The sequence below is a fragment of the Ahaetulla prasina genome, chromosome 2 (genome assembly GCF_028640845.1).
Source record: "Ahaetulla prasina isolate Xishuangbanna chromosome 2, ASM2864084v1, whole genome shotgun sequence".
NCBI classification, from domain to species: Eukaryota; Metazoa; Chordata; class Lepidosauria; order Squamata; family Colubridae; genus Ahaetulla; species Ahaetulla prasina.
This window is the reverse complement of record NC_080540.1, coordinates 250,879,691-251,023,869: the sequence shown is the minus strand read 5'-3', so window position 1 is coordinate 251,023,869 and position 144,179 is coordinate 250,879,691. Positions and strand designations below refer to the sequence as shown.

Genomic DNA, 144,179 nt, shown 5'->3' with positions numbered 1-144,179 from the left:
GTCTCAATTACTTTTGAGATATTTCTATTTCCTAAAAAAAAAAAGCAATCCCACTTCATCCTATCCAAAAGTTTAAGCTGAAAGCAGCTTACAAAAGCCAATTTCTTATACTGCATTGCTGCATTTTCCAAAACAAGAAAAAAAAATCTAAAAATCTATGTTATTATTCAATTTAAGAATAGCAAAGACACTCAAAAGTTAAAAAAAAGTAGTAGGTAACTATGAATTTTGCTGGGGAAGGCAAGATGTAGGCTAATAAATTATCAATGTGAGAAATTGATATGTCCTAGCAAGTACATTTTCTTCACTAATGGTATCAATTTCAGTTATTTCTTTTGGGTTGCTCTTATCCAGGGGTTAACTCAAGGCCTGAAAGCCAGATCCGGCCCATGGGGTGCTTGGATCCAGCCCGTGGGGCCGCCCTGGAAACAGCGAAGGATCGGCCCATGGTATCTCTGCCAGTGAAAACAGAGCCCAGGGTTATGGTTATGGTTATGGAATCACAGCAGAAAACGGAGCCTGGGTTGGCCGTGTACGGGCCAACCGTACATAAGATCTCATGAGATCTGTTTTCACTGGCAGAGTGCTAGCAAAACAAACTACTAACGAAAGTGCCATTTGATCACAAGTGACATCACGCTGGCCCCCTGAGGTCAAGCACAACCCTGATGTGGCCCTCAATTAAATCAAGTTTGACACCCCTGCTCTAGTCAAAAGTGGGAGCCCCTTTCTACAGATGTTAAGACACCAGGTTGGAAAATGGTGAGCTCTAACCCTGCCTTGGGTACAAAGCCACCTGAGTGAGATTGGGCCAGGCATTTCTTTGGGCCTAGGAAAGAGGCAATGACTAACCACTGCTGAAAAACTTGCCAAGGAAGCTACAGGAATTTGTCCAGGCAATCACCAGAAGTCAACACTGACTTGAAGGCATGCACTGCTTGCATGTGTAGGCACAGGGACACAGTCAGTTCCTGCTTTGTTACTACTGCTTTCAGCTTAGTAAGAGAATATTTAGAAATTCTCAGATGACTCACCAGCATTTACAGTAGAATCATTTGTAAGATGTTGGAATGCCCCTCATTAGAGGATGGTAAGACATGTAAAATATAGGGTTTTTTATATAATTATTCCCTATAATTATTTTACAATAGCTTGGAAAATCTCTAATACACTCATAGAGAGTCTCTACTGACATCAACCCATTATGAATTTTCATAAGAACTAATATAATACTGGAAACACAATGCTATATATTGAGTCATTGAATTCAACAGGCCTTACCTCAAAAAAATGGGGTAAGAAAGAAAGCAGCAAATTGTCAAATATTTTCACTGAACATGACAAAAGCATAATTAATTTTGCTTGTGGCAATAGATCCCTATGTCAGTTCCAGAAAAACCCCTCACCAAGTAAAAACTCCGAAGCACGCATCTGTCAAAGTTCTTTTACTAGGATAGGTAAACTGGCACATCTGGGAAAATCCGAATCTGAGAGATCCGGGTTTTCCCTCAGTAAATCAAAACCCCAAAAGCACCCCGATTCCGGCCTAGGATGGCTTTCAAAGCTGACACTCTATTGCTGTTTTACTATCAATTTCCAGAAAGTCTTGAATTAGAAATCTAACCCTAACAAAATGGTTTACATTTTCTATAGGAGTCTCGTAGAGTTTCTTACAACCAGACGTAAGATTGGCTGTTATTATTTAAAAAAAAAAATTAAAAACTTGAATGTCAAAACAGCCCTCAGATGGTGGCGAGAATGACGAAATGTTGGCTGGCATGGTCAGTAAAAAAGTGATTTGTCATGGCTGATGGATTTAATTGCTTAGAGATGATATAGGTATTTATTTAGTAAATTTATAGGTGGCCCATCAGTATGAGCCTATTTCTATTAAAATGAGTCTATCTCTATAAAATTAAAAATAACAAAAACAACAAAAATAATATAAAAATAGCAGCTATTTTGTGCCGGTGTGTGTGTGTGTGTGTATGTGTAATGTTCTACAACAGGGGTCTCCAAACTTGGGAAATTTAAGACTTGTGGACAACTCCCACAGTTCACCAGCCAGCTGTGCTGAGTTTAGATACCCCTATTATAGAGGGCAGGGGTCATGGAAAAAAAAGGCTTTCTTCTCGAGATCCAACACATTACATCTTTTGCACTCAGCACCTCTCAGTATGTCTAATAGGAATTGATGGAATCTTTGATAGTAAGTTTTCTATATAAACGTAGTTAGGATTGAAGCAGCTAAAACCATAAGGGTCCAATTTGGCTTGATTTACATATAGCCTACTTTATGAACAAAGTCATAAAGTCATTACTGTGTGAATTTAGTCACAGTGGTTTATTGAACAAATAGTACTTGAGCAAACCAACTTTAGTATGATGCATAAATCCAGTGATTCTACTTTCCCATTACTCAGATCTCCTGTTGCCTATCACGACTTGGCAATTGACAATGCTAATTAATGGCAATTCTGCTTAAGGGAATGGAACTAGCAGGAATAGCTCTAGAAGCCATCCCAGGTGTGATATCCTAAAAACACAATTAGAGTAAAATTCCATGAAGCATATTGGCTGAGAATTCTGAAAAACCTTACTCAAATTAGACTGAGGATACCAGAATGAGAAAGTTTTAGAAGATGATGGATATTTAAAACTTGAACACAGAAATCATACCAAAAACATCTGAAAGAAAATAGCCTGAGATAGCTAGGATACCGATCAAAATGCTGGTTAGCAGCAAATTGCACCTGGCCAGTATAGTATTTGAATACAATTAAAGTGACAGATACTTTCTACAGAAATCTGCAGTCCATATATAGGACTTATTGATTTGTATCCCACCTTTATTATTTTTACAAATAAGTCAGTGAACATATCAAACATACCTTCCTCCTCCACACAACAACCTTGAAAGGTGCGTTGGGCTGAGAGTAATTGGCCCAGTCATTCAATTGGCTTTTATGGCTAAGATGGGACTTGAACTCATAGTCTCCTGCTTTCTTCTTAAACACTAGACCAATCTGGCTCTCTAATATACAATATACAACTAATGTTTAGATTTTTACAGCAGTTAGGAATTTTCCATTGTATAAACTGAAAAATGTAAATAGGTACCACTTCTTTTCTCTGAGGTACTTCAAAGAGGTGCTTTGACTGAATGATAGCCAAGGAAAGCACTCATTACAGCTTTATAGAGTCCTTGTTTCTGTTGTTAACAATATAACCAGCTAAAATCCTGACAAACACCATATACTTTGCTTGATATTGACAAAGCATGCTCATGAACAGAATTGTGTTATTTTTCAAATCAGGCAAAAATGTCTATAACAACTATCCATATAAATTTCTCATCTTTTTCTTAGCATGCAAAGGTTATGCACCCTCATAAAGAGTTCAGTTCTGATGTACTTTATGTCTATACCACAATAAATTGAAAATAAGCTAAAGTAACTATTTAATGAACTGATATTATTTCCTTTACTATCCTATTTTATGTCAAATTTCTATTTTCATTTTTTAAATAAATCACATTTTTATTATAATCATATTTTAGATAATGTATCTTATTAGATAAAAATGATTAATAGTTTAATCCTGGTGTATTAATTCTTCTTAACTATTTTTCCAAATGCAGGCAAAATATAAACCATGATTTATTTAAGTTAAAATATATTCATCTTCCTTCTCTAGGATACAAAACAGAATGAGAAGAAATGCAAGTTGAGATATTGCCTCTTTTGTTTTCATAAAGCTAATATCATAACCAGTTACATATACTGTATTCTCTAATATTAATTTAAACAGAGAAAAAAGACGTGTGGGATAATTTATATGAATAGCCACCCTGTGCATGTCACATTCAAATAAGTATTTTTTTAAAAAATCCTGCAACTGATTTATGTCAATGTTGATGCATCAAACTGATTCTGAATTTTTCCTGTATCATCTACAAATATAAAGTAATTTATGTGTTGTATTTTTTGAATTGAAAAGGCATTAGTAGTAATATTATCATTAGATATCAAATGAATAAAACACAAGACACCATATGTTAGATATAAAACAGGAATTCACATTGTATTCCACTCAAGGAAAAGGAACATTTTATTTTCTTGAGAACCATTTTATTTAAGACAGTTGCAGGTCTAATATGCCATTATAAGTTTTATTATGAATCAACAATAAAGTGCTGAATTATATTAATTACCTGAATCTTAATCTCATTTGTAGTCTTTACTTATGGTTTCCTTATCAAGTCTAAAGCCCTTGCTGCTGTAATAGCTAAGCTGTTGTGCAAGTGTTAAAAAAATAGACAGCTTTCAGTGGAGGCTATGTAGGACCTCTGATGTTTCCATAAATATGGCTAAGGTATTATAGAATAAAATGCATGCACATTATCCATAGGAGTTATTTTAAAATGAAGAGAGATTCTATAGAAGGCTTCTGTTTACAACCATATCATTAATTGTACTAACTGAAGGCTAGATCTGACAAGCATCATGCCAACATGCTTTAGTTTCTTTTGTGGTTAAGTGTCTTAAATTGTAATCTCAGACTGTCTGATCTAGTTATTCTTGCCAAATCTATAAAAAAAATCAGATTAAATTTGAAATAAAAATTTCTATGCCTAGTCGCATAGTCAGCCCCAACAAAAACAATAGGGCAGAAGAGAAGATAGCAATACATTACTTCTTTCTGCTTGCAACAAGACTTATTAAAACAACTTTCACTCTTAATTTAAAGTGGGTTTGCCAACATGAGCACATTTTACTCCAAATTCAGCACAAAACTCTGTAAAAAAAAAACCAACCAATAGAAAGCAACTGCAGAAACAGCTAGGGGGAAAAAAAGTCAAATTAAAGTTTATACAGCTGACAAAAACTGTCAGGCTGTAAACAGCATATTTCCAAGAAAGTTCTAACAAACTGCAAGAACACAGTATCAGAGCTGGAACTAGCCAAGTGGTGCATAGAAATATGCCAACACAAAAACAGTCATATTGAAGCCAGTGCATAGAGAGGATAAAAGCACTTATGGTAATTGCAAATGTCAACAAGTCTTTACAACTTGTATAGTTCAGCAATGAACTCATTAGAAAAAAGTAGAAATGCTCAAGCAGGAACGAAAAAAATGATTTCCCAACTATAGAAGATTCACACACTAGTAAGAATAAGACAACATCACAAAATTATTCAATTCAGTCCTAAACAACCAACAGGCAAACTAAACCAGAATAGACAAGCCTTTGGCTGGCAATTTAAGTGAGTCCAAATATAGTGTTACATTTCTAAATAATCCACAAAATATATTATATGATATGTTTCTTTTAAATACTGGGTAAAACCAATTCTGCAGATCCATTTCTAATGATTTAGTCAATTATCAAGATAGACCAAGCTGAATGAACAATGATGTGTCGCTGGCATATCATAACTATGTTGCTAACTCATGCTCCCATAGTTCCAAGAGTCTATTGTGAGGCTATCATCTATGTAGCAAAACGAATTTCTCAAGTTTTTCCGGGATGTGCCCTTGGTAATGTATGCAATGATTCACAATGACACGGGCAGCAAGACACTGCAATGTAGTATGGTTGATGGGCTGGATCAAGTTCTTTGCCATCTCTTTTTCATCCAGTAAGTCAATAGCAGTTTGTTTGTGTAAGTTTGTTGCATCAAAATGTGTACCTGACTTGATAAGAAGATTCATAATGTCAGGATGGTTGTTCAGTGCAGATATGTGCAAAGGGCTGTTGTCATCAGAGTCTCTAGCATTTACATCAGCACCACATTCCACTAATATAGCTGTGACTTGCAAAGAAGGAAATTTGCAAACTGGGTAGCGCCCCACACACGTTGTGTTCTTATCAACAGCCAAGTGGAGCGGGCTAAAGTTATTCTTTCCCCTAGGATGCAACTTCAGAAATCGATATATAGTCTGTTTCTTAAAATGATCTTGTTCAGTACTACAAGGTACTTTTTCCAATAAGCAAATTAAATGCAAAATGATGGAAAGCGCTTTGTTGAGCTGTATCTGGTCAGGTGGACACTGAGTCTGTTTAATAGCACGTTCTATTTCAAGGACACTTTTGCACAATATGCCCATAAGATCATCAAAGGTAACTGTTGTGCCCAGTAGACCTTTTGCCCTGTCCTGTAACATGAATGAAAAGAGTTCAGCAAATGATAAAAGACTGCTGGCAGTCATAGGGCTCAGAGGGTCCAAATTACTCTGCTGCATGTCCAAAGCGTATTTCCAGAGATTGATACATCGTTTGAAGTTTCCAGAATCTGCATAGACAGCACCCCTGTACCGAATATAGTAGGATGTATCTGGGTGAGAAGGGCCAAGAATACGTTCTCTAATTAGCAATGCCTGCATTCTCATCTCATCGGGATCTGCAATTAGGTTCTCTAACTCTTCAGCATTGTTCACTTCCTTGGCATAATCATAGGCCATAATTAATGTCTGAGGTATAGGTTTGTTGAGAACATTAGTCCTATCGCTGTACCTCATATCCATAGCTCTTTTCCAGTACTTCAAAGCACCAAGCAAATCTCTCTTTTTGTCCACAAATGTGGCTCCTAAGAGTTCCAGGGCATTGATGCATTCTGTTTTGCTTGTCTCGACATGCTGAGTCAAAAAATCAACTATGTTTGTGTGGCCTGTAACACTTGCAGAGAGAAGGGGAGTCATTCCGTAACCATCTTTTTCCATCTTTGCACAATACTTCAGAAGCATCTTCATGATTTCCAGGCTACCGGATTCTGCACAGTCATGCAATGCTGTATTTCCTATTAGAAAAGAGAAAGCAACGATGATGAATTTCACTATAATCTTCAGAGCAAGACTATATCTATTATAAGCATCTAATAAAGGAAAAATACAGTTTGAATATCAAATACATTATCTAATGCTAACTGCTGAAATGGTATTTCATATCCTAAGTAGATATGCAAATAAACAAACCTCCAAGGGTAGTATAATTATATTAACAGCATATCAAAAAGACTATCAGATCATAGAAAAATAGTCAGTATTACACACACACACACACACACAAACACACACACAGAGCGAGAGAGAGGTGTCACATACGGTAACAACCGGTTTGCCCGGAACTGAAAATGTGACCACGTACACACACAAGTTCATTTCACTCATGTGCGTGCTTTCCATGCATGTGCGCGGCATCAAAAAACCAGCAATTATATAGGACGTGATAGCACTAGGGTGGGAGGACGGGGCCAGTCGCTGGTCAGAACTACCAGTTCACCTGAAACAGTCTGAACCAGCAGCAGCCCACCACTGTACATACCTTAAAATTTGCCACCTCAAAAAGCTAAGTGATTTTTTTTTTTATAATTTTCTTGCAACATTTCAGCAAACATTCTTACTGTATTCTGACTGTATAAAAGAAATCCCATTCTATATGTTTGTCCTTCTAACCAATATTCAGGCCTTTAGATAAGTGAATAAAAGAGAAGAGCAGTTGAATAATGACAGGATCATAGAGGAAGGGCTTTCTCTGTTCCTCAACAGGTAATTGCAGAATAGAAAAATAGTTATCCAAATAAAAAAGAAAAACATAAACACTGATATTTTTTTCTGTTATGTTTTAATATTCCTAGCCTACAATTCATGTGATGTCAGTTTCAAGCTGACAGCCTAGATCAGATCAGGAAACAACTCCACAGAAAAACTAGAATTATACTTTATAGAGATAGGATAATGCAACAGCATGTTGCCTGTCTTTTCCCTTCCTCCCCCTCTAACATGACTGGGAGTTGGAGGAGCCACTCTGAGTCTAATTGTAATACTCTCCTATCCCTCTGGGCTTAACACATATTTCTGCACATTACTGTCTTAATGGCTTCTGAATAGCTATTCCAAGGTTATTTCTATGGCTCCTTCCACATGATGGACTAGGTCAAGGGTGTCAAACTCAAGGCCTGTGGGGTGCTTAGATGTAGCCTGCGGTGTGACCCTGGAAACATTGAAGGACCGGCCCGTGGTGCTTCTGCCAGCAAAAATGGAGCTCCATTTTCACTGGCAGAGGATTGCAGGAGGCTGACGCAACCAAAAACGGAGCGCGCCAAAAGGCCAACACACCTGAAAATGCCCACCATGGCCACACACATCCGAGGTCAAACACAACCCTGATCATAACCTCAATGAAGGCCGATCCTTTGACACCCCTGGACTAGGTTCTTCAAAAATCAGAGTAGCATATTGGATGTAACATTGGGATATAACTGGAAGTTTGCCGAATGATTTTGAGTTAACCACTCTTTCTCCACCAAGCCAAACTCACATGATTGTTGTGGGAAAAACAAATAACAAAATAAAACAAAATGACCACTTTATGCAGAGATGAAATCTTGGGAGAAAAAAAAGACAACATAAATAAAAATAAATTATTGACCAATGGTGCTCACCTTGTCAATTCAAAATGCTAAGATATTTCCTGATGAAACATTCAGATCAAATCAGGTATCGAATCAGATATTCAATAGTAACAGCCAAATATAATTTAATTATTTTTATTAAATGTATCTACTATTTTAAATAGTGCAGTTGAATCACAATGTTATCCTAAGGATATGATATATCAATGTATTATTTTGAATATCAAAATGATATAAACAAATTGATTTCACAGGCAGCCTTACTTTGGGTACATGTTTGAAGTAGACCAACTTGTAGCTATCTAAACTGCAAATTCTCACATACTGTACACATGAAACAGTGGTTAATCTTAACTAACTTCCACTATTTCTTGCAGGAACACTCTGAATGTTAAATATATTTATTATTCCAAAACGAAGTGTTTACATATATTACATATATAGCTAAATATAGGCAGAAGGCTGCAAGACAGAAAAGCTGATACAAAGTGTTGCTTTGCTCTCCTACTGCTTTACTGCACTACTGTCTTGATAGATTCATTCTAAAATTATGCTGACATTCAAGTGATCTATCCTAACAGTGAAGTGAGCTATTGTGATGTTTCAAAATGGACCCACAATGTATTACTGGAAAGCTTTCTGCAAAAAAATTTTTTTAGTACAGCCCAGCCAAAGGGAAAATGACATGCATTAATTTACAAAATCATATACTTATTTGGGGAGGGAGGAAGGGAGGGAGAGAGGCTCTTTGTAAGTTAGCAGGGAGCATTCACTGGGGAAAGAGTCATCAAGGCAGTTAAAGATATACTAATACAAGCAGAGCACCTTTAAAAATGGTATAGAGATCTGAAGTTTGATATCAGTTAAGCCCGGAAATTTCCAAAACCATATTTTACCAACTTCTTTCCTCAGATCCCACAATAACATATAACAGAACTATGTAATCTGATGAAAGAATTTTCTAAGGATATATGAGAATTTATCCACAAGGAAATCCCAGGAATTCTATCCAATCATCTTCTAGCTATTTTCCAAACTACACAAACCAGACAACCTCAGTGTTGTCTTAAGCACAGAATAGAATTAAAAGGACGGGATTCATGGAGTAAGTTAAAATATTGTTCTAGATCAGCCATGAAAATGTTGTCATATTGAGAGCTGTGCATATATCTGCCACTGACGGGCAGGCACATGCCAAAGATGAAATAGTTATAGATAAATACAAAATCACAGTCTGATGGAAAGGTGTGTGTTTGGACATTAGTGATGATATTTTTGATAGCTTGGAGTCTAGGTTTATGAGGGATTATGGTGTATAGTACTTCAACATCCCTGGTGGCTTAAATGCTTTTGTTGCTTATGGAGGTCAATTTTTTTAGGAAGTCTGTGGTGTTTCCTATGAAGCTGGAAGTGTTGGTGGCATAAAATCTGAGCACAGAATCCGTGAAACCAGATATTTTCATCATCTGAATTGATAGAAATTAATCTTTCTCAAAATTCTATTATGATTTCCACAACTTCCATGTCACCATCAACCTTGGCCTAAACCTATCCACAGAATAATCTATTTCTCCAATGTCAATTTAGTATCATTAGACAATGGACACAAAAGCACATTATTAAAAAAGGAAATCTACAGATTGCCATGTATATCCACTTGACTAAATAGTAAACTAATGGAACTAATGGAATAGTCAACTAAACCAGCATTAAGGAGGTTGAACCACTTATCTAGTGAGATCAATAGACAAATCAACAAAGCCTGATTGATTTCCAGAGATGCCCTATTAAAGAAACAACAACAAAACAGAAGAGACCATTGATCAACAGAACACCTACAACTCACAGCTCAAACCACTCAAGTACATTATTAACAAGCTACAGCCCCTACTAGACAATTGCAATGCATTTTGTCAGACACTAGACAACAAGTCCATACTTGTTCAGGTATACAGACAACCTGAAGCAAATTCTCACAAACAACAAGAAACAATAGGACAAGATGTCAACGTGAGAACTAGCCCTTGCAACAATCCCAGATGTCTAATTTGCCCCTATTTCTATGTCAACAGTTCCATTATAAGTACCAACAAATACATATACAAGATTAGAAATATCTTCATATATTCTTCCTCTAATGTAGTAAGACATATATTACAGCAATGCCCCTCTGGATTCTATGTACGACAAATGGGAGAAACTTTGTGCAAAAGAACAAAATAACTTATATCAGAACTTAAAACAAGAACAAAGTAATATCCGAACATAATACAACTGATCAAGAAATTGCCAAACTCATATAATCAAAACATCTCAGGCAATCTCAGAAAATCTCAAGAAACACAGTAGATTTTTATACATTAAAATTATTAGTTGATAAACTATTTATAATCTTGCCTCACATATAAACTGTATATCCAATCTAAATACACCTCTCCCCTATTTCATTTCACTTTAAATCTTACATCAATTTAGCCACTTTATGCATCTTTAGGAGTGAATTGCAGCTCAAGAAAGTTTATAATGGATGGGACTAATATTACACATGTGGATGGGACTGGGTTAAAAAAACAAAGATAATTTGTTTTTTTAAAAATCCATGTCTTACGTTATTTTAGATTTGTACTACAGCTCATATATTTTCCTACTTTAAAACAGGGGGAAATGTAGGGTTTTTTTGTCAATCGCAACAATCCCAGAGTGAACTTCGAAGACTGCAAGACCCAGTTTATAACATTAGGTCAATTTGCCAGATTATTCTATTTGTTATAGCTGGATTCACAGTCAAGAAATATGAAGTATTTAAAAATATCCCTCTTGAAAGCATTTACTTATCCTTACACTTTACTTAGACCCAACCATAAAGAACTTACTTACTATTTATAAATCCACAAAAAAAGGATTACAGAAGTACAATGTATAATGGCCTTCCTCATGTTGAAAGAATACTTAATATATTTATACAAACAGTACATGATGCAACTACTTTTTTATCTATTCAGCAAGAAATTGTTTACAGATCATACTTCAAACTTTTTAAATTGATCTTCTACATACCAATATTACCACTGGCTCCTAAAATTCACCAAAATACTTTTGTATTCTAACAATTCAAATAAATATATTTCAAATAGCTATTTATTTACTTCAGCTTCTCTCTTAACTATGTCCTTAATTTATTATTTAAGCTAAAAACATAAGCACTAGAATGCCATAGGATTTCATCATCAATAATTTCATTTTCATCTGATATAATTATTGATTATAGGTAGTCCTCAATTTACAACCACAAATGAGCCCAAAAATTATGTTGCTAAGCGATTCAGTTGTTAAGTGAGTTTTGCCCCATTTTACAATCTTTTTTTGCCACAGTTACGTGAATCACTGCAGTTCTTAAGTTAGTAACACAGTTATTAAGTGAATCTGGCTTCTCCATTGATGTTGCTTGTCAGAAAGTCACAAAAAGTGATCAAATAACCTGGGAGCATTGCACCCATCATAAATATGGGTCAGTTGCCAAGTGTCTGAATTTCGATCATGTGCCCTTGGGTATGCTGCAACTGTTGTGTAAAAAATGGTCAGTCACTTTTGACAGTGCCATTGAAACTTTGAACGGTCACTAAACAAACTGGTGCTAAGTCGAGGACTACCTGTAAATGTGTTTGTTAGTCTTTGAATTTCAAGTATTATACTAATTTCTCTCTTCTAGGATCACATAAAAATCAGCATATATTATACCAAAAGGAAAAAATTTAAATAAAAAGTGGGAATTAATATATCTCTTCTGTCTGTCTCTAGAATATTCTGCAACCTGTTCTTTCATAGACAGCAAAATCACATGCTCACTTATCAAGAGCTTAGTAATTCTAAAAACTGAAATATTAAAAATGCATCCACCTAGCATTTTTAAAATAGCTTTGTAGCAGTATATTACTCAGATTTATTTCTCTATACTGTTATCAGCAAGATTTTCAAAGCAAGAAGCATATAAGCCTGACAGAAAATGATATTCTACTATCACTTCAACAGAAGATAAAATACCTGTGTATGCTAGGAAAAAATATTCTTTACAGATATTTATTTATTTATTTATTGTTCACATTTTTATACCGCCCTTCTCCGAAGACTCAGATACCCATTTAGCAAAGCTTCCCTGACAATGAAACAGATGGTATCAAAAAAACTAACTGTCTTTATTAAATTTAATCAAAGTTTATAGATTTTTGCTATTTTGTGATGCAGATAGAGACTATCAACCCTATATGCATCATATTGAATTTGATAGTACTTGTTCCCCTAAACTTACAAAAACACAAACACTTCATCTAACACAATCAGAAGATTATGTTCGTTAATGCTCAGTTTGGTAGAATACACTCCATTGCTCCATAACTTGGGAAAAGTTTTAGATTAATAACTCATTATGTCTTATTTGAAAAATGCTTTCAAAACATAGATTACTTTGAAAGATAAAATTACTATACTGTGATGTTCTCCAACACTATAATTAAGTATTTCCCAAGCACCAATAACTTTTATTTCTATGTTGTTGCTTCTGTTAATAATTTCAGTAAATTACAGATTTTCAGAACTTGAATTATTTACACATTTTAAACTAAAAACTGATGTTATGAAGCCATCAAATTGTTTAGCTGGTACCAAGATTCAAGTCCTGATTTAACTCAGTAAGTAGTTCAATAAGTTAACTGGGTAGTCACTATCTTTCAGCCCAAACTACTAAACAGAATTTTTATTGTACTGAGAAAATGATACACATTCCATTTATATTGCTTTAAGTGTAAATAATAGGGAAATGCAATTAATAAATAGCACATTGTTAAACAGAATAATGGACAAACTGACAATAGTTGGTAAAATTATTTGTATTGTACCCTAAGTCAAAGATAGGTTGCAGTCAGTAAAAAACAACTCACCTCCTGAAAGTCCCCTCTCTCATAAACAATAGGTCATATTTTAAAGATTGGAGGACAACATTCATATAAGAGCCTATAAGATCCCATTTACCTAATTTAAATTATCAAGTTCTTTATTAATGAAAAAATTCTATTGAAAAGTCTTGGCTTGCACATAACATTAAACAATGACTTATTATGTTTACGCATAAAGCAAAATGTATCCATTGAAAGCAGTGCTAGTAAATACTCTCCGTCCTGTACCTTCTCTTCCTACAAAGAAGAATAAAACAAAATCTGTTCTGAGTTTAGCACAGTCTGACATTTTAAAATAAAATTACTATACTGTGACTAAAATACTAAACAAGCCACCTTCTATTCTGGATTTCATCTGCTGATTGCTTAACAAATTAGTGTTTATTTATTTTATCATTTATTTAAACGATAAGACCTAGTTCATAAGTAACTGTTACATTTAAAAAATCTGTTAAATTATTCTTTTCATTTATTTCTTTCCCTGGTCATGGAAATCTTGGCATAAAGTTCATATGATATGCAGGTTATGTATGAATCTGTCTTAAAAAACATGCTTTACAAAAAAAATAAAAAAAATAATGTATTAAAATGAGGCTGAGAATTTAAGGAAAGGAGGTTAGGCTCTACTGCCATGTTCAGTAATAGCAGTATTCTTCATGTTATAAAAATAGAATTCATCATACACTGCTCTAAGAGCAGAACTTATATTTCAATTATGAGTCATTCAGTAACACAGTGAAAACTGACAGGACTAGAAGTTCACTAAGCAACAGAAAGAGCAGCACTGAATATTGTGTTAGAAATTGTGTAGTGATTTTTAATAACTATGTTGTAACTTCTGCATTAATCTGTGAGATAGTCTAATATAGATTATTACCATACTCTATATGAGAACTTAATAGATTACTTTATGAATTTATAACTAAAATCACAATCACAGACATCCCTAAAGAAGTCATTCATACTCAATTTATAAAAATCTTACTATCACACAATATTTAATTGCATAATCAGTATTATCAACAATTAAATATATTTCACCCCTGCCAAATTTTGGAAGAATGAAAGCAATGTGCAATGCCAGAGTTCTTATAACATTTTTTTGTTAAATGAGAAGATAGAATCAAGCGTATCTGAGTCAGAGACAGGCTAGTTAAAATAAACAGTAGACTGATAGAATGGTCATATCTACTAAATCAGGGACTATGTTAAAAATGAGGAAAAGGTGTTATGAAAATATAACCACATGCTCATAACTAGAACAAAAAGACAAGGCCAGGCAGCTGCCATCACAGTATAAATTAGAGGAACACTTTGAACATTGTTTCAGTAGCCTAGGAAGGACCATAAGAAGAACACAAAGGGATCTGTTGTGATCCCAATACCACATCCTTTGTTTATTCCATCATAGAGTGACTAATTTGATTCAGTTCCTTATCATAAAAATTTCAGCAGGTGGCAGCACCTGGCTTACATCGGTCTGAGTTCTGAAGTTATGTAGAATTGGACCTGATTAGAACTTGCAGAGCTATTGATGACAAAATCCCAGGAAAAGGCAATACATATGAAGGTATCAGGGACTGATATTGATTCATAGGCAGCTTTCTTTTATCACAGGTTAGCAACTTTTAAATAAACAACATATTTATAAAAAACAACTTTCTATTTAGTTTCCCTATTTAGTATGTACTGATAAAATTCATGACCAAAAAATGCAAAAAAACCCCAAACCCTAGATTCCACACAATGGTTTTAGAAAAAGATGTATCACCACACTGTTCCAAAAGATGCATTCATATATGCTTCATTTTATATACAGCATATAATACTGGCAGAATTATAGGGAGAATATATCCTAAATAACATTTTTTAAAAAACTATAATTTATATGATAAAGCTTATGAAAGCCTAGGTAAATACTGGAAGAACAAATCAAAATGTGATTTAGTTTGGTCACACTTTGAACCTTTGACATGAATATTCTGAGGAGAGATTTTTAGGAGTTGTCCTTTTGAAAATGGACACTGAACTCACCTTTGACACTTTTTCTATTTACATCTGCCCCTTTCTCAAGTAAATACTGAGCAATTTCTTTGTGTCCTTTGTAGCAAGATATCATAAGACATGTATGTCCGTGACGGTTAGACACTTCTAAGTCTGCTTTGTGTTCCACAAGGTACTTTACAATTTCTAGGTGACCATCAAAGCAGGCAGCTCTGAGAGGTGTTGAGTTTGTCAAAGTTGTATTGTTGACAGATGCTCCATGATTTAATAAAGACTGAACCACTTTCAAGTGACCAGCTGCTGACGCTGCCCACAGCGGTGGCGCCCCTTCAATAGTTTCACCATCAAAATTCACAGAACCACCAATTTCTATAGAAGCACTGCAATGTTCCAGTAGGTGTTCCACCATGTCAAGATGCCCATATCGGGCTGCCATTAGGAGGGGAGTGGCACCATTTGTTTTTTCTGACATCAGCAAAGCCACCTCGTCTTTAGTTTTATTTGCCAGTAACTTGGTGAGGAGTCGTAACTTGCCATCACGAGCAGCATTGAATACGGCTGTCTTAAGATCCATTTAGTCTTTTCCTCTCAATTGGATTTGTTCTTCAGAAGCAAGATGAATGCAAGACGCCTGTGCTCTGGGACCACAAATTTGGATATTGTTCTGTGAGTTATCCTTGGCAGATGTGTTACTGTTGTACACAACATCAACTTTCAACATGGGACTTCCAAAGCAAGTGCTATACTTTGCAGCCTAGAACAAAATACATATTTTAGATTGGTGACCTATTGAAGCAGCTACCCTATTTTTAATACCTGCTCTTTATCCAATATTTATATTTCCCTTTAACTTTTATACTTTTTATAATTTTAGAGCCTTTAATAATATTGTTTTGTAAATATCTGTTTCGTAGCTGCTTAGAGATGGGCAACAATATAAAATTACGAATAAATAAGTTAACATATTGTTCAAATGATTTTTTTTTAAAAATTACCAAGTGAAACACTTGGAACAATGCCTGGGCCCATATTTACACTTTCCTTTCACAGAAATCCCCTCCTCCAACAACCACCACCACCAAACAAAAAACACCAGCTGAAATCATCCATTTTTTCAGAATTAAGTTGTAAATTATTACAGCAATCCCTTGCCCAACCAAGCCTGAAATCCACCCATCCTGGGGACAACCCTTCTGACAATCTATATTGGCACGTTTAGACTGCAACTATTCGGTCGGTGACAAAACAGTAAGGATGTTAGTGAGTGCCTGGGGTTTAAGTTTGTCCTGCAAATGTCACCGATCGACCGACCTCCACTTGCCCCCGCCCGTCCCCAAGCACGAAGCGCGCCCTCAACCTCGAGGAGACCTTAAATCTACCTTTCTGACAGTTTTTCCTTTCTCTCCCAAAACGATTGAGCGACCAGCGAACATCTAATCTTATTGCTCCCCTTCTCGAAACTCGACTTCCCGCAGGCGAGGACCTCAACCTAGTATGTCGGGATGCCTCTTTCCTCCCCTCACCCCCTCCCGCCGCCGCAGCTGCAAAATCGTTACGGGCACGACGCGACTCTGAACGCCCTTTGTCACGTCTCTTCCCTGGGGAGCCTCCGGTGGCGAAGGGCAGCAGAAGCAAGCAAGCCAGCCAGCCAGCCCCCGGCACCCTCGGCTTCCAAGGAAGTCCCTACTACCTCTGCTCGCAGTCCCGGCTGGCGGCCGGTGCCCGTTTCACTTTCCCTTTACCCGCCCTTCAGGTTTCGCTGCTGCTGCTGCTGCTGCCGCTGCCGCCGCCTCTCAACCGCTTTTTCACTCCCCTTTACTATCCCCGACAGTCGGGCGGGCGGACAGGCGTCTAGGACAGCGAGGCCAGGGCGGAGACTACGGACGGGGCTCTCTCTTTCCTTCCCCCCGGCCTGAGCAAACGATCCCGGCCGGGCAAACGGAACTACCTTCCCGAGGCGCGTCGAAGGATCGCGTCGTCTTCGACTCGGCTTTCCCGAAGCAGCCTCCGCGCCGCTTCTTTACACCGAAGCCTCCGCCACCGCCGCGCCCCGTTCCCAACGCAGCTCCTCCATGACAGGGCAGGCGCTCCCGACAGCGACGAGCCAGCCTCCGCCTTCTCCTCCCCTCCCGGCTCCAGCGAATAAAACACCCCCTACCTTACTATCGCCCGCCTCCCTCCAGCCCTCCCTTCAGATCAGGCCCAAATGGGGGAAAAGCGTAAGGCGCAGGAGGGAGGAGGAGGGGCCTCGGCCAAGAATCAAGTTAGACTGAGAGCGCAGGGAACGAAGACGGTTGAGAAGGCGAGGGCGGGTGCTAAGCCGAAGTGGGGCGGCGCGGTGAGGTGCGGGCGGCAGCTGACTCCTGCCTGGCCTGAGGGAAGTCGGAGAAGTCGAGTCGCGCAACGCTGAGCTAAATTAGCACATAATGGAGGCGAACGGGCGCCAAAGGAGCGTGGCCTATGAGCAACCCGACTCCGTTGAGGCTTCCCCCTGGCGCGCTGCCAGTCTGACTCAGTTTCCCGCCTGCTGCGTGCGGCCAGCCGAGGAAGCAATGGATAATGTCTTTGGGCGTGTGTCTGGGCCACAGAGAGGGGAGCGTGAGCCGTGAAGGGTTGATTACCGGCCGAATTTAATTCTGACAAGCTGACCAGCGAGCACGCTGCGGTTCAAAAAACGAAGAAAAGATACTTTGCTGTGCCATCATCAGTGCGTTGGTTTCTTGGAGTTACGTGTAAGCACTTTGGGGTGCTCCTAGAAACTTTGGAGGAAATCACTTCCAAGAAATAAATATTCTCCGTCTTTATTCAGAAACATTCAGATGTTACTGTTTGTTTATTTACCTGCCTATTTGTTTGTTTGTTTATTATCCTTTACACCTAGGATCTAGGTGTGAGCAGTAAAACTCTATAAGACTTCACTTCCATTACTTTCAGTGTCTCTGTTCTAAACTGAATCTGGATCTAACTTGTGTTAGATCCAGATTCAATTCAGACATGACTATTGTAAGCCTAAAACCAGTCTCAAGCAGAATTTGTAGGGCTTCTACCTAAAGGCATGCAGCTATGTCATTCTTTTTCTTGATGAAATACCGTTTTTCTATGTGTTAAGAAAAACCAATCCAAAAGCAGTGATTTAAAATGGGATGGTTACAAATGTATCTCTTAAAATTTTGTGAAAAAAGTAAAAGTATAAAAATCTTTAGAAAGGCCTCATTTAGTCTCAGATGTCAGCTGGCATTGTATGCCAAATGTGAAGTGTTTATGAAATTAAAACTTGATTAGCTGACACATTATACAGAATGAATAATCTGATTTTACTCAAGTATGTGGTAAGTGGTAAGTGTGGTAATCAAAGAATAAAATTGTCTTCAGTATGATAGTTTTGAATACAATAGCTATTATTATAGTTCCAAGTATCCTTAAGATCCACCCTAAGAAGAAAGTCTTTTAACTCATCTCTTAACTGAAGATGAAACATTATTTGGATTACAATTCTACATATTTTGAAGGACACTTTTCCAGCTTGTTTCTAATGGTAACCTGAGCATGAAACAGTTTGCATAAAGTAATTATCTTTTCATTATCCTGTGAGTTCAGTCAGATTCTTCTGCTCCATATTCTAGCCAATAGCAGAATTATAGCTGATAAGCTTGTAGGATATGATTTCCTCAGTTATATTTTAGAATACAGTATTCCTTGTTCTGATAATCCCGAATAACCCTTGAAAGCATTCAACTGCTTGTTAAAACAATTTAACATATAGGTAATGAACTATTTCCTTTTTCCCTGCTCTCTTTTAATAATTTGTATAACATTATTACATTGTTTTATATATATATTTATATATAATCTTTTTAGAGATATTATTGGCGTGAAAATCCTGAAACGGCTTCAATTACACTGCTGGATTGAAAAATGTGGGTTATATATATCATCCTATAAATATCATCATAAACTCATTCTGTTGAGTGCCTGTATTCAAGTAGTTACAATATTATCTATAGCAGTGATGGCAAACCTTTTTGGCATTGAGTGCCCAAACTGGAACGTGCGTGCATGTGCGCAGACTGGGGCACCAGAAACCCTGAAGACCAGCTGGCTGGCACACACATGCCTGTTTTTTGGGCTGTTTTCAGGCCATTTTTCGGGCCATTGTTAGGTCATTTTCTGGCGCTTTACGCCCACAAAGAACCAGAAGAGCAGCTGGCAATGACTCATGCCATAGGTTCACCATCATGGATCTATAGTATCCCAAAGAAATCTGCAAACTGAAGCAACCATAAGGCTTAAAGAAGTTTAATTTTTCTTTAAGAAAAATGCTACAGCAGAATAGCAAAGACCAATGAGAAGTAAAAGCATTCACCACTGAGAAAACAAAAATTGGAAAAAGAAGCAAAAGGCATCATGTCCTGAGAACAGTCATGATGCCTAGAACAGTGAAAAGGAGACTGAACGCAATATATTTTGCGGGTTCATATTAAGCAATAATTTTAAAGTAACACTACTTAACCCAGACATGGAAAGTGCAATTCTAGTTAAAAACATCAAAGGGAGTAACAATCTATTTTACCTTAGGGTTCTTCTGGTATGGTTGTGTTTCTCCAGCCCTTGAATCAACAGTAAAGTATGCCAGCGTAAATCTACCCAATAAAATGGAGCCCTAATCTGCATCAATTGCAAAAAACATAAATGTTACTTCTCAAGAATGGCGATAGCCAGTAACATCCAGAAGTAGCCTGTGGAGTAGACAGTGCCATAGGAACACAAACACACCCCATATGCACACGTTATAAAACAGCACATAAAACCCTGCATCAGAAAACTTGTAATATTCATGGGTGACAGAATCCAAGTCTCACTGTTTAAAATTCTCTGCAGTACAGATTTAATACTCTTCCCAAAAGAGCTAACCCTGCCTTTAAATCTAAAGTATGGTAAATATAGCTAAATTGTGATTGGGCAGATAGAGATGTTCTTGCCTGAATGCTTTTTTCCGCTTTTTGCCTTTTAGGTAATGAATCTAAAGACATCTCCCAATAGGAACCAACAATGTACAAAAAGCTTCTTGGTAGACAAATCATAAAATGCAACAAATCTCTAATGACAATATTTAATGAGCTTTTATAATTTATTAAACTAGTATGCTGCCTGACTCCCAACAAGTCTGGTCAACTCACAACAATCAAATTACAATAAAATCAATAAAATACAATCTTTGATAAATGTAAAGCTAGATGAAATGAAATGGGTAGCGGGTGGAGTCTTCACCACTCTTCTCCACAACAGCAAAACAATCTTGTGCTCTTGAATTGGTATTAGGAATCACACAAGCAGATACTGAAAGACAAAGATCCTTCTCCGCCTTTTATACTGGTATTCCTTATGACCATTCAGCGACCATTCAAAATTACTATGGCACTGAACAAATGGTATTTAAAACAAGTCCTTTTAATTCCAGCCTTTGTTGCATCCCATGGTTGTGTGATCATGATTTCCCTGATGGCTTGCCAGTCAGCAAAATCAGCAAAAAGTCAGAAGTCACAGTTATGATTCTCATGGCATCACTTAACAATGGCAACCAGGATTGCTAGAATTGTCATCGCTAAGTGATACAGTCCCTTCACATCACATTTTACGACCGCATTGCTTAGTGATGGCAGTTCCAGTCCCAATTGTTATTGTAACCCGAAGACTTCCTGTAAAACATTTTTCAGACAATTAACAGCTTCCACATCTAGAGTACAATGTGTTTCAAAGCTGAACTACTATTACCTTGAATTACAGGATGCTACTGGGGAAGGTGCATTCCATTTACTGTATATATAAACAGGAAAAGTTAAGCCTATCATCCTGTGAAACTAGTTTGATCCTGAGTGATCAAATTCCCTGGCTAGTTGTGAAACAGACAGCAGAACAGATAAATTGTGGGATACAATGAGAGGATGTCCCTGTTCTTTGCATCCCTAAAAGACTGGTAGGTGGAAAAGAGATGCTTTCTTAAGAAAAAAAATGAAAATGAAGGAACAAACATTTGCTACCAAAAAAAAAAAAAGGTCTTGAAAATAGAAAGTGATAGCAACTGAAGCCTGCAAACTTAGTCCTGTTAGTTGCCAAAACATATGGCCTTTCTAGCACCTCCTACATCTCCCTCAGTTACGGGGTGTGCTTCTTGAACTGATGGAGCACTCTGCTGTTTGTCAAGTGCTCACTGAGCAGCAATTAAGACTTTCAAACACGCCTCGCTTCAAAGGCATATTTCAAGAAACTTCAGTATCAGTTTTGACTAACCAACATCACCCCGGCCAAATATCTTGCACAAGGTACCATTAGTCTTTCTATATATCATCTAAATTCTAGCTCTTTGAAAGTGTTTTGACAATAGCTTTTTTGTTTCTTTGTGCCTCAGTGTAATGAGTAACATTATTTTAGCTAGCAGCTTACTTTTGTGTGTTTATTTTATCTGAATAGTGACAAGAGTTGTTGTGCAATGACTTTATCTATGCTTCAAAACGCTTAAGAGCAAAGGTAGGTTAGACATGCCAAAAAGACCGCTTTCCCATCTTGTCTGTTAACTGTTTTGCCCTCACTGGCTTTCTGACATGTCAATTCAAATTTGAAACCAAGTAGTTGTGGGAAATTACAAAATTTCCCACAAAGAAAAAAGAAAAAGAACGGCATGTGCAGCATCACTTCATTTTAATCTTTTCTGCATGCATACATATGAAAATCCCAAGTGGAGAACTGGGGGTGGGAGGTTAACAGCAGAGCTGAGAAAATGCTTTGTTTGCTTGTTCAAATTTATATGCCACCCCTCTCACCATCAAAATCATTCAGCGAAAATGTACTGCCTTTGCTCACATATCACTTTTCCATTCATTACTTCATCAAAACAGTATCATTTAATACTTTTAGAATAACGAAATTGCCTGTATAATGTTGACTTTTATGAAAATGCCCAAGGACAGATGAATGAATATTGTCAGGGCAGATATATTGACACTGTACTTCTGAAGAACTGAAACATCGTGTTCATGATGTGTTAGTCACGTTAGATATTGCTCAAGATACAGTAGATGGACAAAGATTACTAGACATAACTTCAGAACATATTTTGTGTAGGGCACTGTTTTAATAAAACATGATAAAGACATACTTCTTCAACAAGGAAAATCAAGCATGTCAGTACCCCTTTCATGAAACTAGTGAAACCTGGGAAATAATGAATATATGCTTGGCAAACTGATAATGCCCAGGCCACAAATGTTATATTGTTTATGCGACAACTGTGTAAGAGTTAAAGCATTACTAACAGTTTGTACAGTTAGTGGGTTGATAGCTACCGGAAAGCAGTCATAATATTGAATACAAGACCTTGTGCTAGATGCAATGTGGTATTTTACTCTGTCTTAGAGTAGGGCTGCAAAAAGTGGTGCCCTTCAACATCCTTTTAATGCCAGCCACAGTGAGTGGAGCCAAAGTTTAGGCTGCATTTTACAGTTTTGGAAAGTTTAAATAAGATTGTTAAGATAGGACACCCAAATCTGGGTAGCAAAAGTTCAATGGCAGCAAAGTAACATAGAAAATGTTTGTAGCCCTCATGTGATTGGTTGCCCACTTCTTTCCTGGTCGATGCTGCAGCTTGTATGAGTAAGCGGCTAAAATATAGTCCATCGGGTCAAGCGTGGCGAAAGTGCCACAGGCGTGGGCGGTCGCCAGCCAGTAATCCTAGTAGCGGTCTGTGGTCAGTCACGATTTCAAAATTCCGCCCAAAGACATACTCATGGAATTTTTTTACCCCTGATACAATGGCTAGTGCTTCTTTGTCTAATTGGCTGTAGTTCCTCTCTGGGGAGGACATCGTTCTAGAGTAGAACGCTATCGGGGCTTCTGTGCCGTTTGAAGTCTATGGCTGAGTACAGCCCCACCCCATAAGGGGAGGCATCGCAAACCAGCACTAGGGGTAGTGAGTCGTGGTATTGGATGAGCAGGCTATCACTTGAGAGCAGGTTCTTTACTGCTTCAAAAGCCCTATTTTCTGACTTTCCCAAGACCAAACAGTATTTTTCCCTAAGAGCCTATGCAGCGGTTCCAAGAACGGTTGCTTTGTTCTTTAAAAGACCGCGTAAAATTAACCAATCCCAGGAATGCCTGCAGCTCTGCTTTGTTTTTGGGCGCTGGAGCCTTCCTAATTGCCTTAACCTTGCTCTCAGTAGGGTGAATTCCTTTCTTGTCTATCCGGTAGCCCAAGAAATCGACCGATTCGACCCCTATCTGGCATTTATTTGTCTTGACTTTTAATCCGGCTGTCCGGAAAATGCTCAAGACCTTTCTTAACCGCTCCCCCAATTCCTCCATGTTTTCCCCTGAAATTAGGACATCATCAAGTAGGAACTACCCTGGGAGCCCTTGCAGTAGTCGTTCCATCAGGTTTTGGAACAGCCCTGGTGCCACACTAACCCCAAATTGCAATCGGTGCACTTGAAGGCCCCCTGTGCGTCACAATCGCTTGGGCTTCGCCAGCGGGCGCCTACTGGCAGTTGTTGGTAGGCTTGGGCCAAGTCTAACTTTGCAAAGACTTGCCCTTGCCCCAAAGAGTGCAATAAGTGTTGCACCACGGAACCGGGTAAGCGCTTTTCTGTAAGGCTTTGTTAAGCGCCGCCTTGTAGTCAGCGCAAATTCTAATTGACCCGTCCGGTTTGATGGGGTGACGATTGGCGCTCCCACTTTGCGTGATCGACTGGCACCAAAATCCCTGATTTATGAGCTTGTCCAGCTCCTTATCGATTTTTGGTTTTAGGGCAAAGGGACTCTCCTCGCCTTAAGCCTAATGGGGGCTACCTGGGGTCTAAGTTGAAGGAAATAGGGGTCCCTTGTACTTGCCCAGGCAGTCCTTGAAGACATCTTGAACTCGTTAAAGAGAATGTCTTTCAAATTGCAGTCACTTCTGTAGATGCCAGTCACTCCCATGCCCAGGGCACGAAACCAGTCTAGTCCCAACAGACTGGGCAGAGTTCCTTCGACGATCGTGATGGGCAGGGTCTTTTTATGTGGACCGTACTCGACTCGGACGGAGGTGGTCCCTCGAACAGGGATGCGATTCCCCTGGTAGTCGTGCACTCGTAGCCGTTGTGCTTGCAGGTGGCGCTTCGCGACGGACGGCAGCGACTTCGCCAAAGTGTCCCAGGACATGATGGTGATCGCTGATCCCGTGTCTACTTCAAGCCTGCACCGTACTCCCTCTATCTTGGGCTTTGTGAAAATCTTCTTTCCACTTTGGTTGAGGCGCGCCTATAATGACAGTCGTTTGGTTAGACTTGCGCCTTTCTTGTTTGAACCAATCGCGGGCCGCCTTTCCGGTTCCGCTTTGATTGGCCGATTTGAATTTTCGGCGGAAGGTTGGGCCGCTCTGCAAACCTGAGCTAGTGCCCTTTCTTCCCACACCGCCGGCATGTTGCGTCTTTAAACCTGCAGCGTTGGCGCTGGTGTTGCCCTCCGCAGCTTCCGCACTCGTCACGGTCCTCAATGTCGCGTTTCTCGGTCCGGCAGACCCCTTCCTCATCCTCGCCCTCACCGTCGGATTCGGACTGAATCTCCTCCTGGTGTACTGGCGTTGGCTTTGCGCTCGCCTTGGATTGAAGAGGCTTTTGCAGGGTCTCTGCTGCTTTAGTAGACATTTCGTGTGCTCTGGCTTCGTCCAGAGCGTTGGCTAGTGTCAGGTTGCTCTTGGCTAGCAGCCGTCGCCGTAGGCGGATGTCCTTGACCCCTCGGATGAGTTGCTCGAGTAGCACCTCGTCTAGGTCTCGGTATCCGCAGTCCTTGGACGCTCTTCTTAAAGCGGCCATGTAGTCACCGATGGACTCGCCCTCCATCTGTCTACGTTCTCCGAATTCAAACCGCTGCACGTATTTGGACGGCGTCGGCGCGAAATGGTTCTTCAGCAAAGTCTGCAGAGTCGGCCACGATACCGATTGTATCGGCGTTGGCTCTGCCAGGGCTTCCGCAATCTCGATGACCTCCGCCACAATGGCTTAAGAAGTAAGCCCGTTTGCGGTTATCAGGGATTCCCTGTAGTTCGTTGGCTTCTAGAAAGCTTTCGAAACGGGTCATATACGTTCCCCATTTCTCCTTGACCGGGTTGTACGGTGCGGGTGGCGTGTTTGCCATTTCCGCGTTTCTGCCCTGAGTTTGCTGGGTTCGGAACTATCGCGCTTCAGCTCGGTTCTGGTTCTCCTTAGCCTCGAAATCCCACCTTCGTCGCCAATGTTAAGTTCGGGAAGTAATGAGGCTGGAGACCAGGGTGGTGACAACAGCTCTTTAATATAGGGTGAACCCAGCAACAGGCTGGGGGAAAAACCTCTCCTTTTATACAGTTCTGCTGGAGGCTTCGTCCAATCAGCAACGTGCTGATTTCCCGCTCAAATATTTAAAGGTACAGCTGTTAATACATAACACTATCATCCTGTGAAACTAGTTTGATCCTGAGTGATCAAATTCCCTGCCTAGTTGTGAAACAGACAGCAGAACAGATAAATTGTGGGATACAATGAGAGGATGTCCCTGTTCTTTGCATCCCTAAAAGACTGGTAGGTGGAAAAGAGATGCTTTCTTAAGAAAAAAAATGAAAATGAAGGAACAAACATTTGCTACCAAAAAAAAAAAAAGGTCTTGAAAATAGAAAGTGATAGCAACTGAAGCCTGCAAACTTAGTCCTGTTAGTTGCCAAAACATATGGCCTTTCTAGCACCTCCTACATCTCCCTCAGTTACGGGGTGTGCTTCTTGAACTGATGGAGCACTCTGCTGTTTGTCAAGTGCTCACTGAGCAGCAATTAAGACTTTCAAACACGCCTCGCTTCAAAGGCATATTTCAAGAAACTTCAGTATCAGTTTTGACTAACCAACATCACCCCGGCCAAATATCTTGCACAAGGTACCATTAGTCTTTCTATATATCATCTAAATTCTAGCTCTTTGAAAGTGTTTTGACAATAGCTTTTTTGTTTCTTTGTGCCTCAGTGTAATGAGTAACATTATTTTAGCTAGCAGCTTACTTTTGTGTGTTTATTTTATCTGAATAGTGACAAGAGTTGTTGTGCAATGACTTTATCTATGCTTCAAAACGCTTAAGAGCAAAGGTAGGTTAGACATGCCAAAAAGACCGCTTTCCCATCTTGTCTGTTAACTGTTTTGCCCTCACTGGCTTTCTGACATGTCAATTCAAATTTGAAACCAAGTAGTTGTGGGAAATTACAAAATTTCCCACAAAGAAAAAAGAAAAAGAACGGCATGTGCAGCATCACTTCATTTTAATCTTTTCTGCATGCATACATATGAAAATCCCAAGTGGAGAACTGGGGGTGGGAGGTTAACAGCAGAGCTGAGAAAATGCTTTGTTTGCTTGTTCAAATTTATATGCCACCCCTCTCACCATCAAAATCATTCAGGGAAAATGTACTGCCTTTGCTCAGATATCACTTTTCCATTCATTACTTCATCAAAACAGTATCATTTAATACTTTTAGAATAACGTAAAATTGCCTGTATAATGTTGACTTTTATGAAAATGCCCAAGGACAGATGAATGAATATTGTCAGGGCAGATATATTGACACTGTACTTCTGAAGAACTGAAACATCGTGTTCATGATGTGTTAGTCACGTTAGATATTGCTCAAGATACAGTAGATGGACAAAGATTACTAGACATAACTTCAGAACATATTTTGTGTAGGGCACTGTTTTAATAAAACATGATAAAGACATACTTCTTCAACAAGGAAAATCAAGCATGTCAGTACCCCTTTCATGAAACTAGTGAAACCTGGGAAATAATGAATATATGCTTGGCAAACTGATAATGCCCAGGCCACAAATGTTATATTGTTTATGCGACAACTGTGTAAGAGTTAAAGCATTACTAACAGTTTGTACAGTTAGTGGGTTGATAGCTACCGGAAAGCAGTCATAATATTGAATACAAGACCTTGTGCTAGATGCAATGTGGTATTTTACTCTGTCTTAGAGTAGGGCTGCAAAAAGTGGTGCCCTTCAACATCCTTTTAATGCCAGCCACAGTGAGTGGAGCCAAAGTTTAGGCTGCATTTTACAGTTTTGGAAAGTTTAAATAAGATTGTTAAGATAGGACACCCAAATCTGGGTAGCAAAAGTTCAATGGCAGCAAAGTAACATAGAAAATGTTTGTAGCCCTCATGTGATTGGTTGCCCAGAGTTTTGCACCAAGATCTGATAGCCCAAGTCAAAAAACAAAGTAGAATCCAGAATATTTATAAATGTTTAAGATAGTCCTTTCACTCTTGAAACTCTATCTCCAAATGTGCTCAGTATCTACTCACTGCTGAATTGCAGTTCTCAACATGCAATGCACAATCTGACCTGACCCTCAAACTTACAGAGGTTTGCATCTCTGGCTTGGCATATTGTGAAAATCTTGACAATTGCGTTGTTTGTTTGTTTGTTTAGGAAATTTATATGGCTGCGTACTTGTTCACAGTGACTCTTGACAGCTTACAATCAATAAAAACGCAGTATAGAATAAAATAAAATAATAAATAAATAAAATAAAAAATAAAATAATAAAAAATAAAATAAAATACAGTAACCCCACCTCCACCCACTCTCAGTGACAACACACAGTCAAATGAGCCATTTATTTGATGAGCTGCATCCCACTCTGGGTTCTTCAGGCCTGCTGGTAAAATCAAGCCTTCAGGACCTTATGAAAGAGTGTCAAGTCGGGGCCAGTATAATTTCTGAAGGGATGATATTTCAAAGGGAGGGATTTTTATAAATCATGATTCATTTGTCCATGGACCGAATTTGTTAGTTCACAACCAGAGATGGTATTCAGCAGGTTCTGACCAGTTCTGGAGAACTGGTAGTGGAAATTTTGAGTAGTTCGGAGAATCAGTAAATACCACCTCTGACTGGCCCCACCCCCATCTATTTTCTGCCTCCCGAGTCCCAGCTGATCAGGAGGAAATGGGGATTTTGCAGTAACCTTCCCCTGGAGTGGGGAGGGAATGGAGATTTTACAGTATCCTTCCCCTGCCACACCCACCAAGCCACGCCACGCCCACAGAACCGGTAGTAAAAATTTTTTAATCCCACCACTGTTCAAGACTAACAACTACATTCTCAAAACATGTTAAACTTGATCATTTTATCTTTTTGGTTGGGGGAGGAGATGGCTTCTTGTGCAAGTTTTCTCTATTTAATTTCTAAATCAGTCTGTTGTGTGAATGCTGTTTAATGGATTGTATGAGCTGAACTAGAATTTAGTGAATAAACAACCATAGCTATGTTCATATAACATATTAAGCAGTAAAGCACAGTTACAAACTAAATAATTCAGTTCATACAACTCTAAGCCATGTGCAGAAATCTTATGCACTGTCAAAATTAGCCAGATCAAATTTTCCTGCATTGAGTGAATCCAGCTGTTATATTTTATAATGTAGCACATCACGCATATCCCAGGTGAAAATCTACATATGATTATAACTTTTATACCAAGGATGTTCAACCTTTATAACTTTTTAAGATTTGAGGACTTCAACTCCCAGAATTCCCCATATGCTTCTAGTGAGAGGTGCAGCTTTCCATTTCTCCAAGCTTTGTTAACGTTGTCCTGCCGCTTAAAATGTTGTGTTATGAATTAGTTTGTCTGTATCCTATTTATAGTGTTTGTTCCCTTCCAGTGCAACAGGAAGCCTTGGTCTGCTCTGTTTAAAAGGTTAAACTCTGCCTGTCTTGAGAACAGTCAGCATAGGAAGATGTTTTTGACTGTGTTAGCTTCAGTCAGGACATAAAAGGCTTTCTACCAGGGCAAAATGGAATTTATCCTAGCGGACAACCTTAATGGTATGTCAGGCATTCATTGCTGCCTATCTGAACAAGAACAGCTTGTACTGCTGATTGTCTGCCAGCTAGCGTTGGCTACTATTAACTGCACCTTCTTCCTCTCAGCCAAGGTCTTTGGCACAATAATACTCACAACATAATGGAAAAGCAAACTGTTATACTACAGCTTGTCTTTGTCTCCTGTGAATACCAGTAAAAATGGCAAACCTTTAGATATGTACATGAAATACCAATAAAACAGGGTACCTAATCATAGGATCTTTAAGATTTATTTATTTATTTATTTATTCGAATTTTTATACCGCCCTATCTCCCGAAGGACTCAGGGCGGTGTACAGCCAAATAAAAACATAAGAGTAATACAAATAAAAACAACAATTAAAAAACTTATTAATTAGGCCGAAATTAAAATATCACTAAAATAGTATAAAACCCCATTAAAACTAAATTTAAAACTAAAAACCCTAGGCTAGCCCTGCGCAAATAAATAGATGTGTCTTAAGCTCGCGGCGGAAGGTTCGGAGGTCGGGAAGTTGGCGTAGCCCTGGGGGAAGCTCATTCCAGAGGGTGGGAGCCCCCACAGAGAAAGCCCTTCCTCTGGGTATCGCCAGTCGACACTGCCTGGCGGACGGCACCCTAAGGAGTCCCTCTCTGTGAGAGCGTACGGGTCGGTGGGAGGCAGTCGGTGGCAGTAGGCGGTCCCATAAATAACCCGGCCCTATGCCATGGAGCGCTTTAAAGATAGTGACCAAAACCTTGAAGCGCACCCGAAAGGCCACAGGTAGCCAGTGCAGTCTGCCCAGGATAGGTGTAACATGGGAGCCACGAGGGGCTCCCTCTATCACCCGCGCAGCTGCATTCTGAACCAACTGCAGCCTCCGGATGCCCTTCAAGGGGAGCCCCATGTAGAGAGCGTTGCAGTAATCCAAGCGAGATGTCACGAGCGCATGAGTGACCGTGCATAAGGCATCCCGGTCTAGGAAGGGGCACAACTGGCGGACCAGGCGAACCTGGTAAAAAGCTCTCCTGGAGACGGCCATCAAATGATCTTCAAAAGACAGCCATCCATCCAGGAGAACGCCCAAGTTGCGCACCCTTTCCATCGGGGCCAATAACTTGCCCCCAACAGTCAGCTGTGGGTGCAGCTGACTGTACCGGGGTGCCGGCATCCACAGCCACTCCATCTTGGAGGAATTGAGCTTGAGCCTGTTTCTCCCCATCCAGACCCGTACGGCTTCCAAACACCGGGACAGCACTTCGACAGCTTCATTGGGTGGCCCGGGGTGGAAAAGTACAGCTGAGTGTCATCAGCGTACAGATGGTACCTCACCCCAAAGCCACTGATGATCTCACCCAGCGGCTTCATATAGATGTTGAACAGGAGGGGCGAGAGAATCGACCCCTGTGGCACCCCACAGGTGAGGTGCCTCAGAGCCGACCTCTGTCCCCCTGCCAACACCGTCTGCGACCGATCGGAGAGATAGGAGGAGAACCACCGATAAACGGTGCCTCCCACTCCCAATCCCTCCAATCGGTGCAGCAGGATACCATGGTCAATGGTATCAAAAGCCGCTGAGAGGTCTAATAGGACGAGGGCAGAGGAATGACCCCTATCCCTGGCCCTCCAGAGATCATCAACCAACGCGACCAAAGCCATCTCAGTGCTGTATCCGGGTCGAAAGCCGGACTGGAACGGGTCTAGATAGACAGTTTCATCCAGGTACCAGGGAAGCTGACATGCCATCACACTCTCTACAACCTTCGCCACAAAGCGAAGGTTGGAGACCGGACAATAATTACCTAAAACAGCCGGGTCCAGGGAAGGCTTCTTGAGGAGGATCTTGAGACCCTAAATATGATTCCCAAAGAGTTGAAAATCCTTCATGGATAGAACTTTACAAAACTGGGCTTCTTTTTGAAATGTGCTTGCCATTGGAGATGGGCATGTAATGTTAGCAATTGGCTTAGAGATAAAAGTTTCACTCCATCTTCCATAGGTTAGATAATATGCACTCAGGAGTGGAGGTATTTCAATATATTCTAAAGTTTTCAGACTTCTACTTTCATGGCAGCCTGTTGGACCAGTTTTTTTGAAGCTTTTGTAATATGCTGGTAATCTTTAAAAATTGCTGGTTGAACATGTAGCACACAATGTCTCAAAGATAATAGCTATGTCCCAAAGGTAATATCTATGGCCCATATACCAGTTGTACCTCCAGACTGATTTTTTTTTAAAACAAATCTGAATTATTTTAAGATATACCATTAGCTTTTTGTTTTAGAGAACATCAGATGCTTTTTTAACAAAATAAATACATTTGCTTATAAAAACTATTCTGGCAAAATATCAGTAATTATGAAAAGAAAAAGGAATCAGACTGGGCAAGTTCATTTCACAGCTTTCTGCTATGTCTAAGGAACATTTACAAAGTCAGTCAAGATAAGAAGTAGGTTCCTAGTTTTATCAAATTCCTGTTAAGTTTAATGCTTTTAATTTGTGCTTTTTATTATAATTGTAAATCACTGAGTGTGGCTTTGGAAAGTAAGATGGACAGTATATAAATTTAATTAATAGAGTCAGCAATAAACTTACAGGTTATGTTAAAATAATTATATTTAATGCTTTAACTTAGTACAAGGCAAATATAGGGGGGAGGGAAACTTTATGAACCACATTAACCAAAAAAGCAAGATCCTTAATTCAGATGGCAACATTATCTACATATATTGCCGGACTGTGCTGAGCCATCATATGATTTGGGTTTGCTTTTGGCAGTGTAAACCCAGTTGCTTATAAATTATGCCTGTGTGTTCTATATATCAATCATGGCCTGTTCAACAAAACAATATTGCATACTTGTTATATTATATCCTCCTTTTCCTCCAAAAATTCAAGATGACACATGTAGTTAGCTCTCCTTGCAGCATGTAATTATCACCTAATTTTATTCCATAATGACCTTTTGAAGTAAGGTTGGGTTGAGAAAGAATGATTGATCTGAAGTCATCCATTGGCTTCCATGATTGAGGGTGGATTTGAAACTGTTTCTCAATTGTAATCAACACAATACTTCTGGATATAATTTTTGAGTCAGCTATATATCCAGTTAATTGTCATGCCATCCAGCCAATGTGTAATCAGTATGACTGAAAATGAACACAGTATAAGTATCAATGCCCAATTTAATTGTGATGTATCAATAACTTAGAAACTGAAAGAGTCGCCAATTTGCTATTTGATATGAGTTACAATTCAACTCTGTTCAAATGCAATTTATTGCAATTTACAATTACATCAAAACAACAAAAGAAATGAATAATCTTTTTGATCTTTTTAGTTATGAGAGGTCCTTAACCAGAAATATTTAATAAATGAAAACAAGAATTGCCAGCAAGCTTTAACTGACACCTGGGCTCTGCAGAACACAAGGATCTGTCCTTATTGCAAAACTTCACAAAACAGACTTTATAATTCCATTGTGTTCCTTCAAAAATGCAGTTTGTATTTCAGCTATTCCAACAAAAATTCTTGGAATTGCTAGGCCACTTTGATCCAAATGGAAATGATATTATTACACTGAATAAAAGCGCAGCATAAAATGAACACTGTAATTCTCAACTGGGATCAGGGGAATGTGAGAGAGTGTGCAGCCGAGCAGCATTTGAAGATGAAAGACAGATACTATATTTTAAAAGGATTAAAAATATAGTGACACACAGTAATTAGTTAGGTTTACATATCGTAGCTTAAGCCATAATTTATTTATATAAGACTGACTGGTTCATAACTTAAATCACATTATGGTTTAGTGCAAAATGTGTGGACTAAATAACAAAAAAGTACATTTCTTTAATCCCTTTATGATGTCTGTTAAATAGTATTTCCATATTCTGAAACAGTACTAAAATCCATTAAAATCTACCAAAGACACAAATAGGATGAACATTCACACCACAAACAGTGATTACTCTTTAAATCTGCTTTTACCTCTTAGAAAAGATCAGGTGAAATCATCATTAATGATTTCTCAAAGGTTCAGATAGTTGTCTTTCTAACCCTTGTCACCAGGAATCCTTGAAGTGAATATCCTACAAATAGAATGCTTACTCCATACATGGTCCTATGATCCCTCTCTTCAAGACTTTTAAAGCTTACAGCTAGAATGGTGGAAAATAACATCTTTTTGGTAGTGTTATTCCAGGTGGCTCATCTGAAGAGGACCTCCCAAACTCTTGTTTAAGTATTCAAAACAAAATCAACATTATGGAGATAGAATGGAGTATCACAGGATCTTTGAACAAGTAAATTACTTTTTTAAAAAATTGCATTTGTAAGACTAATGTTTTTCCAGCTAATGTTTTTCAGATGTGCCACTACTGTATTTCCCATCATTGCTAGTCAGTGTAATTATTGCTTATGCTAGTTGTGAACACATTTGTCGCCCCCACCTTTCTGAAAGGCAGCTGGTTAGGGAAAGCTGCTTTCTACATTTATCACTAAAGGATCTTGGGAGCCACTTCTTTCTTTCTTCCATACCGCCACACTTTTTCCAGCTGCCTATATTGAGCCTCTTGGAAAGTTTTCTTTACTTGAACAGAAAATCCAGGACTATCTTCCTGAAGAACATTCACACACTGTAGGATGAAAGGAGTCCTCTCCCATGGGAGTGGTCTATTTCGTGGCCGCATGGGTATCACACTGTTATGTTTGTGTGGGATGGTCAGCGCACCCAAAAGAGAAGTATACGATTGGAATTCACACCAAAGGTCTCTTAAGAAGTTTTCTGTCAGCAGTATAATTATCCAGGCAGAATCATTAATGGCATCAGTTAAATTTTCCAGCAAATGCCTACCACTAGGCATTTCCGCAAAAATGATTCCTGGTTTGATACAATATTCATTTTGTAAGACGTCTTGGACTCTAATGGCTTCTTCTATATCCTCCTCAGCATGAAGAATCACAAACTTGTAGAACCCATCTTCAGACTCCTCATCATTGCTGTCTAAATCTTGGATGCTAGGATGGCAACAATTTTCTAATGTGGAGTTTTGATTAAAATGGTGTTCATTTCGACTAGCATATTTAGTCTTCATTCGGTTCTTCAGAAAAGAGGGATAAATTCTTCTGGAAATATTGTTTCCCATTGTGGCTAATTCTTAAAAGTAAAGAGTTAGTAACCTCATTCCTCCAGTCTGTAAAACAAATGGAAAATAAGGAAGAATATTATTATCAGAGTTGACCTGAAAAGAATGTAGGTCAAGGAATATGGGATGGAAGTTATTAAAGGGTTGCAAAGGCAAGATTGGAGAAGAAAATATAGCATCAGGAAATAAAAGAGAAGCCTTCTTATTTACAGAGAGAACTGAGCGTAGTGTTCTGAAATCTTGAATATTTCTTCAAGATATTCTATGGCAAGACTGTCAAACTCCTGGCCCGTGGGCCAGATGTGTCATGCGCTGGCCATGCCTACACCCAGTTTAGTGAAGGGGAAAAAAGTCCTGATATGTCATATGATACCGCCATGATGATGACACCCCTGTTGTATGGAATTAAAAAAAACAACAACAATGCTATTTTACAAATGTCCTCAAAGGCTCTCAAAGTTCTAACTTCTCTCTCAACATATCTTTGTCAAACATGCACTTTTACTGCACACTGCAAGCTACGCTAAATAAAAAATAAGCTTTAATAAATCTTACTGCTGATACTGGTGAAAGAAGCCATTATTTGCAAGTCTGTACTGGTTAAGGAATAAGTTAGAAACTGGGAACTGTGAGTTCTAGTCCTGCCTTAGATATGAAACCAGTTGGGTGACCCTGGGCCAGTCCCTTTCACCCAGTCTCTTGGTTTCTAGCTGAAACCACTTGACCAAACTGGCTGTATCATTCAACCATAGGGAACCATTAAGAAGTTGTAATTTGCTCCTAGAGAATTTACCAATTTCCTGGCATCAGAGATGGCAGATTTTGAATTAGTCAAAGTGAAAGTTGACCTTTTTTCACTAATCCCTCATATCTTATAAATCTGTGAGGTTAATGCTTAAAAAGGAGAGGAGAAGGAACAAAGGTAATCTGCGCAATAATCAGAGCAGAAGGCTCAGTTCTATGAAATGAAATCTGAACAGATTCTTATGCAAAACAGAAACACATCATTCATTTAATTAGCTAATGTATGAATTTAATTTGGAATGATGTGTGTTTTTGTTTTTAAATAAAATCCTTTTTATTTCTAAAGATTTGGCTTCATTAAATTGTTTCATAAAAATTTCACTGTGTGCAAGATTATATGATTAAAAGGTAAAGGTTCCCCTCGCACATACGTGCTAGTCGTTGCCGATTCTAGGGGGCGGTGCTCATCTCCATTTCAAAGCCAAAGAGCCAGCGTTGTCCGAAGTGCTTATGTTTCAGGAGGTTTGTTACAATGGATTTTGGACAGGAAAGATGCAAAGCACTTTAATTTCCATTTCCCTAGAACTGGGTTTAAGCACAAATACCTTCATAAGAGCACTTCAAACTCTTCCATTGAAAAAACTACAATATTGTGAGATTAATTGTCCTAATTGGTGAGAACTGGAAGAGTGCACAAACAGAAAATATGTTTTGTCTCATGTATATAACGTAATCTGTTACTAACAGAAGCATTGTTGCTCAAAGTTTGGATGGACAATTTAACAAGGAAAGGGCAATTCAACAATCTGACAAAAATGAAATTTAGATAATTTTGGACCAACCTGTTAAAACACACATACCATATTTCCAAGTCTACACAGTTGCACTTAAAATACATGAGAAGATCTGCTCCACAAATCAATTTTAATGAGTGTTTTATATTAGTTTTATTGTATTATTAGATTTAAGTTGTCATTTTTAATTTCCACTCATTGTTTTTATCTCCAACCTTTTTTTCAGATTTTAAAAAATATTTTTAGCTTTCTGTGTATTTTTTTTTTTTGTATTTTGTATTTTTTTATCCTTTTAAATTCCTTTCCACTTTCCTTTTTTTTACACCTCCTTGGTTTGTTGACGTGTGATAGATTGTACATCATGAGAACTGGCAAAAATACCAATCTGCATTAGAAAGACTGTTAACTAAAATCTACGAAAGGTAACAAAGGATCAGTACTCTTTGTTTGTTTTTTGTATCTGTGGCATGGTTTAGCTCACGCTGGTAAAGCCTGTTATTAAGAACACAGTAGCCTGCAATTACTGCAGGTTCGAGCCCGGCCCAAGGTTGACTCAGCCTTCCATCCTTTATAAGGTAGGTAAAATGAGGACCCAGATTGTTGGGGGGGCAATAAGTTGACTTTGTAAAAATATACAAATAGAATGAGACTATTGCCTTATACACTGTAAGCCGCCCTGAGTCTTCGGAGAAGGGCGGGGTATAAATGTAAAAAAAAAAAAATGTTATCCAAAGTACAGACTTCAGATCCTATTAAGGAATGAGGGCAAGAAGAAATTCCAGAAAGCTGTTAAGATCTTTTCACGAAGTGTTTGGTGCAGAAATCGCACATATTCATTCAGGACTAATGAGTCCAATGAGTTAACACGGATGAAGTTTTCTCCTATGATCTGGGATTCATCTGATCTTGTGAATTCCAATGATGTGGAAGAATTATATGTGAATATTGAATATGTGGGCTGGATCTTTGCTCTTCCTGGCTCATTTGAGCAATGGAGATGAAAGACTAGATCCAAAAAAACACGTCTTTGAAATGGGAATGGTACCATCACCTTTGACAAAGGTAGCAGTATTCTCTCTTCTCTAGTAGCAACTCTTGACAATTTCCACCTTGTCTCTAACCTTTTCTTTCATGAAGAAAGTGGTAGGCCAGCAAATTCAGAGGACCCTGTGTAAGATAATTTATCTAAAACCCTTTCAGTTAGAATTCAGATTTGGGCATAGGATTGAAATGATACCACTTGGTTTTGTGGATAATCTGTAGGTATGAGGAACTGAACAGGAAGCTCACCAGAATCCAGACTTATTCCAACTCTAAGTTGTTGTTGCTTTTATCTGAGAAGCCAAGAACATGTGATGGTCTTTCTAAATTTTAAGTTCCTGCTATGTATCTCATAAGCATTTTCCAATTTATATTAAAATTAGTTAGTCTTTCAATTATGATAGCAATTGAGCTACATGTGGACACTTCTAAGCACCGATTGGTGTGGGCAAATGCTATGAATGTGGAAAGGCTGGTGTGGCCACTATAGGGTACAGGCAGGCAGAGGTGCCAACAGAGTATGAGATTCTCTAGGATCTCGTACTCCATAGCAGAAGTTCCTGGGAGAAAAAAAAATGATGGGAATGACCTATGGGAGTGATTTGCAAGCTTCTCTCCCAGCTTCCCCATCAACTTTCCTTGTGGGAAGTCAGCAGGGAAGGTCACAAATAGCTATCACATGACTGCATAAGCACCCAGACTGTGATCATGCAACTGCAGCGATGTTGCGATAGTCACAACTTCACGGTCAGTGTTAAGTCTCCCTCATTTGATTGCTTATTTGTTCCCTATGACTATCATCAAGTGTTGTACCTTATGATTCTTGACGAATGTATCTTTTTTTGCCTATGCACCAAGACAAATTCCTTGTGTATCCAATCACACTTGGCCAATAAAGAATTCTATTCTATTCTATTCTATTCTATTCTATTCTATTCTATTCTATTCTATTCTATTCTATTCTATTCTATTCTCATTCAGCACTATTGTAATTTTAAATAGTTACCAAACAAGTGGTCATAACTTGAGGATTATTATTACTACAAATGTTGCTGATGACATTATAGATGATATTGCTTAAATGATTATGAAAAAGAAACAAATAGAATCAGACCTCTTTTATATTGGAGAAAAATCCCAGAAAAAAATAAGGGCAAACCACTTCCACATTGTTGTAAAAATAGAATTTGGGGGAAGCAGTATCTTTACATAATGAGTATGTCTGTAGGTTTCACTTTCACTCTAGAGCAGTGTTTAAGATTGGTGAACTTCCATTTTCAGAATTCCCCAGTGAGCATGCTGGGGTGATGTCATCAAATAGAGCATCTTCAATAGATATTTACAAGTAGTCCTCAAGTTATGACCATAATTGAGCCCAAAATTTATGCTGCTAAGTGAAAGATTTAAGTGAGTTTTGCCCCATTTTACGACTTTTCTTGCCAGTGTTTCAATGATTACATGAATCATTGAATTTGTTAATTTAATAACATAGCTGTTAAGTGAATCTGGATTTCCCAGAGACTTTGCTTGTCAGAAGGTAGCAGAAGCTGATCACATGACTCCAGGACACTGCAACCGTCATAAATATGAACCAGTTGCCAAGCATCTGAATTTTGATCATGTGACCACGGGGATGCTAAAACAGTTGCAAGTGTAAAAAATGGTCATAATAACTTTTTTTAATGCCTTGTAACTTTGAACGGTCATTAAATGAACTCTTGTAAGTCAAAGACTACCTGTATTTGTTTGTTTTTTTATCTGCTGCCTTTTCATTTCTGAAGTGAAAAGAGTGTAAACAGAAAGAAGAAAGATAATTTCTTACTTGTCATCTTGACATCTTACAATGTCATATCTCCCATGGGAGTTGCATTGGCTGCCAATCTGCTTCCAACTACAATTCAAGGTGCTGGTTGTCACTTTCAAAGCCTCACATCTACCCAATCCACAAAGGAGATATATCTGGTGGGATCCAGAAGAAGGGTCTTCTTCCCGGTGGCTCCCTCCCATCCTGTGGAGATTAGATTGGTCCCCAGTCTGACAGTTTCACAAGGTCCTGAAGACCTGGTTTTGCCAATGGGCCTGAGGAACCCTAAGTGGGATGGAGCCCATCTAGTGGCTTGTTTAATTGAGTGTTGTCATAGGGGGATGAAAGGGTTGTTTTTTAATGTTAATATATTGGGTTTTTATTTTTGTAAGCCGCCTACAGTCATTGAGAGTGAGAGGACGGCCCTACAAATTTTCCTAAATAAATAATAGAACAATAAAATAATGAAAAAAATGCTATTATGGCTCATGGCAAGAAACATAACTCAGAACAGCAAACCCCAATTTTGCTATCGATATGTTTCATGAATTCCTGCATTTTAAACCTGAACACATCCTTCCTCTTTCCAAGCCATCAAACAAAATTGCCATAACTTGTTCAATCAGATGAATTGGACTTTCAACACTTCCAGAAGTTTTCAAGGTAACCCCAACAAGACAAGGGGAGGGTGGGGAATAACTATTTCCTCAAAACCCCACTGTGGTTTTCACAGCCCTCCGAAGCCAAAACCTTCGGTTTGTTTCGGCTTTCAACTGCCCTCATTCGTAGCCACTTTAGAAAAGCTGAGCTCGAAATTGAAATGGTTCAGAAACTCAGGAACTCAGGATCTCTCCGCGACTATTACGCTAACTCCCTCCTCCCTCCTCCCCCGTCGGTGTCGAAGCGACATTTACCAGCTTCATCGGGCGACGAAATTCCTCAGAACCCGGCAAAAAACGTATCATCGGAAACCAACCAACTCCTCGCAATTCGTCCGTCGGAATAAGCCACACAGCGGAGTTTACTGGCTCTCAGCTCGACCAGGGGAAGGAAAAGAGAAGCGAAGGTGGGGCGGAGCCGGCTGACGCGCCGCGACCTTGTTTGCTGTTCCCGAACGCCGTTCCCGGCTTTTTAAGTTGATACGGGTCAGTTTTGTTGAAGTGTTATCCTAAGTCAGGTTTGAGCCCTTACGTTTGCGAAATCGAAGTTACTTATTATCCCTGGGGTGCTTCTATTCACACAGCTCACTGAGTCACGCGTTAAGCCGATCCTGTGGTGCGATGGAATCCAGCCTCTGGTTCTTTTCTTCATGAATGGCTAAGGAAGTTGAATACTCGAACTAAGTCTATGGCTTGCTGGTGGGTCGGGGTGTGGTTCACACGGCAGGTGTTTGGCTTAATTCAAGAAACCGTTATTATTAAGTTTACCTTATGTCGCTTGATGCCAGCCATTTAAGAGCCGAAGCAATCAGCTAACCCAGTAATTTCTGACACGTTATAATTTATTAAAATATTGAGCTAGGGGAAAAAGTGGAATTTTATTTTCTATTTATGTTCTTCCAGTCCCGCTCTGGATTTTAAATAGTACATTCTGTAGAACACACAGGACCGGATTTTGGGCCATTTTGCCAGAATTTTAAGGCTAGTTACAGATGGTAGCAGACCCTTTTCACTAGATCTTTGTGGGGGAAAAGGTACTCTTAGACCCGGAATTTAAAACTTCTGTACAGTTGTTTTCCATTGTCAAATGTTCACATACGCAATAAGCCACAGGTTAGCTTTCTGTCTTCTGAAATTCCATTCTGTATAGTCTATGGCCCTGTGTACTATGTGAGCCCAGGAGATGGAAAAGGGTTGGCTACTTGTTATATAACAAATGTTAGGTAAAGGTTCCCTTCGCACATACCTGCTAGTCGTTCCCAACTCTAGGGGGCGGTGCTCATCTCCGTTTCAAAGCTGAAGAGCCAGCGCTGTCCGAAGACGTCTCTGTGGTCATGTGGCCAGCATGACTCAACGCCAAAGGCGCACGGAACGCTGTTACCTTCCCACGAAAGGTGGTCCCTAGTTTTCTACTTGCACTTTTTACATGCTTTTGAACTGTTAGGTTGGCAGACGCTGGGACAAGTAACGGGAGCTCACCCCATTACACAGCAGCACTAGGGATTCAAACCGCTGAACTGCCAACCTTTTGATTGACAAGCTCAGTGTCTTAGCCCTTGAGCCACCATATCCTATTTAACAAACGTTATATAAGTGTAAAAATGGATGAGGCATCTCTTATTCAAAAGATAAGTTATTGTCATAGTTTTGCCACATTTTACTTTGCTATGCATCCTTTTGTAATTGACATGTAGATTTGGGACCCGCAAAACAAAACAGTTAAGTCTACTGTTCAAATCTGGAGACAGTAAAGCCTCAGATTTATAACCTAAGATCACAAATACATTTAGTTTCTGTATGAGCTGGCTTTTTATTGATGAAATGGAAATTCTGATCAACATTATTTCACTTGCTTAAGGTTCAACTGTTTGCTTAAAAACTATGCTGAATGTTTTCTTGTATGCTACATGTTTGTTTTCCTTTTTTTCATATATGAAAGCATTGTTTTTCCAAAAAAAAAAAATGGAAATAAAATCCCTCCCCCTTTATAGCTAAGATAACCATGGGTAAAATGCCATTGTAAACAATTAATGATTTTTTGGTTGGCTTTCAACAACCAAAAATTGTGGCTTATTATGACATTCAATTTTGGCTGATATGGCAATTGGTGATTTTCAAAAATCAGAACTTTAGTTACTAGCAGTTTGTTATCAGTTACAAAATGCATTTTGTAAACCAAAATGGTTTCTGGTTCCAGTGTAGGATAAGTCACAAATCTTTTTTACACAATCTTTGCATGAAAGATAAAATGGCAGCATGTATGTTTCTTAACTGAACCTTTTGGCTTAGTGTGTCATTTACATAGCCTTATAAATATGAATTTTCCTTTAGGAAACTGAAATTATACAAGCTTCAAATTCCAGACATTACAATAAGTTATGGTTTATGAATTATAAATGGCTCATTCACAGCCAGTTGAAATTTATGCTGAACCATAAACCATGATTTATAAACCACAGTTGTTAAATTCAAACATATTTGCTGAAAGTAAATCAATCACTTTATGGATTAATACAAGTTGAAAAGTAATTAATTGGTTTTAGAGTACTTATCATGCTCTTTAATCATAATACTCCAAACTGAGTTTATAAAATGTATGAGTGCCACAAAAGAGGACTCTTTTAATGTAACTTGTACACAGCACATGGCGATGGCAGGTAAAAACAATGGGACACTGAATAGCATTTGGCAAAAATGCACAGAAAGTAAATGGGACATCATAATGCAGTGCATGATGGTAATTTCCACGTGTTCTTAAAATTCAGCATTTGATAATTAGTTCATTTGTATGGACATGAAAACTGAAAATTCTGGTTACTGCAGTTAGCGCCCGCCCCCCCATTAAATTGCTCTTTATTAAAACTTTTCCCATCAGATGTGTTGAATTTTCGCAAAACTCTTAAACAGCACTTTCATTGTTTCAACAGACCTGAAAGGCAAGGGAGGGCTGGATTAGAAACTATCACTAGAGTTTGTTAGGGATACTCTTTTCAAAGTTGCTCATATGGTCTAGACCAGGGGTCTCCAACCTTAAGACAAAGCTGGCTGAGGAATTCTGGGAGTTGAAGTCCACAAGTCTTAAAGTTGCCAAGGTTGGAGACCCCTGGTCTAGATAACTCAGTTAGCATACTAAGGACATTCTTTTTCTGTATTCCTACAAACGGATTTGTATTAGGCCTTTCATTGATTTCTTTTGTTTACAAATGCTCCCCCTCCCCATAAGCTTTTCTCACAATTTCACAAAGTAGTTCTCAATTTATTTATTGTAACTTTCTCTCCCCTCTTCCCAAGTTTCTTCAGTTGTGTTAATATAGTACTTGTCTCTCAAATTATTTTTGGCATATTTACCAAGTCATGTGATTTCCAGAAGAGGAAACAAAAAAAATTCCACTGCATCATTTTTTTCTAGTAGGTTTTTTTCCTATATTTCTTCTTCCGCTTGTGCTATCAAGTCTCTTCCCCTTTCCTTGCAGTGTTGTAATCTGAGATAATAAATCTGTAGCCAGAAACTCATTTTAGTCACAGACTCCCAGTTTGTAATAATCACAAACTTCTCCAGTCCAGTGCCCCCCTGTGATATGCTTGTGAATTGCAATTACCTTTTGAGTTCATTTAAAAGTATGTGTGTATGTGCACACACAGAAATATATTGTTGTTCCCTGATTTGAAAAGAGGAAGAAATATAGTGGTCTTGAATTGAATGACAAATGATTATCTTAAGTTTTTTGCCACAAAGGAATCAGTGGGATTGGTTTGTAAAATTCTACAAGCAATTACAACAGGTAAAAAAATAGGCGTAAAGGAAAAAAGTGAAGAACATTAGTCAGGTCTTAATATATTTGCCTGAGCATGTGTAATAAATGTATATCTTAAAACAAAATCTAAACATACTCAGAGACTTGGATTGATCAATACCTTCAGCAAGATCAAAGTATCCTGAGATTTGCAACCATCTGACAAATTATTAAAGGAGAGGGGAGGGAAACTGGATGTGGTGGGAACTGCTATCCAAGATAAGCTGAATGCTGGCTTATGAAAAAACAAGTGATTGCCAATCAGTTATATTCATTTATCTATATTTACAATTAAATTATGTGGCAATCTCACACACAGTTTATGGAAGTAAGTAAGCAAAACCAGAAGCCTTTTCTGAGAATCTGTAAAGACTGCATTGTTCTTCAGCATTGCCTTTGATTCTAAAACTAAGATAGAATAATCTTAAAGTCCAAATATAAAGAAAAATGGCAACTTCTAACAGAATTTTACAATTGTTGTCATAACACAACTCTCTAAATAATAATCACTCAGCAGATTCTTATATTAATTTTATTATTTCATTTATAATTTCACAGGGCTATTTTTGTCTTACTAAAAAAAGGTTTTTTTAAATCAGGAACTGGATACATCATATACATACGTATGGACTTCAAGAAAATGAAATTTAAAAAAAACCTGGAACCATGATATAGTGAAACTGTATTTTAATTATATATATGTGACAGTGTCTTTGTCTGAATAATTGTTATGACCAAATTGTGTTTACAGACATTTTTAAACTTGCTTTGGAATTTGCTTTTGTCTATTAACCACTGCTAATAATAATGTATGCTAGAACCAATTGTGGCAACTTTCAAATTTCTGAAATATGAGAAGAGAACATTGAAAAAAATATAAACTGCAGCAAGATACAAGATAATTTAGACAGAATCCAAATAGTTAAGTCACAGTCCCAAACCTTATCCTACAAAAGGAACAGTCAAATATTATTATAAATTAAGGAATTAGATGCAAAATTTATACAATGTGCCTAAAATAAGTATGACTGGACTGAAATAATGCATGGCAAATACCTAACACTTTGAAAAATAGTATTTATATCCATATTGGCAAGTCATCAAATATGCATTTTTATCCTTGAATCACATCCTGTCAACTGTCTGTTACAAATTCAGAATAAATTAGGCCATGGTTATGAGCCTTTTCTCCATCATATATGTAACCAGTTTGATACAGATGGCCAAACTTTGGAATGAAAAAAAGTAAAACTAGAGAAACTCTCACTGACCTATTTACAAAAAAAAGTATACAACTTTAATCTGAACAGCTAGGCCTTTATGAGACTTCCTCAGATTTATGGCCAAATATCACTTCCGTCAATCTTTGTTTTACAGGATTTCTATGGGTCTCTTGTATATGAATCACTAAAAGGAATGGAAGGGTAAAGCACATCATCCTAAAACTGGTTTAATTACCCTGTTTTCACAAATGGCATGTAGGTGACCTTTACCAGAAACAAGTACGTTCAATAAATTTATTTTCTGCAAACTCAAGTGAAGCATGTTCTACAGCAAGCTATTATTGCAGAATGTTAAAACACATACAGTACTGGAATATTCCCCATCTCTAAACACATTAATGTTCTATTTTCTAAAAAGCTACATCCACAAACTAAGGCCTAAAAATATTAGGCATTTTTAACATCATCAGTTAGTCAGACTCCATGACAGAGCACCTCTCATCCTTTTACAGCACAGTAAGGTAGCTCATACAGAAAAAAATGTAAAATGTGCTTACAGAATATCTACAAAGTAATGGGGGGAAATGGGTCAATTCTCTGCACAAAAGTACTATAAAATATCAAGCTTAGTTTAGTGAGTGTTAACCCTTAAGCATAGTGGTATTCATATTTTTGCAACCACAACTTCTTTCTTCATCCTCTCAGACAAGCCTTGTTAGCCACTTAGAAGATGCCAGTTTTAGTAAGAGGAATGAGGCTTATCTTTAATGGTTATGGTGATAATCTCTTTTGGATATTCTGAAATATCTCTGCAATCTTAAAACCTCACAATAGCATCTGGGATATTAGAAAGCAGGTATAATAGAATTAGCAATTATATAGCAAAATCCCTCATTCTCCCAAATTTTGTAAGCTACTTCAAAAAATAATCTCTTAGCATAAAGCTGGTAGGATAGGCAATATAGTACTGTAAGCACACACGAGAAACTGTCGCCATCAATTTAGAATGTTTAATCAGCAAATTAATTCATATACATCCAGCATCTGCATACATTGCTTAATAAATCAATTATTTAGACCAAAACACTCAAGCCACTTATGGCCATGCAATTCTTTAACATAGTAGTCTCCAGATCTCTTGGGATTGTAACTCCCATGATTACTGACCGTCTTTAAAATTTATTGGGATTATAGTTACAAATATCTAAAGGGCATACTGTTGAACAGCTCTGATTTAATATTAAAGAGACTACAAGGCTAAATTTTAGCTGCAAGTTACTTAAACCAATGCATTTTTGCTTAGTCCTATCAAATGAAAGTGAAAACATCAGATTCCTAAAATTTAGATGGTTTGTGTCAAAGCTGATTTAGTTCTCAAGACAGCAACAACAGCAATCTTCAAAGACTCAGCTTCAAGAATTAGAAGGCATTTCTCCCATTATTTAATTTAAAAAACAAAATGCAAAAATGGTAACCTTCTTTCAATGCACAGGAAATTGTTTTTTTCCAGGACTCTAAAATTGGTACAGTAAAATAATATATATATATATATACACACACCCAAAAATGATTCAAGACCCTAGAATTTCCAGACACTCAAAACAGTGCATTACAAGACTTTGAGACTACTGTTAATTATGTGTTTTTGTTTTGTTTTGTTTTTGTTTTGTTTTCAACTTGCAAGGTCAGACTTTTTTTTCATTCATAAGGACAATCTTTTAATTAACTACTTAAAGGATTTTCTTAAAGCACTATGTACTTACAAACAAGTCTCATTTTTTTAAAAAAAAATAGCAATTATTAGATTTCTCAGCAGATGTGAAAGAAAATCCCAACATATAACAAATAAAAGGCTGTCTTTTTTTTTTTTGTGACAGCTTTTGGAAGTATGAATTTTATAACTTTGAAGTGAAAAGGCTAAAGGTATTTAAAAAGTTCCCTGTACTTAATTGTTCTTTAACTAGAAATCATTCAAATAATAATATATTTTTCAAACAATGGATTTAAAGCCTGTTATGATCCAACACGAGTTGTAGTGGTTCTTTTGTCAGAGAAGAAGCTTTTGAGAAGAAATACCTGCCCAATGCTAACTACAAGTAGAATGATGGCTTCACCTATTGACCAATAAGCCACTCGCGTGTTTAAGTCTTCTGCTCTGCTACGGCCCTGTGCTTCCCTCAGTCGAAAATGTGTCTGATAATCGATGACGGACTTTAGAGCTTCATGAATTGAAACACACGCTGACTCCATCTAGAGACAGAAAAATAGAGTACTGATTAGTAAAACAGACTGGAATCTAATGACTATTAATAATATAGAAATAGGTCTTAGGTTAAAAAAAATAAGGAAAAACTTTAAACCATATTTTATCATAGCATGTAAGTAGAGTTTTACAAAATTCAAAAGGATTATGTTCTTCAGAATCACATTATTGTAATACAGAATTAATCTAGTTGCTTGTACATTTGATTAGAATAAAAATAAAAAATTCTAAAAATATTTCTTTAAAGAGAAAGCAATCACCAAGTCTTTCTCTTCATACAGAAACTTGTCAGTCAGCAACAAGAATGTCAGAACTTGATGCAAACTATATATTGAAAGCTTTTCAATTTTAACTCTATCTAGTAATTTTATCACCAAGATCCAAAAATGAAACATGCATACATATAATGAACTCTATAATCGTATGAACTATTTGCTCAACCCTTCTAACCTCTTTCCCCTGAATAACTGAGGAGATTCCTTCCAATTCTCTAAAATGTAGTTTGGAAATGGAATGATATAGGAGAAATGAGTGAGCCCATCTCGGTACAACTGACAAAAGCTGTTCCACTGATAGAAATATGTTACTTAAGCAGCAGTTTCAAAGTCCCTGATCAATAATGATGGATGCTTTAAGTTGCAGTTAACAGTAACTGGAGGTTTGTAGGTCTTCCTATTGGGCAACAGTAAAAAAACATATGCTTTAGGGAATGTTTTGCACAATAATAGCCAAGGCTTTGGTTGCTGTTATTCACTTCTTTGTTCCTTCTCAGAGGACAGCTGGTACAAAGTGCTCCATATTAGAAGCTGCAGAAATCTGATGTTTTCATCTGCCTTCATAGCCCATCTTTCATTCAAGTTAGCACTCTTTATTTCACCTTTCATGTTTGCAAATTGGAAAAAAACCGAAATTGAATTTAAAATTCAGAGGTTTTTACAAACTACTCAAGCAAAATCAAGTTGCAATTTACAATATTAATACAAAAACATTTACTTGTGTAAATGAAAAGATGACAAATGCCATCTCATGAGAATGCCATTCAATTAACTGGCCGTATGGTCATGCTATTAGACAAAATAAAATTTCTGAAGTTCTATAAACTGGTTCTAGTATATTTTAGGATGAAGGCAGCACATTACTGTGAATTCAGAATTCACTATACCTGAGTGAGTGCAGTGACTCTGTTTTCACTAGGAAAGAGAGGTGGGTCATCTCCAACTTGGAAGTCAAAGTATACTGTTTTGTGTGTGAAAGTTGAAAACTCATTGCTGAAACAAAACTTGTATGTTCCATTTCTAGATGCGGTAAAGGTAAAACTATCATACTGTTTCTTCATTTCTTTATATAGCACAATCCCATCTGGATCTTCTAAGCGACAGTCGACATCATAGTGTCCTCCAGTAATCACCTGTGGAATAAAGAAAACTGGTATCTGGAACACTGATGCTATTTTTATCACTTAAAGAAGTATCTTTACAAAGCAAATATACTAAACGATACATTGTTAAAAACTTCAGCAAGAGAAATTAAATATATTGCAATCACAACTAAGTCAAAGGCAACTTTAAACATGTTGTTGCATTTCACATATTTTTGCTCCTTGTAATAACTGTTTGGACCAAATAATAAATGAAAAATAACCATAAAAGTTATCAAGTTAACTTGAAAACACATCACTTAAGGGTAACTCTTCCAATTGTGTAACAGTTATTAAAACCATTAAGGCCACATTTTTTAACTTCTTAGTACTACAGATAAAATCCTATCATGTAATATCCAAAACTAGATGTGCATTTAGTAAAGACTGACATAAGTGTTACATTTTAGCAAAAGAAAAGAGGATGACCAGCCGCAAGGTATAGTTTCCATTACAGCATCTGCTAGAAGACGTGAAAGGCCAAATGGGTGATAGATGATCCTGGAAAAATCCTATCCAGGAAGTCACTAAGAACCAAAACTGATCTGACAGCATTTAATCAATGAAAAATACCAAAGAAAAGGGGAACATTAAAAAGTGGAACAGCACTCCTGAAAAAGTTCTTCATTCTCTAAATTGAGGAAGCCCATTCATTTTGTACTTGCATAAACACAATCTCTATGTATAATCAGCAGACCTTACTAAAAGATAAACTTTCATGAATAGAGGGTTCCTTTCCCTTTTTGGAAAGCTTTTGACTTAGTAAGGAGCTATTGTTATGAAAGAATAGGGCAACTTTTGCTATTTCACTACAATTCATTAACCTTTAAAAATATGATAGAAAAATCACTAGACCTACAAAATAATTAGTGTAAAGGAATCAGCAGCTGGAGGTAAAAGTAGACAAGGTTATCTCCATATCAATTATGAGAAGATTTACTACAACTCCATGAAATAGAAACAAAATCCGTGCCATTATAGTTGGAACAATGCTCTTGAAGATTAAGATTAAAGTGTTGTGGAGTAATATTTTATATCAAGTTCAAAATATATTGGACAAGGTTTTTAAAAAATAGATTATGCTCATTAAGTATTTTCTTCATCTTAAATATACTTAGATGAATGAATACAATTCATTCTATTCTAGAATAGGTTATCCATAAATAATCCATGCTGAAACCAAGAGAATCTATGTCAACATTCATTACCTACTGCTGATAGCTGAACAAGCAGCACCAGAGTTACAAACCCTGAAATTTAGACACCAGAGAATGTAGCTAGCATTTTTGGAAATCCTGCAGGTAAGAGTGCCTTTTTGATTACTGTAGTTTGGATTTCAAGATAAGAGTTGTAGATACAAATTGCTCATAATCATGATGTTCCATTCTATTTACTTACTCTTCTGGTTTCATAGTCTTTCTCTGAAACAGTCAATTGGTATTCCTTTCCTATTAAAATGCTGGGTCTAATGAAGGTTATATTTTCTTACCAAGTCCTAGCCAATTTATTTGCAATAGAATTTCTTCTTACCTGTGGTACTCCCCTTCTCTGGGCTGCACTAATATTATATTCTAGTAGATGGATGCATGCAAGTCTTTTTCAGGAGCAGAATTACAAATATGGAACTTTCCCAGGGAAATCTCCATGTTTCACTTTTTGAAGTAGTTAAACAGTTGTATACAATTGAGATTGTAATTTTACATATTTGATGTTTTAATTTTAATAATGCCATTAAGTTTTATTTTATGGCAGACATTTAGGTAGAACATTTTTCTACTTATCTGGTTAAGATAAAATGCACTTTAACATACAATAAAGGAATATAAACACTAACAAAGAAATATTATTTATGTATAAAAGCAAGGATAAACATTAGATCAATGAATCTCTGCCATATAAACATAGGAAACATTGTTGTCATTATTTTGGGAAAAGCAAAGTAATAAAAGAAAATTAATTCTATTCTCAAAATTCTTATCATCTCTTGTATCAAAATTTAAGATAAAATTTCCTAGTAAGAAACTTAGTATCAGGTAATAGCACAGTTTCCATAAAAATAATGTGATGGCAAGAGGATCAATGCTCCCAAAAAAGGGACCATCCAATTTCAGATAGAAATATGGGAAGCACAGCCAGCATTATTGGTAAGCATTTTATTCCTAGTATTCTACTAGAAGAAATGTTCTTCTCTGCATAAAGAGTCTATTAACAATAAAATAAATGATATCTAATCAAAATATTGTCCTGAATCCCCATGTGTAGGCATCACCAAGAATAATAGCCAACTGTCTACCCAAATACCGTAATAATAGGTTGAGAAATGCAGAACTGAAAAGCACCTAGTCATAAGACACTAATTCTTTTAACTAATTATAACTGTTATATCCTTGTTTTTCAATATATACCTCAGTAATTCTTATGGTAATATATTTGGTAAAATGATGAAGGTACACTTATATTCAGCCTATGTGGACATGGTCTTCCTCCCAGCAATAATGATGTTCAGTATTTCAAGTCCTAAAAATATGGTTTCCTGAGATTGCAGCTAATGCTATAGATAAAATTACACAGTTCATTTTTATCATCACTCCTCTGTACCAAAATCTGTTAAACATCTTACTCCACAGAGCGTGGGTTGTCAAATATTTACTATTTAAATTTGTTTTCCTAAATCTTGATAATATAAAACATTAGCTGAAGTCATCTTGTTAAATGAGAATAATACTCATAATATTTGGTCCTCACACTAGGACTAAAAGATGGCATCATAGTTGGGAATAGCATTCAACACTTCACTGAGTAGAAAATGAGGAAGTAGACAGCAAGATAAGCTAATGTTGCTAAATCCGACACTGTTATATAGTTTCTTAGGATCAGTGAAGCCAAACTGATTACATAAAAATAGTACTTCCTCTGTTTCTGTTGAACAATGAGATGAATCATCATTCAAGTTGAATAACAAATAAATATATTCTTCATATTTTAGGCAACATATGGTCCACGCCTTTTAATCTCCATACAGGACAACTCCATTTCAATGTCATATTCTAGAAAGATAATCATATAATACATTTGTCTACAGAGTTTATAATCTAATTTTTTAAAATAGGAATGTACACGGAACCTTGCTTTCAACGGAGATGTTGAACATCTGAACAAAAAGTGCTGTTGGCAGAATTGCCTTATTCATTCTCAGAATGAACTTGTTGCTGCTGATATATGCATCTTCTATGTGATATGTAATTTACCTGTATTAGTACTGATTGTACATATTGTACATACAATGCATATTTGAGCTTATCCAGCCAATTTATTTTCATTTTCATTTTGTCCTTTTAAGTGAAAATCATACAATTTCACTTTTGCACATTGCACAACATAGACATCTAACAAAAGCCTATGCCTGCTGGTTTGAAAACCAAATAATTATGCCCCTAATGCCAATTACGCCCTCACACCAGTCACCAGTTTCACCATACTGCTGCAAGCAACAGGAAGCAGCTCCACATACAACTACCAAGATAAAACTAGCAAAACAGCAGGAATAGTTTTGTGTGTGTTTAAAACCACACCCAGTACAGGTAAACAATAGCACCAGCAATTGCACTTAAGGCTTATTAGTACAATATAATATAAGAAGAAACTAAAAGGTCCATGACACATAGAATAGAATAGAATAGAATAGAATTTTATTGGCCAAGTGTGATTGGACACACAAGGAATTTGTCTTGGTGCATATGCTCTCAGTGTACAGGACAGATCAGAAGCCTGGGAGGCAAGAAGACGAATATCTGCATTAAAAGGAAGGTCGCTTAAGTGAGAATTATCAACGGGGCCATGTCTGGATGTGGAACTCGCAGTCCTTAAGTGGGTCTTCGCAGAATTTTCTGCTACGTTTCCAGACAATCCTCTTCTACCGCCGCCTTTTCAGTCCTCTCTGGCCTGAACGCATACCATCAAAGAGGCCGCTTTCAACCCCATTTCCTGCCCAACCAACTGAAACCGTGCAAAAGTGTAAGGATTGTCCTGCGTGTGGAGGGGCGGACCCCCACTTGCCTATGTGGCGCCGCGAAAGGGACGACGATCTCCTTACCTGAAATTCCAGGGTGCACTTGGTGCCCTGCACGATCTCCTCATAGAAGCACTGCTTGGCGTTATCGGGCAATTCGAAGGTGATCTCCGAGGCGCGGACCGACCCGCTGAGCTGCAGCAGCAGCAGCAGCCCCGCCGCCAACCAGCCTGCGGTGGCACCAGGGCCTTGCCAGCGCCGCAGCAACATCTCCGACACCGGGGCTCGACCGACAAGCACGGAAGGCGAAGCTGAGGTGGAAGAAGAAATGAGCAAAATGAGCGCCGGGGCGAGAAGGCTCAGATCGCCGGCCCCATCCACGCGACCGGGAAGGAGGGGTTTCCTTTAAGCGGGAGGAGGGGAAAACACCTTTACCTGCCAGGTAGCTGAAGACGCGCCGGCTTTCACCTGCGGCGTGGCCCTACGACAAAGGGGGGAGGGCGAAAAACGGAAGAGGTGATCCGGAAGTGAACGGATTCTAGCTAAAGACGAGAGCGAAGAACTTCCGGGAGGGATCATTTGTAGACGTGGTGTTCGCTGAGGAGAGTGAGGCGGTGTTGTAGAAAGGCATGGGAGGAAATGAGACAAAGGGGTGGGCGTGGTCTAAGGTACTATTGGTCCTGCGAGGAGTGGTGGACGCTCCTAAAGGGCGGCGGGAGTGGGTGGGTGGAGACAAGTGTTGCTAGGTGACAGTGGTTACTAAGCAAGCCGGCTTTTCCTGTTCTCTGGTTAGCCGGAAGTACCAGCCGTTATAGAACCAGGGAATTGGGTGGCGCCAATTCAGTTGCCTTCCAGGCACGCCCCCGGGCGCGAGAGCACTAGCCGGACCAGGGTGATAGATGAGTTTTGGACTAAAGTTGAATGTTAGTGTTGGCAGCCCCAATTAAAGTGTTGATTATATAGGAGGTTGAGCTTGTCGATCGAAAGGTCGGCAGCTCGGCAGTTCGAATCCCTAGTGCGGCCGTGTAACGGGGTGAGCTCCTGTTACTTGTCCCAGCTTCTGCCAACCTAGCAGTTTCGAAAGCAGGTAAAAATGCAAGTAGAAAAATAGGGACCACCTTTGGTGGGAAGGTAACAGCGTTCAGTGGGCCTTTGGCATTTAGTCATGCCGGCCACATGACCACGGAGACATCTTCGGACAGCGCTGGCTCTTCGGCTTTGAAACGGAGATGAGCACCACCCCCTAGAGTCAGGAACGACTAGCACGTATGTGCGAGGGGAACCTTTACCTTTACCTTTAGAATAGAATAGAATTTTTTATTGGCCAAGTGTGATTGGATACACAAGGAATTTGTCTTGGTGCATATGCTCTCAGTGTACATAAAAGAAAAGATACCTTCATAAAGGTGCAACACTTAAACACTTAATGATAGTCATAGGGTACAAATTTAACACTTAATGATACAACACTTAATGATAGTCATAGGCTACAATTAAGCAACCAGGAAACAATATCAGTATAAATCATAAGGATATAAGCACAAAGTTACACTCGTAAGTGGAAGGAGATGGGTGATGGGAACGATGAGAAGATTAATAGTGCAGATTTAATAAATAGTTTGACAGTGTTGAGGGAATTATTTGTTTAGCAGTGTGATGGCGCTCGGGAAGAAACTGTTCTTGTGTCTAGTTGTTCTGGTGTAGCATCGTTTTGAGGGTAGGAGTTGAAACAGTTTATGTCCAGGATGTGAGGGATCTGTAAATATTTTCACGGCCCTCTTGATTCATATAGGTCCTCAATGGAAGGCAGGTTGGTAGCAATGGTTTTTTCTGCAGTTCTAATTATTCTCTGAAGTCTGTGTCTTTCTTGTTGGGTTGCAGAACCAAACCAAACAGTTATAGAGGTGCAGATGACAGACTCAATAATTCCTCTGTAGAACTGGATCAGCAGCTCCTTGGGCAGTTTGAGCTTACTGAGTTGGCGCAGAAAAAACATTCTTTGTTGTCCTTTTTTGGTGACGTTTTTGATGTTAGTTGTCCATTTTCGATCTTGCGATATGGTAGAACCTAGAAATTTGCAGGTTTCTACTATTGATACTGTGTTGTCTAGTATTGTGAGAGGTGGAAGTATGGAAGGGTTTCTCCTAAAGTCTACCACCATTTCTATGGTTTTGAGTGTGTTCAGTTTCAGATTGTTTGGGTTGCACCATGAGGCTAGTTGTTCAACCTCCCGTCTGTATGCTGATTCATCATTATCTCGAATGAGACTGATCACTGGTGTCATCTGTGAACTTCAGTAGATGGCTTGTTAGAGATGCAGTCATTGGTATACAGAGAGAAGAGAAGTGGGGAGAGCACACGGCCTTGGGGGCGGGGGAGCTGTGCTAATTGTGCAGGTATCTGATGTGATTCTGCACTTAGCACTTAGACTTACTGTATATACCGCTTCACAGTGCTTTTACAGCCTTCTCTAAGCGATAAACAGAATCAGCATATTGCCCCCAACTATCTGGGTCCTCATTTTACCGACTTCAGAAGGATGGAAGGCTGAGTCAACCTTGAGCCAGTGAGACTCGAACTCCGAAATTGCAGGCAGCCGGCAGGCAGCAGAAGTAGCCTGCAGTACTGCATTCTAATCACTGTGCCACCACTACTCTTAGATGCTGATTTTATACACTCGTTTTGATCTTTTATGTATTTTGGTTATTTTGATATTTTCTGCTTTTTATCATCCCATGGCCAGAAGGATCAGAGAAAAATCCACTTGATGTCTCAACAGATTGAGCCTCTGTTCCAAGGGTGAAATCCAGCAGGTTCTAATAGGTTCTGGAGAACCGGTAGCAGAAATTTGAGTAGTTTGGAGAACCAGTAACGGAAATATTGAGTAGTTCATAGAACCGGCAAATACCACCTCTGGTTGTCCCAGAGTGGGGTGGGAATGGGGATTTTGCAGTATCCTTCCCCTGCCATGCCCACCAAGCCACACCCACAGAACCGATAGTAAAAAACTTTGAATTTCACCATTGCTCTGTTCCTCAGGCCTTCTAGCACTGCTGGCACTTTGATGGTTCACTTGGTCTTTCCCTGAGATCGCATCTTCTCACCCAGCAGTTACATATAGATGGGAGAGAGAAAACGGTGGGAGAGAATCCAGCCCAGCAGCACCTTATTGTACAAGTGACCAGCTGCGGGCATGACCTCTCTCCCCCTCTCAACCCTGATTGAAACCGACCACAAATAAAGAACTACACAAAACGGTATCTGCCATCCGAGTTCCTTAAGCCAGTTCCTTAAGCCCAGTTCCTTAAGCCGGCCCAATTAAATTCTCTGTTTGATGGCATTGAAAGCTAAAGAGAGATCAAAGAACATATAGAGTTATAATCAAAAATTTGTTTTCAACTTAAATTAAATTTTATGTCATGCTTCTAAATACAAAGTTGTTGGACATCAAAGCACAGTGACAGAACTTAGACATTTTTCTGGAGAAAGAACTATAGTTTCCAATAGGAAGTGTAAGATATCCTTGCACCCGTTACCATCTATAGAACTAATTTGGTATACTTTGTGGGAATGTAAGATTTAGTAAAATAGTAGAAAAACAGATGGGAAATGAAATTGGATTTTTAAAAAACATTTCATTCTGTTGACTTATTTTCCAAAGTTGTTGAGCATTACACTTTCCCCACCAAATATGGAAAAACCTAGTCATTGCTTTTCCAATAATTTTTAGAAAATCACAGTCCATTTTAGCAATCAGTATGTTTGTTTATTCAATTTATGATCATAGACCAAGAAAAATGTACTTTCCAAGTGAAACATAGTATAAAAAATAGAGAAAAATAACATAACTAAAATTCTTATACAGGGATAGTGTATTTATGTTGCTGGATAAAAATGACATCTGATCTTGAAAGCAATGTAACAGAGTTTGGCCACTGCTAAAGATTAAATCTTGCTGATCTACCAGCAATAGTTAAACATAGAAACAATCTGTGTACCCTGGAAAGTCTAATAAATAATAATATGCCTATTTCTAATATCTTCATACAAGATGCAATAGAACAAGACTTGAGGATTCTACTGTGTATGACCCACAAGGATTTAATTGGTCTTTATAAAGGATTCTTTTATGTTTTCCTTCCAGGACACCACAGTATCAGAATGATCTAGAATAAAAAAACATGAAATTAGACATTATATGTTATAGACAGCTCTCTGGTTTCACATTAAGAAATTGGTATTTGGATAAAGAAGCAAAATTGGTTTGACATTCTATGTCCAATATACACGAACTTTCATTTTGCCTGCCTGATCATACCTTGCAATGTAGAGGGATTCTCAAGATACATCTAATGAATGATGTTGCTTTTCTATCATTGCTATCCAGCTTATGATGCATCACCCAAAACAGGGTACAGGGGACTTAATCCAACTGGATAGATTTTTTTTAAAAGAAGTAGAAGGAAGATTCCACTAAATGAACTTTATTTTTAGGATTCCAGCTTCTCCTTTCGGATCTGCAATCTGAACTAAATTAGACTGAACTATTTCTAAAAAGACAAAATTGAAGTGCAATTCTATGTGGGTTCCATACAATAAATGGGAGAATACTCTAGCCAAGTAAAACGTTATTGTTCGGGAATATAAATTCAGCATTCGTTAACTTAGAATACAGAATAATAGAATAATAGTGAAAAGGACCTCGGAGGTCTTCTAGTCCAACTGCATGCTCAAGCAAGAGACCATATATCATTTCAGACAAGTGGCTGTCCTATTTCTTCTTAAAAGTCTCCAGTGATAAGAATACCCACAACTTCTGAAGGCAAGCCAATTAGGTTTTTAACCAAATAGGTTAAAAAGTTATACAGGCTTTTTAAATTTACTTGGTTTCTGAGTCATAGTCTACCAACAATGTATACATAAATAAAGCATGGTGAATGCTAGATTGAACCTATTACATTGCTCTATGTTTGTCTTTTCCAAGTAAAATGACATCTAGACATATATTACCTAATTTTCCTCAACTGGCAAGGTGAAAATAAAAGTTTGCCAACTTAACATGAACTAAAAGGATTAGGAGAAGACATTGTTCTGCCACTTTATTCCTTCCCAATTCCATTTAGGATTCCATTGTAAACCACCATTTTAAAAACATTTATCAAGGAAGGTAATCTAGAAATGTAAAGATTGATAGTAAAGTACAAACACTAAGTCACAATTACACCATAATTCCCTAGAGGGCGCTCTTGAATAAGAATAGTTTCCCAAAGTAAATTCATTTTAATGTGGAAAGGTACATGCATTTATTTAGTTTTGGAGGGAGCAAAATTACTTAGCAACTGTTAAAAATATCTAGTACAGAGTGTCTGATCTAAATCCCTCCTATTGCTGACTTTAATCAGAAACAGAAACATGAAAGTTACAAGGTATTTTAATAAAATTTCTGATTTGAGGGTGAGCTTTTGAAGAAACAGAATAGTTTTAAAAATGGGAAATTTTAATGTACTTAAAATTATCTATTTCATTTCAAAGACCTGAAAGAAAAATATGATTTGCAGCAAACTACCTAATTCGTATAGAATTGCTAAATTCCTTCTCCATTCCTCCCAAATTCTTAGAATAAAGTTTTATTTTAAACCAGTAAGAAAATTCCTAAATTCACTCCAAAAGGGGAAATTTTGATCCCACTTTTTTGGGATTTTGGGGTTGCTTTGGGGGTTTTGTGGAGTTGTAAAAGGAATGCTGAATAATCTTACGTTGACCATAGGTTGTTTATTACTATTTCCAGTATATTCATAAAGTAATAGCATGGATAGATAGAATACATAATTTCAGGTTATCAAAGAAAAGGAAAAGGGGAGTTTTGTGCAAAAACTTGAAATACAAAGAATTGTATTGATACAATTGATAGTTGATCTGCTGTTGTGAAAATTAGTTTCTTCTTAGTTGTGAACCTTAATTTATATCTGAGATACACATCAAGATGTTTGGATATTATATTTCTATTTATTCAGAGTGTTTTGATATATCCATCCCAACCTAATGCAACCTAAAATGTTATTACTAAATATCCTAACCAAATCTTTCCTAAACCAGTGTCCTCCATTTTTGCTGGATTATGCTTCTCATAATCTCCAGATAAAATGTCCTCAGGCCAGTATATCTTGGATAACTGTACATCTAGAGAACACCAGAGTAAGCAACATTATTCAAAGGTGGAGTAGTATCTCAAAGTAATTAAACCATTTGCATTTACTTAGCAAATAACAGGCTGGATTCACACATAAAAACACACTAAATTAAAACCATATGAACCACATTATAGCTGAGATTACATGGGAAGACACTCCTAAGTATTCGAGTTATTAGTTTACACAGACAATGAACTTCTTACTGATGTACAGTGGTTAATGATATATTTTTCAAACAAAACTGAAATATAAACAGGTTCACTGGATAAAAGTTACAGTAGAAGCTGAAGAGATTTAGCACAGTGATCGCTGTTGCAGCACCAACTGTAATATGCAGAACAATTTAAAAACAATACCTGCTCCTCTATTAAAAGTTCAAAATCCCAGATTTGGAATTTGTATCTCAGGGCCTATCTTTAGATGCACCTAATCACAGGACGAATAGGAAACTTATTTTTCTGCAATGGGGCCATCTATGGGGAAAGTAAAAAAACAAAAGGCCATTAATGTATGGTGGCTATGACTTTGAGATGGGAACTACAGTCATTTAGACATAGACATCTTCTTGATTTTTTTTAACTTTGCTTAACAGACACCCTTGCCTGTTGCTGGCCTTTTCAGAGGATAGTATTTCCATTACCCAAAGAAGATCAGAGTTTCCTAGCTTTAGATTTATTGGAAAAGCTTCACATTCCAACTGAAGAGCAGTGAAGCAAGAAAGGAAGAGTACTTAATTGACCTCTCTGTTGAATAATTATCTAATTGATTTGTACTCAGAAGACCCAGTAGCTGTGGCCAACAGGAATTGGCCCAAGTCCAAAATAGAGTTTGCTTTTCTTGTTCTTACCTGTTGTTAAAGCTGAGAGATCTAAAATCTTCCCTTTTTGTGTTTAAAACCCTATTCTCTGGAGCTTTGAAAGTGCTAAAAATGTCTTACTTATAAAGGAAGTTCTTCAATTTTTACAAATGTGCTTAAGGAATGAACAATGCCAGAAGTCCATTGTTTTAGCTAATATTTCTTCACCTTTAGGAGTAGGAGGAAGACTATTTTGTTTCCTCATTTGAAGGAATTGTCCTGTACATCTTTCATTGGTTTATTCAGTTAGCAGAAGCCCTTGTTAGAGGACACTCTGGGACATATGTAGAGTTCTGAAAAAACACCAAGTAGCAGCAGGTTCCATTAAAAAACAAAAATGTTCATACTGTAATGTTGTCTTGAATTCAGAATTTATGGAAATGAAGACATTCATTGTATTTTAAGTAACAGGTAAATATATTTAATAATATATATGTTAGGAAAACTTATTTTTCTGCAATGGGGCCATCTATGGGGAAAGTAAAAAAACAAAAGGCCATTAATGTATGGTGGCTATGACTTTGAGATGGGAACTACAGTCATTTAGACATAGACATCTTCTTGATTTTTTTTAACTTTGCTTAACAGACACCCTTGCCTGTTGCTGGCCTTTTCAGAGGATAGTATTTCCATTACCCAAAGAAGATCAGAGTTTCCTAGCTTTAGATTCATTGGAAAAGCTTCACATTCCAACTGAAGAGCAGTGAAGCAAGAAAGGAAGAGTACTTAATTGACCTCTCTGTTGAATAATTATCTAATTGATTTGTACTCAGAAGACCCAGTAGCTGTGGCCAACAGGAATTGGCCCAAGTCCAAAATAGAGTTTGCTTTTCTTGTTCTTACCTGTTGTTAAAGCTGAGAGATCTAAAATCTTCCCTTTTTGTGTTTAAAACCCTATTCTCTGGAGCTTTGAAAGTGCTAAAAATGTCTTACTTATAAAGGAAGTTCTTCAATTTTTACAAATGTGCTTAAGGAATGAACAATGCCAGAAGTCCATTGTTTTAGCTAATATTTCTTCACCTTTAGGAGTAGGAGGAAGACTATTTTGTTTCCTCATTTGAAGGAATTGTCCTGTACATCTTTCATTGGTTTTTTCAGTTAGCAGAAGCCCTTGTTAGAGGACGCTCTGGGACATATGTAGAGTTCTGAAAAAACACCAAATAACAGCAGGTTCCATTAAAAAACAAAAATGTTCATACTGTAATGTTGTCTTGAATTCAGAATTTATGGCAATGAAGACATTCATTGTATTTTAAGTAACAGGTAAATATATTTAATAATATATATGTTAGGAAAACTTATTTAATCTACATGTTGAAGAGAAAGTGAGAAGAAAGACGAGAGAAACAGTAGTGGGTTGCTACTGGTTCTCCCCAGTTCGCAAGAACCGGTAGTAAACATTTTGAGTAGTTCGGAGAACCGGTAGTAAAAATTCTGCCTGGCCCCGCTCCCAATCTATTGCTGCCTCCCTACTCCCAGCTGATCGGCTAGAAGGAAAAAATCAAGACTCACTTGTCGAAGAAGAGGGAAAAAAACCCAAGACACCGTCACTTTAAATTGAGAAGCCAAGAAGCCTCCCCACTGGCTCGCTTCTCAGCCAGGAGGTCGATTGGCAAAGAAGAAGTGGGTGGGGGGGAACGCTGTCATTTTAAATTGACAGAGCGGCTAGAAGCTCTTTTCGGGTCAGCTGAACAACAAATTGGATAAGAGGAGGAATTCTTATATGGTTCAATGTTTTTGAAGTTTTGGGGTTTGTGCAACAAGGGCTTTGTGTTTCTAAAAAGGTTTGGGCAATTTCCATTGTGAAGTATCCTGTCTTGAATGAGTTTTCTCCCTGCTTGTAAATGGAGCCGAATGTCCGGCTTCCACTTTATATGATCTCTGCTTACAAAGTTTCCTTTATGCAGCTGGCAGGAATGTGGAATTCTAGACAGGTTCCTTGCTAGCAGCTTGATTATTCCTTAATTATCTGGGATATTTTATTTGGAAAATGAAGAGGGGGGAGTTTGATTCCTTCCCAGAACAGATTAGTGGGGTGGGGAGGAAATGGGGATTTTGAAGTAACCTTCCCCTGGAGTGGGGAGGGTATGGGGATTTTAGGCTTGCTGTCAAACATCAGCCATAATACTAATGATTGTTTTGAACAATATGCAGGTTGTATTACATGAATGGCTATTTTATATGTGAAATTATGACTGAAACCTATATAGGTTCACACTGTCAGGAAGTTTGTCCTTAGTTTTAGGTTGCTTCTCTCTTTGTTGAGTTTCCATCCATTGCTTCTTGTTTTGCCTTCTGGTGCTTTGGAAAATACTTCCTCCCCCCTTCTTTCTAGCAGCCCCTTAAAAGCCTGTTGCCTATCACACTCTTGGGCAAAGCATGTGAGCCATTTCCTCCTTTCAGTGGTCCATGAAAGTGCATCTATAGCAGAGGTCTCTAACCTTGGCCACTTTAAGACAGCAAAGCTGGCTGAGGAATTCTGGGAGTTGAAGTCCCTAAGTCTTAAAGTGGCCAGGTTTGGAGACCCCTGATCTATAGTATGTAGATAATAAAGTTGAAAAAAGGTGAACAACATTTTTGCAGATCTATAGATACGTTGAGGCTGGGTGTGACAAGGAATGGCTGGGAAGGGAGGGGCCAGGCAAGGTACCCCTTGACATGAGAAACATTGAGTTGGCCACGCCTACCCAGTCATACGACCATCAAGCCACACCTACTGTCACATGACCACCAAGCCACACCCACAAAATAAGCCATGCCCACAGAACCGGTAGTAAAAAATTTAGAACCCACCCCTGGAGAGAAAGTGAAAACTCCCTTTTTGTCTCTTGACATCAAGGTGCATTTAAATAACAAAAGGCCAGTTGAAAAATCAACACAGAAACAACTTGTGAAGACCCTTCTTATCTCTCTATTCTGTTTGTGAATGGTCCCAGAGCCTCAGAGGTACAAAGAGATAATGTAACCTTGAACATCTTTGGGATTCTTGAGTATACAAGCCATTAATGAAAAGGAATTGAGAGAAAATAAGCCTTTAAACCAGGGGTGTCAAATTCAATTTCATTGAGGGCCGCATAAGCATCATGGCTGCCCTCAAAGTGCCAGTTGTGTATAAGACTATGACGACTCACAGCAGCCAGGTGGGCATGCTAGGCCTGGCTGTGTAATCACAACCGGATCGCCGAGAGTAGGTGGACGTGGCTGGGTCAACGCCGCTCACTGGGCGTGGCTGACAGTCGGGACAGAACAAATCACACCGGCTAAATTGTTAGGCAGGATGCTTATTTAAATGAGATGCCACTAGGAAATATCAGGGATGTAGTCAAATGAACAGCTCTAAAGACATTCAGAAAAAAGCCTGTGACAGATCACTTTTGTATTGTTGCCAGTAACATGTCTTTATATTCACCAGGAACCTTTATCCCAGGGGTGGGGAACGATGGCCCACTTTATGACTTGTGGACTTCAACTCCCAGAATTCCTGAGCCAGCATCATTCCCCACCCCCTGCTTTATCCTTACATTTTTTTTAAATTAATTCCCAACATGTTTTCATATCCTAGGCCATTACCAAGGATAAATATTGCATAAAGATATACAGGTAGTCCTCAATTTATGACTGGTTACTTAGTGATTATTCGAAATTATGAAGGATCTCCCCAGAACTACTTATGAGCGGTTCAGAAGTTCTGACAGCTTCCCCATTACACGATCGCATCTTGGGTATTTGATAACCCAAATTGCAGAATCTCATAGTCACATGGCTGCAATAGTTTTGGCATTTTTTGCTGGAAATTTGACTTTACTTCCTGTTTCCAACAAAAAAATGCCCATGAAGTATAATGGATTTATTTAATGACCAATGTTTGCTTAACAACTGCTACAAAAAAAGGTCATAAAATCAGTCAGGGCCACATGGTAACTTTAACGACCACCATGACTTACAATCATAATTCTGGTATCAATTATGGTTGTTAATCGAGGAATACCTATATTTTAGGAGATTAAATAATATAAAATATGAACTCTTTCTAAGCTTCATAGAGCTCTGAAACTCAACCCATCTGGGCTGTCGGTTCTGGAGAAAATCCACTTTCTTTATGCCTTTAAAACATGGGGATCTTAATTTTTCTATGAATGCATATAGACCAGGGGTGAAATTACTTACCTTCCCTACTGGTTTGGAAATGCACGTGCCCCATGTATGCGTCTTGTGCACGCGTGCCCTCTGTGCATGCACAAACCCTGCTGTGCATGTGCAGAGGGTAAAATACAGGTTACTTCCTGGTTAAAACCAGGAAGTAATGATGACTGGACAGGTGGGCGGAGCCTCACGCTGCCATTGCTACTGGTTCAGCCGAACCAGTCCAAACCAGTAGCATTTCGCCCCTGATATAGACCTACAAGATCTTACCAGCAGATTTTAAGTTGAGACGTGGAAGCAAGCATAGCAATTGCTAATATTCTACCCATGTGCAGAAATGATAGTTGACTCACTGGATTTTCTCAGTCTATGGCTGGAGATCAGTTAAATTTATCCTGTACCAGGATGTGTGCCTTGTGGCAGGAATATTTTGTTTAATGGTATATGGGATGATTTATTAAACTATTGTTGAACCGGAAACTTGCAGCTGATTGCAGAGCCCCAGCAGGAAGGCAAAGCCAGCTTGCAGGGAAGTGAGAGGCTTGACAATGCTGGTGCCAGTGGGCAAGGGCAGTCATGCAAGGGTGTGGTGGAGAAACCCAGCCTGCTGCAGGGGTGGAAGGAATCAAAAGCGCCAAGCACTGAGGGCCGCCTCTCCTGCTTCGCCGTGGCCATTTCGGGTGCCGAGAAATACCATGTCTACTTGGCACTGCATCTGCAGCTCCATCTCTTTAGCCTCAGCAGCAGAGGTCCTGCTGGATGGGGCTTCTGCTGCTGCTGGTGCCACTGCTGTGAGGCAAGACAGGGAGCAGGGCAGGGCCGAGTGCGGCTTATTGGATGCCATGGGCTCACATCCAGCTGGCCTTCATTGCTGGCCAAAGAGCAGCCAAGGGGCCAATGAGCTGTAGCTGCTGCTGGAATTTCCACTCCCCCCCCCTGCACTCACCGCCTCCTGTGCATGCACCCAGGGGGAGTGCCTGGCCGGGTTGGGGTGGGCCAGGGCCGAAGAGGCAGGGGTTGGCTCCTCACCATCTCCAGGGTGGCCCTGTGGGCCAGATCTAACTACATCGCCCACAGGCCTTCAGTTTGACATGTCTACTTTAAGCAATTCATTCACTTCTCAATTTACTCATATTACCCGCTTTATTTACACACACACACACACACACACGCACACACACCTGTGTGTGTATATATATATATGTGTGTGTGTGTGTGTGTTTGGTTTGTCTAATTCTGATTTTCAATATTAAATATATATTATGATTTGTAAAACATAGTTGACGAAAAACAAGCTAAATGTAGCCTATTTAATAAACCATGGATACACACGCCATATTTTAATATGATGCATGAACTAACTTGAAGTATATGACAGGAATTTCTAGAACTCCAGGAAAATTTTTTATTACATTTCGTTAGTAAATCCATTCCCACCCATTATGAATGAGCCAGCATCATTCCCCACTCCTGCTTTATCCTTACAACTTTTAAAATTAATTACCAACATGTTTTCATATTCATAGGCCATTACCAAGAGCAAATATTTTGCTGTACTGTGTTGCGCTTCCAATCCCATTGTGTCACTGTTCCAGGAACTCTTATCCTACATATTGTGAGGAAAGCAACAATAGAGTGTAAGCAGAAATATTGGTAGAAAATTATTAGGATCCTCAATGCACAGATGCTGCATCTTCCTCAAGTATTCTGCAACCGATATATATACTCCAGGGGTGCTTTCGTTGCTAGTTGAATTCCAGCTTCTCTCAATCCCAGTCATGCTTAGTGGTGACAGGATACAGCAGTTTCATTTTCTTACAACTGCTATCCTTACTCATATATCAGGCATGCAGCTGAGTAAATGAACACATTTGGTATCTCTGCTACCAAATCACATTCTAGCTTCTCCAGAATTAAAAGACAGTTAATCAAAGATACATAATAATTTTGCATTGAAGCTAATTTTCTGTCATTTCCTTTTATGTCGACTTCAAATAGATTATCTTAGATCACTAAATTCAAATGAACACAGCCCACATAGTTCTGGAGGGGAAATTCCAACTGGTTTTGTTTGTGTCCCAGATAGGAAAATCTACACGTATTGAAATCTCTCCCTACGCCAGAGTACATATTAAACATTTGGGGGTGGGACCAAACTCAGAATTGATAGAACAATGTGTTAAGGAACTATATAGAACTTTGGCATAGATCTTGGACAGAAACCAAACTTTTTTTTTAAAGGTGTATTCTCTCCCTTTTTTCTTGCAATCCCCTGAGGCTTGTGGCAGATGTTGGAAGAGGCCCATCACTGCAAGTATTCACAAAAGTTCCTGTGACAATTCAACAAATACTTCTGTTTGCTATCCTATTATAAAACTGCATACCGAGTTAATGTGTTGATATGACAAGTAGTACAAAATGAAAAAAAAATGTTCGGTAAATATTAAAAAAATCTCATTTCTGAGGCATTTGCCATGAGAGCTGCAAGTTTGTATACACCTATTCAGAAATGAAGCTCCATTGAATGAAAGGCAATGCTATCTTATTTTTCGGCAGTGTTTTTAAGAGGTGCATTTGTGTTGTCAAACTTTTTATTTCATTAAAAATCAGATTTTAGAATAATTTTGAGTATTAAAGACAGACGCATGCCAACCAATGGAAAAACAAGCCTTTAAAATGTCAGCCAACCATCGTAAGCAGATTGCGTGTTTTAACCTTGGAAAGGTTACACCCTGGCAGAACAAACATTTTTTTCTCAGGCTTGTGAGAAGCACAAAAATAATGTTAAAAATGAGCAAGCGAACAGAGTGTACATGCTCTATCTATGCTGTCCTGGATTAGGCTTGAAATTTTTTTGTAGATGGGAGGAAGGGAAGGCCCACTGCTAGATTTCAGGCACTACACTATAAATTTCCAACTGTGCCAAGGACATAAGAGGTTGGGATAAATGAGCACTTTTTCCCTAAAAGACTGGTCCATTCCAAATGTCATCTATTTTATACAATAAACTCTTGTATAGTTTTATACTGGGTCGCTTTCAATTTCTGATGCCCAAAGATGTGGACAGGCTGCTTGGAGTAGTAACATTTACCACTTGTACTGTGTGGTTTATAATTTCTCTGTATGAGATTATTTGTAAGGCCTTCATTAAAATTATAAATGTGAGATGGCAGGATGCTTTGTTTAAAGGAGACAATTTTTAGACCTTAAGAATCCTCTTAAGGATCTCTCAGTAAAGGCAGTTTTTAGTTACCTGTCACGTTGGGTAAATCGAATGAAATAGAGATGCCTTCTCAGCTGCTGGCAATCCTAAAGGAAGCAGGTAATCCTGATCCATTTCAAAGTGGCTTCAAATAAAGATAAGCAGCATTGCCTTAATCACTCTGATGGATGATTTCCCCTGGAGATGGACAGAAGGTGCATGATTCTGTAATTTCTTTTTGACCTCTCAGGAGCTTTTGATATCATCATCCATGTTATCCTTCTTTATCGAAGAGATTTAGGAATAAGAGTCACAGCTTTGCGGGGAATAGATTTAAGATAGTGTTGCTTGAAGACAATTGCTATTCAAAATGGGAATTATGGCAAGGTGTCCTCTAACATTTTTCAGTACTTACATAAATTTACGGGTGATTAATCTGGAGTGCTATGTGTATGCTAGTGACACCAGGTCTATTTGTAACATTTCAAAAAAAATAGTATGGCTCCTGCAGTCATAAAAGGCTGTATGAGGATTAATACATTGAAACAGAATCCAGACAAGATGGAACAGCTCATTCTGAGAGGACACTGTTCCAAAAGGTGGCACAATTATAGAACAATAATCTCAGAAGAAGCAGGTACGTAGTTTGGAGATACTTCTAAACCCCTGTCATTCTTTGGTTCCCTAGAATAAGGAACGAGTCTTGTTGAGGTTATTTGGGATGAGTTTGATTCTGTGGCTCCCGAGGACGTGGACAGGTTGCTGGGGAGGTTACATGCAACTACATGTTTACTGGATCCGTGCCCTTCCTGGTTAGTGCTGGCTGCTCAGGAAGTGACACGAGGCTGGCTCCAGGGGATTATAAATGCTTCTTTGTTGGAAGGGGTTTTCCCCGCCGCCTTGAAAGAGGCGGTGGTGAGACCCCTCCTTAAGAAGCCTTCCCTGGACCCAGCTATTTTGGGGAATTACCGGCCAGTCTCCAACCTTCGCTTTGTGGTGAAGGTTGTAGAGAGTGTGGTTGCATGGCAGCTCCCTCGGCACCTGGATGAAGCTGTCTATCTAGACCCATTCCAGTCCGGCTTCCGACCCGGTTATAGCACGGAGACAGCTTTGGTCGCGTTGGTGGATGACCTCTGGAGGGCCAGGGATAGGGGTTGCTCCTCTGCCTTGGTCCTATTAGATCTCTCAGCGGCTTTTGATACCATCGGCCATGGTATTCTGCTGTGCCGGTTGGAGGGATTGGGAGTGGGAGGCACCGTTTATCGGTGGTTCTCCTCCTATCTCTCTGACCGGTCGCAGACGGTGTTGAGAGGGGGGCAGAGGTCGTCCGCGAGGCGCCTCACTTGTGGGGTGCCTCAGGGGTCGATTCTCTCGCCTACCCTGTTCAACATCTATATGAAACCGCTGGGTGAGGTCATCAGTGGTTTCAGGGTGAGTTATCATCTGTACGCTGATGATACTCAGCTGTACTTTTCCACCCCGGACCACCCCAATGAAGCTATCGAAGTGCTGTCCCGGTGCCTGGAAGCCATACGGGTCTGGATGGGGAGAAACAGACTCAAGCTCAATCCCTCCAAGACGGAGTGGCTGTGGATGCCGGCACCCCGGTACAGTCAGCTGCACCCGCAGCTGACTGTTGGGGGCGAGTTAGTGGCCCCAAAGGAGGTGGTTCGCAACTTGGGCGTCCTCTTGGATGGACGGCTGTCCTTTGATGAACATCTAGCGGCCGTCTCCAGGAGGGCCTTTACCAAGTTCGCTTGGTCCGCCAGTTGCGCCCTTCCTTGACCGGGATGCCTTATGCACAGTCACTCACGCTCTGGTTACGTCTCGGTGGGATTATTGCAATGCTCTCGACATGGGGCTGCCCTTGAGGTGCACCCGAGGCTACAGTTAGTCCAGAACGCGGCTGCGCGAGTAGTAACGGGAGCCGCTCGTGGCTCCCATGTAACATCACTTCTCCGCAGTCTGCACTGGCTTCCTGTGGTCTTTCGGGTGCGCTTCAAGATTTTGGTTACCACCTTTAAAGCGCTCCATGGCTTAGGACCCGGGTACTTACGAGACCGCCTGCTGTTACCTTATGCCTCCCACCGACCGGTACACTCTCACAGAGAAGGTCTCCTCAGGGTGCCGTCCGCCAAACAATGTCGACTGGCGGCCCCCAGGAGTAGGGCCTTCTCTGTGGGAGCAGCGACGCTCTGGAATGAACTTCCCCCTGGCCTACGCCAAATGCCTGATCTTCGGACCTTTCGCCGTGAGCTAAAAACATACTTATTTATTCAAGCTGGACTGGCATAATGGTTTTTTAATATTTTAATTGGGTTTTATTGTTGTGGGGTTTTAAATTTTTTAAAATTTAAAATTTAAATTTTTAAACATTGGCCTTTTTGTAATATGTTTTATTTTAAATTTTGATTTTAATTGTATATATATTGTGTTTTATTTAGGCTGTACACCGCCCTGAGTCCTTCGGGAGAAGGGCGGTATAAAAATTTGATAAATAAATAAATAAAAAACTTATTAGGAGCACCATCTATCGGTTTCAATTGATATACCAGCTGCACAATCCAGGAACCTTCAGGCTTAAACATCATAATGCTAGTAGGGCCTTTTGCGTTATGTCCAAGCATTTGTGTCAGTGCAAAACTTGGCAATCAGGTTGGTCTTGCAGAAAAATGCACAGAGGTCATATTAAATCTATGCTTAAAGTTCTATCATAACTGTCAGTGGCTTTCAGGGCAAAATCCAAGGGCTGATCACTATCATGAAACTCCTGCACAGCTTAAATCCCGGCTATATGACAGAATTCCAACTTCTCTATACCGTAAATGTCCACCTTTACTGAGATCCTCTGAAAAGGTGGAGCTAGAACTGGTGCCTGCTGGTCTGGTGTTAATTTTGGACTAAGCCTTTTCCCAGCTCTTGGGAAATTGCTCTTTAGGAATGTTAGCTGGAAATTTTGAAAGGGTCCTTAAACACACCTTTGATAGGCCTCACAACTTTTTTCATTTTAAAAAGGTCCTTAAAGATACCTCTCTTGCATAGCATTGCATTGATGAACTTTAGTAGTCGGTGATGTATCAAATGAAATAAATAAGCTACAATAAATAGGTTTATTTGATTAATCATTCTATAATTTCTGACTAAGCATAGAAATTCATTTTCTCCTGCGCATATGTTTATGATTGAGAAAATGGAAACAGAGTAAAGCAAAAAAGTGTCAAATGATGCTAACATTAATGAAACTATTGTTTCTCTGATGTTCACCAACTGTGCCTAATGGAAAGTGAAGGTATTGGTTTCAATTACATTACATTCTTTCCCATTCAAACCTTCTAATGGGCATTTATTGGTTAAAATATTATAAGTCAGGTGTCCTAGTCCTGGAAATATCACTGTTATGGGAAGAATTATCATGCAGCATTCCTCATGTGAATAACTCTTGCTATATGTTGTTTAATCACTGGGATGATTTTTCAAAAATTCTAGTTAGCATTCCTAAATCTCTAGCACATGCCTGAAATATAGCTCAGCCATTCTTGGAATAATTCTATATTTTCTACATACCTCATCTTGGCCATAGCAGTTTGGCTTTGCCAAGGAACAAAACTTTTTTCTTTTATACATATCCAGAAAATAAAATCATGTATTACAATTATAGTTATTATGCAATTAAATTGTATTACAATTTAAAAAGATACTGTTCCAGGGTACTCTTTTAGATTACATATAGAAAGCAAGATGGGGGAAAGGCAGGAAAAGCAGGATTTTGGACTCTTAACGATGTTGCATTCTGTTTCCTTAAAGGACTGACATTATTAAAAAGCAAAGTATGATAAATAAAATACTTCATGTGAGGTTTTTTTAAAAAAAACTTCTGACAAATGATCACAAATGCCCTTTGTTTCACACATGCAGCCAAATCTTTATCTATCTTAGAAGGAAAAAAAGTAATATAGTTACCACAAAGATGTTGTTAAAAATACCAGGTTTGCTAATAACAAAAGTTTCTTGTACAACTTGATTTATTAAGATCACTTATGTCTCTACCGGAACGCTGCCATTCTGGAAACAGGCAGGATGTGGGGAGAGGTACCCTGGGTGGAATGGTTTGCATACTTTGCTTTGCTGTAACTGCTTGGGAATGAAGGGAAGAGGAATGGCCATCTGCACTGACTCCCTCTCTGCCGGTTCCAGACAGGTTTTCTAGGTTTTTGGTGTCCCGAGGATGACCTCTTCTCACCATCCATCCTTTTGTGAGATTCTCACAAAACCTTTGCGGCAGCTTATTGGTTACAGATAGATATGGGGCATCAAGGTGGAGGTTGAGGGGAAAATTGACCTTAACTTTTCCAGAAGATTTAAGCAGCAAATTACATTACTTCTCTGGATTGTGAGGTGAAGAGAAAATGTATCCACAGATCTTGGCTAAGCCGGTGTGTACCAGTTACTCAGATAGAGCCCTTGCTTATATGTTTGTCCGTTGGATCCCTAATTCATCTGATTCATTCCCCTAAAGCAGGGGTCTGCAAACTTGGCTCTTTTAAGACTTGGGAGTTGAAGTCCACAAGTCTTAAAAGAGCCAAGTTTGCAGACCCCTGCCCTAAAGGAATTAAGATTGTAGGTGACATGGATATTTGGTCTCTTCTAGCAAAGCTCAGAAAAACCACAACATCAGATTCAGATCAAGATGTGATTAATTCAGTTTTCTGTTGTTGCTGAATGAATATGGAAAGTCCACAAGTTGGGCCCTCTTGCTTATATTCTAACATATGAAATTAAGGATACTGTACAATAGTTTGCACATCCTATCTTTTCTTTCCTATGGGTATGTGGAGCAACCTTTTCCAAATTGTTGGTCATTGTATTATTCTCCAGATTTGCTGACCTAGTTTACTTATCTTTGCATATTCTTTTGTTGCTTGTCATATTCTTTCAGGTATTCCAGCAGTTCCTTCTGACTTGGTAATGATCAGAGCACTGATCTAGCTTCCTGTTCTAGTACCAATGGTTCTTGTAAATAGGGAATACTTTTTATGATATCTTGCATGTTGATATCTCTATTGTACAGAATTGGCATTTGCTCATTCCATCTGTTTTGACTTTAGAATCAAAGAAAATTAAATATCTGTGTATTGTAAGCATTGTAGGAAGTGACCCATATTAGTCCATGGTGGATATAGTTCACAAAAATCTATGTCTTTTGATAGCATTTGTTAGAATGCAGTACTGCAGGCTACTTCTGCTGTCTGCCAGCTGCCCAGAAGTTCGAATCTCACTGGCTCAAGGTTGACTCACCCTTCCATCCTTCCAAGGTCAGTAAAATGAGGACCCAGCTTGTTGGGGGCAATACGCTGACTCTGTAAACTGCTTAGAGAGGGCTGTAAAGCATTGTGAAGTGATATATAAATGGTGAAGTGCTATTGTTATTGCTACTACCAAATTCCTTCTAATTATCCGTCCACATGCAATCTTTAACATACTAATACACGTTTGGAACCTGCTTCTCACTTAGGAAATCTGTGGGAAAATGTTCCTTATTTTGCCGTGTGTTTTTTTGCCATGTGTTTCCATATTCAGTGCCTTTATAGATGTCATTGTAACATTGTTTCTTGACTCTTCTAACAGTCCTCTGTAATTCTTTACGTTCTTTTTTGAGATCTTTGTCTTTTCTTCTTGCAGTTTTGAGTCTTTGTTCTGCAATCCAGCTTGTGTCTCTATCTTAATTTTTAGCAACCTCTTTTCACATTCATCCTTAACTGCTTCTCTGATCTCATTCCAGAATTCCTCTCATTCCCTATCAATGAGGTTCAGAACTTCAAAGTGATTCTTGATGTTCTTGAAAATAGTGGCATACAGTGATTGGTTTTTTTCTTCCACCTTAGCTTAACTTGAAACTTGCACAGGAGCAGTTCATAATATGTTCCCCAGTTAGGTCCTGCCCATGTCTTTGCTATGATCAGAGCTCTTCTACCACCTTGTACCTTGTAATATACCCCACCTTCTGTGGTGTCACTACTGCCAGCCTCCCAAGTAAACCAGGCAGGAAACATTACTAGATGAATGAATAACATCACTTTATTGTAAGGTTATGTGAACAGATTATTGCAAATCTGAAAGTATAAACTTGCCACCACCAGTTTTAACTGCTTGATCCATTAGGGTGGGTCCTTTCAAGTGGCGGTTGAGCCACTGGGAGCTCCTTCCTCTCTTGTCTTTTATTTATTTATTTATTTATTTATTTATTAAACTTATATACCGCACCATCTCCCATAGGACTCAGGGCGGTTCACAGGCATATTAAAACAATATAAAACAATATAATAAATAGACTTTTAAAACCCAGATTAAAACTAAATATTATCAAGGCCTGATCACTAAAACAATAAGAACCAATAAAACCCCCATTAAAATTTGTTTAAAACATTTTTGTTCTTAGGCTAGTCCCGCGCGCTGAAATAATAGAGTCTTCAGTTCACGTCTGAAGGTCCGGAGGTCAGGGAGTTGTCGTAATCCAGGAGGAAGCTCATTCCACAGGGCTGGTGCTGCCACAGAGAAGGCCCTCCCCCTGGGGGTCGCCAACCTGCATTGTTTGGTCGACGGCACCCTGAGGAGGGCCACTCTGTGGGAGCGCACAGGTCGTTGGGAGGCAATCGGTTGTTTACTAGACAGTATCTCTTTCTCTTGTTCCCTAAGGTCATGCACACATTCCATTACACTACAGTGATCATCTTCCTATATATCTGCTGCACAATATAGGTGCTTGTTTGTTTTAATTGGGCAGCTGGGATAAGCTTCATGCCTCATATGACTTTGGTAGGATTATATATTCTTGGCATAGACTCCTGACTTTTCTTCAATTATCCCCCTTGGTAACACCTCCTTCTCATCTGAGAATGAGGCAGCCAGCCATAAGCGCTAAGAGTTATAACTTGCATCTACTTGTAAATTTACAGTAGATAAATTTACAGCACAGCTATACAATCTTTTGGAATATTGGATAAAGGTATAATTTAACTCAATTTTAATTACATTTCAATTGTTGTGCTTGGTAGAAAAGCAAAAACCCTTAGCAGCTGACCCTAGGCAACCCAGCTTGTCCTTTAGATAGGTTCCTCATTTGTTCTGACTGCTTTCAGTTGGCTGAAGCAATAGGAAATAAAGTCAAACCTATAAGTACTCTAATATAGATTCTCGTGTCATACAACACTTTCCCCATTGTTAAAAAATCTATATTAAGTCACTAGTACAGGTCATCAATTGGTTTGGGTAAGGTATCATCAATATGCTGATTTTTCTCAATTTTACAATGACCTCCTGCCCAAATTAGAGATGGTATGGAAATCCTGATCCTGGACAAGGTTTGGTTGCCTCTAATAGAGGCATCCTGGAACCAATGCATTAACTTGCGTATTGTCTCCTGTAGGTTGCATCTGCACCAGGGGTTAAATCCAGCAGGTTCCAGTAGCAGAAATTCTGAGTAGTTCGGAGAACCAGTAGCGGAAATTTTGAGTAGTTCAGAGAACCAGCAAACACCACGTCTAGCTGGCCCAAGAGTGGGGTGGGAACGGGGATTTTGCAATATCCTTCCCCTGGAGTGGAGTGGGAATGGAGATTTTGCAGAATCCTTTCCCTGCCACACCCACCAAGCCATGCCCACAGAACTGGTAGTAAAAAAAAAATTGAATTTCACCACTGATCTGCACCCTCTTTTTGTGCAAGTAGGATCCCATGCTTATGTGCTCCATCTAGGAAAGATCCAAGGGATGGGGACTCCTACACAATCCTTCTCTATACTAGCTTCCTTGTTATAGAAGACTTTAACTTCAAAATGGGCATTAGGCTTTCATGTTGTTTTCCATAAAATGGTTTGTTTCATGTAGGTATATGATAATTGGTTCTTGTGTGTCAGTGTTTGCCTTTTGAGTCAGTTGCCTGGACTACTCAAGTTTTCTTGGCAGCATTTTCAGAAGAGGATTATCTTTTCCTTCTTCCTAAATCTGAGAGAAAAAGAGCCTTTGTGCCTAAGGCAGAAACCACAGACTTCTGGTTTGTAACCTTGTGTCTTAACCGCTATACCAAACTCGTTCTTGATTGACTTTTACAATATTATTTTATAATTATATGGTGCTTGAGCTGGCATACACACATGTATACATACACACTCATATTTCAATTATTGGGCTGGAGCCTTGAAAGTTGAACGTTACATAATTTATATAAATAATTACATTTCAAATGTAGCTTCCATGATATTTAGTTCAGCTATAACAATGAGGTGGTAAAATAAGTATAATTGTAAAATTCAGTAATTCTGGCCTTGAATTTTATTAGAACTATACAAATGTCACTGAAATGAACATAATTTTGGAAGAAAATGTCTCCAACTCTGTTTTTGCACCTTTACATAATATAAGCACTACTAGTTCACTGAATTGCACTCCCAAGTAATTGCTGTCAGATTCTGCACATATACACAGTCTTTGTTCTATGAAAAAGAGTTCCAATTTTAATTAGTAAATCAGCCAAAACTTTTGGTCACTTTTTTGTCACAACAAAGAACTCCATTGAAGAAAAAAATGTAATAGTTCCTTGGTGCCTTTTAATTTCCAGTGCTAGATAAGTGTTTATAAACATCCCAGATTAGGAAAATAAAATAAAATCAGTGTTCTTTGTCTCCTTGTCCTTAGTAATAGTTGGGACTAACAAAACTATTGATCAATTTCTGTGGACTAAATTCATCATTATATAGAAAAAATCAATAGTACAAATATGTCTAAAAATCAGTTTTATTAAGGTAATTGGACAGGTTTTAACAATACCATCCAGTTGAAACATTAACAGTTGAGCCCTTTTATCACCCTTAACTTAATCACAGACACTTTTTTTCTGAATAAAACATTGTACAGGATATTCATTATTGATCCTACTAAAAAAAGATAGTACTAGCACGTTAGATTTTAAAATGCACAATTAAAATTCCAACAAATTATTATATGCATGATAAAAAGAATTCTGTTTGCATCATAACATATACACTAGATAGGAATGTTAACACAGAGCGGAGTTTGACAAGTTATATACAACTAGTTTAAGTAGTGCATATTTATTCTGAAGGGCTGCTAAATACAATGTCTCTGTGCACAGTCTCAGAAGTAGAATTAATCAGAGGCATTCTGTCCTTCCCCCCATGCTCTAATTTCTTGGTTGTCTGCAAGAATCTTCTATATTCTGCACTTTAGTGTTTATGTATGAAAGAGAGAAAGAAATTATAGCTAGAAAGCTGCTTTACATATAGGACAGCTATGTAGTCCTGCATAAAGATACAGCTTGATTCTGGCATTAGCCACATAATTCTTCTGCTCTTGCTCAAATAATTCCGAACAAAATAAAAGAATATATAATTTGGTACATTTTGTGCTTCTCAGTTGTTTTCTTGAGAAACTACTGAAGTCTAGAGAAAGAGAAAAATGGAGAGTTTTCAGTTATTTTAAATAAAACAGATGTCTCTGTGGCAAGAAATTCTAAATAACTGTTATGATTGAAAAATGTAACATCAGGTACTACCGGTATTATGTTTTTCAATAACTTTACTGAGGTATCAAACAGATTTGTCCATTTTATATAAGGGGAAAGAATGGAATTGATTTGTGAAATACCTAAAATTATTATAATTACCATAATTTATTAGTGTTAAACTACTATCAATAATAATGGTTAATAATCGGTAACTGATTTTATTGATTCTTTTTTAGCTGAGACACTTCCCAAAGGCTATCATGTAGACTAGTGTTTTTAACATTGAAGGCAGGGAACTGCATAATTCAATTTTCTTCAAATGTCTGCCTTGAGAGAACCACAATATCAGAATAAAGACTTTAGCCTGCTCTGGTTCCACAAGTTCCAATGTTTTGTTCTTTTTTCCCAAGAGAGCCCTCCCTCTTTTTAGTCTCCTTTAAAAAAAAACATACAATATGAAATATTAAAATAAAGATGTGCCATCCTGAAGGTGTATAACATCTTGTATTTGGAGGTTATTTTTTAGTAAATGTCCTCATTTAGAAAATGTGAGGACAGAAATTTTTATAATAAACCTAGTGTGTATTGTTTTTCTCTTCAGTAATCCTGAAGCTTTGTTCAGGCATAAAATTATCATGTTTTTAATATCTTTGTCTAAGCATTGTTATGTAAGAATCAAGCTTGTTTCCTGACTGCTTCCTCATTGGTTCTATCAGCTCACCACAAATGTCAAGACACAAGTAGTTATACTTACATATGGAGTCCTTTCTCCAAACTGACTATAAAACGTCATTTTAACTTTTTGCTTGTGTCCAGTTCTTTGATCAAAGGTCTGGCAGATTTCAAAAGGTGGACTGTACAAGTGGAGACTAACAGCTGTTTCGGTATGGCTTGGGTTCTCCACACGATGCAAACCAATGGAGTCTACAAAGAATAATAAATCAATGCAGTGCATAGTTAGATTGGGCAGATCCAAGTTTTCAATCCCACCCCTCCATGAGAAGTCCACTAGTCAGCGGTCTCCAACCTTTTGGGCACCAGGGACTGGTTCTGTGGAGAGAAGTTTTTCCGTGGACCAGATGAGGTGTGGTTTCACCTGCTCCCTGCGTCCCGCAGATGGGGCTTTGCTTGTTTGCGCAGCCTGATTTCTGGCATGCTGCGGCCTGGTGCTAGTTCACAGACCAGGGGTTGGGGACCCCTGCACTAGGTGAATTTCACCAGCTGCTTTATTAACATGCTACATTTAAATTGTCTTTCAAAGGCCTAGCATGCATATCCAGGAACCCAGTTTATTTCTTAATCAGCATTGCACTCTCAGTAAGGTATTCTGGAATAACTGAAGTTTATACTTCTGAATCATGCTGTATCATGCAAATCTAAAAAGTCAGTGATCCTTTTTGGCCATAGGACATAGACCAGCTTCACAAAAGAGTACTTTAAGACTCCATCTCGGTTTGTTAAAATTGAAGACAAAATGGTGAAAGAGCAATGAGGGACTTCCTAAGCCTGTTTCCAATAATTTCAATCTTAAAAAGGCTATTATGGGTTTTAAAGACTTTTCTTTAAAAAAATCCAACAACAGATAGACAGACAAAGAACCACACAAAGCACTGGGAGATGTGGTTGGATTACAAGCCACCATGGCTCCTCTGCATTTTATTGAGCGGTTGTCATTTTTACTTGTCTGTTACTGGATTGTTTAATAGGTCATTTTTTCAGGAGCTGAAGATTTGCACTAAGGGAAAATTGTAGAAACAGAAGTTATTCTCATTATATAAAACTGCAGTTTTAATGGGAAGAAATCCCAGAAAAGAAAAACTATGTATTAAAGTCTTTGATAGCGCTCACATGCAACGTTTAACCAGGTCAACAGCAATCCCAGCTGGCTGTATGAATCAAGATATTCAGATTAGGAAGGAACCTGTTATATTTAACTTGTATTCAAACATACATATTGATTAGCTACTTACTGTCACAGTGCAAACATGATAAAATGAATATCCAGAGTGAACATACACATACATAGAATAAAATGCAATAAAGATCCAATAATTACTTAGCACTAAATTTTTTATAACTAAAAGTTATAAAAATATGCTAAAATTATCAGTTTTTTCAGGGGAAGGGAATGTGTATTTGTGGGTGGAGAATCTATCTAAACTATTGGTGTTTGACTGAAGGTAGCAGCAGACAACTTAGCTATCTTTTTCAAGGTTTTCATAGACCTGTGCATCAGGTCTATGCCAGAATAGCAGCAGGGGGCCTATTTAGTTTGGACACAAAACTATGTAGCACAATAATGCAAATATATAGCTGTCTCAGTGTCACTCAACTGGCAGAAATATATTTGGTGCTGAACTGGAAAGTGGCTATGACTTCCTCCTTTGGATAATGCATATGGTGCTAGCATCTCCTAAATCACAATACCTATTATTTGTATGTAGTACTACCAGGACATATTTTCTGGTACCTACAGACTGATGAAGTGGATGAGAAGAGAAGAGAAGAGCCGAAAAATTACAAAGCATGTCATGTCTCGCGTCACGGACTAACTGATATAAATGAATTTAAGCATTGATATATAGCTGAAATGCCAGATATTGAAAAGGTTTCATCAACCTGGGTTTCACTGGCATCTGAAGTTGGAAGAGAAGGTTATTTGCTCATTAAACTTAACCTCTTCTACTGAATTCCAACACAAAGCCAGGAAGATAAAATGGTCAGGAAAAACAGGATAGGTTAGGTTAGGTTAGGCACCTATTTTTCCTCCACTTGGAGAAAAAGAAGATACTAAATGCCATTATATCTCTACAGATATGGAATCACACAATTTTCTTTTTGGTTATTTCAAACAAATGGAGGGACAGGAACCCAGAAGGCATTAGCCACAAGGGTACCTAATACCAAAAGTAGCTTCTAATTTAGTCAGGAATGGTTTGGGTTTCTTTATTATTCAAAGACATGTCCATATAGAACAAGCTTTTCTAAACTTAAAAGCAGATAATGTGCATGTTCCAACATCTAAGCTTGTAATTTGTGTAACTATATAGCAGAAAGATGGTTTGAAGAGAAAAATCTTTTTTAAAAATGGGGGCAGCAGCTGAGGAAGTTTATGGATGGCCAAGCATAGATAAGATGACAACTTGGGAGAAAGGAAAAACACTGTGACAAACAGAATAAATAAACTGAAGACAACTCTCAGGAATGTAATGGAAAATTATGTGGTTTGAAGATAAGGAAATCTTAGCAGCAGTAAGGTAAGTGAAAGCTTGTTAAAAATATTTGGGTAGCTATTATGAAACATGAAGATAATCTCTGGGACCAGATTACTGATTTTAAAATTATTTTTAAAATTATTTTAATCCCACCTTTACAAATAATTCAAGTTGGCAAATGTACCTAATACTTCTTCCTCCTCCTATTTTCCCACAACAATCCTGTGAGGTGAGTTGGGCTGAGAGAGAGTAACTGGGCCAAAGTCACCCAGCCTGTTTTTCATGCCTAAGGTCAAATGAGAACTTTTTTGCTTTCTATCTGAAATCCCTGCTATCAAAAATACGGTATATAGAATCCCACATTTTAGTTGTTATGTGTACAGTAAGTCAAAATAAAACAGATTAGAAAGAGAAATTTGACGGAAAAATTCCATTGTGTTAGGAAAGGAAATTAAGTCAGTATTTTAAATTAAGGACTGATTGGTGTTTGTTCAACCCAGGGGTGAAATGCTCCCTGTTCAGACCGGATCACGTGATCCAGCAGCGATGGGGGCAGGTAGTTCGGAGAACTGGTAGCAAAAATCCCTCCCCCACCCCACCCCACCCATGCCTCGCTGTTCCTCTTCTTTGTCCCTGAAGCTCTTGGTGGTGATATAGCTGCTAACGGCCTTAAATGACTGTCGCGACGGTTCAAAGGGCTGTACTACAGCTGATTAGCAGGGTAGGCAGCTAGTAGACCGATGCCTCTATTTTTAAAGAAGGTAGACTGGTGCCTCCCAAAAAAAGGCAATTGGTAGACCGGTGCCTCTATTTTTAAAGAAGGTAGACCAGTGCACTCCCAAGTTTTGTATACTTTATTATTTTTAGTATTTATTATTATTGGCCATGCCCATTGAGTCACCTGACCACCAAGCCACACCCACCAATTAAGCCACGTCCACAGAAGCAGTAGAGAAAATTTTTAGATTTCACCCCTGGTTCAACCTTTGTTCTTCCTATCTAGTCTCTCTATCTTGCCTCCAAGGTTAGAAAAATATTCAAGCATATCAACGTGATCTGAACATATTTTCTTCTCTGTTTTGTTTTGTTGTCAATAGAGTTATTTTCTAAAAATCAATTCAATTTTGTCTCCAATGAAATCACCTTATTACCATATCCAGTAACATGCTATCCAGGGTTAAAAACTGTAATTTTTGAGGTTTCTTTTCCCCAGGTAAAATACTATGATAGCAAATATTGCAAAATGAAGGGGGCTTTTTTTTAAGGACAAAGTAGGAATTGATAGGGCATGCCTCTATCATAAAACTGTGACAATTCTGGTATTCCTGCAATTTTCACATTAAAAAAAAATTATAACAGTGTGATTGGCAGCATTTGGGAGGTTCAAGCAGTATCACCTGTTCTACTCCCCTGACCTCCAGAATTAAAGAACAGAGTTGAATCATAATAAATACTTCTAGACCAGGGGTCTCCAACCTTGGCAACTTTATGCCTGGAGGACTTTTACTCCCAGAATTCCCCAAAGCTGGCTGGGGAATTCTGAGAGTTAAAGTCCTCCAGGCTTAAAGTTGTCAAGGTTGGAGACCCTGGTCTAGACAGTATGTCAATGGAAAAGAGAAGGTAAGATGAAAGAGTGATAAATGAATGATGAGCACAGGGGCAACCAATGTTCCTTGCACCAAGCAATGGTTTTGATGGCAACTGGGGTATCAATAAGATCTTTTTGAATTATCAAGCTACTAGTAGATGCCCAGCCATGTCAAAGTCTAAGATTGGTCCCTGTTAGATGTAAACTGTCTGAATTGTAAGGAGGAAATTAAATGAGCTTCCCAGAATCTATTGAAGGATATGGAATAAAAATCATGCTTGGATCTATGTATGTATGTATAAATAAATAAGCAAGCAAGCAAAACAAACAAACAATTCTTTTATTGAAGCAGGAAAATAAGGCCACTTCTCCAAAATCATAAAAGGACCTTTTCATGACTTTTAACATACCATAAAAATTTAAACTTCTGTGGGTAATCACTGGGGAAAAGAATGTAAAATCTAAAGACACCAGAGCAAAACGACTTACCATTAATGTAGGCACACTGATTTCTTTTTAACACTCTTTCTGATTTTTTAAGCATCTCTCCAACCCCTTTTTTGCCAGGCCATTCAAACAACGTTTCCTTTAGGTTTCCTTGAAGTAGCTTCATAAAACAATGTGAATCTGTGTGATCATGGATACTGCTACAAAAACAATTTCCAAAAAAAAATAATGCATAAAATCAGAAAGGTTGATGTCTGTAAGGTATATAATATACATATGTATTAGACCAGCTTTCCATAACTTGGCATCTTCCGAAGAGTTAAAATGCAATTTCCAGAATTCCCAGACAGCATATTGGCAATAAACAAAAATGATTAATTGCTGTTTTGCATGGCATAACATACCCTACAAATTCAATTATCATGAATATAATGTCCTATTCCAGTTAGGTAACAGCAATAAACCACCATCTTTGGCTGATCTGGAAAAGGTAAGCAAGGGTTGGACCTGCTTAGTATTTGGATTGCAGATTGTCAGGAAATTCCACAACTGTAAGTTTGATTGAGAAGTTTGGGGTAGGGTGAGGGTGAGGGTGAGTACCTTGGAGGAAGGCAAATGGTAAACCAGTTCTACATTGTTGGCAAGGTAACTATACAGACACATCCCTGAAGTAACTAGGGGTTGAGTTCTGTGTGAAAACGTCTACTCTTTACAATGGTCTAAAGGAACCAACTTTAAATATCCAGGTGTTGCTAAACTCTTAATCCCAGCATCCCAGTTAAATGATCCATGGTGAAGGTATTGGGAATTGTAGTTCAGCAAAAGTGGACAGTTCAGGTACGCATATTTTGCACTTTTTTGTACAAACATTTACCTGGACTCAGAGCGAAGTATTGTAGCCAGCAATTCTACCCATGCATTAAGAAGGAGAACTTTAAAGGAGAGATTAGGCTAGCCCAAAACGATCACAACTAGAAGTAACACAATCTTTACTTTTTTTTTTGAAACTGTACACTGACCAATTGTAAGCTCAGTCTGCAATTATTTCTATACACACACACACACACACACACACACACAGTTTCCCCCAAAATAAGACATCTCCTGATAATAAGCCTCGGGCTTTTGAGCACATGGCAATAAGGCCAAGTGCTTATTTCAGGGTTCAAAAAAATATAAGACAGGGACTTATTTTCAGGGAAACACAGTATACACACACACACAGAGAGAGAGAGTATATGCTATTTATAAAATTTTTGTCCTGCAAACTTCCTAACGTGCTTTAAGATCCACCTTTATTAATGCTGTATTTCTTGCGTTTGGCTTCAGGATTCAAGTTGGTAACAAACATATCAACCAAGTTTATTGAAGATGCTCAATAGGAAAAATAGTACTTATAAAATATGTTTACACATCTTTTTTATTAAAAACCAATTTGGCACTATTTTTTTTCTGTCTCTGTTTTGCAGTAGAAAATAAATGCCACGTTGTTATATTGTGCAACACATTTAGAGAGAAAAAAGTAGGTTATAAAACACACATATTTCAAAGAGGTTGGGAATGTTAATTAGGAAAGAAATAGAACTAAGACAAGAAATATTTAGGTTTGGAAACAGTGTTAAACTATGTAGAAACAACTCTTAACCATAGATTTACTATCACAGACCTTATTGCCCTACTACTTTACCAATAATAGGGAGAAAGCAGTACCCTTGTTCTCAGAGTCCTACTTTTATTATAAGGGACTGGAATGTATTAAGCAATATTGGCACCTTAAATGCTTTTGATTACAAGCAGAACTGCAAATTTACTAGACATTATTGCAGTTTCCTGGCACAGCTTCATGCTAATTAATCTTTCTAAGTGCCCAAATACTTGTAATCCCTCAATTTTGGTCATGAATGTGAAAGGTAAAATTGTGAATATGGTTATACTTGCTGCACACATCATCCATATCAGGGGTGGTATTCACTTACCTTCACTAATGGTTTGCAAATGTGAGTGTGCATGCTCTCGCTACGCTCGCACCCGCCTCCTCCACGCATGCGCAGAGCCTTCTGTGCATGTGCAGAGGGTCAAAATGGGACGTGATGACGTCTGGGTGGGTGGACGGAGCTTCCCGCTGCCGGCGCTACCAGATCATGCGATCCAGATATAACCGGCTGAATTTCACCACTGATCTCCATGAAATGGTTTCCTTCACATGCAGAATAGAAGTGGGATCACCTGGTGTCCTACTTTCCATCTCTGAAATAAAGCTACAATAGCCTAAGGCCACTTAGGTTGAGACGGTCCATGCTAATTCCCCAGAATACTGTTTGCAGTGGAAAGTTCTAAGCCTTTTGATAAACTGTAGAGACAATGTAAATTTTGCTTGTGGTTCGTGTCTCCCTCCCTATTTTGCCAGCCTTTATTACAGTCTTGCTAGTTTACTGTTTCAATGTTTGTTGAACCGAATGATATGTGTGCTTGCTGTGATCTGATCTAATAGAGGAATTAACAGGAATGTGCTGGGTACAAACTAAACTGGAAATGAACCACAATAATTTTTCAATATTAATAGCACACATTCCAGAAAAACAAAACAAACAAAACAAAACAAACAAAACCAGAAGCAATATTATTCTGTTACCTATTAACTAAGGAAGGAGCTACAAAACGGAGCAGGTTCTTTTCTGTCTTACAAAGCTCATATCCTTCCATGTCATGGAAACTGATTTTGCTCTAGAGAAAGAGATGGGCATCTATGGCAACTTTACAACCTGTGGACTTCAACTCCCAGAATTCCTGAGCCAGCATAGTTGCCCACCCTTGCCTTAGAGGCAACTTGAGGGCTGAGGACAACTGTTGTTTCAGACCTCAGGGTTCCAAGCCATTCTTGCATATAAAAGGGATACGTTATCCTTTGCCACATTGCCAATGACATTTTAGAGAGTTAGTGGCAGAGTCTCTTGACCAGATTGAAAAAAAGAAAAATGAAAAGACTGGGGTGGGGGTGGGGGACTAAGAGGAGCATTCGACTTCTGGTTTGAAGCAGCCATCACAGCACAATGCTCTTTCAGTCAAACCCTGGAGCCATCTTACAGAGGCTGGTCAGAGCAATGAAAACCCTGCTACCATTGTAATAAAGCACAAAGAAGGAAGTCACCAAGTGGCGCTAAAGCAGCTGGTTCTGACAAAAGCAATCAAGATAGCAGTCCTGCAAAAACCAGCAACAAAATGACAAGACTGTTTTCAAGAACTATTTCTGGCTATGCTATAAAACCCACTTATACCATATGTTTGTATGCCAAAAGGACAATGCTCACCCAGTTTGTTTTCATCTGTAGCTGGCACTGGAAACCTGTCACTGATTGCAGGGATAGGAGGAACATTTACGAAAGCATCCTGCTGTCTACCAGCATTTGTTATGTACCATAATTTAGTGATATTCTGATGTGTATGATTTTTAACGGTGAACCCTCATTGCTCTTTAGGCAATCATGTAGCCACTTCTATGGACTGATTTCTGGAGAAGTGGATTCTTCAAGCTCCCAGAGGGTCTTGTATACCAGTGTTGTGACTCGTCCTCCCTCCTCTCCTCAGCCGGGCCCCTCCCGTCTCCAACCGGGCCTTTTATCAGACTCCAAGTCTGATAATGAAGATGAGCAGCCTGTCATGACTCCAGCCCCCGGCCCCGGCCCCATGCCTGGAGAGGATTCAAGGAGTGAAAGGAGAAGCCCAATAAACCTCACTCATACAGCGTGTGTTCTTTTGGCTCAGCCTTCAGAGCAGGAAGCCAGCCAGGTGGTGGAATTACCCGGGCCTACTCCCTCTGACCCCTCCCTTTCCCAGACGCTGACAGCAGATCCAGCTGAAGACAATTCAGGGTGGGAGGACCCTCGCTTCCGGAGATCTGAAGGAAGGGTGGGGCAGGCCTGGATAAATGCTGAGTCATGGAGCCACACCCCACAGCCTATATAAAGGACCTGCTTTTGGCATTCCAACCTTGAGTCAAGCAAAGTCTTATCTAGTTTGCTGATATTGGATCCTATCGCTGAAGTCACGACTTGGACTCCTGCCTGCCCTGATAAACCTCAAAGGAACTTGGCAAGCTGCAGAGGCTTCGTTGCCAAGTTTGTTACGGACTTCTTTGACTCATTCGTTGGAGTGGGGGTGGGACACGACAACCAGAATGGGAGAACATGCCACAGTCAACTCGCTGCGGCCAAACTCATTGTGGCCAACTCACCATGGGACCACTCGCTGCAGGACAATTTAACAATTCTATTTAATTATTTAAAATAAAACATTATTTTAATTTTTGCAATTCACATTTTATTCTGCCCCTCCTTTCGCATCATTTCTTTAATGAATTCTATTTCACTATTTCTTTGATATTAGTGTTAATTCTTGTCCTGCAGCAAGTTGGCTGTGGCAAATTGTCATAGACCCCTTGTACACAGCTCACTGGCTGTGTCAGTGTCAAATGTGATGTTGGGCCTCTTGTTATTCTTACTGCTCTGCTCTTAAAATGCTGGAATTGGGTGGTTTTAAACTTCTTTAATACTTACAATTTGGGTGAATATTATAAATGAATTCCCCCGCATTTTCAACATGATATGTATGGACAGGACAGATAGACTAGTTCTTGGGTCATTGTGAAGTTATACTCCTATAATATTAAAGCTTAATAAAAATGCTTAAAAATTAAATATTAAAAATATTTGAAGATTCAAGCATTCAGGGGGTGGATTTGCCTTCTAGGAACAGAGGTTCTATAGCTTATTTCTTTTTTTAAAAAGTTCTGTCTCATCTCAGTTAAGTTTAAAAGGATCAGGTGCAGAGGTGGTATTCAGCAGGTTCTGACCAGTTCTGGAGAACCAGTAGCAGAAATTTTGAGTAGTTTGGAGAACCGGTAAGTCCCAGCTGATTGGGAGGAAATGGGGATTTTGCAGTAACCTTCCCCTGGAGTGGGGAGGGAATGGAGATTTTACAGTATCCTTTCCCTGCCAAGCCACGGCCACCAAGCCATGCCACACCCACAGAACCGGTAGTAAAAAATTTTTGAATCCCACCACTGATCAGGTGTGATCTTTGAAAACTCTATCTACTGTTGCCAAGAAAACTCATGAATGAATATGCAAAATTGCTAGAAGTCACAAAATGTGTGTGTGTGTGGGGGGGAAGGGTTCGGTGTATATGGGGAGACTGCATTTTGGAGCTACCTTCTTGGTAAGCATTCTTTAATGAGAAGTCATGTTAAGAGTCTCAGTTCTGGAGATGGGGATTTAAAATAGCAGCAATTATAAAGCATGGTTTTCTTTTGGACTAATCCTGTGGTTGTTGAATGCAGGGAAACAACAAAATGAATCTTCATTTGCTTTCTGAAATTAAAGCAAGTTCTATCTGGCTGGCTTTTGCAGGCCAAACAGAGTCCCCATGCATTATACTTCTATGGAAAGACAAAATCTTCTTCAAGAGAAATCAGCAAGCACTAATGAAGCCTCACCAGATGACCAGTGATCATGAGAAGTAATCCAGTATACAAAAACGTGGCCATTGACAACTGTTGCACATTTGGCTTTGATCTGTGAATTTAAAAATTATCAATCTGTTGGAAAGGTGGATTTTAACCATCTAGTGCTAAGTTACAACATAAACAACATTCTTTTCAGGATACATTCAAGTGTATTCACATTGTAGAATCGCATCCACAGATTTCTGAAAATTAAGTATCTTCTCAATTACAAACCTGCCATGGCCTTCTCCCCAGCATAAGATCATCAGATTGAATTTTCCATTTCCTTTATCTATAAGATTTCTTGTGTATCTGAAATGATAAAACATCAGGGAGTCTTTGTAAGTTTTACCCTTGAGAAGCAGAAATAATTTTTAAAAAGACATGAAATGGCACAGGCAGGCTGCCATTCTGTTCCAAAAGCACTTTGTGTTAAAGATTATTGAGATATTAAACCATTTTATTCACTAGTTTTGCATCCTTTGAATACTGAATTACCTCACAGGCAGATGCTGGACAAGAATCACATTTCAAACAATTTAAACAGTAGGACATAAACTAAAGCATACACTTATTTATTTAGGGGTTTTTAAAAATCCCACCTTCATTATTTTTTTATAAATAACTCAAGATGGTGAATGTACCTCATACTTTTTTCTCTTCCTATTTTCTTGACAACAACAACCCTGTGAGGTGGGTTGGGCTGAGAGAGAGTTACTGGTTCATAGTCACCTGGCCAGTTTTCATGCCTAAAATAGGACTAAAACTCATGGTTTCTTGGTTTCTAGCCTGGTGTCTTCACCATAGACTATGTGATTAATAGTGGACACCAGCTTTCAAGATTTTTCCGTTGTCTTCTTTTGAAAACACTACCTTACAGGTTAGTGAGCTCCAATGAATATGCAAGTCTACTTGTGGAATTTTTCTCTATGGTGTGTGTGTGTGTGTGTGGATTTTCCTCTTCAGTTCCCCATGTCTAACACTATGCAGATAGATACTTCTGGAACACTGGAGGAACAAAGATACCGTAATTATTTTCCACCAGCAGCATTACATTACATGCATTTTTCTCCGCCTCTTTATACTATACTAATATTTTCCAAGATCCCTCTCTCATTTAAAAGGATGTCCAGAGGGACTAACCATTAAACATTTATATAGTGCTATAGAATTCAAAACAAACTTAAAAACAAATTCGCAATCCACTTAATAATGTAACCCAAGTACTTCTCAGATTAGATAATTTGCAAATGTTCGTAGTCATATTAAGGAAAGTTACTTTTCTGTATGAGCTATATACCCCAAAGGAAAAGTTATGTAACAATATATAATGTGTACATACATGCCTGGACACGTATGCATGAAGGCAACCAAAGAGAAAGGGAGAGATCTTCCTGATAAAATACCAATTTTATATATATAAAACACGAGATTATGACAAACAAGATAAGGAGTGTCAAGGGCAGGGGTTACTCACGTATCTTTGATTAGGAAGTTCTTTAGTAAGATTCAAGATAACAGAATAGAGCTTGGAGAACAGAAGAAAAAAACTGAAATTCTCCAAAACATTTGAATTAAGGCTGATTTTTAAAAAGCTGCAAATAAGGACAGTTTCCTAATGTATTTTCACTAGAAAATACAGGTACCTCTTTTAAGTATTCACAATTCACATTTATCTATTTTAAATATTACCAGCTGGATGGACATAGTTTTAGATCAGAGCACTATCCAAACATGGAGCACTTTAGAAAATATCTGGACAGAGACTTTTTTCAAAATGAAAGAATTGAACTGCAGGAAACTCACTTATGTACAGGCAATGTGTTATCAAAAATACTGCAACTAATATATGATATACAACATGATCTGGCCCTAGAAAATAAAATCTGGCTTAGGGCTTTTATTACATGACATTGTATTTCTCTTAGGTAATTAATAATACCATTATAAAACATAAGTCAATTCTTGGGTAATGAGGGAGACTTTTGGTGAGTGCTATGGTGAGCTAGACTGAAGACGGCATTTTTAACAAAGATAATGGTTGGATGCTATATTTGAATTTACAAATCTCTTCAGAGAAAGGAAAGATTGTGAGATAACTCACATGCACTCTAGACAGCCGGTCTTGTTGAGTAGACTGCAATAACCATGATTTTGCAACCGGTTTGTTGAGTGGTTGGTAATCAAAGTAACAGTAACAGTATAACAGAGTTGGAACTTGGAAGGGACCTTGGAGGTTTTCTAATCCAACCCCCTGTTTAAGGAAGAGATCCTATACCATTCCTGACAAATGGCTGTCCAATCTTTTCTTTAAAATCTCCAGAACTTCTGGAGGGAAGCTGTTATATTGGTTAATTGTTGTCACTGTCAGGAAAATTTTCCTTAGTTCTAGGTCAGATCTTTCTTTGATAAATTTCCATCTGTTGCTTCTTGTCCTGTGCACCTTCCAGGTGCTTTGGAAAACAGGCTGACCCCCTTCTCTTTAGGGCAGTCCCTCAAACATTGGTATCAAGTCAACCGTAGTCCTTCTCTTCGTTAGACTAGACATATCCACTGTAACATGGTCTTTTAAGGACAAAAAGCTTGGCCAAGACTCATTTCTTAACCTTTTTATTCTTTCGGGAAATATTAAGACTCTTTAGATCAGCATGTTTCTACTGTATTCACTGGTTAAGGTTCCTTCTCCTTGGGAAAAGAAGTTTTAAATACAATTCTAAGCACTTGGAAAAATATTATTTTTTGAATACAGGAAAAAATGTTTTGTGTGTTTTTAGAAAGTTAAAGAATTTGGAATAAAAATTGGAAATCAATTACAAAATCCTTTCTGTGGGAAACTAGTTGGTTTCTTGAAGTCTGGATCCTAGAAGGCATTAGAAGCAAATAATAATATAATGGATGCATCCAGAAGTATATGTAAAAAAGTGATTCAAAAGATATGCTTAAAGATTTCTGGCATTAATGAAAATCTAAATGGTGCTAAGGAAGAGAAATAAATTTCACTGGACAAAAACGAAATTGACTTAAATGTGAAAATGAAAATGATAGGCTATATATAAGACAGATATGGAACAAGATGTTGAACAAAGCATGCTGATATTAATTAAAGAGGATGTGCAAAAAACAGATCATAAGACCATATACAATCTTTATTAAAGAGTACAATATACAGATACATATATAACTTTTTACATTGGATTTACAACAGAGACTTTACAACTTAAGGGTTGTTTTTTTGAGAAAAGACAAAAGCAAAATGAAAAAAAAAACATGTGTTGGGGATATTACCGGTATTTGTAGGGGCTTAAGATCAAATTTTTTAGGAGTAAGGGGAAACAATATAGGGTGGGTTATTTGGCCAAAGCGAAACAGGTAGGCTGTTAATTCTGACAATTTTTTAGGGATTTTTACATAAAATCTATATATTTTTACATAAAACCTAAAAGGCCTGTAACATGGTGTTTTAAGATTTTGCTCTATTCATGAGAGGAAGCATGTTGTGAATTATGTTGGTCAAGGAATTTTAGCTGACAGGATCCAGAAGAGCCTTTTCTGCTGTGGTGGCCACACTTGGGAACATTGTGCCTCCCCAGGTGAAATCCACACCCTCTTATTTGACCTTCCAAAAGGGCTTGAGAACCTGGTTCTGCCAACTAGCCTGGAGCCCCAATGGGGGAATGGCATCTTGGAGATGGTTAATGGGTTAGACAGGCCCCATCTCCTCCCTGTGTGTACTGTGCTCCCTTCCCCTCCATCTTGCTCAATTGAATTATAACCATTTGAAATTTATGGTCTTTATTTATTCTTTTAATGTTTCATATGGTATTTTTATTGAATGACAGAGCTGCCTAGGCAAGATGGGCAGCATAGAAGTTTAAGAAACAAATGAATAAATAAAACAAGACTTCTATTTTTGACATTTTTTTTCTGATTATATTAATATGATATTTTAGGGTTTTGTGTTAATAATAAAAGGTTAGGAGGGTAAAAGGTTATTTGTTATATGTTTTAAATCTTTCTGATTAAATTTAAAATGATTGTGTTAACATACTTTCTTATATTACCTCATATATATGTTTATATACTATATAATCTTTTTATGTGATGCTTATATATATTGTTGTGACAAAATAAATAAAAAAAAAAATAAAAAAAAAATAAACTATTTACTAAATCTGCACTACTATTAATCTTTTCATCGTTCCCATCACCCATCTCCTTCCACTTGAGACTGTATGACTATAACTTTACTGCTTGTATCCTTATGATTTATACCGATATTGTTTCCTGATTGCTTAATTGTAGCCTATGACTATCATGAAGTGTTGTATCATTAAGTGTTAAATTTGTACCCTATGACTATCATTAAGTGTTGTAAGTGTTGTACCTTGATGAAGGTATCTTTTCTTTTATGTACACTGAGAGCATATGCACCAAGACAAATTCCTTGTGTGTCCAATCACACTTGGCCAATAAAAAAATTCTATTCTATTCTATTCTATTCTATTCTATTCTATTCTATTCTATTCTATTCTATTCTATTCTAATGATTATGTTAATATTTCTGGTAGCCTTTATTGGTTGTTTACTGAATACATTTGAGGGATAAGGTTTGGGAGATTTGTTGATGAATAGAACAGGAGATATGAATAAAAAGAAGGAAATTAAGTGGTCTTACTTGCTTAAGTTTATAAAAGATAGGTCAGGGATTGCAAATCTTTTAGGCAAAGAGTGGCCAAACCGGAAGACGTGCATGCCAGAGCTCTGGAAACCTGACGACCCGCTGGCCAGCGTGCTTGCATACCTTGGAAACCCAACGACCAGCTGGCTGAGCTGGGGCGATGGTGCGCATGCCCACAGAGAGGGCTCTACGTGCCACCTCTGGCGACATCACGGAGATAGGTTGTCATTTCTGGTAACTCTTAATAGACTTTTTGCTGATTAGGGCAAACGACAAGGAGTTTTAGATATATTTATAGAAAATGAGATGAGATATGGGATTAAGAGATTGTTGTATTTGAAAAGCTGATGGTAAGTTGTTAAAGTTGTTTGATACTTGCTGGGAAGAAGGGGGAAATTCCTTTTTATCTTCTTTTTTCTTTTTAAATATTTTTTCTTTTTCTATTTTTTCACTTTTTGCTTCTTACGTTTTACTTTTTTGTAGTTTGCATTACCTTTACTTGTATATTGTACCCTTTGGTAAAATTAAATTTTTTATTAAAATTGAAAAATATTTTGGAATATTTCACCTTCATGATTTAAAGCCTTGCCCCTTCGTATGTAGCATCAATCTCTTAGCAGTTCTGCAACTGCCATCTTGCCAGTTTTGAACACACACACACATACACCATTGATACCATTGAAAATGACACAGATGGGTTGGGAACTATTCCATTCCAATCTGATCGCTGATAAAACTAAATTCCTTATTGGTTTATAACGAGTTGTGGTGTGTTGCGTGGGTAACATTTTTGTAAGCAGAGGGCCTTTTTGTAAAGCTCTCTGCAGGACAGTTTATGAACAACAGGAATAATCAGATTTGAGATTGTGGTCTCTACTTTGAATTTTACTGGAGTCTTGAGGACCATCAGCTGGAGTAGAGGCAACAAAAGGGTTCAAGAAGTGGGAAAACAAGGATTCTTACTTACTTCAAGGAATGCTTTAGGAAAACAAATGCTGCTCAAGATGAATCATGATCAGCCAATTATTCAGAAAGATTATAGACTCTGAATAAACATAACCAATGGAGGAGAACCTCCCTGGATAATTGGTTACACTGTCCAAGTGCACAGTTAGAAAGGTTTTCCTCTCACTTCATAATCTGCCTTTTGTAATTTAAGTCCGGTATCTAAAATCTTATCCTCTGGAATGAAAGAAAACAGGTCCTGCCCCATTTTACATGACCTTCTTTCAGGTATTTGAAGTGTGTTATCAATTTATCTTTTCCCTCAGATTTTTTCTCAAGGCTAAACATATCTCATTCCTTCAAACTCTCTTCATAGGGACTTAAGAGAGGAAAGTACATAAACTACAAAACTGACTTTTGTTAGCAGGACCGTGTAGCATTTTAAATATGAGATAATTCCTGAGAGTTATTTCTCTATAACCAAGTTGTCTATTCTGAGGAGCTAATTGTAGCTCTTTATTGTACAAACATATATTGCTTATTTTTTAAAGACTTCCTGCATTTAATAACTTGCTTTATTGTGGCTTGCTTTATTACTTGTAACCCTGATAATATTCATGCTTGCATTGATATAATACAATATCAGGCAATTACATCACACCACCTAGTATGATAATAATGTCATTAAGGGAGTGTATCAAACCAACCAAAATGCTTGAGTCTACAAATGGCTTTAAACTTAAATTTCCATTCCCATCCAAAACTAGTGCTTATGAATCAGAAAACATAGAGTTTACATCTCAGAGGCCTTGCTATTATTTCTTTTTAATTGTCAGTATGATGGGTAATGTAAATGATCCAATACTCAATTTGCAGTATTGATCACAAGCAAGTCCCTTAGCTTTTTGGTTACTCCAGTCTTGCCATTCCAATCACCTGAGCCTCAAATAAGCAGTTTCCTTTAAATTTATGGGATATCTTTACTTTAGGGAAAGGAGACAACCAATGAAATGCCAAGTAACCATTAGCTCATGATTAAATTGTTTCCTCTTTTTCCCTATATATCTGTAGTAGGGAACTCCTGGCCTTCTGGATGTATTCATCTGCCTTCAACCCTAGTTAGTCTGAACAGGGATGTAGGTTTCTGGGTGTTACTATCCTTGAGACATTGCTAAAATCACAGGCTCTCCATACTTGCCCTTTGTCGAAAACAGAAATATATAGCATTTAACAATCTATGACACAAGTGTGGGGAGCGATAGTAACAATCCATTTCATTTCCAAATTAAAATCTGTATATCCTAATAATCCCATTATTTACTTCATTAAATAATTTTTAACAGAGTATACAACAAAAGTAATGAAGATGCCTAGAAAGATGTGAAAGTTAGCAGAGATTTTGATTTCTGTAGATCAAGATAAGTTTCTTTACATATGTTTTTAGGATTCTTTATTCGGTGGTATCTGGAACATTCTTCACACGTAAACTTGAAAGACAGGAGAAAGGTAATTTTGCAAGATACTCTGTGCAACTAAGATGGCCTTGACTGACAGTTGCGCATTTACTAACCAATGAGTGAAAATCACATACGCTCTTTAGCAGCTTACAGAGAAAAGTAATCAATGCCATTGTTTACCTTGGAAGGTGAAAACTGATAAGGAATCAGCTAAACCTTTGTGACCTCATGTATATGAAATGTAATGTACCAAGAAGAGTCACGCCAGCTATATCAGCCACTGAGGTCATCTATCTTCTGAATAGCAGTCATCACTCTCCAAAACTTTGGGAAGTGTCTTTGGTATTTTGCCAAACATGACCAAGTCGTAAAATAACACTCAATTTGTGCCAATCCTTAACTAATGTAACAACCATATTGATTTGGATGTACCTTAAGAAGTCACTTTTTGACCTTTCTCTACTTATTACATAAGGGAAGGATAATTTAATGGTTAGGGCAGCATTTCTGACCTGGTGCTTTCTCTTGGCTGTGATTACCAGCATTCCCAAGCACTATGACCAACACCAGGTATAAGAAGGCTATATGCAAGGATAAACAATTGATTCACTCAAATCGGTAATAGGAGTATGCTACTGCTTGAAAGATACAGCTTTATGCTTTAGAGAATTACTTCACAAACCCCTACAAGCTAGGAGAGCATGTACTTACCTACTTTCTGTATTGCAGAAATTGATATATGTGATATATGTTGCTATACTCAACATCACTGGATGCAGCTTATTTTTTCTTTAATATTTATCATCTTTCAGAGAAATATGCCTGTTGGACTGTTGTGACATAGACCACAAAGAGTCTCACAGTGCTTAAATAACAACATTTGCTAACTAAAACCTAATTAACCATACATATGAAGTTTCTGTCAAGGCAGAAATATGTTTGGAGATATGATTGTGGATATGGGAGATAGTAGGTGATAACCATAAGGTTCAAGGAGAATGAATTGCATAATTGATGGGTAGTAATAACTATTTTATTATAGTGGCTATTCACAAATGTGCATGATCATTCAGATGTGCCACCTAGCTTTCGGTTACTTGAGGTCAGAGGCACAAAGTTCTTTTTTGTTTAAAATCAACCTGCACATGTCAAATAGCTCTACTGAGTGAGGATGTCTAATCCTTTGATCTCATTCCCACATGGAAAGAGAATCCAATACCTGTTGCAGTCATACAAGACCCTATCAACATGACAGTAACTACTGACAGAACACACAATTGTGTCAATTGCAACCCGTGCAAAAGCTGTGTTCATATGAAGTTCCTGGATTTAAAAGACATACAGCTATAAACTAACCAGGCTGGATTCATACAACATGCAATTTTGTTAGGAAGTTTGTGAATGCAATTTTATAAGTACATCCTATGAATTATGAATCAAACCAGCATCAGAATCAAGTATGACGACTTTGCAGCATTACATGGGAATTATAAGGTGGTACTGTAGTTTGCCATTCTGTGTGATGTGATTTTCAATTGCATTTGGCAGCCATCACTCTACATATCTACTAGACAGCTGAAGATTCTTTTAAATTATATTCACACTTTTGCAACAGACATGGTTATATTGCTCTAAATTCCCTTTCAGATGCATTCCTCAAGATAAATAATATGTATAAATGAAGAAATTCTTGGAAAATCTTGAAAAATGAAAACCAGGTGATCAACATAATTTCACACCCAATAATCAGATGCACAAACTGGTAGAAAAATTGGAGCAGGTAACGCAGATCCTAACATATTGGCTGCAAAGACAGGACAAAACTAGCACCACCTCCTTTGACACAAAGGTTGCTTAGTCTAGGTGCCCCCTTGATTCCCCGAACGGGCATTTCGAATGGGAACCAAGGAGGTCCTGCAGCATAAAAAAGATCACGTTGCAAGTAGAGGTCTGGGCTAGACAGCCTGGGAGTGTTGCCAATGCAGCTCTCCCCAGCTGTTTCTAAGATACCCATTCATTTCTAGATTATCAACCAGCGCTTGATTGCATGGCATTCAATCCAAGTTAAATCGCACTTAATCTCATTTGCAGCCAAGGGAATCAGGTTGGTAACAAAACATGATCCATCGGGGATGAATTATGCATATAATTCATAATTTTAATGAAAGCTGCAAATTAGATACGTGTAACGTGATCCGCGTGAACAGAGTTTGGCACACCTTAAATCGGGAGGGGGCAACGGAAGGGAACGAGTTTGCATCTTAGGGCTGCGCGCCAAACGTATTTTTCTCTTTGCCTTTAGTACAACTGAAGTCCACAAGGTTATAACTCGGCGTAGCCGGCATTCATTTCCTCTCTCCCTGTGGTACAACCCCCCCCGCCCCATTACCTGAATTGGTCAAACTGGGCATATTTGGTCCACTCCTCTGGGTTGCTCTCGTAAGATTCCATTAAAGTTTGCACTTCTGCCACATTGACTTTATCGCTCGCGAACAAGCGATGCAGGATCTCGATCAGCTCCTTCAAGGTCTGCGCTTTCCACGCTTCTCCCTGCATCGAGTACTCCATAGCAATCGGCCACCGCTCCGCTTGCAAAGGAAGTCTTCCCGCTAGGCTAGACGGACAATGAAAGCTCGGCTCTGCACCCCGCACCGCAAAGCCAAAGCGACGCTCGCACTGAAACCGCCGGCTTCGCTCCCCCCTCTCTCTCTCTGGAGCTCAGAGGAGGAACGTACCAAATATCTAAGGAGAGCGGAGGGAGGTACCAACTCGGTCCTTTCAGCCAGCTATAGATCCCTGGGCAAGCTAAAATAAAAGACACCCCCAACGTCGCCGCCAAAGAGTCCAGGAGCTGCTCTTTGAGAGCCCTCCGCTTTTTCCAAAACGAAGCGTCCGCCTCTCCTATTGCCTTCCGGCCCCATTTCATACAAGGTAAGCTCCTAAGCGATACGGCGCTCAAACTCTGCAGAGCAAACGGAATTGTGGGGCGAACGCACAACGAGAGGCCTCATCAATGGAAGAAGGAAGGAGGTCTCGGCCCCCAAAGATTCTCATATGAGCAATAATAATGGTCAATTATTATTTATTGCTCATCTTGACAACTACCATAGAAGGCGAAGCCTCCCGATTCGATCGGATTAGCCAGCAAACCTAAGATCGCAAATCTTAAAGAGATGCCACGTCCGTTCGTTCTCTTCGCCCTTACCAGCCCCCACTTCGTTTTACGCGACAGTGGAGCTTTACATTTCCACTTTTCGTGGGACAATAGTCAATGAGATCTGGAGAACCCAAAACGAGTATGCTCGAAAAGTAGACATGCAGGTTGCTTACAAGTTCTCTTCCATATCCTTCAACTGGCTTGCTTAAAAGTGCCAAAGTAATAATTGGGGTGGGGGGGAGTTGTCCTCCTTCTATCACAGTAGGCACAGTAACGCCGTTTTGAAAACGGAATTAAGATTTAGCATGGCTTTGTGCGAGCATCAGTGTGCGTGATCCAACGTGACATGATGGAGTTAGGATCAGCTACATCAAGAGATCTCTAAACTTGGCTAAAAATAATATTGCAGCAGGAGAAAACAGGTGCAAAATCCCAAAGCAAACATAAAAATTGTTTGAAGTTCTTCTGTCAAAATGCACTAAGTCAATCATTAGCTCGAAAGATAAGCTCCCACTTACATCGTTCATACTTCTGGCATGGCAACCAAGAGAGGGCAGTAGCATCATCAGCTGAAATTTCAGCTTAAAGTCCATGTAGTAAAGTTGTATCATCTATTCTGAACTGGAATGAACAAATTCGGACCCATTGGTGCAACAGACTATATCAACACATACGTGCACACATACTCTTTGCACAACTATTAAATCCTTCTGTGGTGCATTATACGTAACCATTACTGCTAATCTTTACATTTATAAGGTAATGTTAGCTAAATTCTTTGCGTTGTGTTAAGCTATACTAAGAACCCATCTGAAAAATTTAACATTGCAGTTATTATTTGCAGCTGGGGTACTGAAAGCACAAAATAATCCTTTCATTTAGAACCCCTCAAATAGGCACATACTTTATTTCAGTGAAATCCGACAGTCCTAGTCACCTTCTTGTTTAATGCTTTTTTCTGAATTTAAGCATGCTGAGTTTATATATTTAGTTATTTTCACAACTGCAGAATTAGTCAGGCATAACATTTAATGCTTCAATTTAAAAGCTGACCATGCTGATTTTACCAGTGCATCCTGCTGCCTGTAAGAAATAAAACATTCTGTTATTTGGTGCAGAATAGAGGACCTAAAAAGGAAAGGCTGATGGGATTTCTGAATAGGAATGGTCCAACTGAATTTATTTCAAAAATCAAATTGCTGGGCAACATTTTGAATTAGCATTTTGAATATTTTAAATATTTATATACTTTAAATTTTATATTTCTTCTAATACTAAAATCTTGAAATTCAATTTTATGAGAACTATCTAGAAATGATATGAATTTTCGGCGGAATCATACATGTGGCTTTCAAAAAGGTTGCACAAATCAACTCAATACAATGTTAGTACACGATAAATGCTAAAAAGATCAAAAAAATTGATACTAAATATTAAAGGTGCAAGAATTATTATTGCTGATTGGTCCTTCAAGAACTTAAAATTCAGCTTGTATAAATGTTGTGGTGATTCAAAAGTAGTTATTAATTTCTTTGGAATTTATTTTCCAATGGACCAATACATCTATTTGCATTTTTGTCTGAATTAAACATGTATATTAATGTTTGATTTCCTTATTATTCATAGGATTCTTTCCATACTTGAGCCATTAAATGAAGCAACTTGGACAAGTGCCTCCAATCAAGGAAGGCTGACGTATGCATGGTTGCGTATTTTGACATTTTGGCCTATGTTGAGGTCATGAATGTTCCAGGTGGTTAGCATTTAGTTTGGTAGTGAGAAATTTATAGCCTGTCAGATACTGCCCAATTCTAACATGCAAGCCTGCAAAGCCAAGGCTATTTTGAAATGGGAAATCGTAGGTCATCCATGATGAGCTGGATTTAGCACCCACCTAAATTAAAGAAGTAAAGCTCTTTCTGCGGAATACCATTCCACCAAATAAAGAACCATATCCTTGCTTCTAGTGTGCAAGAAACTTTTAAAAACACATGTGTATTTGGAGACTGAGGCGAGAATGAGCTGGGATCTGGCTGATTCATGTTGTTATGATTTTATATTAGTATTACTTTGCTTTTGAATTTGAACTGGTCATAATTGACTCCCAAAAGTGAAGCAGCAAAGAGCTATTTATAGTAAATACGTTGGCAGATGAGGGAATAAGGAAAGCCATTAAATAACTGCAATATATCATAGAAAATTCTCAGAAGCCATCTGGAGTAGCCACAGTGAGACAGGTGGCAAATAAATTTAACACATAAGTAATTTCTGCAATCTTGGCTTGAAAAATACTAAAAAAAAACTTTACCAAAACAAATAGAAAACAAAGACCTAAAATGATTGACCTTCTTCACAGCAATTATGCTTGAAACAATTTTCCTGCTTTTAAATTATATAACATGGTTTCTTTCTCGCCATGTTCAATCTTTATTTGGTAAATCGTGCTTTATCAATTTTGATTAATGAATGGACATTTTAAAAGAGGAACAAGTTAGAGCAGATCATAGCTAAAAAGCAATATACTATTAATTTCACTTTTGATTGAATATGATTATGATTAAATTTTAAAATACTACTGATATAGTTCTTATTCAATGATATCTCTTAAAGGTCCTTATTTGAGAGATTTCCTATGACTATCGTTAAGTGTTGTAAGTGTTGTACCTTGAAGAAGGTATCTTTTATTTTATGTACACTGAGAGCATATGCACCAAGACAAATTCCTTGTGTGTCCAATCACATTTGGCCAATAAAAAAATCTATTCTATTCTAAATTCTAACAAGATTCTGAAGGCTCCACTTGAAGCAACCTGTTGAAAGATATAAACATGAATTATAAAGATCAACAGACTTCAATGAGGAAGGTGGCTTTACACATAACATTTGGATTAACATATAAATGGAAAGAAGTAGCATAGGTCACACATTAGAAAAAGTATTTCTACCTTGGATAAGAAAAAATGCAGAATGTGGTTTGCTTTTGAAGCGTTTCTGAAATTTAATGTGTGAAGATTATATCTGAGCTTAATTAGAAGAATGTGATTATTTTCCACTTATAGACGTCAAAAAAAGAAAGTGAAAATTACAGGGAAATTTGTTTTCTGTGTGCTTGGGAAGGTAATGTTTGGCAAAGTTCTGTTTAAAACCAAAAAAGAAAAAAAATGTAAGTTGAAATGAAGTTTTATGGTAATAGAGGGTGGGCAGAGCAGAGTTTTGCTCATCAGCACCTACTGAGAAATATATGGTGAGAACATTTACTGAATGTTTGATTTAGAGAGTATGATAAATTGCATTCAAAATAAAGAATCATAGACAAGACCAAATAGAAAATGCGTCCATTTATCTCAGATGTAGATGCTTTAAGCTTTCCATGTACTATAAAGCGCCTTCAAAGAGCGAGACCATAAACTCCTCACAGCTTGCTGAAATGTACTCTCTATGTCAGGCATGAACCTGTTTTCCAGGAACAGACATGCCAAATCTTGGAACAATAAATGTTAAATTCAGCTGTAAAGATGGCAGATTAATTTCTGCAAGAAAATCATCAAAGAAATTGTACTATAAACGTTCCTCAGTATGTGTTTCTGTACTTTTCTCCTATGCTGACGCAGAGAAAAGAGAAGAAGAAGAAAAAAAAAGAAATAGTGCAGATATTTCTTCCATTTGTTCAGGGGGAATGTCTCTGAAGATTATTTTAGCCAAATAATTCTATCTAATAGTCTTAAACAATCGTAGCTATTAATTCATCCCCAGGCTTGAGTTTTACAATAATGCAATACAAGTTTGCCATCGCTTCCAAAACACTGTAAGAAAACAAGAAAAAAAAGTTTAACAAGCAGTGAAGCAACAAATGTTAATACTTAATTAAAATTTATATTAGCAAATTTTATTGTAGTTAGTTCAGTTAGTTATACAAAGGTTTTCTTGTGAAATGCTGCCATCTATTGACAATAAATTTTTAAAAGTTTTGATTACACTGTTATTTGTTTCGGTGTGATACATCTTAAAAACATGTGAGAGCTTTGGTACTCTTAAACCATATCCTTAAATATGGTGCTTCCAAATTTTTTTAAAAACCACTTTGTAGAAGTCTTTACCAAATTTCCTGAACATTTAGTGCCTTTAAATGAGGCACTGCAAGATTTTAGAATTAAGTCTATTGGTTAACTTGGTTAAAAGTTGGTATCCACCCTCCAAATACTAAACTCCATAGCACCAAATGACCTTTTAATTCCTACCATAAGAAGCAGAAATAATTTTGTAAACCAGTAGTCACCTCATATAGTGTTCCAACCTCCTGATCTGGTGAAGGAGCAAAGGACTGATTCACGTAAATAAACTGCATGAGAAAGAAATACCACATTGGTAACATTTTATCAACCCCAAACACAAGAATGTTGCTTAACAATATTATGGCTATTATGTCTTTAATGTTTAACATATTTTCTGTCCTGGAGTCCTTATGCTCTGTGGGCCTGGTTGTTTGCCTGCAGACGTTTCATTACACAACATCATCAGTGCTCCTATTTACCGTATATACTCGAATATCCGAGTATAAGCCGAGGTCCCCAATTTTACCCCAAAAAACTGGGGTAAACTGGGGACTCGAGTATAAGCCGAGGGTGGGAAATGAGGCAGCTACCGGTCGGGGAAACCCTCCCTCCCTCAGCCGAGAAGGCTGGCGGCTCCCCCGCCCCGCCCTCTCACTGCACCGGCAGGGCTTCCCCGCGCTAATGCAAAAGCCCGCCAAGTTTGCGCCATCCGGTATAATGTGAAAAAAAGAAGAAAAAAAAAAAACTCGAGTATAAGCCATATATACTCGAGTATAAGCCGAGGGGACGTTTTTCAGCACAAAAAACGTGCTGAAAAACTCGGCTTATACTCGAGGATATACGGTATCTTCAAAATGTTGCATAACAATCCAAGTATTTTATACTTATTCAGAAAGACTAATTCAGCATAGACACACTGATGATAATTTTGTATTGCAATTATCAGGTTAAAGGGAAGAACAACATCCCCAAATACAAGGCAGAGGCTATACTGCTACTGAACTCCTTCCTCCACCCCAAAAAAGTACTGCAATTATTGAAATGAGAAAAACAGCCTACTGCTGATCTAAGAAACTGGGCTGCTAAATTGGCATTTCCTGCTTCACAACATATTCAGTAGCATCATTAAACATTAGGTTATTGAAAAGAATAAATTGGGCTCAGTGGAAATTTTGTTACCTCCAACAAATAGGAATTTTGAATCTATCCTAATATTTGGAATAGTGTTTTCTTTCAACCCCCCTGTTTTGGCTTGTGTTATTACAGTTATAATTTTTGTTAATAATTAAAAACACATGAAATCTTTTGGGCCATTTATACAAATCATTGTGTAGAATTCAACTCATTTAAATTTATTATCACTGACCAATACATAGCAATATAAACAGCTACATAAAAGAATAAAAAACAGTTTTCACAAAATATGTTCAGCAAATTCTGCCAATGTAGGAACTGAATAAAATATATTTATGTTAAACATAGCATTGAACAAGAATCAGATGGTAAATGGGTTAGATTTTGTGTCTTCACTGTGAGTTGTATTGTGTTGGGGGTGTGTGTGTATGTGCACTGAGGGAGCTCAACCAATCTCATTGCACATATGTTGTACACTGACAATAAAGATTTGATTTGAACTGAATTGAACTACATTGTTCATCTTTTTTGCCCTCAAAGTTTCCAAAACAGCAGAAATGTAATCCTGCCCTAAGATTTTTGTAAATGTGACTACATCCATGAATAATATTGTCTACTGTTCTTATGTCACAGGGATAATGATGTAATCCTTCACATGGTATTTTTTTGAAGCTGTGTTCTGTAGGCTAGAATAAATTAGCTCTGATGTTTAGATTTTCATAGGGAACAGCAATAATCTAATGAATTTGTGAAAAATTTCAGGTGGCAGTATTTAGTAGGGCTATACTCAACTGCTTCAGTTGACTCAACTGCTGCTTCAACTGTACATCACTTATATGCTGTTTCTGAACACTTTTTAGCAGAATTATAACCAATCTGCTCCACAGAGATTTTATGGCGCTCTGGTAAAATCAACATTAGATTTTTCAGGGGAAAATATTTTAAGATTATAATTTGGATTGTGATTCATACCCAACTCTCCACTTTTAGAACTCCAACCTCCAGTACTAAGGTTGTAGTGGAAATACTTCTGGGTAGCTTTGAAATTTAGACTGCATTATTCCTGAAGAGTTTATAGCTGTGTAGAAATCCAAAGCAGGTAAGTTGTAGTGTATATTTGGCTTCAGTTAACTTCAGGTTGTATCATGTGTGGAAGTTCCTTGACCTTCTTGGCAAATACCATTGCCTTAATTTTATGGAAGTTAATTTGTAAACTTTCTACTTCACAACACTGGACAAATGAACATAAGGCTCTTTTTAATCCCACTTCCGTTCCCAAAAGAATGGCCCTATTACTTAACGTAGGGAAGGCGTGCGGCAGGCCATTAAGCAAGCTTAGGTAGGTGAAACATTAATGTGTAAGTTAACTATAAGCAGGACAAAAACATATCCCTGTTTCAACCCAATGACTCTCTAACAAGGTCAGTTAGATAACAATAGCAATAGCACTTATATACCACTTCACAGAGCTTTACAGTCCTCTCTAAGCAGTTTACAGAATCAGCATATTGTTCCCAACAATCTGAGCTCTCTTTTTATCGACCTCAGAAGGATGGAAAGCTGACAGAGTTAGCCTGTAATATTGTATTCCAACCACTGTGCCACCATGTAACATTAAGTAGCATTACATGTTTAACGTGTAATTTGCTAATCGTTTTTAATAAATGATTTGGGCAATAACTGTCAGGATCTTTTCTCTATCTGGATTCTGGGAACTGAGCCAAAGTGCCAACAAATGCTGTAAGTAAGGTGCCCATCAATCAACATAAAATTAAATCTAATTCTTAAAACCAAAGAACTTAGTTTTATGGGACAAAATGAGAAAATGGGGACCAATTAACTTTCAATCATTCAACAAGTTGTGTGACATCATGGACTAGTCTGGCAAACAAACCAACCTAATCGCTATCTTTATTCCCATATCTGATAGTGCACAGTTTTATTGTCATGCAGTATATGAACTTCAAGCCAGTCACATGGACTTAGCTTAAAGAATCTTTTACAGCCACAATTAATTTTGATGCCATGAGGAAACTGACCTTTATGAATTTTTATATAATAGTTTCAAATGGGATGGCACTATACAGTATACAGCAATAGCACTTAGACTTGTATACCACTTCACTGTGCTCTAAGAGGTTTACAGAGTCAGCATTTTGCCCCAACAATCTGGGTTCTCAGTTTACCAACCTCAGAAGGATGGAAGGCTGAGTCAACCTTGAGCCTGATGAGATTTGAACTGCCAAATTGCAGACAGCCATCAGTCAGCAGAAATAGCCTGCAGGTACTCTAACCCCTGTGCCACCATATATAGCCAGTTTTGGCACTCATACTCAGATTTCTTTTTTGAAAAAAGATATGTTTTCCTTCAATTTCTTATTTAAGCATGAGAACATAATTACATACCAGCTGTTCAGATGCCAAAAGTTTGAGAAATTTTTTGATGAAGTCAATTAAGCTTTGTATTGTTCGAGTTCTTTCTACAGTCCATTTCTTGGTTTTCATTATAGGAGTATCTCCAACAGCTTTGAGCAACACATCAACTAGAAAACAGAACAAGATATAAATGAACAACTGAAAAATCAAACATTATATATGCTAAAGTATACTGAATCAAGTCTCAAAAATATAGAATGGGCTTTAGAGATAAAAGCAAACACCCTCATCTGTAATTTTTGATTCCACTAAATCATGTCAGATTCTTAGAGACTTTCTGGACAAGCCCTGTAGTTTTCTTAGCAAGGTTTTTTAGAAGTAGTTTGCCATTGTCCCCTTCCTAGTGTAAGAAAAAATGACAAGCCCAAGGTTGCCCAACTGGCTTTATGCCTGAGACAAAACTTAGAAATCCTTGTCTCCAGGTTTCTAGCCTAATGTCTGAACCACTACACCAAACTACTTCCCAATGGCTTATTATGCCAATTTGTATTGCTCTATTTAAAATATATATGTTTACAAGATAAAACCAAGATAAATCTTATGACCACAATATGATTAATAAAACAGTTATAAAAGAAATATCCAGCTTAGCTACTATACATACAGAATTGCTACTAAAAACTGTAAAGTAAAATGTAGTGGCAGAGGCTAAAATGTTTACTGACAACCTGTAATAATATAACCTAATGGATTTGTGATAGTGATAAATTCCAAACCAGTGGTGAAATCCAATTTTTTTTACTACTGGTTGTGGGCGCGGCTTGGTGGGCGTGGTGTGGCTTGGTGGACGTGGCAGGGGAAGGATGCCGCAAAATCCTCATTCCCTCCCCACTCCTGGGGGAACGATATTGCAAAATCTTCATTCCCACGCCACTCTGGGGCCAGCCGGAGGTGGTATTTGCTGGTTCTCCGAACTACTCAAAATTTCTGCTGCTGGTTCTCCAGAACCTGTCAGAACCTGCTGGATTTCACCCCTGTTCCAAAGGCAAGAAAAGTAATACAACCCCATCCCCATCATTGCCTTTCTTATTCTTGCCCAGCTTATCCTTCAACTGCAAGTAAATGCGAATGGTCCCTTTTGCCGATTTAAAATACAGATGAGCTGAAATGGGATTAAGGTCACAATGAAGTATATGGTATTCTTTAATATTTTAAAATGGACCTTGCACATTCCAATATAATTATGGTACGGTAATTCCAAAATCTAATAAAAATGTAACATATTGCCATGCATCTAACAGCTTCTCTTCATTTGAAAGATGCAAATTAGCAACTTTCCAAAGGGCTCTGGACACTACTCCATGATGATGGCTAAAGATGCTTCCCATGTGGTCCTAAACTTGGACACTGTGCTTTTAACTATATACTTTTTAAAAAAAAAATTGAATTAAACAACAGCTAGAAAAGAATTTAAGAGGAACCTGGTCTCTATGAATAGTTTCAGTCAAATCAGTAAAGTTCTACTATTAATTTTCTCAGTCCCTTAATAAGCAAACTGTGAATTTATTATAATGATTCAATCGCTCCAAACTCGATTTCAGAAAATACGACTTCAGCAACAGAGTGGTCAATGCCTGGAATGCACTCCCTGACTCTGTGGTTTCTTCCCCAAACCCCCAAAACTTTAAGCTTAAACTGTCTACTGTTGACCTCCTCACCCCATTCCTAAGAGGTCTGTAAGGGGCGGCCATAAGCCCACCAATGTGCCTACTGTCCCTATCCTAATGTCCCCTTTATTTGTATTCATTCCAATCCATGCTTATACTTACATATATTCCATACTCCATGGCATAGGGCCGGGTTACTTACGGGACCGTCTGCTGTCACTGAATGCCTACCACTGGCCCGTGCGCTCTCACAGGGAGGGACTCCTCAGGGTGCCGTCGGCCAGGCAGTGCCGACTGGCGACGCCCAGGGGAAGGGCCTTTTCTGTGGGGGCTCCCACCCTCTGGAACGAGCTTCCCCCAGGACTTCGTCAACTTCCTGACCTTCGGACCTTCCGCCGCGAGCTTAAGACACATCTATTTATCTGCGCAGGACTGGACTAGATTTTTTAAATTTTATATGTAAATTTTAGATTTGGTTTTAAATCGGGTTTTATCATTTACATGTCTATTTTAAATATTTGGCCTATATAATAAGTTTTTTAGATTAATGTTTTACTTTGTATATTTATGTGTTTTTATATGGCTGTACACTGCCCTGAGTCCCTAGGGAGATAGGGCGGTATAAAAGTATGAATAATAAATAAATAAATAAATAAATATATTACCTAATAGTACTTGACAAATAAATAAATAAAAATAAAAATAATTTTTTTTAAAAAAAAATGAGGCCTAGATCAGGGATCTGCATGAAAGTGCTCCCCTCACTCCCTCCATCTAGGCCAGGGGTCCCCAACCTTGGCAACTTTAAGCCTGGAGGACTTCAACTCCCAGAATACCCCAGCCAGCAAAGCTTTGCTGGCTGGGGTATTCTGGGAGTTAATCTCCAGGCTTAAAGTTAGGAATCACAAAGCGGAGAGGGGAACAAGCAACAGGAAACTGGGAACGTGGGGAAAAAAAGGCTGCTTATATCTACGACGGCCAGTCTGCACCACCGCCACCCGCCCTGCCCGACAGGTGATCTTTCCTCCTCCCGCCGCTTTACTTTTCTTCTTCGTGTCTCCTGTAGGTTCTTCGGCCACCGGGGAAAGAGCCGAGGGGGGAGTCGCGTCGAGCGCCCCTACCGCGACGGCTCCTCCTCCATTGTCCGAGGTTTCTTCTTCCCCACCTTCCCCTCGGCCCCCCTCTTCGGGAGAACAGCCGGGAGCCGCAGCCACCGGCAGCGTCTCCGGCTTCTCGCTGGTCTCCGACATAGTGATGGCAAAAGCGGAAGTGGCGCCCCTCCCCCGTCCCTTTCTCAACGTCTGACATTAGGAGCACGTGACGGTGAGTTCAGCCTTCGAGGATTTGGGTTTTTGGTTTTGGTGTTTTTTTTTGGTCCCTCCCGGCCGCCGTTATCCCGAGTTAGTCAAGTGACGCTCTCCTTCGGCCTCCAGCTCGTAGAACGGTTCTGTCTCTGGCTCCGCCTTCGCTCGCTCCGAGGCTTAGAGAGGGAGGGGACGGAGCGGAGCAGGGGAGGGGCTTCTGCCGTGTCGCGTGCCGCAGAGTGGGGTACGCGAGCCCCCCTCCTCGCGCTTCAGTGGGGGGGTCGTCAACCGCCGCCCTCACCATGATTAAAGCGATCCTCATTTTCAACAACCATGGGAAGCCGCGCCTTTCCAAATTCTACCAGCGTTATGTGAGTGTCGGGAGGGGAGAGGCCGGCCTTGGGTGGCTGAGGGGAAGGGGGCTGCGTTCGCACGACACACAGAAAACCATAAATTAGCCAGCTTTGTGTGTCCGGGGCGGTCGGGCGAGCGAGCCTACCTAGGCGGTGGGCTTTTCATTCGTGACGAGCCCAGGAAACGGGTTGAATGGGCGCCGTCCAAGTCGCCTGAAGGCGCGGGTTGGGCTGGGAATGATTCGGCGCCGTGACGAGGAAGTCAGTGCGGGGCAGGCGGAAAAGTCTCCCCTCAGAAGCCTTCGGCTTGCGGCGAGCGCCAGATTAAGGGACCCGATTCGGCTCGAGGAGGAAAGGACGGAAGGGAGGCTTTTTGACTAAATGTTTACGTGTGCAATAGCGCCTCTTCCCCCCGGGTCGTATTCTTCACGGCTTCTGCGCTAGAGGCGGAGAAGATAACGGCGGATCTCGGGTTGCACAGACTGCAGGCAACCGGCTGAGTTAGAGCGGTTGTTTCGGATACATGCAAGTGCTCACATTCTCATAGGAAAGATAAAGGACACACCTTGACTAGGGGCATATCTGAAGGAGGTTCAAGAAGGGTATAAACATTGGTTTATGTTTATAACTTCGCTTTACAAAGAAAAATTCAGGAGCAAAGTCAAAGTAAAAAAGAAAAGAAATTAATTTTTTATGAAATATATTATGACCGCTTTAGCAATCTGGTGTTTTCTAAACCAGGGGTCTCCAGCCTTGGTCCTTTTATGACTTGTGGACTTAAACTCCCAGGGTCCCTCAGCCAGCAAAACTGGCTGAGGAACTTTGGGAGTTGAAGCCCACAAGTCTTAAAAGGGACCAAGGTTGGAGACCCCTGTTCTAAACGTTTAGGGATTGCAGCTCCTTTTTGTTCCTAGCCAGGTTGCTAGGCAACTTTACCCACCTGGAGCTTCCAACGTCTCACCATTGGCCAAATGGGCTGGGAATGATACAGGTTGTAACCTGATTGCAACAACTTTGAAGCTTTTTTTTTTTTAAGATAAGGTAGGAAACAGGAGAGCCTGCTTAGATGCAATGAACTTCTCATGTTGCCTGACAGCTAAAGCTTTTTTCTTTTTTCTTAATTTTTAAAATAGTTTTTATTCAGCATTTACATCTTTAAAATAATTGTTGCAATTTTACAGCTTTGATACTGGCATCTTTATTAACATCCATTTTATCTTTTAACCAAGCTATATATATATACATTTTATATATTACTAGCTAATTTCTATATACATTACATTTATAGCTATCTATTACACATTATCTATTTCATTCCTCTATAGTATCTTCTCTTATGTTTATACATTTATACATTAATTTTAGATTCTTTCTCCAGCTAGTTATACCATCTATTCCATATTTCATAATATATTGTTTCCTCCTGGTCTTTTAATTCCATTGTTAATTTATCTGCTTCTGCGCATTCTAGCACCTGATGGAGCAAAGCTTTTTTCAAGTTGATGATATACAATGCTTAGCCAGCGTTGGGATAATATAAGTTGATCCTGTGCGCTGTTATAAATTAAAAAGTTGAGTATTTAGCTTGCTGCTATTAGGTACCTGATGGGAGAGAGAAAACAACAGCAAATATATGTTTACCAAAGAGAAATGCAAAACTTAAGAGTTGCTTATTTTCTGCTAAATTTGGTATAATGTGGCTCTGCCGATATATAGAAAAATGTGTTTTTTCTACATGTAACCAACTATGCATGATGATATGTATGAATGTTTTGTTATGTAAATATGACAGTTCTAATTAGCAGCATGGATATGCAATAAATCATGAATGTTTGTATGCTAGCTTCCTAAAGGAGTGGCTACATCTGAAAATATGTTATTTTGGGAATTAAGCAGGAACATGGAGACAGCAAGATTTTTCATAGTAGATCTTTATTTTATATGTTAAACTTATACACTGTCCATTTTATTCAAGAGACTCTGGACTATTTACACAAAACATTTTTTATTACAACATCTTTACTTATGCTGGTTAAAGTGCTACCAAATGCTACCAAAAGTGGCTTTGTGGCCGGATAGTAAAAGATATGAAAAATATTTGTTATGGGGATTTGATAGGGAGTATTAAATAGAGTGATCAAGAACTTGGCATATCAGCCAAATTCCAAAGGTTTTACCCAACATTGGAACAAATTTGGATATTGATGGGAAAATCTTACTAGTTTTATAAGATAATTTTATATAATGTAAAAACAAATTATTACATGTATACACTCCAAATGCTCAATATAGCATACATTTTTCATCTGGCACAGCATTCCAAGGTATTTAAAGTCCCACAATGAGTCACTGAACTTTTTGAAGGTTTTAACATAAGTCACTTTGGGTCTGGTCTGACATTAACTGTGAGAACACAACAGCTTTTCAGTTGCTATTTAAGCTCTTCCCAAGGCCTTTTGCAAGAGTAAATAACGCCCCCTTGGATTGAGTGTGCTTGATTCTTTTTCATTCCTGTCTGATTTTTGTCATCTTTGTTTTTGTCTCTTTCCTTTTTAAAGTAAAATAGAGAAAATATTTTTACTTTTCAATCACCTAGAGTTACTGGGAATTGGATGACTTACATTTTAAATAAATAATGTGGTTTTGTTATAAAGGTTGTGCTATATATGATGACAAAGGAATGCTTGTATTTGGAAACATCAATATGTTTCCTTTCTTTTCAGAGTGAAGATATACAACAACAGATTATCAGAGAAACATTCCACTTAGTATCAAAACGTGATGAAAATGTTTGTAATTTCTTAGAAGGAGGCTTGTAAGTATGATCAAATTAGAAGCTAAATTCTCAAAGATTGAGAGAGAGAAATATGGAACCTGTATAACTGGAAACATGGTATTTGGGTTTTTTCACAGTTTTCTGATACCATTAGCTAGAAGCAGAATTTGAACCTTAAATCACAGGGATTGACATAGTTGAACTCCTTCACTGGGAAGCATGTAAATGTATGGATTAGACCATTATTTATTGTGTGATCTTAAATCCTCATTAGCACTCAGTTTGCAGATTCTTTCCCTTAGCCATTCTAGATCTTGTCTAAAAACCTTCTAATTTTTTCATTTTTTATTGTGGTGTGAACACAATATGTTTATAAAGAAGAGACTTTGGTAAAATTTATCCTCACAGTGTTTCTATATCTACTATTGTGAAACATTTCTTAAATATCAAAATAACAGTAGTGTAAATATATATATTGAGATTATCAGTTATTTTTTTATTAAATAAAATTTATGCAATCTTCCAGAACTGAAAATCTTTTATCACCTTTTAAATAATACCCTTGTCGTTGAATAGCTGCCTTGTGCACAACAACTTTTGAATGTCATTATTGATCGATTTTACATATATTTGCATCTTTTTATTCAATGGGGTGGGAAGCTGTAACCTGCATGTGGTCTACTGTTCCAGCTCTCAGTCTTAGGCCTCTGACATTTTTAACAGCAAACTACCAAATAGTGCCAGCACAACCTTTTTCTGCTTTAAAAAAGGGAACGCAACATTTAAGTTTAAGCTAAGGCATATTGTTTCTGTTTTACTTAAACCACCCCCACCAAAGGTATAGTAACTGTTTCTCCCATATGTTTAAGATAATGTATTTCTAAAAAACCTGCAGTCCCTGACTGCAAAAAGATTGTCAATCCCATTGTAAAACATAAATGAGACGATCTATCTATTGATATGTTTAAATGCTTTGAATGTTAATATGTTGCCTTTGACATCCTTCGTTATTTTTTTTGCCACAATTATGCATCGTTTTTCTCTTTTAGCTACCAACCAAGACAATTGGAATGTTGTTAATTGTTCTTTGATACTGTATTTTGCTTTAGATTAATAGGTGGATCTGACAACAAATTGATATATCGCCATTATGCTACACTGTACTTTGTTTTCTGCGTTGATTCTTCAGAAAGTGAACTTGGGATTCTAGATCTAATACAAGTAAGTCACAATATTGTATTCCGTTGCTTGTTCTTTGTTTTTTTTACTTGATAATGAAGATTAGAAATTCTGAGCAGTAATATTTTGCTAAAATAATATAGTAATTGGATAACAATTAAGCTGATCTTTTATTCATTGACTTTATATTTCAAGTTTCTCAGTATTTTTATTTGAATATTTTCTCAATGTTAAGTATTAATACAAGTATCAGGAAATAACTACAGTTGTAACGTCCTAATGTAAAGGTTAAGGAGTTGATGTAAATTCTAAAACATCCTTTGGAATGTGATAAAAAAATCTTGGTCATATTTCTTTGTGATTGGAAAATGACATGATAAAATGAATATAAGGTAGATAATTTTAAAGTTTGTAAAAAAATTACAAGTAGTCCTCGATTTACAATCACAACTGAATCCAACATATTTGTTGCTAAGCAAGACAGTTAAGTGAATTTTGCCCCATTTTATGATATTTCTTGCCACAGTTCTTAAGTGAATTACTACAGTTGTTAACTTAATAACATGGTTGTTTACTGAATCTAGGTTCCCAGTTGACTTTGCTTGTCAGAAGATCACAAAAGGTGATCATGTGACTCTGGGACACTGCAACCCTTATAAATACATGCCAGTTGCCAAGCATCTGAATCCTGTGAAGTATTAGTATTGCTTTATAAATCCTCAGTAAGATCACATCTGAAATACTGCATCCAGTTTTGGTTACCACATTAAAAAATGATGTTGGAAAAGGTGCAAAGAAAAGCAACTAAGATGATTAAGGGCTTGAAGATAAAAACATATGAAGAATGGTTGCAGGAATTGGGATGGCTAGTCTAGAGAAAAGAAGAACATGACATGATAGTATTCTAGTATTTGAGGGGCTGCCACAAAGAAGAGGGGGTCAACTTATTTTCCCAAGCCCAGAGGTCAAAATAAGAAGCAATGGAGGGAAATTAATCAAGGAGAGTAACAATCTAGAATTAAGGAGAAACTTTCTAACAGGACAATTAACCAGTGGAACAGCTACCCTTCAGAAGTTGTGGGTACTTCATCATTGGAGGTTTTTAAGAAAAGACTGGATAGTCACCTATCTGAAATGATATAGGGTCTCTTGCTTGAGCAGAGGGTTGGATTAGAAGACCTTCTATGTCCCTTCCAGCTCTATTCTGACTGATCACATGACTATGGGAATGCTACAACAGTCCTAAGTTTGAAAAACGATCAGAAGTCATTTTTTCAATGTATGTTGACTATCTGTAGTTCTCCATTATTTCAAAATATATTATAGTATATAATCATAATCCTTTGCTGTTCCAAAACAAAATTTGCATTTTGTTTATTTCACTTGCCTGCAAGTTCCCTATTCCCACATTGATATATTACCCAATAAAGGAGTAAGTATCTGGAGGAAGGTAATTAAGGACAAAGCTGGAATTTTTGAAATCTGATGTTGTAATTGAGACTTATTTGGAAATTGTACTGCTTTTTAAAATTGCTTTTTGATCAAGTTTAGGGATCGTGAGTTCCTTGGGATAGCATAAGTAGAATATGGTTTCTGTTATAGTATTAGGAACAAGCTGATCCATAACTGGCCAAAACCACTTTTAGGCTGCCTACATATAGAGATAGTCCCGTTCTTTTATTTATTTTGTGGCCACTAAGCTCATTAAGTGCATTTTTGGGTGGTTAACGTAAGAATAGAAAAAGTTAAACAGTGAAAATTAAAAAACAGCAGTATAAAACAGCATAAGCAGAGCACAAAATGTTTTCAAAAATCAAGAACATTGTTCCAGGTGGACATACCTCACATCCTAAACCAGTTCTTTAGGAGGAAACCAAATGTTTAAAGTTTCATGGAAGCCTAGCATGATTGGGGCCTTTTGAATATCATGGGATATGCTGTACTAAAGGGCAAGTGCCAGGACAGTGAAAGCATAATTTGTGAGTCTCATTAGATCATATTGTTTCATTGGGGATACCAAGGCATGCTCATTCTGTCAGATCTAATGGGATGGAGAGAGAAAGTCAGAGATAAGTAGTTCTGCAAATCATACTTTGAAGGGTTTTATTGGTATAAGCAACACTTGAATTTGAATCAAATCAAACTTGAATCAGAAGCCTACAGGGAACTTTTGCAGCTTGCAGAGTAGGAGTTATTTATACCACTTCATTTTGAGCCAGTTGTAGCTTCCAAGTGGTTTTCAAGGGAAGGCTTGCATAGAATGAATTGCATCTTTAGGCATCTTTTTCTGTCTCATCTCCTGTAGCATATTTGAACGACAGGAAACTTTCTGGGATCCACAAGTAGAGAAAAATCCACATAGGTGCAATCTACTTAAAGGTCCTTGCCACCTTGCTCCAGCTAGCAGTTATAAGGCCCTGTGTCATGCCCCTATTGGGGTCTGACTCTGAGATGGAAGAGGAGCAGCTGACAGAGAGCAAGAGAGTAGCTCCTTGGCTGTGAAGGAAACTGGGGAAGGGCAGTTAGGCTGGCCAGAGCAGGGGAGAGTTAGAACAAGGGAGAGTGGGTTCTTATGAAGACCAAAGCCACCCCCTCCTCATCCTAGGGCACACAGGGAAGAACAGAGAAGAGAGCAACGTAGGTTGCGTGGCTTATGAGGGAAGAAAGGGCCCTGATCCCTTCACAAAATACACCTGGAGCTGGAGTTTAAAAGGAGAGGCAAATGGGAGGGGTGGTTATTGGGAACAAACGCTGAGTTCATGTTCGTGTTGACTGCTTTATCTGAGTTCCTGGCATCCTACCAACTGGTTTAATTTACGGCCATGCTACTTCAATTCTGGAATTCCTTATCTTGCTTGCTCTCCTAGATTAATTACCTTATCTTGCCCTGTTGGATTTACAGTTGGAAGTTTTGTCTGCTTACAGGTTTATGGAAAGGTTTTTCTCCAGACTGGAGACCTAATAAAGGGACTTTTACTTATTTTATGGCTGTGTTACCTTTGAGCCGTGCCTTGGTCATCACACCCTGTAAAACCATGTATCAGAGTTTCAGAAATAACAGTTTGGAATCCAACAGAGTCCATCAATTGTGTGTAGTAGATTGATTGAATAGGTACTTCCTCCTGGGGTCTCCCACTTAGGCTTCTGTGAGTAATGCCTCTAATTATACTATAATTATATTCTATACATAAGTTTGGGCTCATATGCTACCCCATATAGTTTTGAATAAAATGTGAAGTTTATACAATTTCTTTGTATTGCTTATATAAAGAAGATATCTCAGACATTTTTCTCTGACTATACTTGGACCTCCTAACTTCTGTGAATTAAATAATTGCTTTTTTATATATATAATAGGGACGTGCATACTTCTAAAATAATTTAGAAGTGTTTTGAATTCTGTGTGAGCAAGCATCTTTTTATTCCTTAACATAACCCAACTTTTTTCATACTTTTATGCATACCTTTAAGAATCTTACTAATTTGGTAACTGTTTCCTTAAAGCTTATACATTTTTTAGACTTTCAGTAAACATAAAAAGTAAAGGCCAGATTGCTTTAATTCATAAAACAGCAGTGCAACAGCTATATGTGAGATCTAATGCTCTTTTTAAAAAACATGTACTACCCTTATATATAAACTTGTTAACTGTTGGTTTCAGAATAAAGCAGTAGAGGGAGCTAGGTGCTAACTTAACATTGGAGTCTAATTTTACTTACTTTTCTGATTGCGGTGATTTGAAAATGAATGTCCCTTTATTCACTGACAAACAACAAAGTATGTTTTTAGTGGCTTCCATTCATCTTTGTAGTTGAAAGCATAAATTTGCAGCTATGTAGCTTTAATTTCTCTAATCTCGCTGCCTTAGCTTTCCATCAGTCTTTTTGTGTGCACTGTTGCTGTTTTTAAAATGCTGCCTATGTACTATATTGTGATTTGTAGAATTAAGAGTGGTTAATATCACTACCAGAAAATGCGTAGTTGTGCACACATTTGAATAGTCTTATTTTATCCTATTTCAATAATACTTTTAGGTGGCGTAATGGCTCTTAGTGTAACTTTTCTCTTTAGCTAAAAGCTATTTTGACATTAGGCTTAGAATGTTTGTAATGTACCTGCATCATTATAATTCGATGTGCTTTACTCCATCTCCTTGCACCAGAAAGCAACAACTCAAATCCACAATGCTGGGAGAATTAATTCTTACATAGTCAGGATTTTTTAAAATTAGATCTGTTTGTTATCATAACAAGAGACAAGTGGAATCTATGCCTCCTGCCTTAAAGAGCTCATGTAATTCATTGCATAAGGTGGATAGGAGAAAGAGGCACAAACAACAAAGGTCCACAATATACAAAACCTGTTGTCAGTATACAGCAGCTGAAGGAATTCTTTCATATTACTTCATAGCTTTTTCTACAATGAAGATATTTGTAAGAAGTTACTGGAGTCTTTTGTGGCATTTCCATTTAAGCTGTTGGGGAAAACTTGACATGCACAGTTGTTCTAAGGCCATTACAAAATACATGTTCCCAGAAATATCTTTTGCAAATGCACACAGATACTCAAAAGATCTCAAAAGGACATTAAGACAACTGCATTGAATCTTCAAATATTTGCTGCATAGCTTCAAGCAGCAGATCCAGAGCAAAATATTTCCTCAAAATGATTTTCATTGTTCTAAATTTTTGGGAAAACAGACCAGGGAAGCAATTTTGTTGCTGCTATTTGAGTTTAACAAGCAACAGAAAGCAGGATATTGCAGCAAAATTAGAGATTTATGCCAGTGTGATACTTACCATACATTTCTCAGATTTCTAATTAAAAGAGCTACCATACACTAAAATTAAAATTTAATGTGTTGTGCAGATTGCAAATAGGATACTTTTTTGTAGTATTTAACAAACAGGTGTCTTTACACATAGTGGAAACCTGACTATACAGTTTGATAAACAAAGTTCGTACATGATGACAAATAATCAAAAACATAAGTAGTCAAAAATCCACATGAAGGCTTAAGTCCAGGAAACAAAAATGAGAGATGATGATATAAGTGAATAATCTTGAGGTGAGTGAAGGAAATGGGCACTGGAGACAGGAACATAATGCTACAAATAAAGTTATTCTCAGCAACTATGCATTTGTTAAGGGCTTATATGCAGAAATACTATTATAAACTCAGTAGAGGTTCTATATATTCTATTAAAAGAAATGTCTACCGCCTCCCCCCCCCCAATTCTGAATTTGCTTTCCCATCTGCCAAAAATATTTGTCTCATTAAGGGATTGAGTATTGAGAAGTGTCAATCAGGGTCAAGGTGTCGGTTACAAACCCAAAATTCCAGGCCAAGTCTGAAGTCTTTGACAAAGAGCTGCCCTTGACATTGTACTTCTCATTCTGTGACAAGGATTCATCTGAAGAAATCATGACAACATACAATGAACATTGTAAGCTGGTTTTTAAAATATTGGTTGATGAACAGGCTGTTTTATCATGAAAATAAGGTAAAGTTAACATTTTTCCAATCCTCTAGTACTACAAAAAAGAATTTGCAAACCTTCATTTCTGTTTTAGAATGCTTAAGAAAGCTGTGGCTATACTCAAACTATAGTTAAACTGAACAAGCCCAAACTGTCTAGCATTTATCATATTTTTCGGACTATAAGACACTTTGAAGTATAAGACGCACCAACTCTGGGGAAGGAAAACAAGAAAAAAAAAATCTGCCTGTCCCTCCCAGCAATTTGCCTCCTTGCAGCATACAGCGTGATTTAGCACAAGCCTGATTTAGCACGAGCAGCTGATTGACGGCTGGATCTGCTGCCCGGAATACCTATTAGCTGTTCCAGGCTGTGGGGATTGCCACCGCCCATCGGCGGCCATCACAGCTACCACCTATTGCCGCCTCCGCAGGCCCCATTTTCGGCCTCTGCGCATTCTGTTTTCAGCCTCCGTACACCCCTTTTTTGGGGGCAAGTGGTAGACTAAAAATGATTTTTTTCAACAATAATTTAGCTCTTCTGCATTGTCAAAATAGGAATTAGCATGAAATATAGGAACTTACATTTCTATGTAAGTGCTAGACCATTATGTTAATGAAATTTGATGTCTACCGATAGTCCTTGCTTAATGACCATTCATGCAGCAACTGTTTGAAGTTAAGACAGTGCTGAACAGGAGGGCTTATGATGAATCCTTGAAGTTGTGGCCATCACAGCATCCATTGTCATGTGATCACAATTCAGGCACTTGGCAACTCGGGTACAATTATGACAGTCACAGTGTCTCACAGGCACATGATTGCTGTTTACAAGCTTTACCACAGGCTTCTGACAAGCAAAGTCAATAGGAAAGCCAGCAGGGAGTTGCAAGTGATGATCACATGATGTCATGCTTAACCGCTACCAAGACTGTCATTATAAGTTGATGAGGTTGTGATTTTTTTCAGTTTACAACCATGTCACTTAGGAACAAAACTGCCAGTCTAAATTGCAGTTAGTAAACAAGGGATACCTGTAATGTTTCTTGAGATCTTCCAAGAAACAAGGCATATAGATATATTTGACTTTCTGAATTCTTTATAGTAAAAAGTAATTGGTTTCCATGTTTGTTCATAATGTCAAGTTGAGTTGCTATTCACCTTTGACCCTTTTTTTTTTCCTTTACAGGTTTTTGTAGAAACTTTAGACAAATGTTTTGAGAATGTCTGTGAACTGGATTTAATTTTCCATGTGGATAAGGTACTGTGGTGAGATGCTGTAACATAAAGTCATGATATTCTGACAAGAAACATTTGTTTCTGTCAGATGTTTCTGCTTCTGTCAGATACCTTTTTTTCAAATTTCAATTATAGATATGGTAGTAATTTTTAGTTTACCAAAACATTAAATAACATTTGTGGCATTCTAAAGCTTATCTGTAGAATTTCTTTGTAAAGAAGTATAAAATGATTACCTGCGGTAGATTCTAACTATTAAGAATGGAATCCTTGCATGCTTTATTTGAAATCAGCCTCTTTAATATTGTGTCCTAAGTTAAAGATTCAGGAAACTATGCTGTAAAATAAACTAAAAACAATGATTGTTCTTCCACATACAGTACTATATTTGGAATAGTGTGTTGCTATCTCTGTTTTCAGCTAATTAGAATGTTGTGATAAAGGCAGGCGTGAAGAATACCTAATTTCCCTTTTATATTGAAATTTTTACAGTCAGCTATAATTTAACTGTCCAAGTGGGTTATACAATTTAGATAAATAAAACTCTTTACCTATCCTGCAGACCTTTTCTGTTAACTCAGCACAGGCTTTCATAACCTTTGTACTCTCTCAATATGTGGATTTTAATCCCAAAATTTTTTAGTAGTGCTTTGATTATTGGAGAATTCTGGGAAGTCCTCATGTCAAAAAGTCACCCAGATTGGGACAGATTGGTTTAGTCATCCAAGGGGAAATAGTGGTATTCTGGTATCAGCTTGCGCCTGTTTCTGAAAGCCAATCATTAAATTTTCAGGAATTTTGTGAATTGCTTAAGAGTAGAGCTGAGTTGTGACATCTAGTGCACCTATCAGCTGCTTGGTGACAGCATGGCAGTGACAGTGGAGCTGGCAGAGCCATTTATTACACAGTTATCATTATACTCCTAGGTGTCATCCCTGCCTTCTTTCATGAATAACTTTTATCAAGGCAAACATATTTTCAGTATTATCTTAATAACTCCATGAAATCATAACTGAGGTAATACATTATCCATAAGAAGAAAACTTTAAAAGCAAATGAAGTCAAAATAAAGTGATAAATTGGTCATACAATATATCAAGACAGTGGTTTCTAACTATATGGTTTTTATGTACCATATACAAATGCTCTTTGAATTGCATAAATTATTTTAAAAAGTTGGTTTCAGTATCACTGGTTTTATTTTGCCTGTAGTGATCAACTGTCTGACAGATGGTGTAAAAAATTGATAAACTTGAATATAATTTTTTAAAAATCTATTTTAGTTGATGTAGCAATCAGAACAACAAAATTCTTTTCATTAGATTTATATTCCATTTTTCTTCTAAGAATTCAAAGAGGTATGTTTAATACTCTTCTGTTTCCCCTACTACTCACATCAGCAATCAACGAGGTAGGTTAGGTTGATTTCAAGTGGCTGTCCCAAAGTCATCCAATGATTTTTCATAGCAGAGTTTGGACATGAATCTGAATATTCTTGGTGATACACTGCACTTGTACTTCACATGAAAGGAACATATATTTGATTTATTACAAATGTTATATTAGAAAAGTTGATTTATGTTAAGTATACTTTAGAAAAGCATAATAAAATACAACTGCATTAGTGATGGATTGATATAATCTGTGCAACCATTGTTTATTGGGTGTTCTTTTTAGGTTCATAATATCCTGGCTGAAATGGTGATGGGCGGAATGGTTTTGGAGACCAACATGAATGAAATAGTCACCCAAATTGATGCTCAAAATAAACTGGAAAAATCTGAGGTAAGAATAAAAGGTGGTAAAGCCAGTTGAAGCATGATCATATAGTTGCATGATACAAAATAGTTATCTACTTGTTAATACTTGGTTATTTGATTGCTACAAATTAGCATTTAGAATGTGGCATGATAAAGCCTTTGTTGAGTGCTTAAATAGCTGAACATTTCATTTTTCTTCTATCAGATTCCCATTTGCATTATCTATAGAAATATTTCTGAGCTTCCTTCAGTCAAGGCTTCTGACTCTTAAAGCTTGTTTAAAATGGTGATAATCATAATTTATGTACTAGTATACTTGTGGATACATTTTTGTTGTGTACCACATTTTTGTTGTGCTGTACACAATTTGGTATTAATGTTTTTAGATACACTTAATTAAAAGAATAAATGAGAAGTTAGCATGTTATAAAACACCAACCATATTCTTTGTTTGGAGGTATGTTTTGTTTAATCCTCAGAAACTAGAAAGTGTGGCAAAGAGCAGCCTAAAATATTTTAAGGTCTGCTAAATTTTGTGTTAGAATAGTTCAGACCACTGCTTTTCAAACTTGGCAACTTTAAGATCTGTGGACTTCAATTTCCACAATTCCCCAGCTAACACTAGTTGGAGAATTCTTGGAGTTGAAGTCTATATCTTAAAGCCAAGTTTGAAAAAGCTTTGACAGGTCATTTTTGAAAGTGCTCATAATATGTTCCCCACATTCAGATAAGCCTTCAGAGCAAAAAAAAAAAAAATTGAGGAAGCCCAATTTAGAGTGCTTCATTAAATGGTATATTGGTAGCAAATAAAAATTTAAAAATGTTAATAAGATGAACATGTACCCCTAAAAAAATTGAACACACAATTAAGAACCTTAGCTAATCCTAAAATATGGTAAGTGGTGTGTTACTTTTTCTTTTTTTTAAAGAGTTATGTAATATATTTGGAGTTAAGTAAAAATGTTTGTTAAATAATCAACAAAACTACTGATTTTCTTTCTACAAAATATAAAAATAACTATAAATAACATCATAAATGCCTTATACCAAATTAAATGAAACATTAAATAAATTTTCTATTCTTTTGCCTCTCAGTAATTTTATTTACTCTTTAGCAGTCTGTGGAGAGAAGCTTTCCACCTGCCCCCGAACTACTTTCCTCTTTCTGCCCTCTCATGGCTATTTGCTTGCAAAAGAAAATCTATCAAGATTGCAGATATCTTAGTTACAGTGACAAAAAACACCTTTGGTCAAGCCTTTTTTTTTAAATTGACCTACTTTTATACCATATTTACCCAAAAGGAAGAAACTGTAGGCAGCAATCTGCAAATAATCCAAGGGAATTGCTAGAACAGAGACAGGAGATTGAGAAAAGCTGGTATCTACTGCTTTTGCCTCTCTTCAGAAAAATGCAGAGTCCATTAATATTTTCCATCTACTTACTGTTGTCAAGGTCAGCTTTAGGCAAGCTACCAGTACTTTCTAATTGTGGACTTGTGACATTTTTATCCTCTCCTGACTCTTGGTAAGGCAGGCATAATGGATGGTTTGAATGGTTCCTATCTTTTATCTTGCTACAGCATTTCCTCATCTCTAGTGGAGGGCAACAAGAGGATGAGACAGCTAGCATACTTTCCCATGTCTTGTGCAAAAATGTGAATGGCTGGGAGGAGGAGATAAATGACAAAATGAACATGATGGCATCATTATGCAAATATTGCAACTTATGTACATGCCCTGACATTAAAGATAATTGTACCATTTATCTGATGTCACGGTGTGTAAATCATGATTGTGGCATTATCACAGTTGCTGTGGAGGCTTCTAAAAAGAAATAGAGTGTTACTGGATTTCATACTGATTAAAAAGAGTCCTAAGTTTTCCTATTTGAGAGTAAATGTCATTGGTTAGAGTTTTACTCCCTACAGAATAAGCATGCACAAGATTTGTGCTTGCTGAGCACAGTGCAAAATATCAGTTGAGTTTTCTGTCAATTGTGTTTTTCTTTCCTTGTTTCAGCTATTTTCCATTGATTCCTCTACATTCTGTTTTGTCTTGCACTTTCTTCCATTTGTATTTCTGCTACTTTATTTGCTATTTCTGCTAGAAAGAAAGGCATGTGTTGTGTGTGTGAGAGAAAACATATGCATATGTAAGCATATGCAGATAATTATTAATTTTATATACTGAAGAGGGGGGAGAGAGAGAGAGAAAAGCACATGCAAATATATGGGTTATATGTAAATATTTAATGGGGCAGTAGGGAGGTAGACAGTCTCCAGGATTAATTTCAATTAGATTGACCAAGGGTTGTCTTCCTTTTGGGTAAATTTGTGATATAGAAACAGGTACATAAATATTGTGATATATAAATAAGTATATGTACAGTATTTTCTATCACTTTATAATTAATATATATATCATAGATGCTACATATAACAAAGGTATCACAACTGATAAACTATTTTCAAGTAAATTACTTTGAAAATTCATAAAATCTCTATTCAACATTTGGTTGCATTTTTATCATTATTTTTATTTAAGCTATTTTCTAGCTAAAGAGCTATGCAGCACTGACTGAGAAGCACAGAAATTTGCATACCTATGCTACGTGGTTATATGCTGGGCAAAAACTTAATAAAGGTATAATAAAATTGGAATCAGACTTGTCTAAATATACAGTAATTTCTTTGTGTGGTTCAAGAGATAAATGAGCTCTTTATTCTTTTTTGAAGTGCAGCTTTAGTAAACTATAAATATGTTCCTATTTATTAAATTATGTTTTAAGAGATTAACCTGTTCCGGAATTTTAAATAATGAAGTATTTCAGTGTACTGGTCAGGTTAATCTTAATTTCTGTTGCCTCACTGAATGACTGTTTTCTGTGTATGCAAATTAAACTTGACAAATATTTAGCAAAGTACTAATGGAATAGTACTTCACTATTTTTACTTTCTATCAGTGCTTATTACAGAGCAAAATAAATCAATAATGAAAAAAAAAAGCAATATAGTCTCTGAATGAACTAACGAAACCCTTTAAAACCTCCTTGGTATTTACTTTGGAGAAGATAGTGTTATTTTCATGCCATCTCCTAATCCTAATCTTTGGCGTTTGATCCAAAATACCCCTTCTGCTTGCACACTATGTGTGCATGTTACTGGTTCTTTCCCTATCCCACAACTGCACTGTATACTATCCTGAAGTGTAAATGGAATGACTTTTTGGGATTGTGTTGGGCCCTGATGCATGCACAAAATACTGCATGTGGGTCTTTGAAACTAAGTCATGACCCTATTATTTCCAGTTGATACTCAAATACCATTTTTTCAAATACATTCAACAGCAGTGTCAGTTTTGCTGCACTTTTAGGCACTTGGGTTTCACTTCATAATCTAGCTAATAATTCTGGATAATTTTGTTCAAAGGGAGTGGCCTTGCTTTAAAATAAATGGGTAGACAACTGTTTACAAATGAAGGTCCTGCTTCCCCAACATATATCAACTGAAGTGGTAAAGCAGAAGTATCTTTTGCTTCTCTTAACAAGACAAAAGCAAATTTATTTGTCCATTTTTGATACCCTTTCTGCAAAAGAAAAATAAGCCAAATAAATAAAGCTTTAGGCTTTGGTAAACGGGAAAATTTGGGTTGAGTGTCAGGCACTATCAGTGACATGGAAGGTGTTCCCTGGAAGAATTGGTATTCTTGTGTTTTTTCTGTAGTCTTCAGCTGGGTGTGAATTTGGTCGTTTTAAGTCAGTCCTCATTTTTTCAAACCACCTGATCTTTTCTAGTTCTTTCCATTCTTCTCTTTACAGACCTTTATCTTTCAGTCTCCCAGACAGGACAGGTAGATACAGGTATTGATAATTTTCAGAAAAAAATGTGCTGCTTTAAAATAAGAGAAAGCAAAATGATGTCAAAGGCAATTGATAAATTAGGCCAGACTCAAAAATTATGTGTTGATAAACCCATATTAGTCTTCGTAGCCCACTTTTTGTGCTGGTTTCCTTCATCTTTTATTGCTGTAGTGTATTTAATAGATTGTCATTAACTTCATATATTTTTACTTTTGTTTTCTCCTTTCATTAGTGTTCAGCTTTGGAATTTCTATTTTTAAAATGTAATTTTATTATTTGTATGCCCACATCATTAACAAATCTAATTTATTTGATATAGATATGCTGTTCCCAATTGTTTGGTTATAACCAGCTAGTCAGAAATCAGAATGCTATCATGTCCACTCTATTCTCCCATGCCTTTTGTTTCTTTCTAGAGTAACCAAGCATCTGTCTTAACCATAATTATATATTATGTCTATAATTAGATTAATATCTGTTAGATTTTATATATTTTTTTAAAAAAGGAAGATGTGAAAATAAGATTTTAAGCTGATTTCAAATCCTGGACAAACAGAAGCTTTTGCTATCCTTTACTATAATTAATACCTTTGATATAACACTTAAAACCAAGGCCAGCCATTGAAAATTCATGCTCCAGAAGGGAGAAATTGGGGAAGTTCATCAAATGTTAGTCACCATCAATTCTTTAATATTTATTCAGAACTGTTGCCATTTCTAATCCTTACTGACAATGCAGTAGTACAAACTCTGCACGTTAGGTTTTATATTGTAAGATTAATCAGTTGTTAGACATAAATATTTTTGAAGAGTTGAATATAATAGACCCCTTGTTCAAATGAAAGACACCTAAATTCATTCTATGAATGAACATCTTTTTCCCCCATTTGCCCTATCCCTACCACCATCACCCCTTTTCCGGGGTCTCCCCCTAACAGGAGCAATTTGTAGAGTTTTGCATTGGATAATAGTAAAAAAAGATGTGGAGAATCAGAATTTTTTAAAGCTAAAATCCTCAGTTTTCACAGGATGTTTTATGTTAAGGTTGTTGGTAATTTTTTCTCCCAACTTTTAAAACTGTGCAGTAGTGCTAGGGAGTTTATAGCAGGTAAGGCTTTGAAGTGAATTTTGTATTTTTAAGCTGTTACCAATTAAGCAATTAGCATCCTCCTAACCCTGTCACTCTCTGCTCCTATGTAACGCTTCTATGCTGTGTTACAAGTGTACATAATTAGATAGCTCCAGTAATAATGATATGTATCTAACTAGACTGCCATAGTAGCAACTGTGGTTTAAAGACTGTTTTTATGTACCGTAAGCTTTTTTCTCTGAGAACTTTGGTTAGTTAGAAAAATATAAATACTATTTAATATTGAATATTTTAAACTAGACATCCATTTTGAAAATCAAAATCTGGAAAAATTAAATACAAGAATAATATTTAGAACAGAAAAACATTTTAGGGCTTTGAGAAATTATTGGCAATAAGTTTTGATTGGGTTAAGATTTACTATGGCTAGTTAATGTTCCTGAGGAAGTTTTATCACATTGGCTAGCAAATGATAGAATACTGAAATAAGAAAGCATTTAAAGCTCAGTCTATGCTACATGTCATATATAATTTTAATCAATAGCATGTAAAATCCTAAAACAATATATTTGTTTCTATCACTCTTTGTAAGAAAATGTTATACATCATTTAATAGCTAAACATTTCTGTAGAATTTTCTCCTATAATCATAAAAAACCATGTAACTAGGTATCTATTTCCAATTTGTATGCTTCACAATATCCCATGTTCATGCTAAAAGTGGCCAAAATTAAAATACAGTTTTAGAACCTCCTGATAAAGTCTACTTACGAGCATTCCAAACAGTCCATTTTTTATTCTATAAATATATTCTTCAAGATAAGGGTTCTTTCTTTATTTTTATGTAATATTGCTCTTTTATTTTCTGCTTATATGCATTCTGTTTTTATTTTTGGGTCTGGCAACTTTAAAAAGAGATAAATCAAATTTTTTTAAAAAATTCATGTCCATCCATTACTATCGCTGTGATCCAAGTGCTTGAAATTTCTAAGAGTATGTGTAAGTCTTCTATCTGTTTGGCATTTTGATATACTTGCAGACTTCATTTTGTTTTTTCCTCTAATTCTGTTCATTTATTTAACCTCATGAGAAGAGAACATGATCATACTTTTATATTCTGTACTGCATCCTTCCATCTTATTCATAACCCTGCTGCTTTGAATCATACTTGTTCTGGGAAGAAGGGTTGATAGAAAACACAAACAGTTGTAATGTCTACTATAAAATATGTTGGAGGAATGAATTCAAAAAATAGTGCATATAAAAGGATCTGCCTTTTATAACAAGCACAAACACTTGGGAGGTTGATCTATCCATTTATCTTGTTAAAAAAAAGCTTGGAATAGAGTTGTTACAATGTCATTTGGAGGATAATTATGATTTTAGCAAACAATAAAGCTAAGCACTTATGCATCAATGTAATGTGCTGTATAAAAAAGAAATACAATATACAACTTCCATATTACTAAATAGTGTCCTGAAAAGAATCTAAAATATGCTTTGCATTGCTAAATGTCAATTTTTGTAATTAGAAAGACTATGACTTTCCCACTTGTGTTAGCTGGGTTAAATGTATTATTATCATCTCTGCCTTTTTAACATGTTAGAGTGCTCAGTCTGTAATTTCTGATTACAAGCATCACTGAAGGCAACCTGTTATAGGTTTGATTCAGACAAATGTCAGTGAAAGTCAGAGAGACAAGAGGTGACTTTCTCAGCCATCCTTTCATAAGCAACTCTGAAAAGACACTGTTTTGAAGGCTGGGGGAATCTTGCTGTTTGATTGGGTTAGAGATTATGCTGATGATTGATTAGCTTAAAAAAATGGAAGGTCTTGCCAAAACTAAGAAGCTACCATCTGTGAATGTTTTCAAAGAACAGGAAAGGAAATCAGTCACCCCTTGTCCATGCCCTTACTGGGGATATTGTTATGGAATCAACCCTGTGTCTTTCAGTGACTATTGAATTTTGAAGTACATATCAAACTTATATGGTTATTTAAACTGAGATTACAAAGCAGCTGGGCAAATGTCGTTTGATTAGTTGTAATTTTAACTGTATATAAATTCACACTGTATTTCTAATACCTTGTGGGCATGCTGGAATATTTGTGCTCATTATGAGATCATGAGCAATATTTTAGGTTTACGATTCAGCTTGGTTTTTACTTATTGGATAATTAGAACCACACAAATGTGCCCATCGGCAACTTGTTTATGATGTAACTTGTGAAACTCCATGGGATATTTTATAACTTTTCTAATACATGTAAGAAAATGACTAATTGATTCATTCAAGAACAACTGCTAAGATGAGGAATGTTACGTCCCTTTGTCAATTGCTGTAACTTTTTGTCTTTCTTTCCAGCTCTCAAAATAGAAGTTAGCTAGAAAGGGAATCGGTAATCATGAGCTGGGTGATGGAAGAAGATTGGATTTTTAAAAAATGTTATATTCCTCATCTCCTTTACTTCTTTCCATGTTAATTGGATGGGCCCATGAAAAGAAATGCATGTGTGGCACAAGTGCCTGTAGCTATGCATTATTGGTAGATTTTTTGCTTACCATAATTATAACTCCAGAAAAGTTCACTATGTCTTAGAAGTATAGTGTGATTTTTAGTTCGTACTTTAAATTGTGGTGGTGAATGAAAGGCAGCGTCAGTTCAGTGAACTACAATTGAAGTGGTTTGCTCCATTTATAGTAATACATAGATACATCTACTGAATTCTTGCCATGGAAATCCTATTAAACATTGTCTATCAATATCTTTAATAGCTGACAGGAATCCTAGTTCATACGAAGTATTTCTAAATATGCATTATTTAAGTAGATGTAGATGCACATGTAAATTATTTTCCTTGCTTAAAGAAAGTATGTGCCAGAATGAGTGTAAACCATTTTTCTTTAAAAAATAAAATAAAAGAGTTCTCTGGTATTTGGAATTACACCAAGAGAAACAAAATGTTTAAAGAATCATTATAAAACAATATTATTTTGCACTGTGAAGGAATATCAAATTGTTTTTAGGTCTACTAAAACTATAAAAAATGGGATGGATATTAAAGAGAAATATTTGTATGCTTGACACTGGTGAGCTTTTCTCTTGCTTGCAAAAATACAAGATTGGGACTTGGAACTTCCAGCTGTTGAAAAAGCAGAGATTGTATTTTCTTGGGGAAAAAGGCAATTATGTTTCTACACAAGAATGTGTAAACCTCTATTTAAACGTATTACTCAACAATCCTTTTATTAATTTTACAAATATTGTTATGATTAAATGTTGACCAAGTTGAGCTTTCGGGAGAAAAATTAATGGCAGCTAATGAAAAATTCTGAATGAATAGCCCAAATCCTAGGAATATTTATGTGAAATTGGTATGTCTTATGTTCACGCAGACATGGTTAACATTATGATCAGTTAGCATTTCATTTTTTTTTCTTCATGAAAAGATGAATAGGATCTAAAATAAATTTAGATTACTTATATTTCAAATAAGTGCTATGAAATAAAATAATCAGATACATAGATACTGTAGAACGAAATCACATGCAAGTGTGATATACAGACATTGTAAATTAAAAAAAAATTCAGAGAGCATTTTTAAAAAAATGGTAATGAAATATATTAACAAGTGTTAATCCCAGACAAAAACCAGTAGTGCATTCTTCTAGAAAGCCCTAACTAAAGCTGCTTTTGGGGTCTAAGAAAGATTTTATGTGTCTGAATGTCAAAGTTCCAGGCAAATATAGAAAGGCTTAATGTCGTAGAAGACATGAATTGTGAATACTTTACTATTCATATAAGTTAGTTCAGGGAATGTAATGTCTCAATATTAAAAATGCCTTCTAATTATTTCAATATTGTAAAAATATGTACAAGTATAGTCAGATGGTATTTCAGATTGTTAAACATCTTTGGAAAGCTTCATTTATTCTTTTGTTTTAGTAGGTATTCAATTTTGAAGTGTTCTCTTGCAAATACAAAACATTTAAGGAACTCTGATAACAGTACACAAGACAGCTTTATATATTGTATACATTGTATACATTATAAAATATATTTTTATATTACCACTTACAGTAAAAAATGGCTTAAAGCTTAAATATTAGATGAAATAATAAAATAAATTTGCATTGAAACAGCATCCTTCAAAATTAATTGTACTATATGTAGAGAATAATTTTAATTTTTTTCCTGCATGGGAAAAAATGACCTGAATTTTGATTGTGGTTCTAGCAAGATTTTGTTCAGGAATAATTTGCTGTACATATCTGCAGTTTGGAAAGGACAGCACCATGTGTGGGGAAGGGAATTTATTAGATCATGGTTTAGCATTCATATTTCTAAACATAAAATTAGAACAGGTTTAGATCAAACTAGTCGGTTTTTTGAACCTTGAAGCTAAAAAATCTAACAGGTTAAAATCATGTGAAAAGTTTATTTTTGTATAATGTTGAGAATTTGATTAAAATCTAATGTTGTAAGAAAACTGAAATGAAACAGATCCTGTAAGAACTGAATAATTGTCAATTTACTATTGTATAGTAAATTCCAATTGTCAATATTGTAGTAATTGTCAACTTTACCATTTGCAAGGGTAGGAAAACTGGCCCAAGCCATTTACTGTATATGGTACAATACCTAGAAACAGTAAAAATCAAAGCTAGCATGAGCTTTAATGTTAATTAACCTCAAACTGATTATTTTACAGATAACATGTTAATTTTTCATTGTTGCCATTGCACATATTAACCATATTTTAGATTTTGTGTGAAGTGTTTCCACTTCCCTTTTCCAGATGAATATTTTAGAATTTTCCATTTCATTCCAATCCAAAATATCACCTGATTGTTCTAATATTTAATATTCATGTCTTTATGATTTATTGTAATGCTTCACTGTAAATTGTAATGAATGCCATCTTAGTGGTATTTTTTTCTTCTGTATACAGGCTGGTTTAGCAGGAGCCCCAGCCCGGGCTGTGTCAGCTGTAAAGAATATGAATCTTCCTGAGATCCCAAGAAATATTAATATTGGTGACATCAGTATAAAAGTGCCAAACTTGCCCTCTTTTAAATAATTTGTGCATTCCAGGTAAAAAATGAAAAATTACTAGCTGCTCACAAATGTTTACCAAATCAATGTTTTGTTAACTGAATAAAAGATCAGCATATTCCATAGAAATCTTCTGTAGTAAAACTGTGAAATTGTATTTTGCTTAGTAAATTTAAAAGAAGTGGTTCTTTTGTGAATTCTAAATAATACTTCAATGTCATTTTAAATCATATCAAATGTAAAATATATAATTTTCTGGAAAACAATTCAAAATATTTATTTTCTTTCTATAACCTCTTTTTGTATAGATTAAACTCTATACTGTAACTAGTACAGCCATCCTAATCATATTTCTTCGTCTGATGTGTTGCATGACAACATTCAACTGTTGTATTTTCTTTTGCTTTTTGAATAAATTATCATGAATTGTATTGGAAATATTTGTTTAAAATCTAACAATTATTAATAGGATAATTTTTGTCTTAACTAAAATGAAATTATATTTTTTGCTAAATACAAGTTTTATATAAGGTTAACGAGCATTCTTCATTGGGGACAGGCAGAATTGCAGCTCTTTCAGCATAAATGTGTATATATCATATAACATTTTGCTTTGAATATGGAAATCAGCAAAGAACTATGCAAGACTGGAGGGTCTTGGTAGTTATTATTATGCTTGTGTCTTCACTGTTTTCATTTTCCACACATAGCTTAATTCTCTTCCTGCTCATGATCTAATGTTTTCTGAATAAGAAATTGATATAATTTAGATTAACTTTCAAATATCTGTTTTTCTTTTCTACATCCATATTCTCTCCAAAATGATTCTTCTCTTTTACTCTGTCTCTTCAGATTCTTCATATGCTCCCTGTCCTCTGGCTTCTACAATTTTGTTTTTGTCAGGATTCATCCACAAACATACTCCTTTTGAACATGACTATATGTTATGCTGCCCTTTGTATTCATACTTCTCTTGCTGGTAGACATCTCAGTTGTATTCTTTGCTTCTTTTATGATTGAATCTCAACTTGTTGTTTACCAGTCTTTATATTTGTTCAAGAGTTTTAAAAAGTTGAATATCCTTGGTGATGAAGCCATCATTATGTCTGTTTTAATAAATTAAACTGAAGGACCAGATCAGGATTAATTTTAGTCAGCTATAGTGTGATAAAAAAATTCTGCAACTACAAATCTGCAAGATAGAACATCCTTCAAGGTAGTTTTTTTTCTCTTGAGGATTCTTATAATGTCCAGGAGGGGATAATGAGACTCGATTCTTTCCTTCATATCCCATCAAAATGTAACCTTAATTACTGATTTGATTTGTATTCTACCTTTCTGTTCTAATGAGTACTCAATTTGCCCAACAAAATATTTTTTTAAAAATTGCAAACAACCATTTCTGTTGGAGGTCACTGTATTGTATTTCAGAGGCCTCTAAAAATCCTAATTTATCATTCAGTGGACTGGGATCTGAGTGTCTCTCTGTTGGGGCCTCTCTGCTAGGAGATCTTCCCAGATTACGCTTTGCCTTGGTATTTAATTGCCTTACTACCTAAAAAGGAGGGGGGGATTGGGTATGGCTAGAACCTTGGAAGAGGCTGGGAATCTACAGTTTGGGGGTATAAATGTTTTGTGTTTGTGTGTGACAGATGGTGATTAAGAAAGGATATCAGTGTTCTTATCTAAATGCAGGAACTGGGGGTGGGAATTAGTAAGGAAAGAGAGCAGGCAGGTCGGGATGGGTAGGGATAGATATGGTGAGAAACAGAAGGTAGGCCACTCTCAGAGATGGTGGGAACACTGTTTGAGAGTGATATCAATATCCAGCCATCAATACTTATCACTGGTATCAGGTGACCAAATCTTGGTGGTGTTGAGCTCTGGTTACTGCTTATGAATGCCAAGTCATTTTGCAATCTGCCCTCATTCTGGGTGCACCTTGTTTCTCTGATTGTCTATGGAGATTCTCAATCATCCAGGTCATGGTTGTCCCAAAGATGCTTTTTGAAAAGGCAACTGGATTTTGTCAGCGACCTTCCCAGCATGGTCAACTTTCTGTCCATTCTCCGCAGCTATCCCCCTTTTCTTATCACCGTGTGTTGAGTAACAAAGAAACAATGAGTCCCGGACAACGTTTTTGCATCAAAATGCACTGAATACCAAATTTGATGAGTTTTCAAGCAATCACGTACTGAAATACCATTGTAATCTGATAGAGTCAGGTGATGAGAAGTAGGGATGCTGGGCTATGATAGACCACAACTTTTTACTGGTTACTAAAGATAAAGGGAAACATTATAAAAAGAAGCATATCTATGTAAGGGGGTTGGAGTTTAAACCATCTGGAAGGATTTAATCATGCCTCCTCCAAGAGATTCATGTCTATTTTTTGTAAAACTCATGAGGCAAAAAGAAAAAAATATCCTTAGTAATGCATATTTTGTAATATACAAATTCCTTCTGCATTACTAATCGGGTGTATAGTAGAGGACACTGGATTTGGCACATGTTACTTTTGAGCCATAACAATTGTTTTAAAATAGTTCCAAATCTACTATTCAGAAATTGATTGTTCTATGAAACACTGATAATACACAATCTCAGTTGCAAATTAATAGGTTCATATAACATTTTCGACTGCCTTTTAAGGGCTGAAAAAATCTGGCTTTTTTTGAAACTATATCATAAACTTGAAGGAAAAGAAAAGTATACAAGGTACTGAATAGTTTTTCTAGCAGCTGGAACTTTCTATGTACTGAACAGGAAATACGTCTTAAATTTCTTCAATTTCATAGCCAGAATCTGTTTCAAATAAAGATTCCTTGCTGAAATTTTCTGCATAATACAGCCTCAGAATAACTTTTATTTTCCTTATGAAATATAGGCATGTGTCTCAGTACCAGAAAATGGTCTAGTTCAGCGTTATTGAGCAATGTGTATTAAATATTTGGCGGCATGTGAGGCATCATTTTCCATTGGAGTTTCCATCCCCAAGGCTACACTTCAGAATAAGTTGGCATATTTTTATTTTTACTCTTGCATCACTAACTACACCAAGAATAAACATCAATGAGGAACCACGGTGGACTAGATTTTAAATAATGAATATCACTGAATGCCTTTAGTTTATATATTTGGAAACTATTCTTGTTTCTGTGAAAGCAGCATTGTGTAATGTTCCAGTATTAACTCAGTCTCGGGGAATCTGAGATTCCAATCCAGAATCAATTTAGAAGCTGACTAAGGTGGATTTGGGCCCCTCTGCTTTTTCCAATCTATTTTTCAGGGGAGGGGTGTAGAGATGAAATTGGGCACTACGTATTTTCCTTGAGATTGTTTAGAGGTATGAATCAGAGGTGGATTTCAGCAGGTTCTGACCAGTTCTGGAGGACCAGTAGCAGAAATTTTGAGTAGTTCCGAGAACCAGTAGTAAAAATTCTGACTGGCCCCATCCCCATCTATTCTATGCCTCCCAAGTCCCAGCTGATTGGGAGGAAATGGGGATTTTGCAGTAACCTTCCCCTAGAATGGGGCGAGAATGGAGATTTTACAGTATACTTCCCCTGCCACGCCCACCAAGCCACACACACCAAGCCATGCCACGCCCACCCACAGAACTGGTAGTAAAAAAATTTGAAACCCACAACTGGTATGAATCCAGTCTTACTTTAATAAAATAATCTCAAATAAGCATTGTTTAATGTGAGGGAATGTGGGTAGCAGAGGGGAAAGAGTTGACCAGTTCAGAGCCTGTGTTTGTGATTTTCAATTGGGCAAAAGATACAGGGAAACAGTTACTGAAGCAACATCATTTAAAAGGGCTAACCTACAGAATGCTAGGACACATGGTTCCCATGGGAATGAAATTTGGAAAAGTTGCGGGTCTACACTTCCAGAAACCTGAGGGTTTGGGTAGCACAAGGGAAAATAAGAGTTGTGTCCCTATCTTCTTTCTTGCCTCCCTCTGGCTGCGCACTGAATCAGCTGACAGCATGGCTTGACAGGTGAGCAACAATTGGCTTCATTGGAACCGAAGGCTGAAATTTGACCTCTTTAAAGGTGAGCTAAAGCAAGGCTGAGGGAGCAACTTGGATGCTTGCGAGATAGAGGCTGGGGAAGAGGGTATGGCAATCAACAGGTGAGATTCTTTCACTATATTCTTTGAAGAAATTTAACGTTAGTATTCATGACTTCTGCTTCTTTGAGCTATCTCAAAGAGCTGCCATCAATCTTGTGATTCTGAAAGCATTTCTTCCTTCCTTCACTTTTACTTTCCAGAAAATGAGAGAATCCCAAGACTTCCCAAGCCTCTTTTCCTTCTGTGAGTTTAGTTACCATTTTGCATGATGGCTTCCTAAACTGCAGCACTTCTTCCTGCCTCCGAAGGCTATTTCCTCATAGCATGACAATTTGGAGTTCCATAAGAGTTTTGGGGCAAATAATAAAAATAATTTTTAAAAAGTTCAACCGAATGCAGCCAGGGGCATTTGAAGCATTTTTTTTAAGGTATAGCAGAAAGGGCAAAAAAATAAATGACGGCGACAGCCTTTATCTAGGGCACTAGTTCTCAAATATTTTTCTCTCAAGTCCTCTTTACATTCTTAAAAAATGATCAAGAATCCCCAAAGATGTTTGTTTTATATAGGTTATGTGCCAATAGGTCATTGTCTGTGTAGGTCATTGTCAATATCAGAAATTTTAACTGCAATTTTAAAATATTTTTTTTACTTCATCACCAAAACCTAACCTCAAGGATCCCCAGACCATATTTTGAGATCAGCTGATCTAGGAAAACATTGTCTATGGGAGTTAATCTTGCAAAAACCAAAAACACACAGCCAAGCCTGATCTGCCTTTTGCAAAGCCATCCTGTCCCTCCCTTTCTCTTTCCTCTAGGGAAGGTCAACTGAAGGTTTCTGTGGGCAAGGCAGATGTTCAGGCAGCAATTCCTCATCTCCTAATGGTCCCCTTTTTTTTGTTATGGATAGGCAGCAGCTAGTGGCAATTAGCTTAAATTTTGTTTATTGGCAATTTTCAGTCACTAGAGCTTTGCCTCTTGATGAAGTAGGAGCAGAATTTTTTATTTTTGAGCTAGCTTGTTTTCATGGCCTGAACAAGTTTAAAAACTGTTCTATTTCACTTCTACACCAAGCCAAAATGTAATTTACCTAGAAAACACTGAACTGAGCAAATAGTTTTTAGTAACAAACTCCTTGAGCTTTTTGTAAATGACAGTTGTGAATAACCTTCAAAAGGGCCGGTGTTAATTGTCTCTTACCCTACAAAAGTGCAGTGCTCAACATTCAGACTTCTGTCTGTAAACAGCAAACTGGATTTCAAATAAATGTGTTTGCCAAAAAGATTGATAAGAAATGTTGCAGGACCTGGAAGAAAAAAAAAGGCAACTCTTGGAAAAAAGTATGGAACAAAAATTGAAAGGAGCAATTCCTCACCAAACAAAAACATGGCAGCTAATATTAATCTGTTAAATTTTAAAATTTGAAAGTATTAATCCCAGTGAGATGGAATAGGCTGCTTTGAAGAAAATATTATGTGGACTCTGCAATAATGATTATTATGGGTTTATATTTAGGAAGCAAGCAACATAGCTTCTGTCATACATTTCTTTTTTAAGAATTCATGTTTATATTGCAAGTGAAGTCTTGAATGGTTTAACAACTTAATTATACCGAAGGGTAAATTTTCCCTTTGGTCATGTGTATTAGTGATTTCCCAGCCACATCTGTGGTTTTTGGGGAGTGGCTTGAGTGTTTTAGCCATCCCCAGCAGCCATTAGGATTCTTTGGTCCTGTATTTTAATCAAAGCATACTGTGATATTATCTGCACAGGCCTTTCCAAACTTGAGATAGTTACATTGATGGCTTTGGGAACGAGGTAAAAGATAAAAGTCCCTTCCAGTTGAGTTTAAATTCTGATGTCTACCTATCATTTGTTTAGCAACAATATGGAAGCATTTTGCTGCTACTGTTTAAATTTTTGATATTAATACTCTAGTTCATTCAGAGTGCAGAAATGGAGAAGCTATAACAATATACAACTCTAAGGAAACGCCAACTGAAAGATGTTCATAAAAAGGAAAATCATTGGATTTTAATGACGTATGAATTGGTTATATTAAATTGAGTAAGATGGGTAGTATTTGCCCTGTCCTCCAAACAGTGGTCCATCTAATAATCAAAGCTGCCTGAGTGCAAAGCAGAATGAAAAGCTGTAATTTCTGACAACATATTACCTGTGACTTCAAGATGGAATAATTGTAACTCATCCCTTAAAGTTGAACCAGATGTGCACTGGATATTTTCACAGTTTGAGTTATACTGATGACAGCTATGAATTTTGGCATCCAGAAGTCAAATGCCCTCTCTAACAGACAGACAGACACACACACACACTAAAACCTTAATTTGCCTTTTGGTCTTTGGCCCTGGATGATCTAGATACATTTTGTATTTTTCTTTAGTTCTCCTAGCATAAATAATCTTTTCCTTTGCCTATCCTATTGTCATTTTAATAATATTTTTAAAAAGTTTTGAGGACTTCTTTTAAGAAGTTTTGAGGACTTCTATTTCTATTTGGTTACTAATTACTCATTGCTCATCTTAATTAACAAATGAAGATCTTGTTTTTGAATCTGAATAACTATGGAAGTAGTCAAAGTTGTAACAAATACAAGTTTCTGAATAGATAACTAGCTCTTTCTAGATAAGCCTAAACTGCAGTGCATATAGATGAGGTTTGCATATCAGACTACATCACATTTTGGTTTAACTAAAGTTTATAAAATAAATCACAGTGACTGGGCTCTGGCAAATACCCTAAAGCAAACAAATTGCATCAGGGCTAAACATGTTGTACAAACCCAGTCAAGATGTTTTTCTAATTTCTCTTATTTTTGCCCCATTTGAGCCCCTGTTCTAAAATACAGCTAGCCATTTTCTGAAGTTAAATTATATTTCAGTGAAATACTTCTTGATCCATCCCACATTTTTACTCTTAGTTTTTTTACATAAATTCTATCACTTACTGGGTGGTCAAAAAATACGAACATGACCTAAACAACTTCATTTGTCAAACAGAAACACCCACTTTCTATGGTTTCCTTTTTCTATTTACAGAATGATTACAATTGCTTTTCTCTTTAAAACTAAACTTTTGAGCATGTCCCTGCTGCCCATATTTAGCAAAGAGTAATACACACACACACATACCAAAATTCTACAAGCATATTTAAACCCCTTATTTTAATACTTCCTAATTATTAAAAGTGTTTTTTTTCTTTTTTAAATGCAAGCTAGGAAGTTATGATAGCTTGTGTTTATTGGACTAGAGCCAACTACCAGACCTGGAATGTAGGAGATGCCTGGATTTATAGATGCTCTGAGACTCTTAAATGCTGTTATTTTTTTAGTTCATCTTTGACCTAATTCAAATATTATGTATGTTTAATCATTTCAGTGTGTCCAAATGTAGAAGTACTTTTACATGCAATCCAAATGTGTATTCGCAGGTGCCAATTTCATTTAATAATGTTACGCATGTAGGATTTCCTGACCTTCCATTACAGACTACTTTTTGGTGTCAGAGTTATGTTCCAGGACTTCTAGCTTGGGGGTGGGGTGGGGGACATATGTTTCCATTTCTAAAAGAGAACAATCTTGTATTGTCAGCTAACTAGCATCCTTTTCCAGAAACTGCTGGTTTTCTACAACTTAATATTTAACATAGTAAATGTTTGCAAACAGCAGTTCAAAGTTGCAGGATCCAATTTGGGGAAGAGCCATGGTGGCGCAGTGGTTAGAATGCAATATTGCAGGATAATTCTGCTGACTGCCAGCAGTTCGATTCTCACCAGCTGAAAGTCACCTCAGCCTTCCATCCTTCCAAGGTTGATAAAATGAGGACCCAGATTGTTGGGGGCAATATGCTGACTCTGTAAACTATTTAGAGAGGGCTGTAAAGCACTATGAAGTGGTAAATAAGTCTAAGTGATATTGGAATTGCTATCCTCTACCACACATTCTGGTAGAGACGTTCCCTGAGGATGGGCTCCAGCGTGAGTCCAAAAGCTCAGAAGACTAAACCTCTGGTCCTGATCCTGCAACATTATCCTAGGACACATATATTTGCCTTCATTTGTGAGTTCAAAATTACCTGCAAATCAGTATTGAATCTCCCTTGGAAAAGTGATGGACCAGCTGAACCAACTTTCTCTGTGTTTGTTCTCTGCATGATCTTGCCTGTCGCTAAGCTGAAAACAGTAGGTGATAAGCAGATCTGATAAATAATTAGACTAGCAGAAACCTTAACTGCAAGTGCTTTAGAGTGTAACAATGGAGCATTTCAGAAGCTAATAGATAAGACTGGATAAGTCTTGGTTGTATGCAGTACAAACAGGTTTGTTATCTTTCAAACCTCTGTACCTCTAAATGCTGAAACAACATAAAAGCATGGGAATATAACAGTTGTCTAGTGATTTCAGAATTAATGGCTTTGTTTTGCTGTTGAAGTATATTTAGTTAACTGCACAAGCATTCCTGCTTCCTGAATATCCCAGTGTAGCATGACATTTAGCTGGACTGTGATTAGATATTTAGAAACTTGTGATTTTTAATATAGTGGGGTATAAAAAAATAGCTCACGGAAGAATAGTATGTGCTACTTTGGTGATTAGTCCCTGCACCCTTCTTTGCACGTAAATAAAGCTTTACAAATATTTCCACCTCTGGTATGTTTTGATTGGGCCCAGAACCCCTCTGGGATAACAAAAGGAGATATTGTTCTTGGCACTAACCTGCATAATACTTAACCAGTTTCTAGGGGACCACAAAAATGTCATAACTTGATGTTGCACTCCTCATCTCACTAAAATCCTGAACATTATGATTGCTATGACCAAGGAAGCCAATTTAACCTGGTTGCTCTTTTTTGTATCTTTTCCAATTCTGCAGTATATTCTTCAAGAAGAAGCAGTTGCAGCTGTACATAGTACTGCAAATTAGTTGTTTAAGAAATGTGTATATTAGCAGTGTGTATTTAGTTACATAATCATTTCTATATCTGCTGTCAAATTTCTAACTTGTTTACAATGATAAAACATAGTATGTTAAACCACAATTAAACTCTCAGGACTGCATTCCACCTAACTGGGGTTTTGTTTATCTAAAACCAGGGGTGAAATCTAAAAATTTTCCCTACCGGTTCTGTGGCCGTGGCTTAATTGGTGGGCGTGGGTTGGTGGTCAGATGACTGGGTGGGCATGGCCAATAACAATAAATAAGAAAAATAATAAACAAAGTATAAAAAACAATAAGAGGTACCAAAAACTAACTTTCACACTTTACACAACACAACTGACTAACACACAATGTAAAAGCAGCTGCACTTCACACTTCACATAGCCACAAAAAGCTCAAAAACCAACTTTCACATTTTACACACACACAACACAACACACACACACACACACACACACACAATACCACATACAGCTTTCTGAGATTTCGTGTGTTTGTGTAGTTAGAGTGAAACACTACAGAAACACACCAAATCTCAGAAAGCTGCACAAATATTTTATTTTATTATTTTATTTAATTTTATTTATATTTTTTAGATGGGGTCTCCAACCTTAGTAACTTTAAGGTTTGTGGACTTCAATTCCCAGAGTTCCTCAGCCAGCAAAGCCAGCCAGCATTAGTTGCTCAGTGATGAAATAGATTAGCTAAGCAACTGATTCTGTCTGGTGCTGAAAGTGAAACTGGAGCTTTCGGGCCAGGAAAAAAGCCAAAAAAGCGTTCAATCAGTAATCAGGTAAGTGCCTTAGAATCTCTTAAAAGGAGGTTTTCTTAAGGTTCTGCTGATGAGGAACTCAGGTGAGATCGCCAGAGGAGCCTTTTAAAAAATTTTTTTTAAGTTTAAAGGCTCTGCCGATCTCAGCTGAGGGATGAGATCCTCAAAGGCTTTTTTTTTTACTTTTAAAGGCATGTTTCGACTGAAGAAAAACCTGCTTTTAAAAGTAAAAAAAACACCCCTCTGCTGATGGTACGGCTCAGCAGAGGCAGGGGGACGGGGCCAGGGATTTTTGCTACCAGTTCTCTGAACCAGCAGCCGCCATCGCTACTGGATCATGCGAGCCGGTCCGAACTGGGAGCATTTCACTCCTGTCTAAAACCCTGCAGAAGAGCCGTGTTTTACAGCATTTTTAAGTGTTAATATTATAAAGACATTTTGACATCAGAAAGCAAGCTGGCCTTTGGTCTAGTATCTCCCTCCAGCCTAGTTAGTAGGAGCCTAACCTAGATGGTAAATACTGGCTAGGCAGATTCCACAACTAGTGAGGACCCACTCCATAAGGGACATTATAGGTAATTGTAGAGAGTAAAGAAGGTGAGCTGGATGGAGAGATGCAGGAGCTTAGACCAACTTTACATTTAAAAATGGTTTATTTAAGCTACTGATATTGAATAAGGATAGAATGAAAGAGCTTGGAATTCACCCTATCCATGCCTGCCTGATGGAATTCATTAGAACAGTTGATGTTTACAGTGGGACTGAAATTAACGCAAACAAATGAGGTAAAAGTATAGAGTACATTTCCTCAAAATCACAGTTCATCTTGCTCTTTGTTATCAGAACTGGAGGCATAAGGCTTTTATAATCAGACACACATTCACAAAATGAATAAAAATAAGCATGTTCTCAATCTAAATCCAAATGTTACCTTTAAATTATGTTCATAAAATGGATGATTAGGAGACATGGTACATTTTACAATTTATGCACATCTTGTTAAAATATCTGTACTGCCCACATTCTAAAATTTAATTTTTTAGTTGAATCATATTATTTACAAGGAATATTTAATAAATACAACTGACTAATATTGCAAATGAATTTTTCCTCAAAAAAACTTGATCCCCCTTTGCTGAATGCAGATGTTTGCTTAGTTCTCATTTACCCAACTCATTTTACTCTGTTTTGCCCTATGTCAGAAATAATGCCTATTTTTCCAAACAGGTTTGTAAACAGTATTTCTGATACTCTTATTGTTACCTTAAGTCTTATTTAGAAATGTTTAGTGTACAGGTAATTGGTGGAGTTAATCCCCCTTCTTAAAAAATTGGAGTTCCTGTTGATTGCCCTCATCTTTATGTATCAGTAAGGACTGACTGATAAGGTTAAATAAGAAAGTTAGAACAGGAACCGGTTCTATCCGATTTCGGTGAACTGCTAGCAGTGGCTGCGGGAGGTTCCGGCCACCCGCCCAGATGTAATCATGTCGCATTTATACATGTTTTTGATGCTCTGTGCATGCGCGGAAGGCGCACACTCACATTTGTGAACCAGTAGCAAAGATAAGTGAATACCACTGTTGGAACTAGATTGCCAACTGCTTTAGTGCTTTTCAGTTCTGCCATGAATGGGGCCAGTGATGGGGCCAGTCAGCGAGAGACTTTGAAGTTATGGACAGGTTCTGTATCACTAGAGATGATGCTCAATAAGCTGTAAACATGTTTATACCATTTTTGGATGAGACCAAGTGCCCTCCTGCCCAGAATCACTTTATGGAGCTGAGTTGGTGACAAGATGTCAAAACCCAGCATTTTTCTTTTTCTCATTTGTTACCAGTCTTCCAATTGGTCTTCTGCACCTTGAGCTTCTTTTTCAATAGAGTCTATTAGTTGCCCTGCATTTCCTGTCTAAGCCTCCAAGAAAAAGAAGATGAATAACCGGAAAAGCATTACCCAAATCACAATCCATATCCGGCAGCACAAAACTATACTTCCGAAAAACCTTTTGATTCTGTAGCCAAGCCATGTCTACTTCTACTTACCTGCCCAATCGAGTAGAAGCTAATGATCCAGTGTTCTCCTGATAAAGTAGCTCATGGAATACCACACAGTTCTTGGAGAAAAGGGGGTGAGGGCTTTGTTTTCCCCAAATGATTGGATTCGTTATTCATATCCACCAAATTGGTTTTGTTTGTTTTTATGGCACAGAACAAGGAGAATCACCTGGTATTCTATTTTTCATCTCTATACTGTTAGTCATTAAGGGCATAATCCCAGGCCTGGAATAACAAAGACCAGTTTCTTTGGGACTGCCATGCTAATTACCCACAGCATTGCTTCCAGTGGCTCTAGAAAGTTCTTCCCTTTCAATATATAGTTATAAATAGTGTTAATCGTTCCCTACTATTCTTATCTTTACTCTCCCCTGCTTTTCCCTGCCTTTCATCATATTCTCCAGTTAACCATTTGATTCTTGATATTCAACAAATATTGCCAGCTGAACTGTGTGGTGTGTAAGATTATTCAGATCAAGATATGGGGATTGACTTAGAATTGAAACTGATTGCAAATTAAACTGGCAATTGCTGCCAATGAAAGGAAAGAGAAGAACATGACCAACAGAAAGTAGATAGATTTGGCAATGGTGGTAATGGATTCACCAGTGGTAAACCTGAAGGGCCACATCAGGGACAGATTAACCTGAAAAAGATTTCTATATATGTTCACTGAGAATTGTCATGAATTCTTGGCGTAGAAGTTTTACAAAATTCGAAGTCTTTCTTAGTGATGGTGCTATAACATATTCCTGTAAGTTCCAACAACTGTTCTAGTCCATACGATTATAATTAATAGCCTTTTTGGTGTCAACTCCCATGTGATAGAGATAAGCTTCAAAAGGATTCAAACATCCAAAAATATTAAACCTCAAAGTTAAGTTAATGCATTCAATAACTTCAAACTGAATCAAACATCCAAACTGAATGATACATTTAAATAAAACTGTTGATTGCAATGAACTGATTCCACTGCATTTCCAACCTCATAAATACAATGAAGTTATTTCTAAATCATGTTTTCTTAAAAAAAGATGTAATCTAAAAATATATTGAAATTTTTATTTTTAAATATCTCTTTTAAAATCAGATAAAACATCAAATTGAGGGAAAAGAGATAGGTAGATAGGTAGGAAGAGAGAGAGAGAGAGATTATGATTTTGAGAAAAATGTAAAAAGAGAATAACAAAGGATTAAAACAAATTTTGGGTAGGCACCATTTTTTTTTCTTTACTTGATTTACTTTTTTTACTTGAATATTTTTATACTTTACTATGGACATTATTACTCATTTCTATTTGGATTGCTTGAATTATTTGAAAAACCTTTTTTCTCAAAACCATATTCTAAATGTGTGTTGTCTTGCTGAATGCAAACCAATTCTTTTCATTAGATTCACAATTTTTGGCACTATCTTAATAAATGATTATGTGTTTTATGTATCTTGATGGTTTCATATGCAAATGAATTTTGAATCTTTCAGCCAATCCATTTGTAGCAAGGTGCTACAGCACTGATGTTCTATGTTTGATTCCATTTCTTTCCAGAAATGCCTGGAACTATTCCACTATAAATTGTAGGCCTTTAATAGTCACTGTTACAAAACACTGTTCTCACAAAGAGTTTTAGCAACATGTCTGCTGTATGCATTGGAAATATCTCTGATCAATTTGAACTTACATCCACCACAATTAAAAATGATGTGCCATAAATGATCCTTCAAAGTCTATATGAGTTATTTGCTACATCAAAGTACACCATTTGCATAGGTAAAGTGCTATTTTTCCCCATCTTCAGGCAATATAAATAGTCTAAACAACTCACTGCAAAGGTTTAATTGATTGGTCTATGCATGGTCATCAAGCAAAATTGCAAGTGGTGTCTTCAACTTTACTACTTCAAGATGTTGGCTCTCCAGCTCCCATATAATGCTGCCACTGTCAAAGGTAAG

General features: G+C 37.5%; 6 protein-coding genes across 9 annotated transcripts; 1 reads left to right on the top strand and 5 right to left on the bottom strand.

Annotated features, from left to right (window-relative positions):
- Window positions 1-4,607: 4,607 nt before the first annotated feature.
- On the bottom strand, window positions 4,608-17,502 carry FEM1C (fem-1 homolog C). The gene is made up of 3 exons (XM_058171299.1): window positions 17,316-17,502; window positions 15,398-16,121; window positions 4,608-6,800 (listed from the first exon to the last, which is right to left on the bottom strand). The coding sequence occupies exons 2-3, from the start codon at window positions 15,939-15,941 to the stop codon at window positions 5,491-5,493; spliced, it is 1,854 nt and encodes a 617-aa protein (XP_058027282.1). The 5' UTR covers window positions 15,942-16,121; window positions 17,316-17,502; the 3' UTR covers window positions 4,608-5,490.
- A 15,009-nt stretch (window positions 17,503-32,511) lies between these two features.
- On the bottom strand, window positions 32,512-39,901 carry TICAM2 (TIR domain containing adaptor molecule 2). 2 transcript variants are annotated; one of them, XM_058170325.1, is made up of 3 exons: window positions 39,690-39,901; window positions 35,568-35,721; window positions 32,512-34,440 (listed from the first exon to the last, which is right to left on the bottom strand). In XM_058170325.1, the coding sequence occupies exon 3, from the start codon at window positions 34,390-34,392 to the stop codon at window positions 33,745-33,747; it is 648 nt and encodes a 215-aa protein (XP_058026308.1). In that variant the 5' UTR covers window positions 34,393-34,440; window positions 35,568-35,721; window positions 39,690-39,901; the 3' UTR covers window positions 32,512-33,744. The 2 variants fall into 2 exon arrangements, with proteins under 2 accessions (XP_058026308.1, XP_058026309.1); XM_058170326.1 differs by lacking the exon at window positions 35,568-35,721 and having other exon boundaries at window positions 39,690-39,900.
- A 5,546-nt stretch (window positions 39,902-45,447) lies between these two features.
- On the bottom strand, window positions 45,448-52,729 carry TMED7 (transmembrane p24 trafficking protein 7). The gene is made up of 4 exons (XM_058170323.1): window positions 52,576-52,729; window positions 52,225-52,451; window positions 47,877-48,122; window positions 45,448-46,701 (listed from the first exon to the last, which is right to left on the bottom strand). Exons 2-4 carry the CDS (start codon window positions 52,408-52,410, stop codon window positions 46,465-46,467), a joined length of 669 nt encoding a protein of 222 aa, XP_058026306.1. The 5' UTR covers window positions 52,411-52,451; window positions 52,576-52,729; the 3' UTR covers window positions 45,448-46,464.
- A 22,575-nt stretch (window positions 52,730-75,304) lies between these two features.
- Window positions 75,305-96,681, bottom strand: CDO1 (cysteine dioxygenase type 1). Its single transcript, XM_058165978.1, has 5 exons — window positions 96,268-96,681; window positions 87,033-87,110; window positions 81,341-81,498; window positions 76,803-76,972; window positions 75,305-75,983 (listed from the first exon to the last, which is right to left on the bottom strand). Exons 1-5 carry the CDS (start codon window positions 96,444-96,446, stop codon window positions 75,954-75,956), a joined length of 615 nt encoding a protein of 204 aa, XP_058021961.1. The 5' UTR covers window positions 96,447-96,681; the 3' UTR covers window positions 75,305-75,953.
- A 3,674-nt stretch (window positions 96,682-100,355) lies between these two features.
- ATG12 (autophagy related 12) lies at window positions 100,356-107,532 on the bottom strand. The gene is made up of 4 exons (XM_058165982.1): window positions 107,307-107,532; window positions 104,628-104,764; window positions 101,312-101,374; window positions 100,356-100,838 (listed from the first exon to the last, which is right to left on the bottom strand). The coding sequence occupies exons 1-4, from the start codon at window positions 107,512-107,514 to the stop codon at window positions 100,779-100,781; spliced, it is 468 nt and encodes a 155-aa protein (XP_058021965.1). The 5' UTR covers window positions 107,515-107,532; the 3' UTR covers window positions 100,356-100,778.
- A 152-nt stretch (window positions 107,533-107,684) lies between these two features.
- On the top strand, window positions 107,685-130,799 carry AP3S1 (adaptor related protein complex 3 subunit sigma 1). Of its 3 annotated transcripts, none has more exons than XM_058165980.1 (6): window positions 107,685-107,939; window positions 110,645-110,736; window positions 111,807-111,918; window positions 118,545-118,616; window positions 120,272-120,379; window positions 124,172-124,222. In XM_058165980.1, the coding sequence occupies exons 1-6, from the start codon at window positions 107,871-107,873 to the stop codon at window positions 124,205-124,207; spliced, it is 489 nt and encodes a 162-aa protein (XP_058021963.1). In that variant the 5' UTR covers window positions 107,685-107,870; the 3' UTR covers window positions 124,208-124,222. The 3 variants fall into 3 exon arrangements, with proteins under 3 accessions (XP_058021963.1, XP_058021964.1, XP_058021962.1); XM_058165981.1 differs by lacking the exon at window positions 124,172-124,222 and adding an exon at window positions 122,899-122,999 and having other exon boundaries at window positions 107,686-107,939; XM_058165979.1 differs by lacking the exon at window positions 124,172-124,222 and adding an exon at window positions 130,258-130,799 and having other exon boundaries at window positions 107,692-107,939.
- The last annotated feature ends 13,380 nt before the right edge of the window (window positions 130,800-144,179 follow it).

Excerpts from the sequence above, each read along its gene's own strand:
- CDO1 (XM_058165978.1), bottom strand. The coding sequence starts at position 96,446 with ATGGAGTACTCGATGCAGGGAGAAGCGTGGAAAGCGCAGACCTTGAAG. Across the intron at positions 87,111-96,267 it reads GCCCAGTTTGACCAATTCAG|ATACACAAGAAATCTTATAG; the intron begins GTAATGGGGCGG and ends TTATCATTTCAG. Across the intron at positions 76,973-81,340 it reads TCAGTGTGCCTACATTAATG|ACTCCATTGGTTTGCATCGT; the intron begins GTAAGTCGTTTT and ends TATTCTTTGTAG.
- FEM1C (XM_058171299.1), bottom strand. The coding sequence starts at position 15,941 with ATGGATCTTAAGACAGCCGTATTCAATGCTGCTCGTGATGGCAAGTTA. Across the intron at positions 6,801-15,397 it reads AAATAGAAAAAGTGTCAAAG|GAAATACAGCATTGCATGAC; the intron begins GTGAGTTCAGTG and ends CTTTTCTAATAG.
- TICAM2 (XM_058170325.1), bottom strand. The coding sequence starts at position 34,392 with ATGGGAAACAATATTTCCAGAAGAATTTATCCCTCTTTTCTGAAGAAC.
- AP3S1 (XM_058165979.1), top strand. The coding sequence starts at position 107,871 with ATGATTAAAGCGATCCTCATTTTCAACAACCATGGGAAGCCGCGCCTT. Across the intron at positions 107,940-110,644 it reads CCAAATTCTACCAGCGTTAT|AGTGAAGATATACAACAACA; the intron begins GTGAGTGTCGGG and ends CTTTCTTTTCAG. Across the intron at positions 120,380-130,257 it reads ATAAACTGGAAAAATCTGAG|GCTGGTTTAGCAGGAGCCCC; the intron begins GTAAGAATAAAA and ends TTCTGTATACAG.
- ATG12 (XM_058165982.1), bottom strand. The coding sequence starts at position 107,514 with ATGTCGGAGACCAGCGAGAAGCCGGAGACGCTGCCGGTGGCTGCGGCT. Across the intron at positions 104,765-107,306 it reads AGGAGACACGAAGAAGAAAA|TTGATGTGTTGCTCAAAGCT; the intron begins GTAAAGCGGCGG and ends TCTGTTTTCTAG. Across the intron at positions 100,839-101,311 it reads AGGTTGGAACACTATATGAG|TGTTTTGGAAGCGATGGCAA; the intron begins GTGACTACTGGT and ends GTTTTCTTACAG.
- TMED7 (XM_058170323.1), bottom strand. The coding sequence starts at position 52,410 with ATGTTGCTGCGGCGCTGGCAAGGCCCTGGTGCCACCGCAGGCTGGTTG. Across the intron at positions 48,123-52,224 it reads AGTGCACCCTGGAATTTCAG|GTGATTACTGGAGGACACTA; the intron begins GTAAGGAGATCG and ends TTTATTCCACAG. Across the intron at positions 46,702-47,876 it reads GAGTCACTGCACTCACTCAG|ATGGAGTCAGCGTGTGTTTC; the intron begins GTATAGTGAATT and ends TTCTGTCTCTAG.